We start from the raw sequence: 144,179 nt of genomic DNA on the forward strand, positions 1-144,179 counted from the left end.
CAAAATAAGGGGAAGGCGTTCAGCAGAAGGGGGAGAAATGCCACAGAGGCTTACAGAACGCCACTGGCTCTGTGATACTGCCGATCGTCCAGACTGTATAGTTTTGCTCCGATCGTACCCGTCCTAAAGGTCGTCATCAGACACAGTACAGGTGCAATCAGTGTGGGGTAGGCCTGTGTGCTGTGCCATGTAATGAGAGGTTCCAGACTCTACTAATACTATAAACCTTTATCTGGATAGATGGGCGTTATGCCTCTGTAGGCAAATTACCAGCTTTCTGTTTACATGTGTGTGCTACTATATGGCACAGTAGTCATAATTTAGAACTGTTGGTTGTACCCATATACTGTTTTCTAATAAATAAATAAAAAATCATAAAAAACGCCTACTGTTTACATGAGTTTTGTGGTGTAGTAATAGTTCTAGTTTCCGACTGTTGGCTTACAACTTACTTTTCCCCTGTTCATTTGATATGTGGAAAACATAACAAATGGATGGAGGGGGCTGAATCTGATGAAATAAGTTCAACTCTCTTATTTCATGGAAATTACATAATCCAATATGGCCGCCGCCATAAGGTGTCATAATATGCAGATTAGATGGGGAAATTTACTCCCTAGATTAACTTTAGGTCATTCTCAATATTTGTCTCATTTACACTTTGTCTCTATCTCAAACCACTTTAAAGCCAGAGCCTTCTGAAATTTAGGTGGCAAAATCTAGTATTTTTAAAAATAAAACCCAGCCCCTAAAGGGTTAATATGACTCAAGGCATGCTGGGATGTACATAGAGCCTGCAACTGTACAAAGGTGGAAGACGGCACAGACTGCAATGTTGGAGCAGCTCACTGAGCAGCAGAATGTCATCCGTGGTGGTGACTTCAGAGCAATACTGCCTGTTACATTGTTTTTTACATAAACAAGTTTACTTGAAAAGAAATAAAACACACAATGATAAATACAATGTAATGTATATATTAAAAATAATTTATTTTGAAGGACATTCTGCCAAGTTTGGCAGCTACACGATGACGGACCTGGGGAGCAACACTGTTATTGATTTACAGCTGGTTCAAGTGAGTGTCAGCCTATCAATAATCTCTGTTGTAATCTGTTACAGTGTAGTTCAAATCAAGACATCCACACCCACGAAGATCCTGTTTTCCCCAGTGTTTGCATCCAACCCGCACTTCAAGGGAAGGCTGGTATATATGAGCTAACAGGGCTAACACACAGTAAAGATGAAAAACTATTATTAAAAACCTTAGAACATATTCTTTTGAATTTTGGTAGAACCTAGAGCAGCAACAGCACCAAAGAGTGACAGAACAAACCCAGGATATATGATATATCTTGGGTTTTTTCCAGTTAATGGGCTACATTTATTCAGCCCAAGCACAGTAGCGTAAGCTTCCATTGACTTTTGATTGACAGGTGACGTGACACGCCCCCTTCATATGCTGCCCATTTGGGCTAATTTCATTCAGCCCAAAGGCTGACCTTCGACCAATCACAGCGCAGTAGCTACAGTACAGTGACCTTCGACCAATCACAGCGCAGTAGCTACAGTACAGTGAGGCTAGTTCGTAGTATGGCGGGCGTTAGCATGAACATGAACGAGGTGGATTATTTACTTTCTAATCAATTTTATTTTAAGTCTTTGGAGGAAAAATTGGAAATACAGAGATTGGGGACACATCATCCAAATGATGTTCAAATAACACAAAAGGACAAACGACAAAATCGCAGTTTTGTGGTTTCAGCTAACGGACTGGCTAACAGCAAGTGTAGCTAGGAATTCACTTTTCTGTTTCCCATGTTTGCTTTTTGGAGGAGACACGGTTTGGACCCAACAAGGAATTGTGGATTTAAAATATTTATCCGACAAAATTAGGAAACATGAATGCAGCACGAGCCACATAGGAAATAATGTAAAGTTGTCATTGCTGGGTAAAGTGAACATCACCTGTCAGCTTAATGAGGGTCACCACATCCTGTACAGAAACACAACGAGCTGGTAAAGAAAAACAGGCATTCACTATCACAGACTGTGGACTGTATTACATTTTGTGGGGGACACAAGCTTGCCCTGCGGGGGGTCCGCCGAATCTCCCACTTCACTCCAGCGGAGAGCAGTTCTCTTTTTTAGACAGTCAATCAGCCGATCACCACACAGGTTGCAAAGTACACGTCTAAGACCACAGATTCTGTCAATACGAGACAGGAACTGGAGAATTGTTCGTGCTTCATATCTGAACTGCTGACCACAGATGACAATCGGCCACATCCAGATGTGGACACAGCTGCAGCCGCTGTAACGCCGCGCAGGATGCGGCACTATGATAATGTGTCAGTAGCAGCACAGTGCTGTGACTTAAGGCTCGCTTTGAGAAAGCCAGGCACTTGTTGTCTTTGCATGTGCACATTACCCAATGATCTGCAGGGAGAAACTGAAAGGTGAGCTGATGGTGAGGTACAGCAGTGTGGAGTTTGACATATTGATTAACCTGTTTGCGTCAATGAAAGGCCGTCGTTGTGAGCGGCGTTTTAAATAAGGTATGCCCAAGCTCTGAAACAACTCTCTCTTCTACAAATGATTATTTTTGTTTTTGTTTTGTAGATTTATGGTGTTGCAAATTGTTGCTGGTAGTTTTCTATAATGTAGTTGTAGCGCAATTGGCATGTGCTGATGTGTACAGAGGAGAGAGAGAGAGAGAGATTTTTTTTTTGCATCAGGCCATTCTTTTGGGTATGTCTCCCCATGTTGCCGTAGAGCACTTGCTATAACAAAGTATACAATGTTGTTGCTGTAACTTGATGTGATGATGCTGTTGCTGCTGTGTGACGTGTTGATGAGTGTAATGCATTTGTTTGCCCACCCACCCGAAATCTCCACCAGCTGTCACTGGACAGCAGGTCTGTACACATTACCATCTGTGGGCAGTGTTACTGTACTTAATGAGCTTATTAAACACTTTTTCACAAGAACACTAGCCTTCTGCAGACTGGAGAAGGTACTGACCAACAAGAGGGTCCTCAAAGATGTGGTGAAGCTTAGCCCTCATTACCAAACCTCATCGCTGGGGTCTTTTCACAGCATCATTCTACGCTTTGCACCCAAGAGTGTTGTCTTTGCTTTTCTTGGAATGCTGTGCAGGTAAAGAGGGGCTTTTTTATTATTACAATTATGAGTATGCACATACATCCACATCAAAATAGGCCAGGTATGGAGCTAAATGTGTGTAAATCATGAATTTAAAACAAACCATTGACACCTGCAGTGCACTGTCATGTCGACTTATTAATTACATGAAGCTGTTTATTTGAAAATAAACCACCATTGTCAGAATATTTTTGGGAATGTGTACAATGTGTTCACAATCTTATTTTGCTTTTTATTATTTTTCCTACGAAGACTATACTTGGCAGCCCTGCACTTCAATGAAAATGCGTCCACAGGCAACAACCTCAACTGGTGAGGTGCTATTCAGGCTCCATTTTCCAAAGTGGAAGGGAATAGGGAAAATAAAAATAAAACAGTTCTGTGCTGTTTGCTGTACTTTACTGTATTTCTAAAAATGAAACTATATAAGCTGTTTTTTGTACTTTCAGTGTTTGATATGTAGACATAAAATTGATGGTCATCAAGAGACATGTTCGTAGGAGTGGGATGAGTATCCAAAAGTACAAAAGATAAATTCCTGCACAATATCTAACTTGCAATACCACCATTTATTAGCAGCATGTTGGTCTCAGGCCTAGGTTTAAACATTGCTAATAAATTGTGTTATTGCAAATTAGATTTTGTGCAGAAATTTTTCTTTTCTAGTGTTTGATATGTAACATTTTAACAATTGTCAAACTGCCTTTCAATAAGAAAAGTAAGCAATGTAACAGTGGAAAATTGAATTTATTTATTTCATAACTGATATTTTTATTACAATAACAAAGAAATTATATGCAAAAAAAAAAAAAAAGTATTGTTCTATTCCCCTCAGACGTAAAGGCCCATAGTCTGCTCTGTAGATATTTAGTGCATTCTGCAGTGAGAACACATTTAAACAAACTGGTTGGAGGCCAGGGGGGCCTACCATGCAGGAAGGTGGGTTTTGAAGCTGATTTAGTCTTCTTGGACTGGAAAGGAACGGAAAAAAATATCTAGGCGTAGCTGAGAATAAAAAAAGAAGTGCTACATTCCCACTCGTAGCTGTCGAGAAAACATTGCGGACTCGTGAAATGTACTCGTGTAACAGGAATAGCATACTACTTATGTTTACTCAATTAACAGAAATCTAGATTTTAGCAGTGAGTTTCACAAACAGTGGTCGACCGTATTTAGTCAGCGGCTGTATTTACCCAACACGTACAAACATACAATAAAATAAAGCTCATAACTAACCATTCAGAAATGTCCTGTTGTAGTCTTGATTGAACCATTTCTTCGGTTGCTCCTTCTTGGTCAGGGTCTGACTCTGGTTCAAACATATATGACCTGCTCCATCATTTTGAGTCACTTTGACCCAGAAACACATTTTGAGTTTTCTTCGTGGCTGTAAAGAGGAAAGTCTCAGCTTTATGGCAATACCAAAATTATTTTTCTACTCTGAGATTGTATGAGACACGCTCTTCCAAAGGTCGACTGTCACCAAACCTTGTTTTTGAGAAAAAGGGCTCTAAAGATAGCAATCAACATTCCGTCATATTCCAAATGAATTGAAAGACATTTATAGACAGTTTATATTCAAATAAATAAACTTACAATTCAAAGTACTTTACATAATTATTAGTATTATTGTTTTTTAATAATAATATATAAGAGTATTTAATATGACTATTTTAAACAATTATGTACAATGTTATCAATCTATTGTTATTAAATTAATTAGAAGACTATTTAATATGACTCAACAATTATGTACAATGCAATCTAATTTAGTGTTATTCAATGTAATAATATAGAAGTAATTGACCATTTAACACTTGCACATGCGTACCACATGCCCATAACCTGACTTGTACCACTTGCATATTCACGGACGAGCCACAGCTGGTTTTGGACAAACCAGATCTTTTGTGTCCTCAGTGCAGAAGTCCCTGATGCTGTTGTACAGATACCACTGACGCATAGCACTAAGGCCAGGTGGTTTCTGTGCAGTGGGCAAGGCTTCAGGATCAAGGATTCCTTCATTGCGAAGAAGCAAAAAACACTCTTCTTCACTGTTGGCAGACTCCTTGGCAAAGACCACTCCAGGGGCTGTAGTGGTGAAGTGGAAGTGGTGGTACTTCTTTACTGGCAGAGGCTTGAAGCTGGGAGTGAGGAAGCTGTGCCAGTTGTGTGTCTGCACAAAGACTTGCCCAGTCTCATCACCAACCAGCTGGGGGATGTTCACATTGCTCTTCGATGTGCTGGAGCTCAGATGTTTTACAGGCTGGAAACTGGTGTACTACGAAACCTCTTCTTGAACAGCCCAAAACACCAGTCAGGGGCAAACTGGGTGTGGCCAGAAATTTAAATAATTGAGGGACACGCAGTCATGAAGACCCACCATGCATCGCCAAGCCAGGTACCACAGCATGAACCTGTTTTTGTTCTGTCCAGAGCAGTTGTCACAGTGCAGCTGGACGTGTTTCTCCCCAAGCCCGTACTGGGAGAAGAAGTGGTGCAGATAGGCGATGACCGCATTGCAGCCCTTGCCCATACAGTGAGCCTCATCGATCAAGTAGTTGACCTGCTGAGGCACACCTGGCACCGACCCAGGCTGGAGAGGGTCACTGGGGTAATGACCTGTAAGAAGAAGACCAGAAAGTAAAGAATGAGTGAAGAGTGATTCACTAATATAATTACTTTTCATTACCGGTATACATGTATTTAAATTGCAGCTAACTCAGTCAGTAGCTTTTGTCACATGCACGTATACAGTACATTGATATGGGTTTACGTATCATTATGTTATTCTTGCATTAAGTATTTTGTTTAGATATCACCCAATCTGAGGTGACACTAAAATGTTTTATTTACATGTACAATGAAACATTATGTAATGCTGTAATAAGACATACCTGCTGCGCATAGTCGAAGCTATAGTGCATGGTGAGGTCTCGGCTACACGGTGGATTTGGCCCAAGCTTCACATCCAGCGTACCAACTGTTGCTCTGCAGGTGGTTACCATGTCCTGATACACCTGACGCTCCATGGCAACAATGCAGAGGTGTTGCTCCTGCTCCGTCATTGATTTCCCAATCAACTGGGGGTCAACTGCCTCCACAGCTTTAGAAACGTGCTGTTGCCAGCAGCACGGTGGCCTACACCAATGGTTAAGGGGGAGGGGAATGTTAAATTGAGTACTTGACATCTTCAATTGTTAAAAGGTCATTCTAATGAACACAAATTACAATACATACCATGGTTGCACATCTGAGCCTTGTATTTCCGCCACACTGATGTCATGGTCTCTGTTGTGAAAGCACCTGGATGTCAGACCTTTTGAAACCGGGGATGCCCAGTGGCATGGCGCGGCAAAATTGACAATGAACTGCTTCAGTCTTTGGATGTCCTGAACAGTCAGCAGCCTGCTGCTCAAAACACGCCCACCAGACCTTTTCATCCTTGGTGCCAATCCATATTGTTTATAAAATTTTATAAGGTTGGTGAGCTTGTTTTGAGATATTCTGGAAAAAATAACCATCATGCAAATTAGATGAAGTATGTCATATGCTTATTATTATAGTTTTTAAAAGAGCTTAATGTAGGGTTTATTTTAAAAGTTAACTCACGCATGCAGAAGCTTGAAGGTCTCCCGGCATATTTTCTGTCCATCAAGGAAGTAGGCAGTCCTCTGATGCCTACGCTCCTTCTGCTGGCTTCTCTTGGAGCACGCTGTATCCTTGGACAGGGTCATATGGGAGCTTATCTTTCCCAGGAGAACCAGATGTTTTTCATCTACAAAAGGATGTCCCCATGTTCAGAACATAACATTCACAATGTGATTTCATTTGGTTTTACAACCCCATACTTTTATTATAGGCTATTTGTTGCTATAATTATTTCCTCACATTTTTGTCTCTCACATACACTCATAATGCAACATTTGCTAGCCTACACACACTCACTCACTCACTCAGAAGACTCAGACTCACACACACAGACACACTGACTGACACACACACACACACACACAAACATTTAACTTTTCAAAAATACTAATTAAAAATTATAATAATAATAAAAAGAATAAAAAAGATAGATAAGATTAATAAGATTAAAACAAAAAAATATGACTCTTTTAATGTTAATTCCCTGATTTTACCAGATGGAGCCTCCTGGGAAATGTGGTGGTTGTCTGCACACAACTTCACACATGCATACATTTACAGTAAGAGAATGTACAAATTATCGTTTACTAATACAGAAGATATATCCTAAAGAAAGTACCTGTCGCTTTGGAGGCTGGTTTACAGAAATTAGCACAGATTTTTAACTGCGGCTGAGATTTTGCCAGTTCTTGCAGCGCAGTTCTTGAACATAGGGAAGTTGTTAGATAACGTCTGCAATGATGCAACAGCTGTTTAGCAACTAATACTAACTTTTAGCTAAGTTAACTGACAGAAAATATTTGTGTTAATGTTTTTTGTCCATTAACACTAGAACTACCGGAATTCCATAACTACTAGAACGACCATAGCGGTCATTCCGACTGTTCATACGGCCGCACTGGACGTCATTTACATCATGTCATATCTACATTTGAACCTTCTCTTTAAGTTTTCCAATGAAGCTTTTTTTCTGTCGACATGTTATGACGTCATTGCCCTTAATACAAGCACAAAAGAAAGCCTGCTTGCTCGTCACTTTAAAAACCCAAACATTCATTTAACAAAGAAAAAAATGCTCCATTTTTCTAAATTGAATTAATTGAGAAGCGAAAAGAAATGTAACCACTCTGCCGTTAAAAACAAAAGTTAACTATTTTAAGGTCTGCAACAGTAGCTGCGTTATGTGGACAGGAGGAAAATAATACAGAATTCTGATAATCCAAAACCTGGCCTTCTCACTAACAGCAGGATGTATTCCAATATTTGAATAGTAATGACTCAGTAGTGTTTAAAGGCATAGGAGTGAAATTGAAAACAAAAAACTACACTTAGACAGTTTACTTCACAGCCCATCAATGATCCAAATCGAGGAAGATTGTCCGAAGACACTAACAAAAAACACGCATTTGTTAAGCTTTAGATACATTTCTTGGAATTATTAGTGTTTTCGATCATAACGTTAGTTATTTGGATAAAAAAAATAGGACTGCTAGAAACATTTCTTGGAAGTGTTAGTGTTTTCGATCATAATATTAGAAATCAGGATACAAAATAGGACTGATTTGGAAGAAATCTTATGATACGATATCTTATAACATATACAATAACAAAAACATTACCTATATACATTTGAATACATTGTAAAAACACTGCCTTTCGTGTGCGGCTCCCACACTACTTTGTGACATTTGACATTGCAGTTCCTCTTTACTTGGCACTGCCTTCTCCTCTCCATCTGCTGCTGCTCCTGCCCGGGTCCTGGCTCTCGCACCACCAGTCTTGTTGAGGCTTTTGAGCTCATGCGGTTGGAGCGAAGTTTGCTCGTCAGTTGTGTGATGAAGTCCCTCCACGAAATTTGCTAATTCGGGCACTTCTTATATATATATAATATGTGCGTGTTGATTGCAGCCAGTTCGAGGATGTTATAGAAAACAGCTACTGGCCATCTGCGGGAGGGTGCTTTGACTGAGTATTTTCTAGCCATTTGATCTAGAACGTCTACTCCTACCGTGGTTTTGTTGTAGTAAGTGACAGTCTCTGGCTTGCTCTTCTGGCCACTTGTGATGCCAACAGCTGTGTGGACAGTGCTGAGGATGCAGACATTCCTTCTTTTTTTGCACTGATACACAGTCAGTGTTGCATCAACACTTTTCAGCACCTCTGTGCTGAACAGCGGCCTTTGCGCCTTTATGCACGGGTCTGCTCTTGTTCACCGTGCCAACCAAGCTGGTTTTCTTGGCCTGTAGTGCCTTGGCCAGTTCAAAGGAAGTAAAAAAATTGGCTGTGGTGACGTTTCTTTCCTTCCCCAGGTATGGGTCGACCATTTTCAGCACCACACTGTCCCCAAGTCGTTGACCTGGCCTCCTCGTCTCGTCTTTGCCCAGATAATTTGTCCAGTTTGCTTGCCATATACTGGATGAAGTTGCACCTTGCCTTTGTGGGGAATAGCTGCTCATCCACAGTGATGTCGGCACCTGGCTTGTAGCAGACGATGCTGGTTTGTACAAATCTGTCCCAAACATCACTCATAAGGTCAAACTTGTCGTCTCGCAGGAGTGTGTGTCGGGTTTCCCTTCTGTTGAAACGCAGTAATCGCATGATTTCCTGAAACCTGTTTCAGGACATGGTCTCCTTGAAAAAAGCGCAGCCCCACTCGGATGACCAAAAGCTCGCCAAATCCATCCCTTTTCCACCTTGCGCGCCACAAATGTTAAATTAAGACCAATGAAGGCTTTTAGCACTTCAACTGTCATGTCCCATATTTTGTTATCCTTGACTCGGTGGGCCTCAGCCACGATGCAGTCCCTGGTATGTTTCAGCATGCCATCATCCACCAAACACAAAAAGGCTGCAAGGGCATCTTCAATATTGCGCTTGGCGTGCGCTGGGGGGCCTGCAGCTTCTGTCATTACATTTTGGCATTTTCACCTTCCTCTGTCTTCATCCGACCATATATAAGTCCACACTGTGCCGTCTTTCACCGTTTCACGCCTCTCGGCTGAAAGTAGGAATAGTAAAGAATCCTGCTCCATCAGCTGTGCCTGCTGTGCCAAGACAACTCAGTTCAAAAAAAAAGAACAGACTAATTACTTTTTTATTTCATGAAATCACAATCTTGTTAGGACTTATATTAGCCTATATGATTTCTACTAGCCTGACAATATAGTATAATACTAATAATAGCAGAAGAATAGAATAGAATAATAATTAAAGCTGCAAGCAGCGTTGAGCTGGACCTCGCACTCCACGCAACTTGGGGCGTGCTGCAGCCGCACTGCGAAGGCGGGAAAACCCCACATCATTGGTGACTCATTGCTCCTCCCTGCTGCCAAAGATACGTGTTTGGTAATGATGGGCGAAGCTGCTGCTGCCAACCTGGATGCCATCCTGATGTCATCTCCGACATGGCAGCTAATGTGAAGGAGCAGGTGCTGGACACTATACATGAGAGCCCTTTCTTCTCCATTCAGCTGGACGAGTCCACCGATGTGGCTAACTGTGCACAGCTAATGGTGTTTGTGCGCTTTATTAAAGAGCTCAGTGTCCAGGAGGAGTTTTTGTTGTGCCAATGATTTCATTCAGGACAATCATATTGACTGGAGACGCTGTTGTGGAATATGTACTGATGGTGTGAGGGCAATGACAGGCCGCCACAGCGGTCTAGTAAAACAGGTGCAAGCGGTTGCGCCCGCCGCTGTTTGGTCACACTCTATTATCCATCGCCAGATGTTGGCAACCAAGAGGATGCCCAACGAGCTGCGCGCGGTCCTGGATGAGGCAGTAAAAATTTTAAACCTAATTAAGTCACACGCCATGAATGCCTGTCTCTTCTCTATTCTCTGCAATGAGATGGGGGCTCACTTCCATCAGCTGCTCCTGCACTCTGAGGTCCGGTGGCTGTCGCGGGGCAAGGTCCTCACCCGCTTGTGTGATCTGCGTGAGGAAGTCCTCCTCTTCCTCGCCGAAATCGACTCCCCACTGGCGAAGCATATGGAGGACGCAAAGTGGGTTGCAATGCTGGCATATCTGTCTGATATCTTCGACCGGATAAACAAACTGAACACTTCTCTGCAAGGCAAAGAGTGCCATGTCTTTTTGGCACACGATCAAGTCTCTGCATTCAGGAAAAAGTTTGACCTCTGGTGCGCTCGTGTTGAACGGGACTCGGTGGAAATGTTCCCTACCTTGGAGGATGTTGTGGAGAAGACAGGACTGCAACTGGACTGTGTACAACAGGTGGTCATTGCACATTTGAAGGGGTTGCGTGAGCAGTTTGGAGACTATTTTGGAGAGGAGACATTGGCAAATCAGTGGATGAGAAATCCGTTCTCTTTCCCAGTGACACCGCGTGATGGACTGACCCTGCAAGAGGAGGAGGCCCTTGTTGAGCTGAACTCTAATATGGACTTGAAACAAAAGATGAGTGAAGTGTCACTTGCACACTTCTGGCTGTCTGTGGAGACTTGAGTTCCCCCACCTCACCAAAAAGGCTGTAAAAGTGTTCATCCCCTTCACCTCCACTTACCTGTGTGAGTGTGGATTTTCCGCATTGACAATGATTAAAAGTAAGTATCGGTCACGGGTGCGGGTAGAGGATGATCTGCATTTATTCCTTTCTACAGCACGTCCCTGCATCAACCGCCTGTGCGCATCAAAGGCACAGACTCATTGTTCCCACTAAAATAGAGGTGAGAAAAGTAAGGTGGCAAGATTTGCAATCGGTTTATTATTATTTTAAGGATTTACGCACGAGGGGAGATCATTTTCAGTGTTTCAGCCCACTATGTAAGTGTTAATGTGGGATAACGTTGGATGAGTGAACGTGTTTAAAAAATCAGTTGAAAAGTTAAATTGTGGTTTTTTTTTTAAGTGAAGATGTTTTTTAACAAAAATATGTTTAAATGTATTCAAAATATGTTTAAAAACACTCAAAGGTGTTAAAATGTGTTTTAAAAAGATGTTAAAAAAATAGGATGTAAAAATGTGTTTTAAAAAGATGTTAAAAACATACAAACATATTTAAGATTTTTTAAAAAGTAAAGATGTGTATGACATTTATTGTTGAAACCTTTTTTTAAGCCTGTGTGGAACATACAAAGCAAAATCAATAACACTAATAAAAGTAATAATAATGGGGAGGGGCGTGGCTGCTTTTGAGCTCTCTTAGGGGAGGCCCACTATCCCACACTTTGAAAAACCCTGCCTTAGAGGAATGAATAACCAGGAGAGCCAGGCTGTTAATACTCAGGCCCTCCACGACCTCTTGTCTCAGCATCAAGACATCTCTGCAGTTTGCCGCAGAGATAGCAGACTAACGTTTTATGACCTGTAAAATGTCTGCCGATTAGTGGCAGGACTATATACCAATCTAGTTCTGACTGAATTCTGAATGTACATTGCAGCTTTGGCAGAGAAGGACTTATGAAACAAAAAAGAGAGCCACCATAGGAGAGCAAGTACTGATATTACAGCCCAGTATCAAGCTCCTCTCTACATTGCGCATAACTTCACATATTGTGTTTTTAAAGACGCCAAAAGTGATGCAGAGTTTCTGACAATCTGGATAACTATCTTCCAAAACTATGGAAAATCTCCACAATCCGCAAATCTTTTGTCAGCAGATCAGAACCACATACATAATAATAATAATAATAAGCCTTAAAAACTTACTTAAGCCTTTCAATATATATTTGTTCATATGAATGTATTATTTTATTAATTGCTTTGTGAGAAACAGATTATCTGTTAGAATTTGACTCCTGAGGGAATTGCTACAGAAGGGGTGCAGGAACTTAGAGCCCATTGTTGGAGCTGGGACTGCAGTTTCCAGAATCCTGTGGGGTGTGACGTCAGCAGGCAGCGGGACAGGTTGAGCGGTCTCACAGGTAGCAGAAGATGATGATTTCCAGGGAATTAATTGATGACACTCACCACTTAGAGGAGACCGACTGATTCTTCAGTATCGGGACCAGGATCGGATCGCCACAATCTTTGAGGAACATGGTCGGCAGGGGGAGATGCGATGTTTGATTAGCGGCGTTTAAACCTGAGTCCTGGACATCAGCGGAGCTCTCTTGAACCGAGAGGTAACTGAAGAGCTCTTATGGTTAAGGCCGGATGGAACTGAGATGTAGCGAGCCTACAGCTCTTCTAGGATGCGGTGCATGGGTCCGCGGCGAGTCGTTTGCAGATGATGCGTCAGCTATGGCGCAGAGCAGGGGTCTCTGAAACCTTCTAAGATCGAACCGCAGCGGACTGAGCGAGGGTGTCGGGAATGAAGCCAATATCTTCCCCTTAGGACAGAGACTCACTCTCTGAGTCAGAGATGGAAGGTAGGATGACAGTCGCATTTACAGACATGGTCAGATTAATCAATAACTGAGAAAGCTTACAGCGCAGCAGGCAGCAATAGCTTACAGAGTAGCAGCGATGTGATGCAAGGCAACAGCAGCATTGACAAAGCAGAGGGAGAGGTGGGAAATTTTGCAGCTCAAATAGACCGCCAGATTGAAAGGGTGCACTTGGTTAGTGTTTATGGAATAAGGCATGTCGTGTGTATAGCAGTGCAGCTCAAGTTGACTGCCTGAACTAGCTCGCAGGCTTATCGGTCCATGAGCTGGTACTCCTTTGAGAAAGCAGTTACAGTCCTTGTGGGAACATTTCAGTAACATTTCAAAAATGAATAAATAATCCAAAATAAAGTATGTTTCTTTCTCTGTTGATGGGAGGACATGCAGACAACTGTGCTGGTCCGTGCAGCGATCATCAGGGTAGCTGCAGCACTTAGCTCCAGGCTTTCAGGAACAGCCAGGGCTTGCAGGCCAAACATGGCAGAGACCAGCAAAGGCAGCTCTTGTCCATGGGAGGTGATTAGTCAGAGGGGAGGTGGTGCTATGCTAATTGCTCCCCTTCTCACGTAGGAATGGGATCAAAATCTAAAGAGTGTTTGGGCTGAGGTCTTGTGACATGGCCCGCCCACTAAAAAAGGACTGAGTTAATTTTTTTCACAGTTTCTGGGCTGGTAGGCCACCCAAATATGTGTAAAAACATTAAAAAAGTGAATTTTGCATATAATTTCCCCTGAAACTATTATTTGTGATTTTGGTTATTCATTTAATTATAAATCCAATTTCTAAATGAATAGTTTACAGTCAAGCTAACTTAGCCTTGCCTTCCCCGGTAAAGACATCACAGTGTCCCTGCCTTGAAGCACTTGAGCTTATAGCTAGAGGTATGGAACCTTTTGATCCAGACAACTGTGATCACCATATCGATGAATAACTCCGTGAGCAGTCTAATTGACCTGCCCCATGCAACCCAAAGGGAGAAAGTTAAACTTGTGTGGAAGACCATCTCAAGAGTGGTGCACATATTTACACAGTCTCAACCTCCTAGTGTCAGAAAAGACTACACCAAACTTGTCAGCTGCACCAACTGCATAAAGATAGGCAATGTCGAAGCAGAAACGACCAGGTAACATCTTCCATTGAGGATGCTTCTTATGTCACTGATGTATGTCACATCGCGCCGTAAAGCAATTTGTGATTCTCGCAAGATTACGCGGGGCGCCATCTTCAGACTTGCATTGCTGGTTCTGCCAGCGGCGTCCCTCCCCAGCGTTGCTATCGGTATGATTCGCTATACTACGGGTTCGTTTACCATTTAAATGACTTTGAGGCTGTTATATTAAGGCACAAATCTTGCATAGTATGCCTTTAATAGTCAGACAACCTATTAGCTGAAAAACAAACTAAATTTGGACTTGCAAATACACCTGGATCAGCTCCTTGGTAGTATTTTTGATAAGATTACTGATGCAAACACTAGCTTAGAACACATTCATTATGACACACAGTCATACACACATCCTTCTCCATCACACTCCAAAAATAATTTCATTTTAAGTGCCACTTTCTCTCTATATCTCACCTAACAGATTTACACCAGTAACCTTTCTTTTCTCATTATTTATTAGCCATAGCAATGCTTTTGTCATGTTTTATCTGGTTTTGTTTTGTCAATGAACTGCCCAGATGTTACTTAATGTGAATGAACTGACAAAACAACTCTTTCAGCTATGGACTTCACATAGGATCACACATGCAGATGCATTCCTGAGACCAAAAGGGGGGGATATATGTAGGGTCAAAAGATACCTTTAAACATGATCTCATTCATTTGGTGTGGTGTAACTGGACTTTTATTGTGATGATGCGACGTCCAGGTGATAAAACTCCTCACACAGCATTATTCTCTTAGCTCTTACGCTCTTACCACTCTCTCGCTCACCCACACCCGGTGATACGTTCTTGGACCTCATCAACCCCCATTAATTAAAATCATTTTCTATTAACTTTTGATAATTAATCAACTTTGATAACCAATATAAATTGATTGCACCAATATAGATTGGTGCGCCTTCAAACCATTGTTGTACCAACAAATGGTACAGCTGTGATTTATTATAGCACTGACACTGTGTCACGGAGGTAAATGTTGAAAAATAATGTTTGCAAGCAGATTTGGTTGTCTGCTCTATATCTGATTAGCTGAAAGGAGTATGTGAGCATGCTTTGTGAGTGTTTCAAAACTAACTGAAGGTTGCAAGTGGCCATTGTTGTTTTAACACTAAAAGTTAACTAAAAGTTCAATTGACCTTAACAGTTTCACTGTATAAGTGCTTGAGTGTTCTTTAATTGCACTATTTTCACTCTTGAAGTCCTCTGGAGTGCACTTACTGGTCACTAGATTGTGACTGACATGTAGTGGCTGATTACAATTACCTTTGTAAATTTACTTTATATTTGTAAAAAATATTGAATTTGTACGAAGCCAAAACTTATTTAACTTTTTTTTTATGTGACCTCAGTGATATGAGTAATGGGCAGGGACGGGGTAACCAGAGCACCCGGAGGAAACCCCAGCAAACATGTCTGATTACAATTACCTGTGTACATTTATTTCAGAGTAAAAGCCATGATTTTTGAACTGAACAGTGAAAGTGGATTTTAATTTAATCAAATTTTATTATAATTTTTATGTAGCCAAAACGTATTTAACTTTTTTTATGTGCCCTAAGTGATACGAGTAGTGGGCAGGGATGGGGTAACCGGAGCACCCGGAGAAAACCCCAGCAAACACGGAGAGAAACTCCACACAGAAAGGTCTTACCCCAGCAGAGATTCCAACCTTCTTGCTGTGAGGCGACAGTGCTAATCACTGAGCCACCGTGCTGCTCATTTTTATACAGCCAGAACTAAAAGGACAATTCCAGCGCCAAATGAACCTGGGGTTAATAACACATGTGTACAGAGCTGGTCCGTTCTCTGGGATATGTTTTCATGCTAATCGACCATGACCGGTTTAAGCACAAACCGCTAATTAGCTTAAACTGCAAGCCAACGGGGCACAGAGTAACGTGAAAAGAAATCGCTTTTCATACCACTAACAAGGCTCAAAATAGCACCACACTTACACGGTATCATAATGAGGGTCTCTACCTATAAACCGAAGCATTGAGAACTTTGTAAGTGTACAGACAGCTTATTAAAAAGATAGTTTAGAACAACAGTAGAGTTCACGTATACAGGCGGGCAATCTTGGGAAAACAGTCAGGGGTTAGGTCATTCATGCAGATCAATGATAAAGATTTACAGCTGGCGATGTGAACTAAAACAAACGTAATTTGCTCAATATATCAGAAATAATCGCACCAATGTAGAACACAACTTGTCTAGTGTACTTACTCAGCAGATAACTGTCCATCTGGTCCCTCCGGTATGAGTCGCTGCCTCCAGTTTATTTTTGGGACATGGAAAAAAGTTTCAAGTACAGCTCTATTTATCAGACAGGGGAAATCTTCAGACTGTACAAAACACTGCGTCTCTTGGGAGTCGCGACGCAACAGGTCCCACTCCTTGCAACACAGGCAATCCTCATCGGTGGCCATATAGTTTCACAATGTCCGCAGGTACACCACCAGTTTCCCGAAGTACGAGGCTGTGTTGCAGCATTGACTACCGGTAGCTCTCTCTCATGGCCCTTTCACAGAGCTCCCGCAGCTCTTCGTCTGTATATTCCGGCTCGAAAAGATAAGGACGTCTATCAAACTGAAAGGGTTCTTCCGGCAACAACATTTCCACGGAGATGTGAAGTGAATCTCGTGTGAAACATTGTTGCCAGAAGAAAGCACAGACGAAGAGCTGCGGGAGCTCTGTGAAAGGGCTACGAGAGAGCGAGAGCTACCGGTAGTCAATGCCGCAACACAGCCTCGTACTTCGGGAAACTGGTGGTGTACCTGCGGACATTGTGAAGCTATGGCCACCGATGAGGAGTGCCTGTGTTGCACAGAGTGGGACCTGTTGCGTCGCGACACCCAAGAGACGCAGTGTTTTGTACAGTCTGAAGATTTCCCCTGTCTGATAAACAGAGCTGTACTTGAAACTTTTTCCATGTCCCAAAAATAAACTGGAGGCAGCGACTCATACCGGAGGGACCAGATGGACAGTTATCCGCTGAGTAAGTACACTAGACAAGTTGTGTTTTACAGCGATTATTTCTGATATATTGAGCAAATTACGTTTGTTTTAGTTCACATCGCCAGCTGTAAATCTTTATCATTGATCTGCATGAATGACCTAACCCCTGACTGTTTTCCCAAGATAGCGCCCGCCTGTATACGTGAACGCTACTGTTGTTCTAAACTATCTTTTTAATAAACTGTCTGTACACTTACAAAGTTCTCAATGCTTCGGTTTATAGGTAGAGACCCTCATTATGATACTGTGTAAGTGTGGTGCTATTTTGAGCCTTGTTAGTGGTATAAAAGCGATTTCTTTTCACTCTGTGCCCCGTTGGCTAGCGTTATAAGCTAATTAGCGGTTTGTGCTAAAACCGGTCACGGTCGATTAGCAAGAAAACATATCCCAGAGAACGGACCAGCTCGGTACACATGTGTTATTAACCCCAGGTTCATTTTGCGCCGGAATTGCCCTTTAATAAACTTTTTCAATGAAGTCATACAAAACCCAAATGATAAAAGCCCCTCCAGGCAGGCAAGGAAAAAATCCCTCAAAAACCCTTTAACAGGTTAAAGGTGGAAGAAACCTTGGGAAGGGTCACACAAGAGGGGACTACGGTGGCCGACAAGGGCAAACGCGCTGCAAACGGGAATGATGCAAAACCAAAAACACACAAACCCACAAAACAAATGCCAAAGAAAAATGCTGCAAATACCAAAAACGCACAAAACCCCAAAACAACTGCAAGAGAGAAACGCTGCAAATTCACTCCACAAAATGGCAGTGCGCCAGGCCACTAGGGGCACCCAACCTGAGGGATGGACCAGGCCTGTGGGACCAGACCCAAAAGACATGAAGAAGAAGAAGAACGTTGGTTATGCTTTGGAGAGGAGAGTAAAAAGGTACGTTTTCCTTTATGTCTTATTTAAACACCGTTTAGGCCATAATCTTTAATAATATTATAATTATTACATAATATTAATATAATAATTATAATATTATTTTATAATATTATTATAATAATTAGTTTAAAAAAGACATAAAGGAAAACGTACCTTTTTACTCTCCTCTCCAAAACTTAGCCAATTTTTTTCTTCTTCTTCTTCATGTCTTTCTGGTCCCACAGGACTGGTCCATCCCTCAGGTTGGGTCCCCCTAATGGCCTAATCCCCGTTTTGTGGAGTGAATTTGCAGCGTTTCTCTCTTGCAGTTGTTTTGGGGTTTTGTGTGTTTTTGGTATTTGCAGCATTTTTCTTTGGCATTTGTTTTATGTCTTTGTGTGTTTTTGGTTTTGCGTCATTCCCGTGTTTGCAGCGTTTTGCCGTTTGCGGAGCGTTTGCCCTTGTCGGCCACCGTAGGGGACCCCCTTCCAAGTCTAATGGGACCTGGTGGGCAGCATGACAAACAAAAAAATAGATAAGGACCGAATTATTCTGGCTGTTGTTTGTAGGAGTCCTCTTTATATTCCATAAAGATGACCTGAGGTTATTGAGGGACAACTGTGGCCTGAAGGTGAGGCCCTTACCTGCATGCGCCTGTACCGTATAACATGGACAGCATGCGGTACATGAGGACAAGTGGGGTTTGTGCCCTGTGCTGCAGAAGCTGGGCTACCAAAGGCTGTACCCTGGATGCCACTTACTGTCATCTTTAGCACTGGCTTTACCCTTTCCCTGTCTATCCACAGAACCCTCTGTCCTCTGGCCCCATCTGGTGATCTATTTGGTCGAATCCTGTTCTTCTCTGGCTCCTTCGGTGTCGATCTTGGCGTTTCAGGTTCGTTAGTCTTTTCTGGCCTTGATGTTCTGGCTGATTTAGGGTTTCCCTTCTCCTTTACTGGCCTGACTGCTCTACGTACTGGAGACCTGCTGCTGGTCTTCCCTGACACCACCTGCCTGGCCATTGGTGACCCTTTCCTGGGTTTAGAGGTTATACCCTTACCCTGGACCACAGAGACCTGGTCTGCTCTCGTAGTCCTCTGTGGAATAGGTTGGAGAACAAGCTTTTTTGTAGTCTCTGGCACTGGCATACTGGGAAGTTTGGAGGGCTTAGTGGCTGTACTGCATTCAGAAACTGAAGCATCTGTAGGTGATTTTTTCAGAGTCGGTCGCAGTGTCCGTGTTTCTGGCATTTTCTTGATGTCATCAGTGGTTCCTTTCCTGGGTTTAGGGGTTATATCCTTACCCTGGACCACAGAAACCTGGCCTGCTCTGGTATTCCTCTGTGGAATAGGTGGGAGAGCAAGCTTTTCTGTAATTTCTGGTTCTGGAATACTGGTTAGTTTGGAGGGCTTAGCGGCTGCAGTGCATTGAGAAACTGAAGCATCTGCAGGTGATTTTTTTAAAATCGGTGGCAGTGTGCGCGTTTCTGGCATTTTCTGGATGTCAGTGGTTCCTTCACTCTGCTGCTGAACCCTCACTGAGGACACTCTACGTGTCTTTGTGCTGACATCGCGCGGTGGTGGTGCAGGCTTAGCCTCTCCTTTAACAACAAGAAAAGGCGGTGGTACATTCCTCCGAAATTGTCTTCCAACACAGGGAGGTGGTGTCGGATTGATGGGAGTTGCAGCAGGCTTCTTGCCTTTTCCAGACAGTTTAGTCAATGTCTGTTTTTGATGTGATGTCACTACATTTTTGTCTGTAGAAGACGCCAAATCTGAGAACAGAATTTTTAGAGCACCCTTGACCTCAGCCTGAGATGGAACCTGTGGTGATGCTGTAGACGTCTCTGTGGTGTCGATAGGAATCTCTGTTGCCTTCATATTTTTTAGGAAGTTAATCTCTGGAAAAGGACAAAGGAACAAAACAGAAAATTAGTACACACTACATCTTTTCCAAAAACGATGAGTGAAAACATTCAGTGATCTTTTATTATAATATTTTAGCAAAGTCTTAGTTTTGCCCTACATCCTGATTAAAGTGCCTTTGTGATTATACTAAGACTAAACTAGATTGGTTTGATTATTGACTTTTAACTATTTTGATATGGGATATGTAGTGTGGACAGGGTCTGGAATTTAACGGTAAAACTGTTTTGATGTTAAGTATAAAACTTAAATCGCAAGAATATTAATGCCATTCTCCACTTCAAAACCTAAACATTACTTGACTGATGCATTACAAGTTGATTACAAATACGATTAGTTCGGAACATCACAAATTATTACTTTAAAAGACTATATCTGATATATTTGAACAGTAGCGTACCCCACAGGTCTTGGTAGTCGAAGGAAGCAACCTTGGGATCAGTTTCAGGATGAGAACTCCTGAAGCTGATCAGCTCCGACAAATACTGATGTAAAAACTCAGCAATGTCGGTAGGTTGTGAAAGGAATGTCGCTCTGGAAATACACTCTATCAGGCTCTTCAGTCCATATGGACACCAACTCTGAACGCTCATTTTTCAGTCTTTTAGAAAGCGCTGTTTCTTACTGAGGAATTAAACTGTGTGATCTGAGTGAACTAAGTTCCACTTAGTGAACCCCCTCTTATAGAATTGTCTTTGTGATGTCATAGAATGTTCTGACAAAGTTGAATTTCCTTTGATGTCAGACATAGTTGAATTGCCTTTGATGTCATAGAATGTTCCGAACGTAGTTTTTTTCTAAATTCTATTTTCATTTAAACTGGTTTCATTCATAATAATCATCTCACACACTGTGTTTATAATTTAGAATCTCTAATATTGGCAATAGCCATGTGATGGTATCTTCACAATCCAGCTCCATTCATCAACGCATTGTCTTTAAGTAGATGTGTTCATTAGTGATGTATTAATGTAAAGAATATCACATTTCAGGAGTTTATGGCAAATTGTTGATTTTGTTCAGTTGATGACTGAGATTACATACTTACACTGGTTTCCGACCTGAGTTAATATCCTATGTTAAATTTATACTTATCCATTAGCATACTTACCTTTATTTAGTGCAATATTTTATATATTTACTTTATAATACTTAGGAATTCCAATTTTATTAAACTTAATAAACAGAATCCTGGTTCTCCTGGAGTTATTTGAGTAGATGTTTAAGCTGACTGGATAGTTAGGCACAGGACCCTCTAGCAAGGCTAGTACACATATAAAAATACAAAGAAATTGAGCTTTTGTAGATTTCTTGGCTTGCATCATTAAATGTACACTATAGCTAAGGATGCAAACTTAACCCTTTATAGGGCACTCATTTAAGACTTGAAATTTAGAGTGTTATTGGTGGATCTAAGAAGACATTTTTTCTTTTCTGACTTTAAAAAAGTTTAAATTTCAGGCTGCAGATCAAAGACAATGAAGTGACGAGGTGTTTCCTCGCCCATCTAGGGTAAAAAATATTCCCAAAAATATGTGGATAAAATATTGTAAAGAATACACATATAAAGTTCAGGGAACATTTATTTACAAATTAACAATCAGACATATGTCTTACAGAACTTACGACACTTCAGTAAGTCACTGTATGTAACCAAAAAGTAGTGAAAGTAATTTCAAACTCCTTTACATTGTAAATATTAACATTGGCAGGAAAACTTTCAAATATATCCACTTATCTTGCAACTTGTAAACATGAACATCATTAACATAAGAATGTAAGTAAGAAAGGTTCATTAAAGTTCAGTCCAGTCACTTAGGCAACCTGCTTCATGGCACTCTATGAAGCAGTTGTGCTCAGCATTAAGGCACAGGTGGACCTTACACTCTGCAGAGCCTGTTTGACCTCAAGCTATGCCCCTTCCTGTTGCAGTGCTTGCAGGTCTGGCGGGGACAGGGGAATGAAAAAGGGACAGGTCTAACCACACAAAATCATCTGGTATGGCTACGTTATCCCCGGACAGGCTTAGGAACGTCTACAAAGGTGCTAAGGCTTTCTAAAGCTGCTGAGCACCTTCTTCAGTGACAGGCCATCCACAGCAAGAGCCTTGCAGTCCTGCTTGTAGCTGACCCTGTAGCTGGTGATTTGTCTTCGTACCTGTTGTTGTTGTAGTCATAAACATCACCTTCGTCATCCTCATCATAGTCCTCATCCTCAAGCACCTCTACTGTAAGCCGCATGCACCTCCTCTTGGCGGAGGGGCCCTTTTCGCTGGGGTCCGGAGTGTCCAGGTCGTGGCTGGGTGGGATGAAGTCAGGGTCTTCCACGTCGTTGTCTTTGTTCTCAGAGTCCTCATCGTCACTGATGGCTGGGTGGGCTGGCCCAACAATAGTCTGTGGCACAGTTGGCCTCCTCTTCCCATAGAAGGTCCTTGCAGACAGTTGAAACAAAACAAATATGCCACAGCAATATACTAAGAAAATATGTAATAAATAAGCCATAGGCAAATTAAGATCAAGCCCACTTTGAATTATTTGTGAAAGAAAGCAGTAACAGTCAAGTGTATATTAGTATATCACCTAAAACTAAAAATATTGTCAACTATTTGATAAGAAGTGAAGATAGCATTATAAGTAATGGTGGTACAACCAATTGTCATTTGATTTTTTTTTTTTAACAGTAGTAACGCTCACAGTAAAAAACAAAACACCAAATTATGCCATAGAAGTGTCTTAAAGTCATAAACCTGACCTAAATCACACATATTTTACTACTTTTAGCTTGAAAATATATATAAAATGATATTTTTCTTCAGTGGACCACTGTAAAATGTTACATAATCCTGTAGCAATATCCAATTCACTATTGAGTACTGTTGGTCAAGAAATCTACTTTCTAGTAATCCTACACAAATGACATCTATGTCAACATTTAGCACAACTACTCAATAACATACTGAGTGAGTTTCATCCACTTACCATAGTTGGTTTTGATTGTAGGACCATGAGTATGGGATCCAGTACCGGCACAAAACGGCATTTCTTGACTTCTGGATAAAGAAGAAAGTTAGAGACGCTCTGGCTCATTCGTGATTGGTCAGAGGCCGTAACAACACTACCTGTCACTTTGTCTGACCTTCATTGATTGGCTGGAGAAAGTATGTGATTCTGCTCCTCCACAGAGATGTGACCACCATTTGTTTAGTACACGGAAGTTACCATGTATGGTTCCTCGCCTGATAAAGGGAAAATACTCCATTACAATTCAATTTCAATTCAACTAAATTTTATTTGTTTGGCGCCAATTCATAACAGAAGTTATCTCAGGACACTTTTCAAATAGAGCAGGTCCAGACCGAACTCCTCATAACATTACAGAGACCCAACATTTTCCACCATGAGCAAGCACTTGGCGACGGCGGCAAGGAAAAACTGCCTTTTAAGAGGCAGAAACCTAGGACAGACCCCTCAGCTCTAGGTGGGTGGTCATCTGACTCAACCAGTTGGGGTGAGAAAGAGAGAGAGAGATAGAGAGACAGACAGACAGAGGTGCACAGCAACAACAGTAGCAACAACTACACTAATAGTAGTGTTGACGACGACAACAACAATGGGGGATAACAAGCAGTGACAACAGCAACAATAGTAACTGTAGTACTAATAACAATTATTGCAGCAGTAATATCAGCGATATTAGGAATGGCAGTCAAGCAGGACCATGGCAGGAGGCTCCACCAGGATCAATAAGAACCTGCGAGACGAGAAAGCACAAGAACTCTGGGGAAGAAGGTGAAGTTAGTAACATGCATTAATTGGACATGAATGAGTGCAGAAAGAGAGAGGAAGAGAGGAGCTCAGTGCACCATGGGAAATCCCCCGATAGTCTAAGCCTATAGCAGCATAACTAAGGGATGGTTCAGGACTCACCTGAGCCAGCCCTAACTATAAGCTTTATCAAAGAGGAATGTCTTAAGCCTTGAGTATAGGTACATAAGTACACCAACTCTTGTAATTGTTCTTTAATTTCAAATTCAGGCAACAACAAAGCTTCTTTATTAGGGCTGTGATATAAAACTGAAGCAATAGCCCATGTAAGAAAAACAGCAAATTATTTTTAATGACCTGATGCTCTTTGGGATATGACGTTACTGGCTGGCATGCGAGGGAATCTAGATAACGGCTGTGTGATGTGCAGCGCACAGCGCTTACATGTACTTGGAGAGCTGAAAAGTGGGTCACCCAGCCCACTGAGATTTAGCCTGTACCATTCACTGATGTGGAAATAAGTCTGCAGCATCAGGCCCAGCTAGCAAGGCTGCACTACCAAACACCGCCACTGTCAGCACCCAGCTTTGTACACAAAGCTCGACAAAGAATGAGTCACCACATCTTTGTTTATAATGCAGGACTACAATAATTGTTTTGTCATTTTCAACATATGCTAAGAGGATTATGTGTTGTGTTGAGACAGAAATACATGCTGCTCCAAGCTACATACATAGATATGTTATAAACTGCCTTTTCTAGATTCTCCTCAAGAATGCCTTAAAAGTGAGTAATCCTGAAAAGTTATAAACTGGCAAGCTGTCATCCTAATCATCATAACAAAATAACACTATGATATGTGATTTAGCTGACATACTAAGAAGACCTTTCACTGTTAATGGATGCACTTTGGATCAATTTGCACTAGAACTTGAATGTTGTGATTATTCATCAGTGAGGTTAATATCACTAGATGGAACAGTCCATAAATACTATTTGTTGTTAAAGGAATGGCTTTATGACTTTTTGACTACCATTCGCCATTGGCAAATGTAACAAGCCAGGTAATTTTTGTAGCATTCTGTTGTATTTCATCTTCTTTCATGAGAATGAGAAACGCAGCCAAGAAACTAACAAAAGCAGGACACTTTGACTCTCATGTCAGTCACATATTTCAAACACTTAAACGTGGCTGTAACTACTGTTGACTGCAAAACTGTCAGGTTAAGTCAATTTTACTTATATAACAGAATCACAAATCTGAATTTTACAATCCGTATGACATACAACACCCTCTATCCCCCCCCTGGCAGAGAGTATGCGACTCCAGGCCTGGTGTAATGTATGCGGAGATTTGAGCTCCTGCAGCTTTGACATCAGGTCAGGCTTGGATATAATGTAAGAGCAAGTAAAACCCTTGTAGGATGACTGATGGCCAGGAGCCAGCACTTTACTCTGAGCAAGTCCTCACTGGCAGGCAACATGCAGGCTTTAATCCATATGCATTGCCCAGAGCTGAAGGTTTTCATTGCCATGGTTGGCGCACAACTATAGTTGGATCAACTCACTGTTGGCCCAATGTAAAGCCAGTGACAGGCATGCTGTCAGTCCATTACTAGATACAAGGCATCCCCTTATCAGCCATGGACCTGCGTGGTTTGGGCTGCAAGTAGGAGAAGAAAATGAAGGATAAGACTGGTAAAAGTAAAAACTAAATATAAAAAAACAACATATAGATCCTATTAACCCTACATTGGCACTCAAATCTTTGTAAAAAAAAAATACATCCGATCTTCTGAATCTTCTTATCTGAAGGGAGTCAAGGATCCAAGATTTCTTTGCTTCAAATAAGTGTAACATTTTGCCTGTGGTTGTAGTATAGAAAATTGGTATAGAGTGAATTTTAAGGCTGCTCCTCCTCTGGGGTCCTATTGTGTCCACCCAACAGTGAATGAAGAGCGGCACGTAGAACCCAGGGGAGAGAAGAAGCTAGGGCAAACAGTCCACAGCCATTACTGACAGCCCCCTGGTTTCTCTGCCAGCCATGCCCCTGTGAGCTCACCTTTTACAGCTACTTTATAGGGCATATTAAAGCTTATTGTAAAGCACACAGGATTTAATATAATTCCAGAGATATGTAGTCCAAATAAAGCAGATGACTTCCTCCTCTCAAATCCCCCTCTCCCTGACTTCATTCACTTATCTTCCATCCCATCCTCCTTCATTATCTTTCTCCTCAGGCTGTGCCTGTTTAGTTTGGGGAATATTTGATTGGCAGGTTATAACCTGCATTAGGGCTGACATTGATAAAAGACTTATCTGTAAGGAGCATTACTTCTTATAGTAATTCCATAGAATAACCAGATGAATTCAGGGAAAGTGAGCGGACACACATGTACTGTAGATGCTGACATACACAGGAATAGGGTCATGCATGTCGACAGCCACGTGTGTGGTTGTGAAATCAGAATACTATTTAACTTTTCACATGGAGAGAAAGAAATGGCGTAAATATCAAGCATCCGCACAGAAGAATAGGACACGAATTGATGTATTTTTTAAAGACAGGAGTCGGAAAGACAGCTGAGATGAAATGACCTTCAGCTAAGGTCATGTGCCAGACCTGTAACCATGATGTCATCACCACATGTCAACTACAAGTACACCCACTACAACACCAACAGCTTTTATATGGAGATGTAAAGCAGGATTAGTCGAAGGAAAGGGAATGCGGTCAATATAATGCTTTTAGCGTGAGAGGTTGAAATTGAACCAGCCAATATCTAAAGATAAATAAACTAGCATCAAACCTAATGCACGTAACACTTTTACCTACACAGAGGACAATATTTACAGTACAATGCAGGGAAGACAGTTGTAGAAATGTCAGGATAATGTTTAACTGGATGCTCATGATACAGTGATAAAGATACAAGACATCATTGGGATCAAGTGAAGGAAGGCCACCATGTTGAAATATCATGTTATAAATAAATAAACGTCCTTTTTATTTTGTACAAAAAGAACTACTTTTGTGGGGGCGTCCTGCTCCTGATCTTTGTTTTATGTTTTGTGGCTAACTGGATAGGACAGCCTCCATTTTCCACAACCACATCAAAGAATGATTTGCAAATACTCGCCAGCCCAGGAGGTCTTCTGCTGTATGCTTTGAACTGACAGAGAGCACATACAGTTCAGCTGTGAAACAAGCAGAGCTGATGCTGAAGGTGGAGAATGTAGTAGTGTAGTAGCAGGAGAGGGAAGAGGCAGAATGAATGGGCTGAATCAAGAGCTTTGCACAGTTATTTCCCCACAGGCAGTGAGCTCTACCTCAAGAGCCCAGCCCTCACCTGACTCTCTGCGCTCCACTCGCCTGCCTCTACAGTAAAATATGATGCATGCTGAAGTAGCACAGACCACTCAGCTGCTGGAGGATGGAAATACAGTGTAAACACTAACAATACACATTTAGACAGATGCATCGGGCGAGTACAGTAAAGTAGAGTGCATGCATGCGTGTTTGTATTTGTGCTTCTGCGTGGGGGTTTGATATTGTGTGGGTTTGTGCATATGTGTCCCCTCTCAGACCTCTGCAGAGGAGCCTCGCCTGCTGATTAACAGTGATGAGTGGCTGAAGATAGTGAGCCCGACCCCTCTGTCGCTCAGCGAGGGCTTTTATCTGACTCTTCAGGGGATTCTGCCATGTGATGTCGCCTCAGTGCTCCTGTCTTAACTCTGCGCCCTCATCTCACCCTCTTATCTCCATCACCTCCCTCTTTGTCTTTTTTCTTTCAGTCAGCCTGTCTGTCTGTCTCCCCTGTGAACACATACACCTACCCAACCCACCATGTATGCACGCGCATACACACACACACACACACACACACACACGTACACACGCACACACACACCACATACACAGGCATTCACAGACTGACAAGAAGCCGATATGCATTTTTTGTACACGCACACACGTATCTCTCACACCTTTTGTATTTGAGGACATTAGGATTTCGTTTTTCGAGGGGAAATCAGTCTGATGAAGACATTAGTTTGTTGTGTTTTTTACTTACATTTTTCCCTTCCTCTGCTGGAGAAGGTAATAAAATGAATATATAGGATGCCATACATTTGCACAATTATAAAACCAAGGCAGGTATGAGGTCAGAGCAGCACATGAGGTCCAGCACTCAGGCAGCAGTCTCTGTTAATGGGAGTGGCACCAGGTTACTATGCTTCTTTTCTGGAATCATTGTGAAGGATCACACTGCCCCCCAGTGGTAAGTAAAAGAACGACATCTTTAAATATGACTGATTATTACCCAAAGGCTATGCTGGAGTGAAAAGGGTGGGACACAGAGCAACTGAGGGCCTTTTACCTGGATGATGTGTGTGCCCAAAGGGAAGCTGGGAGGCTCATTATTACTATGCAGGATTTATTTAACTGTAGCCTGGGCCCTTAGAGACGTCATATTTTGTGTGTAAGCAATTATTGTAACTGTATAGTGTAACTGGGGCAGTCACTTTAACAAAGTAACTCCATTCAGTTTCTCCTATTGCTGTGATTTCATACACTGTATGAAAGTGTGCAACTTAAATAATTCTAAGAAAATATCCCTTTTAGTCTACAACACTTTCTGATGAGTAACAGTTCTTGCCTCAGTTAACACAGAAAGGCTCTACAAATCACAGAATTTAACTAATTACTCTGATCATTTGAGCATTATGTTTATTCACCTTCCTGGCTAATAAGCCTGTTTCTCAAAATATTAAACTGTTGCATAAATGGTATTGAAGATACATATAAATGTAAACAAAATATTAAAAAGCTAACATAAAGAAATAATCATCTGCAGGGCTCTTCTTGAATTCCCTTCCCACAGATGTAAATTTGAATCTGTGAATGCAAACAAGCACAGCACGATATATCATACACTGAGATATAATATAAAGGTCATAATGACTGGAATATGACAAGAAATATCCCAAGAAGCTCAGCTCCCTGGCATCTTAAATGTCATTTTTGGGAACGTAAATGCCAGGAAAAGCAGTCACACAGGGAGTTAAATTGAGTGATAAATCTTTGAAGCTATAAGTTATAGAAAAGAAAATTAAAGTGATATGCAAGTTAGGCCGAAGAAAGCACAGAATGGGCAAGATTCAAAATATCACACTGAGCCATGCTTTCACCTTTCTTTGATGTTTATTTACAGAAGAGTAGTTTCCACAGACATCTTAGAGTAGCTGTGAGTTTTGACATTTTCACATATGGTAACACAGTGGAAATATTTCTACAAACCACAAGTACTACCTATCCTGTGACAATTCCTCTGAACAAGCAATGATTCTATCACAAATCATGGCTACGGTCACCATGGCTAACACTGAGTAATCCATCGGTCATTTTACAGACTAAGAAAATTGCACTTCTAGAAATGTAAAGATGACAGTCCAAAGTTGCTCCTGGCCCAAAAACAAGTGCTAATCTTATAAGTGCTCCGACAATTTGCTCCTACAGTACCGTCTTTTGACATGGATGAGGCCTTGTTCAGCACACAATGATTACAAACGTGTCTGAGTAGCTGCAGAGCGTCGCTGGTGGCACATGACTACAGAGTCCGAGTCTGTGCTTACACATTCTGAGAAGCACAGCTGAGCTGGTACACACAAAACTAGGGAAGAAGACGTACAAAATAATGCACAACCATGTGACATCACTGGACGAAGCAGCTCACCACAAAGCACCAGAATGTACAGAGAAGAGCCAGAGACAGAAATACACTGAATGATTTGTACAAAACAAAATATCATCTATGCATAAGTTTTTCCTTGATTTACTTGCCAAAAGGACAAAATGAGGCTTTGTTTGACAACAAATGACATGTATCTGAGCTGGATATGCTGGCATGATCCTCTACAATTTTTATGCAAAGATGCGGCACCTGAGAATAGAAGAGACAATTATTTTGAAATGGCTGTCTGCATTGAGAGGTATGACCTGCCCGGGGAGGATTTCCCTTTAGCCCTTCTCCCTGCCCATTACTTCAGTTACCTGGGTTGTGTTAAAGTGGTACTCTGCCGAAAAGTGACTGTTAGACTGTTATTCATCAGAAGCAGACACATCTTTGCTTTTTTCTCATATGATTTCTCTTTGAAGCATGAGTACCATTTTGGTGAACCCATGCTTCAAACTCTTGAAAATGGCAGGTAATAACTACTGTTGAAGAATAACAATGTAAAAGTCAATTTAGATGACTTCCACTGACCCCTCCTCCCCCCGTTTGTTTACCCCCTCACCACTAGACTAGACCATCCAGGCCACTGTAATGAGTAAAAACTCCCACTGAGGTAAAACAAAACAGTCAATCCCATTCTCTACATAAAAAAACTTGACTCACAAAAAAACAGGATGCGTATCTGTATATGTCCTAATTGATACAAAATGTGCAGTATCAAGAAACTGATCAGAATCAAATAAACAAGTTACCAACATGAGGTATACTGTTTAACTAAACCCTTACAGAGGAGGATGAAATAAAAAAGATTATCAAAGTAATGAGGGTGAGTAATTTTCCTCTAAACAAATCTGAATGTTCTAGCCAATGAAAAGATGAACAAATGGAAACAAAAGGTTACATGTAAAATGTTAAAACAGTTAATAGAGCTTCTATAAGGAGAGCATGCGCAGGATTATTTATGCTGGAGGCAAGTTTTATGCAAATCCCCCTTTTCAGATCATCTGTGTCAGCACCACACACACCATAATAATCCACTACTGCATCAAGACTTAAAACACAGGCAACACAGCGTGATTGAACTGAAACATTTGCATGTGGGGGGGCCTTAATTTTAAATACCGTATGTTACTAAAATCCATCTAAACTGTGCCATTTCAATGTCTAGCTGAAATGTTACATTAGATTTTGGCAGCTGCAGTGTCACTCACTCCACTTCCTGCATCACAGATGTGATAGTGTCTTTGCTAAACAGAATACCCTCCCAAAATTGAAAAACCCCACTGGCACAAATCAATTTATTTCCAAATGTTTTAAATGTCCATCAGAAGAAATTGGTGCAGTGATGAAAACAATTTACTTCCTGGGCAGAAAAGCACCACAGCAATTTTTTTGTACTTTATGTTAGTCTACTTGATTGCCAAATGGCTGTGGTTTTCCGGCAGTGACAACAGACTTTTCTTTTTTCACACAGAAGGGTGAACAGCTGTTTGTTTCATAATAAAAATGACCATGTTGGGTGACAGACAACTTCACAAGCTTTATACTCCTAAGATATAAACAATCAAAAGAAAATGTTTGGAAAGTCAATTTTGTCTCCATGACAACTTACTTGAAACACTATCTTACAGGCCCTGATTCAGTGACCTCCATCCACTTGTCATAGTCCAACCTGTTTTGCAAACTCTGCCGCTTAGGCTTCAGTACCTGCACTTGGTGTAGTGAATGGAGGAACTGAACCCAGGTCTGGATGAAACCTATCAGAGCAGCAGGAACACAGTCTGGGGTTTTAGCACGTCTCTTCTTAAGGTAGCATGGCTAATCATGTCTGACCTGGACTGAGAGAAGTATGTTCACGATATCAAACTGGAATGCTTTTGAGAATATTATGCTTCTTTCTAGACTAAGGACATTACTGGCTTTTAAGGATGATGAAAAACAGTATCGATATAAACAGTATCAGTAAAGAACCTGGATAAAAAATATACACACGTACACATACTTTTGGTGGTTTGCTTTAGCTCACTGCATATAAAGGGCAAATGATCATCAAACCACAGGGCAGAAAGCTGCGGCTGCACAGCTCTCTATACATCTGAATTATCACCCAAATGATGTCACAGTAGGTGTTTTACTTTTAACAGCTGATGGAAACCTCCTCCAACATCACTAGCTGCAGTGCGGCCAGGAATAAAATATGGTTGCCACTTTAAATAGGTGAGCTGAGAGGTGCAGCAGCACATTCCTTCCATAGGTAATTTTGCTGTTGAATTGCTCTTTATGTACCATTTAAATGTGGTTTGCCACAGTACAGTGAGTGCCATGCATTTTAGGTCTGATAAAAAGGTATTTCATAAAAAAATGATGTTACAGACAGGTGGTAAAATCGAAATTTTGACACCCCCCCCCACAAAGACCTTCCAATCACTGTCTGACCCAGGTTTGCAAAGAACACATTCACTTCTGTCCCTATATGACTGCTATTGCAGTAAAGTACATACATGGCAAGGCTAAAAAAATAAGTCTCTTTGAGGTAACAACCATGCATTTCGTTCAGGAAATCAAGAACAATATAAGTTTTAGAGAAAACACAATTATGAGCAACCATTTACATTTCTGTTGCTGATGTGATTGAGTTGAGCTGGTGAGATTTTGACACTTGCATGGACATGAGTAGAAACAAGGATAGAATGGGTTTGTGCAGCAGTGAAAAAGAGGTGTCCTTTTCACTGCTGGATGACTAAAAGAAAGCCACCTGAGAGAAGATGAGACATCACACAACAGGGCTGGACCCAATGCTCAGCTTAATTCTGTCAATCTTTGAAGTGGATATTATTATGTTATTGTTTATTATTATTATCATTATTACTAATGGATCCCAACATTGGCAAACTTGCCATTGTCTCAGAATCACACAGATACCTACAGTTTATATCGCACTCATCCATCCCTCGCTCTTTCTAAATGAAATGAGTTTTGTGATAAGTAAAAAAGTCCTTAAAATAGTCTTTTTGATGTGAAGCACCTAAAGGAACCAGCCTGTAACTTACTCACAAACTATCTTGTTAATAAAGACATGTCCATTATGCCTCCTACAGGCAAAGAATGTTAAAGCTGCTGTATTGAGCCATTATTTTAGCAAAACTATTTCTAAATGTGAGTGGAGAGTTTTGTAACTGTATCTCAATAATCAGGTTTGTAGATGTGTAAAATAATCTGTGATAATGCACTGACATTTGTGAATGTGTACAGGAATCTGCGAATGTGTGTTCAGAATCTGTGTGCCCGTAATCAGATTTGTAAATGTGCAGATGTATATAGATCAGAAAATGTGTGGACAAACATATTAATGTTAAATATGGAGAGTCTAAGTATTTGCTCCAAGAGCTGGAAATACACACAGTTCATCGGTTATAACTCAGGCAGGACTCTCAGCTGGCTCTTTTTTACACATGACCTTTGCTACACTTCTGCAGAGATCGGCAAAAACACGTGGCGATTTGTGCGTGAGGAGAGATTTCTCTGTGTGCCTCATTAACCTCACCCACTCCTGTCTGATGAAAGCATGAGTAACTTACAGTAGCTTGAAAAATGAACATAGACCAGGACCAAACAGCCTGATGGAGGCAGTTTGACAACACTGAACACAGTATAGCTGATTTACAGTCGCTCTGGGGATGACAGAGACACTGGGGGTTCACACTGTGCTCAGCTAGCTACAGTTAACTAGCTAGCATTCTTTAGCAATAATAAAGCTAATTTTATCTGCCCACCAGTAAAAAAAAATGACCTAGAGATGAGGCAGAGAACAAATATAAAATATAATATAAAATATGATCCACTTTCACCAAAGTCAATTAACATAGCTCTGTGCAGTAATCAGTAATCTTGACTCATATGTAAACAGTAAGTTCTTCAAATTCACTGCTCCATGTCGCTATTTTACTGGTTTCATCTAAAGTAGGTTAAAAAAACGATCAGCAGCAATGTCACGCCACCACCGACTGGTGGTATGTAGGCTGTACAGCTACTGAGGCACACACACAGATCTCACCTCACACACACAAACTGCCACAGGCATTTGCAGTTCTCTGCCACGACAGAAGTGTAGCAAAAGCCACATGTAAAAAGAGCCTACTGAAAGTCCTGAGTTGTAACCGACGACTTGTGTGTATTTCCAGCTATTTAAGCAAATACTCCTCAGCCATTGATGTCTGCATTTACAGATCTGTCCACACATTTTAAAAACTATGTACGCATTTACAGACTTGTCTACACATTTACAAATCTGAATACATTTGCAAATCTAAATACAGATTTATCAATAAAGTTGCTGTAGAGGGACAATAAAGCTTACCGCATTAACATACTTGTTAACAGACAGTGTGTTAGCTCAGCTCAGCGGCTAACAGGACAATTAGTTCACACACTTTATTCAAAAGACAATTTCATACCTTCGACTCCTCTCTCACAGCTGTCTGCTAACCAATTACTCTGTTTTGGAACAGATTTTACAGCAAAATAACTAATAAGCTCGGAAAGCTTCTTCTATTTGGGACTTTCCGGCTCTCCGTTCCTTTAATGGTCAGCGCTGTAAAGATGTATATCATCAACATCCAACATCAGCCACACACTGAAACAGAACCTGTAAAAAAAAGGGAACACATGTAGCAGTAACACTCATTGCCTGCAGGTGGCACAAGTTTCCAGTAGACGCTTTCCTAGTCTATAGTTACAGTAGTTTGACTGGAACCAGGTCCAAAACTGCAATTGGATGAAATTGGCTGGACCTAGTTTAAGGTGCTTCATATCAAAGACACTGTGTGTTTTTTTCTTCTGTGAGGATTAAGCAGTAATATACAAATTAATGACACAATCTTTCAGAGATCAGAGAGGAAGCTGCAATGTACTAGAGCAACATTCATTTCTTTGAAGTAACACAAGAATGTACAGTCAGTGTTGGACGATTATTTCTGCAAATACCAAAGGCTGTAAAATCAGACAAGTTAAGAAAGAGATCATAAAAAGCTGCTAGTTACATAAAACTAATAAAACCACACTGGAAACCATCCTGAAAAGAAATGAGGTAGTGTTGTTGATCAGGAGTAGGGATGCACCAGTTCCCCTTTTACACTGCCAAAACCAATACTGACTCACTCAGCTGCACATATCAGTCAATTATGCAAAAGCAATCTGATCAAATACATAAAGAATACGTTGAACAGTTTAGGGTCAATGTAAAAAAATTGGAGCACATTTATTTATTTTTTCCCATCAAAATCCTTTCCTATCTGATAAATTCAGACATTTCTAGTCAGCTTATGTTGGTTTCTGGTACTGTAGCAGAGTTGAGCATAGTGGACGTTTTCTCATACAGCTGGAATCAGATAGGCTTGTAGAGTCAGGTTGAATTTCCCTCGAATTAAAAACATGGCAATCACATAAAAAAAATATATTATACTGAGTTTAAAATGACAACTAATGGCACAGGCTTACATTGGTGCACCCCTAAACGGGAGCCAAACCAGAAGAGTGGTCTACAGATGAGTTGTGTCTCCTCTAGTTCTCCCACCAACAAAATTTAACCAATACCAACATTAACATGTAAATACTTTGTTTCCAAAATGAGATATCCACCATCTGAATAACAGCAAAACCACTTTTTACTTTTCAACTGAGAGGGCCTGGTTTACAAAATCACACCACATGGATATATGGCATTTTAGAAAAGAATACTTCATGTGTACCAAATCTGTGTTCTCCTTATCTTTTTACATTTTGAGTGTTTTTCCTTCATGGTGACATCTGTTTTGTATTTGTACTGAATATAATCATCTATACTGTAGAAATATACAGAGGTTATAAATGCACCTACAATAATTAGGCACCTGAGACCCCCACACTTCAGTCAGGAAATGTGTGTGCGTAAATGTGTGTTTATGGGTGACTGTGAGATACCATGGAATCAGCTGTACTTTAGCTTTCTGTGTGTGTTTCAGTGTGTGTGTGTGTGTGTGTGTGTGTGTGTGTGGACCCTGAGACAGCAGGAGGCTGGAGAGAGACACAGGTGTTCTGCACTCTCAGAGTGTGCAGATACTCTTTAAGGCTTACTCCTCAGTGCCACTCGGTGAAGTAGCATCCACACGACAAAGCCCATGGAGACCCACTGAGCTGCGCCTCCGATCCTCTCATCCACAAAGATAGCCTGTCTCACTCACTCACTCACAGAACATTCCTGGCTTTCTCATTCCTGAGTGGAACAGAGCCATGTGCGACACAGTGGGAATAGCCTCCTTCAATCCACTTCCATCTTCTTGGTTAAGTTAAATCTTTCTTTCCTAAAGGTCAGGATAGAAACCCAGAGGAAAATATGGTTGCAATGCTAGAGAATGAATACCCATATACAATACTCTACCACTAAAAATATACTGTATATACACACGTATGAAATGGATTCAAAGTACATAGTACACCTATAAAAACTTTGTAAGGAAGAGAAAGGAATCCAATAATGAGGTGCATAAAAATAATCCTTGGGATTTTTCCTGGGTACTTAAAAGAAAGAAAATCAGTCTGATGTCTGTATGTGTGTGTAGGGACCAATGCCCTACATGCAGAGGCTACGGGCACAGGTAACTGTGTGCTGCTGAGGTAGAGTGGACAAGGCCGGAGCTGACAAAGGGGGCAGGGGACAACCCGGCAGAGATGGCCTTTCCTGGTGCCGAAGGGCAATGTCTGGATTCCCCATTCTCCAGATGCTCTGACCTCAGCACAGAGCGCACCGTCTTTGGGGAGTGGAAACCATTGGTTAGCCCCGTGTCCTGCTGTGGCTCTAAGTCTGCGTTTGGCTTGTCTCCCATGCTTTCTAGCTCCCACTTGTGATTGGCCACCAACTCTATCGAGGGAAGACTCAAGGGGCTTTGGGCCAGTGATAGTTTTTCTAGAGTGTCCTCCTCTCCTGGTGGGCTTGGCTGGCTCATAGGGGAATATCTGTCCTCTGATAATGAGGGTCCTCTGGTGGAGTTAGAATCCTTCTCCCTTTCGCTGCCCTCCTCCTCTTTCTCCCTCCCGGGGTCTGACAGCTCTGAGTGAACAATGACTTCTGCCTCGACCTGGTTACTGCACAGGGATGTACACAGACGATCTTCTAAGTCCTGCAACAAAACAATATCACCTTAAGTTAACGTTGTTCTATTAGTTTATCTACCCAAGTAACTCAAACATTTGGTTATGTATATGTACAGTGGGCAGTCTAAAATAGCAAAGTACACATCCACAGAGCATGATGAACACATATCAGCAATGATCACAATTATTAGTAAATCTTCCCCAATATCATGGTATACAGTAACTAAGGGGGGCGTTTAGCAAACATGAGAAAAGCCATCTGACCCAGTGATGTTGAAGCTATAGTTGCTTATTGGACACAGGTTGATAGCTAAAATAGATGAGTTATTGAATTCAGTACGTTCATTTACCGTGCCGTTATCAGTAATTAGCATGTTGAGAGCTCCATTAATGAGTGTTGGAGATTCTTCTGTTATGGTGTCTCTGTATCTAGTGATTCTGTTGGCCCAGTTATGACTCACAGAGCCATTCCAAGCAGCCTGCAAGAATAACAACACAGTGGATGCACCAAAATTACTATTATCCCTCTCTCAACATGTGAAAAAATAATAGAGCGTCCAAGGCACATCTGGGAAAGAGCTCCCCCATGCAGGTTTTGACCTTGGGTTCAGGTGCAGGGGCATCATCCCCCTCCCCTGGATTAGCACTTGCCATCAGGCTCTGCTCCTCCGAGGCCTCTTCTAGCGGCTGACCAGACTCTTGGCTGGCTGGAGGCATCAGTGTCTCCAGCTCATGGCTATCACTGCACTCTGGCACGTTGGAGGGAACCGGGCTGCTTCCTCTCCTGTACTGAGGGGTCACAGCTGTGTCCAGGCCCCCAGACACCTCCCTATTTGGAGCAGAGATAAGAGGGATAGTATAGGAGTTGGGCACTATGGAAGACTGAACATTAATATACAGTTACCTGGGTTGATTTAGCTGGCTTCTTGTTTGTAAGACAACCAAGTAAGCTCCAAGTAAGTAGAAGAAGTCAGATGTGCATTACCTACTGTACGAGTACTGGCACTGTAGAGTTACCTTACCTAGATTTGCCATTGCGAAAGCTGAAACACATGCAGAGGAGGATGCCTATCAGTCCCAGGCACACGCCGACAATGATGCCTATCACAGCATGGATGTCCAGCTCTGTAAAAATAGCCAACATTAAACATGTCAGAAATGTTGCCATCCCCATGAATATATGCCACATTGGTTTTCATAGTTCATCTATTGCCAGTATATATTTTTGGCTCATATCTACAACTTCACTTAAAAAATAAAAGCATTATAATAACACATCAGGCTTGAAATACTATTTGGCTCAGGCCTGTATAAAGAGACTGTGAGAATGTATTGATTCCTTCATTGAAGACAAAGTAACAGTAGTGAGGAGATATGAGGCAACATTCAACTAGGGAGAGCAGACCTTCATTGATATTCATTTATGCTGGGTATCTTTGGCAGGCTGGACATACAGAGGAGAGGAAACAGATGGCAGGAGCTCTCACCCACCCACCAGCCACCCACCCAGTCCCATTCACACTGCATACTGGCACATTATTGCAGCTTATGTGAACAAAATAAACCTGTTACTCTGTCTTTTTATTAAGTATTTGTGTAAAACCAAAAACCAAAAACAAAACTGCATTCTCACAGCTTATTGCATCTGGAAGATTAATGATTAATCACTTCCCACCAATTATGCACTTAGGCAGGTAAAGGGGAAAAAGTACTGTGCATATATGTGCTTTTGGTTGGTGGATGACTATTTTCATTGTTGGACTGCCTTAATGGACAATGGGTTTGACGGGCATGTTGGATGATAATTCACAGGGGAGTTAATAGCTCTGTATTTATGACTCCCTCTGTTTAAAGACAAAGGGGGAATTTAATAATTACAGGTAAAGCTAAAATGCTGACTGATGGAATTAAAAGTGTATAATGAGATTGCATGCTTAAATACAAAGTGACATGAGAGTAAAGAAAGTGCTTCTCTCAGCAATTCTGCTGCGTACAGAGAGCAGTAATTCAAAGCTCTCCCCTGGGGGTCGCTGATGAGGCCACCCCTTTGATGTCCACACTTGAATATTATCCTCAAAATGCACCAGAATAGGAAAAGCGAAATAACAGCGTCCTACCGAGCTACACTTTCCCTGCTGGCAGGGACAAATTACACACTTTAATAGGGAAGGCTGTGTGTGTGTGTGTGTGTGTGTGTGTGTGTCTGTGTGAAAATGTGTTTATGTGTGCTTATGTGTGTGACTGCAAAGTGCATGCGCTTGTGTGTTTCTGCTTAAGGAAGCAAAAATGGCTGTAATATTTTGAGTCTTAGAATGACTCAATAGCTCAAATATTGTGACATTTAACCACTACTGAATATTTAATGCTGAATTATTTGACTTTTAAAACCAATTTATCTGAATGTATGTGGTTTGAATTATCCTCTTTGAAATGTCCTAAATCTGTACTTCTATTTTAAATAAAGCTGAGTAATTGACAAACCTTTCCACAGTAACAGTTTACTGAAAATATTGCATATTGACCTCTCTGCTACTACTACTACCACAACCTTGCTGTGTTCTAAAAACAAATTATTTATTTTCTTGTTATTATTGTCACCTATGTATGTGCTATATGAGACTTACCATATTTTGGAAGGGGGGTGTGAACATCCTTTACAGGTGAATAGGGCCCCTGCCCCAGCTCAGTAGATGCACCCAACTTAAAAAAGTAACGTGTGCCACTGGACAAACCTTGGACCTCCACACTGGTAATACTCCCTGAGGAAGACAGAGAGACTCAATGAAAAACACTGTGCAGGCCCATTTTAATCACAGTTTCACTCAAGCCTGAAATTTTACTAAATATCTTGAAAAAAGGATTATAAAGATAAAGGGGTACGCTGAACTTGAACTAAATAAATTAAATGTTTTCAGCGCAGTGAGGAGGTCCTTCCAGACAGCACCCACCATCCCGAGAGAGGTTTTCCCACAGGTGCTCTGGCTGGCTGAGGTTGCCACTGTACAAGATCCTGTAGCTGATGATGATACCGTTAGGCTCCAGTGGAGGGCGCCAGCTCACCAGCACAGTGGAGGAGTCCAGAGCGCTCAGCTGCAGCTCCTCCGGAGGTGTGGAGGGCCCTGAAGGAGAGAGGAGGACTGGGTCAGTAATTAGAGCCCAGAATGGGGGCCTCACAGCTGCAGAATGTATATTGTCTTGGTAGGGGATTTGACATGTTATGTGACGACCATCTGCGTCCTTGTGTCCGCGCCACCTGGGTACAGGAGAGAGGGGACAAGCAGGGCAATGGGGGAATGGGTTGGGCCTCAGGTGATGACACATGGCAGCGGAGAGCGAGACTGCGTAACTGGTGATAATAATGTCTTTAAAAGCAGCCCACTCTCCACTCACCACCCTTATTTGGCTGAAAGACAAGAGCTGCTGGCCAACGTGAGAGCCACTGCTACACCTGGGTATTTCATTACGGCCAGTTATCAGCCATCAGTGCCAACCAGTAATTCCCATGTCCACTGGCCACTGGCCAGCCAACACACTGATCCACACATGAGTGAGTACGCACCCACTCGCATACACAGGCACATTTTACAGCGTTTGCAGGCTCTTGCACTTCAAAAACAAGATTAAATCAATTATTTATAAGAGACAAGAGGTAATATGTTTTTTTTATTAAAATGGGTGACATAGAGCTGACCAACCGTAAATCTAACAGGGTAAAGTTCTCTTAGAACTGTATTTTGGGCTGAGTGAAATTTAAATTAGCAGTACCCTAAAATTTAAGTTTGAACTTTTTCTTTAACCTTTGTTAATACAGAAATTGTTCACTGACCCTGCATCCTCCTCGTCCTCTTCCAGAAACATATATTCCAACACGTTTACACATATCTACAGCTTGTGCTGCAGCTGCCCAGTATACCTACACTCCTCTATTTTTGGCATATTGTAGTTCCCCTTGAGCAGCTTAGGTTAAGTGACTTGCTCAAGGGCACTGCAAAGGTTGTAAGGGAAAGGAGCATTTTCATTCATCAATATCAACTGAGTTAAAAAATACTTGACGTGCACAAAAAACTATAGGGAACTCTTCAGGGACTTAACTGACTGCACTGATAGGAGCACAGTAGAGACTCACGGTCAGACAGAGTAGACTCCTCCACTGTGCCGCTGAAGGGTCCCACCACGTCCACTCCATTAGACTGCACCGCCAGCTCATAGCGGGTGAAGGGCTTCAACGCCCCGAGCAGTATCTCCTGAGCAGAGCTGCAACACACAAACACAGGGTAAGTCCTGAGTGTGTGGTGTTTGTTTTCTATTCTGCGCTGACAGGAAAAAAATGACTGCTTAATTTGGTTGGACCACTCAAGGGGATAATATATTACGTTTATATTGTTAACTCTTATTACCTGCCTTCTGCTTGACCAATTATTTACTGTTGCTTGCAAGTATGCACCTCTTTAGCCCAACAACTCCATATTTGAGTCGATTCTTGATATCATAAATATGATAGAAAGGAGAGGACAGGAGGGGCATATCTTTTTTGACTTAATGTAGTAGTTAAGTCAATGCAAGGACATTATGTGCTTTTTTATTGTATAGATGATGGTTAACAATGGAGTTACTCAGAGCTACTTAAAATAATATAGAAATCACACAAGTGAAATGCATTGGTTTGATTGGTGTTCGACCAAAAAAACTATTTTTTATGTAGAGAAATGCAGAGGCAAGTCACTCTTAGAGGCGACACAGCGTGTCACCTAAAAGCAAGGTAAATAAATAATATCATGCTAATTCTAAAGGTGTTCATTTCATCACAGTTTAGGTTTGGGTACACTGAACACTATTAAAATGGGCTTTGGGACGTAATCTTAAACTATAGTGATAGAGTTTGAGATATCCAGGGCCAGTATATCTTAAACATTACAGACATGATTTCCGACCTGGTGTGATAGGAGACCAGGGAGGCGTTGGTGGTTCCTGCTGGGCTGCAGCGCACTGTGTAGTTGATGATCCGTACGTTGCTGAACCGTGGTTTCTCCCAGCGCAGCCAGATGGAGGTGGAGCTATTGGCCATGGCTCGGATGCTGCTTGGGGGCAAAGGAGGGGGCATGGGCACTAACACTGCTTTAACACACACACACACACACACACACACACACACACACACACACACACACACACACACACACACAGACATACAAACATTATTTTAATATATCAAGACATTCATTCATTATATGAACTAATTTTAAACTAAAAACTAAAAAAACGATTCTGTGTTACAAAATGAACTAAAATGAAATAAAAGTATACAGGAAATGTCTTTAGGTTTAGTCTTTGTCAGTTTGTTTAAATTTGTCCACGTTTGTGAACCGCAGAAAGAGAAGCTGATCTGCATCGGCTAATGGAGATCCTAATAAAATCCTCATTCTAACACAACAAGCATGAGGAGGCACTGGGGCATCTGTTCATTGAGACTGGGACTGTGAGTCGAGGTGTTTGTAATACCTATTCTGAACTTCTTAAGTCTTGACAAATACCCCCCATATTATAATAAAAAGAATTAATACTGAAACTAATAAAAACTAAAACTAAACATTTTTAAACAATATAAACTAAACTGAAACGAGGAAACAATCTGGAAACTGACACTAAACTAAAAATTACAAAATAGAAATAAAAACTAATAAAAAATAGAAAAATATAATATATACAAGCACACATACAAAGAGAAATCTTACTTTTGTCGTGGGCTTTGTCAGTCCTTCCCTTCCACACAACAGCTGCTCCATCTATCTGCTTGTTGAATGCCCAAACCCTCACCTCATACTGCCGGTCAGGGACTGCCGGTCAGGGACACACAAACATACAGTGAGTAAAAACCCAGGCAGCCTCTCACAAAGCATATAAGTATTGATATTAGGCCCTAGATGTAGTCTAATTGCAGTTAATCCATTTATTGTCCCTCTAGATGCTGTACCTGTATCCTGAAAACCACAAATGGCAACTGTGCTACAACCTGCATTCAAATGCTTTTAACCTGCAAGACAGCTTTTGAGTGAAAAGCTGAAACATTATTTTTCAGGGGGTATCTGTGTATTTCTGTTCCTTATTTTTCCAAAGTATATGGGCTTGTGAAAGCAGCCTCTGAGTGAAATGCAACACTCGTCTGGCAAGGACACACCGGTAAAACAACACTTATCTCGCTCATGAACAATATTGTCCAAAAGCTGAGTATACTAGAAGTCTAAAATAGCGTACTTAATTTTATCAAACATTTTTCTAAAGCAAAGTGGGACCTCATTTGATTCAATATTTAGGTAGCTATATGTAAGGATAGAAAAACACACTGAACGCACATTCCATTTGAAGAGGCTTGTCTCAACAACTTACCCAGCCCGGTGAGGAGATGATACCTGGCCTTCTTACGGAGCCTGATGGTGTGGGTCTGTGTTGTCCTTTCTCCAGCGGCTGATTTGTCAGTTTCAACCTCTCGACAGGAGAGCTTGTAGCCAGAGACCAGTGTGTGATTGGGTGAGGGATGCCACGTCACATTGAGTGTGTTCACTCTGGCTCTGACTTTCAGCTCAGTAGGGGCGAATATCACTGAAAACAAAAAGAAATTGTGAGGCAGTTGGATTCCATCTTGCCAGGCTTCAATCTATGTGCTTGTGTCTAATCACAGTGGTTCGCACCACTCAGCATCCCACGAGAAACTACTGGCAGCTACGGCATGAGCTACAGGTGTGGTGTGACGACGTGTGTGAGTAGTGACTGCTCGAAAACAACAATGGCAGCTGCTAAAGAGGTTAGCGTAGATGCTGGCAGTATTTCTTAACTGAAAGAAGAGCAAAGAACGCAACTGCAAGCTTTTCTTCAGACTTTTTACAAATGACAACTATCATTTGTATGATAATTATAATTATCGTTTGTAAGATAATTATTTTGTTCCGTTTATTGACATTAAATCGCGGCAAAAACGGTTTATTTTAGGCTCATAACACCGTTGTAAGACAGATTAAAGGGCGAATGTTTGCGAGTAAATACAAATTATCTCCTGAGTAAGGGGAACGTGAGGCCAGTATTGGCTTCACATTTGGTGGAAACACACAATATGAGTTTGACTGCATTATATGGTTTATTGATCAGCTTGGTTGAAGTACGGCTGGAAAGATTTGTTTAGAAAGCAAACTAGACAAGTACAAATTGGAAAGACTTGACTGCACTGGAGTTTACTGTCCATACAGCACTAGAGCCTTATGTCTTTGTGTCTTGTGGTAAAGTTTAAACTGCATTTTCATAAAAGTAATTTCATGTAAATTACTTTATGGAGCACTTTGAAAGTGCTCCATAAATGAATTAAGCCATTTTGTTTGCTTTTCACTGTTAATTAATTAACTATTAATTCATTAATAGTTAACATGCATGTTAAAACACAGTAAAATATTTTTTTATTATTTTAAATTGAATTTGTAAACGAATAAACAAAGTGAAAACATTCATTTGTGGAGAAAAGTTAATCTTTAATACTGAACAAAAGCACAAACAACTCTCAACCATTCTTCTTTCCTTCCCTTAGAGCACTGGTTTGTTGACCCTGAAAGCCTTCCAACACACACCGCAGTTCACAGCATTTTCATTCACAGCTGTCAAATAACTCAAAATGATACTTTGATTTCTTTATGCGTGTCTGCGTCAGTCAGGGTGCCTACATGAATGCACTGCACACAAACAACACGGCAACAGCAGTGGAGAAGAAAAGAGTATGTTTACACAGACCTCCTCCTCTGTGATGAAATACAAATGGGTACAACATATAAGAGAAAAACTGGTCCCTTTATGGTGTCAAACCTACTGACACTAGAATTGATCTTCAAAAATGAGACGTAGTATCTGTAATATCAATATTTTGGGATAGATCGGCCTACCTCTAATTTTTTACAGACACTAATGAGAAAACAACCTAATTATTCTCTTGATACTGTTATTTCAAAATTCAGCGTGGCTCATTTATTAGGAGGTTCCACAATATTTCACAAATCACTTCACATTATAAATTACCATTAGCCTATTGTATGTAATATGCCTACAAAGTGTCTCTTAGTGAGATGTTACATTCCCTGTATAGATTATAACTCTCAAAATCCAATGTAATTCCAAAAATGTCACAGCAACACTAGTGACAAAGCAAAACAATTAACCATTAAGAGAGCCAGGTCCTCCTTACCCATGCTGTGGTCACTGTGGTTGTAGTGGGCTAATGTTTGGTGCTGGGCCCACTCAGAAGGAACCCCAAAACCAACGGCCGTTCCAGCTGCAATCCTCAGTCGGTAGGCCTGGTTGGGCTGCAGCTCTCTTAGCGTGAATTGAGTCTCATTACCCCAGACTTCAACTGAGAACACACTTTCGACTGTGGAAACACACAATATGCACACACTCACAAATCTATATATAAAGGGCAAAACATACAAACCGTTTCTTCAGTTCATGTTTCATTCAGAGTGAACTTTATCTCCTGGTACATTCTGGAGAGCTGGGTATTCAGGACAAATGATTTTGAAGAACACTTGCATTGTCTCAATATTCTTAAGCCTATCATATACATCTCTGACCTTCTGCACTCATTCCATCAGTCATTATGAAATATTCTTCAGAGACAGAACAGAAACATTTCATAAAGTAGACTTCATAAAACGTATCCTTGTCTATGAATAACTCATGTGAAATCAACTTATATCAAACCAAGATGGGTAAATCTCCTGAATTATACTCAGTGTGCTTTCACTGGAGTTTAAGGACAACCAGTAGGGGTCACCCACCCTGATCCAGGGTGCTGTACTCAATGCGGTAGCGAGTGACAGCTCCTCGACTGTGCTGCGAGGACAATGGATGCCACATCAGCCTGATGTCTGTGGGGGAGGTGCTGGCTATAGACAGCTGAGGAGGTGCACTCGGCACTGCAGGAAGAGAATAAAAGGACATGCTGAACTGTATTTAAACCTTTAAAAGTGTTCATCAAATAAGTGTCCATTAATTTTCTTAAATAATTGCCCAAGGACTGATGGACCATAGATGTGGTGATTCTAAAATAAAATAGAACATCAAATGTCAATACAATTTTACAGCAAAAAATGCTCTTTTGTCCCAGTGAGCTACTAATACCACTTTTCAAATGACTACATAAGCTGAAACTTCATGAACGGATGCTATTCATGATTCATGAGCTCTTAAAAGTTTGGCTTACAAAGTTGGCAAGCAAATAATATTTTCTCTGTGAGTCAGTGAAGCATCCAAGGCAGGCCTTATTTTACCTGTGTATTAGTTTTATTACTCACCGTCCTCCAGCATCTCTACAGTAACAGGCAGGGATGGGCGACTGGCACCCATGGGAGAGTAAGCCACCACAAAGAATGTGTAGGCAGTATGGGGGAGAAGCTCTTTGACGTGATACTCTGTGGTGTCGTTGTTCATTGCAAACTGGTACTCCACATTATCTGAGCCTGAAAATGATGCAAATATTCAACTCAAAAATGTTTTTTTGTAAAATGTGGACATGCACACACCCACACCCACACACACACACACACACACACACACACACACACACACACACACACACGAACCTGCGGCGCGTTGGCAGTGCACAGAGTAGCCAATGATTTGGTCCGAGTTGTACTCAGGTTTCTCCCAGGTAAGCAGGGCAGTCGTGCTGGAGTAGGGTGTGGCAGACAAGTGGCGAGGAGGGCTGGGCAGACCTTCCCTCACAATGACAGTCAGCTTGGCAGTAGCACAGGCTGTGCCCAGTCCATTGTCTGCTATGCACTGGTAGTAGCCTGCATCCTCCAGTGCCAGCTGGTTGATGAGCAGGACTCCAGGGCTTTGGCTCTTCACCCGTCTGAAGGACTTAATGGGCTGGCCGTTCTTCAGCCAGTGCAAAACTGGAGGAGGCTCCCCAGAGCTGTTGCACACAAACCTGGCTGTGTTTCCCCGGGACAGGGACGCTGTCTCTGGGGGTTGGAGAATCACTGGAGGGGCTGTTTGGAAGGAGGAAACAAAGCTCTGACTTACAGGGGACACAGGGGATATGTTCACTATAAAATTAAAAATGACACTCCAAAGATGTAGTTGTGCACTTCTATACAGTTGGGGGGTTAGAAGAGACAGATTCACAAAGGAAAGGTCCACATCTTTCCACACCACCCAGTTTGTAACAAAGACTTACTGGTGATTTCACTTGAGGTATTTTCTCAGACTTTACAAAGAGCCATAGAAGACATAAAACTGTTCTCACAGTTGTATTATTTGACTCATAAATTGACCTGTAAAACAGATGGATTTCCCCTTTAAACAAGGAGATTTTTTATTTTAGACAGAACTCTATCATCTATTCAGGTTAATTTCTAAAAGATAAAACCTCAACCTTAAAAATGTAGCATCCCGTGGAGTGGAAATTACTCAGGAGACTGGTGGTGTTCCTGTGGGTGCTGTGTCCCTATTCCCACAGAGAAGGTTCCACAGATAAAGGTACAGTAAACATTACATTTTCCATATTGACACATTTAGCCCGTTTTGTGGCTGTAGTCTGCAGCGCTCTCAAAACTTCTCTTCTTGTCCCCATTACTCACTTTGACACAAAAACATGATAAAATAAGGTCCAGGTTGAAAAATACCAAAGTTATCCTTTAAACGTTAGCTTGTGGTTTGTAGTAGCTAGCAGAGCAACATCATAGAAAGAAATGATTTTTAAAGAGTATAGTTAAGGTCTAATTTAATAATCATCCTTCGTCCTCCTCCTCCCAATCTACCAACATAGGGAAAAGTGATGTTGGTAAAGGCCAACACTTCTATTGATCTCGGTTTCTTTTTACCTCTCCATATCATGCTACTTTATTTTTTGGGGGACTTGTACGCCTTTATTAGAAAGCATAAATAGAAATTATGTAATTAAGAACAAAATTTGTTTTTAATTATTATTCCTTTCAGACCTTCAATTACTAGGGAACTTAAAGGGTAGCTGGTGACAGAAACTAGTATCAATGAAAAAGCTCTCAGAAAAGTCAAATCATTCATTTTATACAGTACATAACTGATTCCTACCAGGCACATGCAGCTCAGCAGCAGCAATTACAAATTCTCTGGTCTTGGGCTTGTTGGCCCGGCAGACATAGACGCCGGCATGGTGACGCCTCGTGTCCCTAATCACCAGGTTTGTTGCGAGGACGACCACATCGGTGGAAATGGGTTTTCCATCTGATCAAAGAAGAAAGAAACAAAGAACAACAGGACAGTCCCAGATCATACAGATGGAAAAAATAGATTTGCATTGAGAAAAGGGGAGATAATTTCTAAGGCAGTTGCCAGAGAAACAGCACAGGATACGGAGGATGCACTTTGAGCAGCAGGGGAGCTGACCTGTAATCCCACAAGCTGACCAACAGGTGGCTCTGTGACTTTTCAGTGTGAGTTCACTGAGGGGCCTGCATTAGCACACCCTTAAGCTGTGTGTAAAATAATTCTGTATTTGTCCGCCATTATGTACTTTTGTCAGATTCTCTACAGACACTGATCATCACCTGCACAGTGAATTATCTCACAGTGCCACATAGAAAGAAGTGAAAGATATGGTTATTAATTTAGCACCGAATGGCATTACCCAAATCACAGCACAAAGGAAAGTGTATGTGTGTTTGTGTGTGTGCAGCAAAGCTGCGGAGGTGTGAATTAATCAATGTGACAAGTCATCTTATGTAAACCCTGAGTCAGTGCACAATAGAACAACAGAAGAGTAGACGAGACAGCTTTTTATCAGTGAAACAACTTTACAGCTACAGGTACGCAAATCTGATCCTGACGTGTTGATGCTTGCTCTTTGTTGGTGAGAGACGGATAGTTAGAGACCGAGACACGGGTAATGAAAGTGCGACAGATGCAGTAAAAAAGAAAAACATACAGGATGAAAGCCACAGACAGAAACAAGCGAGTGTGAGCATTTCCAAGTGTTACCTTGTCTACTCCAGGACACCAGTGGCTTCGGCTGGCCTTGTGCCATACACTCCATCACAGCAGAACGGCCGAGCACGACTGTTGCATTCTGAGGCGGTGCAACAATCACAACCATGTTCAGGGTTTCTGTAGAGCCTGTAACAATAAAAGAATAGTGTATACTTTGATAACTTGAACCACTGACTGCATGAGAAAAGCTATCAGCCTGCTCCTGACTTCTGAACTGCTGCCCACATCCGCAGTTTGTTCAGCAATTCATATTCATTTTGCACCAATGAAGTGAAACAAAATAGCAATTCTGTCCGACTATCGAAATACAGCGCTTCTCCCACCAATTAGTTTCTACTGCTTGTTTAATAGCTGACATCTCAACACTACAGTAAGAGTGGGCTAAAAAGCTTGTAACTACAGAATGTTTATGTGAACACAGATTTAATATTTGTTGGATCCCAAAAAGACACACAGCTGGTTAAGCCACCAAGGAGGAAAAAGACTATCAAACCTACAAAGGGAACTGCAGACCCAAACCCTAATAATCATTTGAGTTAGCATTTTGCTAGCATAGTCTGCAGCTCAGCAGGTAGTATGTCACAGTAGTTCAGGTGGATGACTGATTAAGAGAGCTTTTAAGGGGTTTTTAGTGACTCAGTGAGCATTTGCTTAAGACGCACTTACTAACACAGCAAGTCACTTCATCATAAAAACAGTCCCTATAGTTGACTGATTGGTTTGACAGTTGGCTTAATGAATTCTGCATATGGATATGACCTGAATAGGAAATGTTGATTAGAGAGGGTTTGATGTGAGAGGATTTGCTGGGAAACAGGATGGAAGCCCTTATAGCACATATTATTCACAGACAAACTCATAATGTACAAAACCAGGAATGGGACATAAACTAAAGGGTTGACTGAGTGGAGGTGGTGAGACAGTTTAAGGAGGTGATGTTGGAAGTGACACGAGAACAAGAGGTTTTTGTTGGAGAAAAGGTAAACCATTTAATCAGTTGAAAGAATGGCCTCAATTATTGAACTGAGGCACATCTCTCCTCTTTAGTGACTGAAGATGTGACTCAAAGCATATTGCTTATGGGTTGAAGGGACCAGACGCTCATTTCTTGAGTGTATATCAGTCCTCAAGGTACTCCCAAGGTGTGAGAAGGCTTTACTTCCCTGGAAATGTGCTCAGCCCAAGCAGTCTCAGAAGCACATAATGTTAATGATCTCCAGAAAGAGGCCTGGCATTCTGTAAACACATTATAAATTAATAATTGAAATTACATACAGCAGTCCTTGGTTACGCATAAGCTTTAAGTGGGTCAATCTGCCTTTGCGAAGATTGCACTGCAGGGTGCGCCTTCATAGATCTCATGTGGATATGATGGGCGTAGGTGCAGTGAGAGGGTTAAGTAAAGATGAAATGGAAGAAACTGGAGGCATAAAGCAGCTGAATGTTTCATATTTTGTACATCCTCTTAAGTTAAGTATGTGGACTTGATCACCTCAACATCAAGCAGTCGAAGCTTGGTCATGGGCGTTCACGTATTCTATTCATAGAACTCTGAAGTGCAAGCGAGTAAGTGATGGCATTAGATCTGACATCTGTTTCATGGAATGGCTCGCAATAGAGGAGCAATAAGTAGATTCCACAATAGCAGCAAAACCACCCACGAAAAAAAATAGCCCGCAATATATTTCTGCAACTAATTTCCAAAATGTTTCTTGACTATCTGAAGAGTAGAGCACCTGTTGTGCAAAAAGAGAGACGTATATAAGAGTATTCTATATTGTTTGTATTCAAATGACAATAGAAACAATCAAATTTAAACTTAGTGGAAATGATTGAAATTGAAAGTGAAAAACAGAGGACAGAAGATGGTGTAAAAATAAATCCAAATGCTGTCTCTAACTCACTTGCTCTGGCATTATCTGTCTGGCTCTCTCTCTCTCCCTTTTTTCTTTTTGTCTTTCTTTTGAAGGACACAAAGGCTGAGACTCAAAAAAAGGACACAATGGTTTCCACAGAGCAGCCAATTATAGCTGACTGATCTATAGCTAGCATGCCAGACAGGCAGATAATACGACATAGCTTTAATGTGGGCTGCCTAATGGTGAAATCACACCTCACAATACCATCCACTGAGTCACTGCACCATGTTATCCACTATAGTCTAAGTCCTTGTAGGTTGCTGTCACCCAGTGATTTTGATCAAAGAGAGAAGGATGTGCTGTATGCTGTTGTCAAAATCGTCAAATAGAATACATACAGTGTACTGAAAGATATGTTTGTATTCTGTACACAGCATTACTTAATTAAATTAATTTAATTTAAAAAAATACCAATAACATGTATCCCTTTGTTGCCATGTAACTCTGCATTGATGTTTATGACACGTAGAAGATTTGATTTATTCTTGTATGTGGTGTTAAGGGTTTTTATTAGAGTAAATGGAGGTAAACATGCTGGGCTTGTACAACATTATCAGTGATGCAGTTTACGGTAAGATAAACATTATAGACCCTTTTCAGCCATTTTGACACGATAGATAGTAGGGTAAACGCAGGTATTACCCATGATACTAATTAAGGTTCTGTTCCATTCAGGTCAAACAGAGTCAGGGTGCTGCTATTGTGCATGCTGGCTACACTAAATGGAACTAAATAACTTAATTAGTGTCATTGGCAACACCTGTGATTGCTCAAAATGGCTGCTGTGCAATAAAGTGATTTCTTCATAAATATATAAATAGCATTTCTTTGAAAACAGGGAGAATGAGTCCTGTGGATGAAAGAGATGAACAAACAAACTGTGCCAGGCGCTTATAGGAAGGCTTAAATATTATATAAGAAAATACAATTACCAGAAGCCTTTACAGCTTCTTAAATCCACATATATTTAAAACAAGGATTATCTATACTTTCATAAACATTTTCCTTGTATTCCTTTAGTTACATGCAGCAAAACGTTTTTATCACAATCAAGAAGCATAATTAAGCAGATCATGAAATCGTTCGAGAACATATTGTTTACCAGAGGACAATGTTATGCCCCTGTTTGCCAACCAAACCCATTGATGGGAGATGGTGGGGCAAATATGGAACGCACTTCAACAAATGACATGCAGACATAACATTTGTGTGAATGTATACGCAACTGAAAATAGAACTCGTGTGCACCCTTGGTCGCAAAACGGTAAAGCAAAGAAGGATAATAGCGAGATTTATTAACTATAACAAAAATGAAGGTGTAGTGTGTGTGTGTGTGTGTGTGTGTGTGTGTGTGTGTGTGTGTGTATGTTTGTGCTGCCCGCAGCCAGTGACAGAGCCCTTCCATCACAGCACTGCTTCACTTTGTTTTGCTTTAATTAAGGAAAACAATTAGCAGGGTGGCCCCTGGGTGACCTGAGTGTCAGACAGCAATTCAAACAAGCAATTTTGATCACAATACACCCATTCTAATCCCCTCTTCTTTATAGTAATATGGGTCTAAATACCGTACATTCCCCATTTGCCCACAGCATCTATGTGCAGTCACGACTCAAGTTACTTCCATCAAAGAAAAATCACAACTGTATTATCACTGAGAACAGATCCACAGTATTCTACTGTAATGAATACCACAGTGCATCTTCAAAGTCCCCCTGCACTCAAAAAGTGTTTTGCCTATATTGTTACTTAACTTGGATGCTTGACCTTCACTGTGCATGAATGTCTAGTTTGACACTAGAAATCTGTTTTCACATTCATCTGGTAAAGAGGGAAAGTTTGTCTGTGCTCGTCCATTATGCAGCTTACATAAGTGCAATGTGGAAACTCCAACCCGCAGTGAAAATACACTAAAACAGAACTTTTCAGTGAAGTAGAATACACCTTGTGTCCAGAAACTTTTAAAATGTTTTTTGTAATATTCTGGACTTTTAAATAAGAAATGAGTAGATGTAATTATTAAGACATTTTAAAGACATATTAACAAGGTAATTTCACTCTTCTTTGTGGAAAAAACATAAACAAACAAATTCTTATTCAAAGAACAGAACTTCATATTTCTTAAAAACATGTCTGGAAGGGATCTTTAAGGTCAGGAGCAGATCTAAAGTGTGGGTATGGGGTGGCAGCTGCTACCTACAAAAAAATGCCTGGCGTCAAATGCTGTCAAATTTAACACATTAATTTTAATTATTTTGAAAATTGACCCGTTAAAAAAAGAAAATAATTTAATATTAGACTATGTAATTGGCTTAAGTTCTATAACAAAGACAAACACCTTTAGGTATTTCTATTCAATGCTTTACTAAGGTGCCACAATAATGTAATGTAAAGTTAAAATATCTTCATTTAGGGGCTTTTCCAAGCAAATATTGTTAAAAGTTTATGTCTTGTATGCGATTAAATCAGGATCTTTTTCTGCCACCCCTTTAAGTCCCCATGCCACCCTCTTGCCGCCCTATGAATATTTCTCTAGATCCGCATGTGATTATACAAGTTATTATCATAGTCTGAATAATGTCAATAATTCCACATCAGTTCAGTATGTAAAATACAAATACAAACACAGGTTTCCATGAAAGAGTGCCATTTTGTTAGCACTGGAGAGACGCAACACATTTCAAGCATCAAGTCCTCAAACTTACATTCGATTTTTGAGATTGGCCTGGTAGCTCCCAGCAGGGCCTGGCTGCCTATTCAAACATTATAAAGCAATGCAACAGACCTCACCTGTGGTGACAGTGAGCATGGCTTCATGACTGATGTCCTTCCTGGCAGAGTTGGACACAACACAGCGGTAAGCACCCTCATCCTCCTTGGTCACCTCCAGAATCTGGAGCACCCCGTTAGGAAGGGAAATAAACCTGTTTCACGCAGGGCAAAACAGAGGAGAGGTGGCAGAGGGAGAAGGAGTAAGAAGGCGAATGAGAAAGAGAGAAAAACAAGTGAATAAATGGCTTAGTGCCCTGTAGCATGAAACATCCAGCTGATAAACTCTGCAGGGATCTTGATAAGTCCTCACATAGCTTCTATCCTTCTTTATTCAGAAGAATACTATTGTGTACCAGCACCACAGGGAGAGGTTGCAATTACTAGTCATGCAACTCAAAATGTGACTTAAATATCGGGATATAAAGATGAAAGTTGTTTTCTGGACAAAGACAAACTCACAACCTTCATATAAGCACAGAATATCCCCAGACACTAAATATAAAAAAGTGATAAAGTTTGTGTATATTATCCTTTGGTATAGTGTCCATTTTGACAGTCCATATTTAATATTTACTACTACTTTTACTACTACTTTAATCCAACTCTACTTCTGACTCCTCTATGGAGGTCCAGACATATTCCAGACATATTACATATTACTTCTGGCCTGCAAGACAGGCCTCCTGGGCCCTGGCAATGTAATGTCATCTCACAACCTCTTACCACCTTTATCATAGCCTATTAATCCCAACAAAATGTGACCAGTGGTATCATGTTCAGAAGGGAGGGAGTGGAGAAGAGTTGAGAGAATAGGGAGAATAACAAGGCAGTGGGTGGGAAAAACAAAGAATAAAAACAGAAAGATAATGAGAGGAAGACAGGGAAGTAGTGTAACATAAATAGAGATGGAAAGGGGATAATAGCAAAGAGAAAGAACAAAATATGGCAAAGAGGAAAAAGCACATTGGAGGCAGAGAGAACACAGAGAGAAAAGGATAGTGATGTATCTCAACCATCCTTTAGCTCATCTTTGTAAGAGGCCATTAACAGCGCCTGAGGTGGGAGAACCACATCCTTCCAATAAGACCTTATAAGCAGCGAGCTGTTTGCGGGTCACAGCAGCCATTAGCACTTAGTCCTGTGCAATAAGGATGGAAACAAATTCCAAGGCACCGGGGCCAGAAGAGCCACAGAGAAATGTCAATATCGTTAAGTGGACCAGTAAATGGTAAAACATTTGTGAGACACAACTGACAGAGATAGACATGTCAGGGATGTGGCAACAGGTGTACATTTTTAAAATGTTTTTGTCTTTATCTGTAAGAGTGCAAAATATTCATAATGAGTGGTTTGAAAACATCATCATAAGATATTTTTTATTTAACCAAGATGACTTTGGCAGTCTTAGTCTTGGCACTTTAAATCCACATGTGGAGGGCCACAGCCAGCTTGAGTTATGAGTACCATGGTCTGTACATCATATTCACTGACTTGCATGAACTTCAGTCTTTTACATGTGTTTCCCAGATGTGCATTTCACTAAATTATGATTTAGTTTACTTTTATAAGAAGTAATTACCCTAGAAAGTCATGTTCCATCTGACTTATCACATTAGCCATTTAAATGAATATGTCATATGATTATATAATGTGATGATGTAATTTATAGTATTGCATATTAATTAGGCAACAAGTAAAGAGACAATTACTAGGGAAACAGCACAATAACTAAAAAGAATATGCCCTCAAAATAATTAACTACTTGGATTGAAATTGCAGAAACTCTGAAACAAACCGGAGTAATCGCATCATTTATGCATTGATATATTTTAAGAAAAAGAAGACAGAATGACAACATGTAGATAGAAGGGGTCACCGTGTCTCCTCAGGGACAGCCACTTTGTCCTTTTCCCAGGTAATAACAGGTGTGGGTACTCCCTCAATCTGGCATTCGAAGCGGGCAGCTCCCCCAGCGGGCACAGTTTGGGGTGATGGCTCTTGATGGAACTTAGACAGACCTGGGGGGAATAGAGGTGAAAGAGGTCAGGGGGGTATTTATCAAAGCAGACATAAGTGATTTCTCAGTGGACATATACAGACAATGGCCCATATCTAAACTGATGAAACTGAATGACCTTTTTTTAATGATCTGAGATCTGTGTGTCATGTCTGGAACGATGAAGGACACAGTTTGTTTGATGTAGGTTACACATGATGTGTTCAATATTCTCTAAGCCCCAGTCCACAACTGCTCTACAGCTCCATCCACATTGTCGGCCCCCTTTGTAGATAAAAATACCTCATTCTAAGGTAACAAAAACACAACGATTCTTATTTCAGTAACACTACTACACTAATGAAAACACACATACGAATATTATTTTTCATTTTCCCAAATTTCTGCTGAATGTTACACAGTGGACCTTTAAAAATCCAATTTAAGAGAGGTACTTTATTTCAATTGGTTCACTTTAATAAAACAGTTTAGGTTCAGAAATGTCCATAACACTGATATAGTCTCTACTTGACAGACTTCTGACTTTTGTAGTCAGACCATTTTAGGGGTTTTAAAGGTACAGGTTTCAATGTTGTAATTTAATTAAAGACTTGTTCAGACCATTTAAATACCCTTGAATGTCCTGATTAGGAGAAATTGGGGGATTTAATCAGGCTTGGCTAGATTATTTCTCTCTCCAGGTCGTGTCTTGGCAGGGCTCCAATTTTTACAGCCTCAACACATTCACAAACACGGGAAAGCTTCCTAATGTGGATAATACTGAGCACCAGGGGGCAGCAATGAGCACTGTCTGAGGGCCTCTAACCTCTGACCCTAACAGGCTGTTGGAGAAGAGAACAAAACTGGTTGGCTGTCCCAGCCACTTCGCCTGTAGCACTGACTGAGGAGTGGAGAGTGGGGGGTAGATCAAAGGAGAGAGCAGAGAAAGAAGGCAGATAAGGCAACCAAAGGCAGGAAGAAAGCATCAAGGTAACAACTATAGGCTAAAAAATATAGTATACATGTAGAAATCCATCTTTAAATCAATATATGACCATTTTCTCTGTTGTAACAGAGAGAGAGGTACCCCTCACACATCAATGCATCAACACAAAAATAGTTGGTAATCAAGTCATTCTTTCTGGTTTCTGTATCCTGTCGTGTAACACGTTTTCGCCATGTGGAGCTAATTGCAGAACTGATTCAGACCAGAACCGCACAGCATGACAACATGTAAAGATTATCCCACAGTGTTACATACATAAATCTACCTTGCAGGAAGGACAAAGCTGATTCACACGTTTCAAGAGCTTCTTTCTGGCAGCAGAGATATGGTTTTATTAAATAAGTGATTCATTGTGAACAAATTACACAGCTATCTTTCTTACAATAGATTAGGTCGTACTTAGAAGTAACATGTACTTTGCATTCAGAAAGGACACTTTCATTGTATTTACTTTTTACATGCAGTGTGACACTACACACTGTATCAACCATATTTCTTTCTTTCAATCATTTTTTGGTCAAGCTGAAACTCAGGACAAATTTGCTTTGTTAAAAAAAAAAATATATATATATATATAGATGATATATAGATATGTATACAGAAGAAGAAGATAAACTTTATTAATCCCCAATGGGGATATGTTACTTTTCAACAGGCATAGACTACTAAGCCTGTATAACTGCTTTCATTGTTGTATGGCCCGGTTCAAGTTAAACCCTTTGTCAGAGTCAAAGTAGGACAGGTCATGACTTTGCTATCCTAGGAGGAAAAAATGATGAATGGGATGTAGCAGGGTCTTATTTTGGGGCTAATAGATTACATGGTACTGGATTAGTGCGCATTTTAGGCAGTACCGGAGGAATTTCCAGTACTGGCATCGGTAACGGAACTCTAACAACAAGAAGGTTCTGGTTGCTCTTTATTTAGTGTTACTCTAGGCTGGACGAAACCAAGTGCACTACATCATAAAGCCATGTAACCAGCTTCATACACACAACACCGCCGTCAACTCTAACCCTATTCTTCATTAGCCCGACTTCAATGATGAAATGTTCATGCAGTCTAGTAACATTGGAAGTCTACAAAGTGTAGCGATCTGTGAGACTGCACTTAAGTACAGTGATGATATGTGCAAAATGTTAGTGTCTGTATCCTTTGGTCATAAACCAAGAAACCAAACTGGACAAAGACAAACTTTGACCTGATAATGGCACCAGTTGACAAGTTGGGATATTTATTCTGAGGGGGACAAGAATATCTGTACCAAGTCTGTACCAGTTTTCATGGCAACACACACAATAGTTGTATTGACAAAAAACATGATACCACAAATGTCCAGGGTAAAGCCAGGGGATCACCAGAGTCATTATGATTCATTATCTGAACACCCTGGCAGAATAAAATTTCATGGTAACCAATCCGGTTAGGAACCCTCCCAATACCCTGACTTATATGTAAAGTCAGGGAATATCCAAAGTCAGCAGGATCCATCCTCTATAGGGACCATGAATGTCTGTACGTAAATGTCATAGCAATCCATTCAACAGTTGTCAAGATATTTCGGTCACAGCGGTGGTGGACTGACCATCCGACCGGCCAACAGACCAACACTACCATCCGTACAGCTTCCATTAGCATGGCTAAAAAGTTGCAGAGTGTAGACACAGTGAGATGTCATCTGACTTTAAACAAACAAAACTATGGAAGAGAGGACTGAGTGCAGAGCCTGACACTAGCTCCCAAACCTGTTTCTGCTTTAACATTGAACTAACAAGAGGACCCATTTTCAGGAGTGGGTGTTTTCAAACGTGCAGCCAATCACCTGGCTACCTCAAAATTTCCAAACATATTCTTTTGGACAAGATTTCCTCCAAACCACTGTAAACTCGAGTAGACACAGGGCAGACTATCTGAGATTACCCTAACCCCTATCACACCAACTGTTAGTTATGGCAGCAAACTGACCATCTGTGTTTTCTTACTGCGCTGAAGGAAAAAGGTTTCTCAATGAGTACACAGAGGCTCACACACTTGCTTGGCCATAGTAGCAGAAAGCATGTGATTCATTTCAGAAAAACTTGCTATGACTGTTCTGTAGCAAGCTTTGCAGGAGGAGTTGATGATTAACCCCTGCCACTTCCAGCCATTACACAGCACGATGCCCTCATGTAAACACACCACCTGTAACACTGCCAGAGAGTGCCTGACAGGGTGCCAGGCTTACTGCGCGTGTGAGTGTGTGCATGTGTTCAAACCTGATTGCATGTGTGCTGAGCTATTTGTACCTCAGTGTTTACTGTAGTGCGTGCCTTGATGCCTGTACATGGGCTGCTCGGGCTGGATCATCATGTGTGCATCTATGTGCAAATAAAGTGTTGGTGATGGGGCGGGGGCGGGTGGGTGGGTGGGGGGGAATCTGTATGTAAGTAGTGAACAACAGCTGATCTACGAGAGTGCACATTATCAGGCGTTAATGCAAAGGGAGCTGCGGGTGTTCGGAGAAGACACTTTGCCCATGCTGTGATGGAACAATGGCGACTGGCTGAGCTTCCACCTGCACTCTGTCAAAGCATAATCATATTAGTTTTTCCCAGGATTCCATGAGTGTCCCCTGCAATGAAATTCCACCGAAGATCTTTTGAACACACACTTGGGTGTTGCAAAGTTGGCACTGTTTTGCCTGGGACTTTTCAGAGTAACACTCCCAGCACAAGGTGACATATTGCCACAGGGTCAAAAATATGGCCAGTTGTTCCCTAGCAACAAGCTCTTTCTATGTTAAAAAAAAAACATTTTCAGGCAGCTCCTTGGGCACTTCTCTATGTAAAGTTTGTAACCCTTCGATGCGCTACATAAAAAGTCCCTTTCTTGTCTTTCTTTGCTCCCTATCATTTGTCTTTATTTATTGCTTCTCTCTCTCTCTCTCTCTCTCTCTCTCTCTCTCTCTCTCTCCTGCCCTTGTCTTTACCCCGACTCTTTCTCTGTCTTTGTCCGTCCCTCTATCTATGCCCCACTCTTTGGCCCCACAGCTATCAGATTGCAACGTTTTTCCCCTCCCCTTGTGCAAGCAGATAATTCCACCCGTGACCTCTTTGCTACCCAGCTTTCAGGCAGACTAACACTGTGAAAACCCATCAAGCAAGCCCCCAGCTTCAACAGATATTCGTAATAGCTACTGCACAATATGTACAATATGAAAATATTATTATTCTCTATTACGATTACAGGTAACTGCCCTTTTTAACTTTATAATAGTGCTCAATTCTTTGAATCTCTGATACTTTTTTCAAAGGACCAGTGTCTTTCTAATGGCATCTACTGGACCTTTAAGTAACAATTTCAGGGTGGACATTTTCTTATAATGTTTGACTTGGACTACCATATCTCATCTCCATCTTCCTCATAAAAAGGGATTCTCCTTGTCCCCTTTTCAGCTTTTTACAGGCATGGAGTCCATAGAGTTGTACAGTACATGAGAGAGTGTTTGTATGCATTAATAGTAGGCTGCCTCAAGATAAGAACTTCTTAAAATCATGTGACACTCATGTGAGCTGAAAATAAAGAGGTACCACAAAGAAAACACTAATAAAGTTTATCATAGTTTGTCCTTTGTAAATGAAGACCAAGAGATTAAACCTATAATCAGCTTGTTTGTGTGGAGGAGAGAGCATACTCTTCATGGTTATAACATCAGCTGAAGCTAGTAGGAATTAGGAAATACTGACATTCACTTCAGCAGTCTCATAATAAGAAAGGTTAATTGGTCTAATTAACATTAAAAGCAGCTTTTTTTCCAGCATCATCATTTAACCGTGGATATATTTAGGAAATGTAATGTGCACACTGTATGCCACCCCTGGCAATTTTCAGAGAGATGAGCAAGTTAGAGACGAAAATATTGAAGACCTTTTTTTTAGTTGCATTTACAGAGGGAACAGGTCTCTTTCATTGTTTCTGTACCTCTCTGTCAAGGCCACATGCAACATATGGGTTTCGTAATGTGTTTTCACAGATGTGATCTCTGCCACATTCTCTCTTCGGTCTCATTTCTGCTGGAGAACACGCAGTAGGAAATGAGAATGTCCGCTCAATGTCAATGCTTCAACCTCCTGCACGCTGGTCGCATCTATCCCATCGCCACTGATTTGATTCAAAAACCACACACACACATGCGAGTATACACATGCAAACTGAAGGTCATTCTTAATGGTCTCTAAAGCCTTTCCTTTCACTGTCACAACAAACTCTCTTCAGCTTTTTCCGCCTTCCCACCATTCATCCAACATCCACCCTCCCTCCCCTTTACACCTTATTGTCCCTCAAACAAGAGATCCTCATAAATAGGCATGTGACAGCTGACAAAAGCAGGGGCATCCACAAAGGATACTGTCTCATTTTACACAAAGCTAATGACTAAATAAAGACTACCACTTAAGAGTGTGAGAGAAAGAGGCCTCCTTGGAGGGGCGATTAAATAGCTACAGTCTGTCCTCTCGTCCCTCACGCTCGCATCTTCCTGTTCATTTCTTTCATTTCCACCCACGCTTCCTCTTTATTCTGTGCCTTTTAACAGACCGTTGTTTAAAAGTGTACCTGTTCCCAGGACACTTGTTAGCGCTCCACCAGAGGACGAGTCTCCTATCTGAGGCAGAGGGGAACCAAGTTCATCTCCATCCATGCAAGGAAATTCCCTTGACAAATCTGACAAATCTGACAAATAACATTGCTCTGTGTGTGTGTGTGTGTGTGTGTGTGTGTGTGTGTGTGTGTGTGTGTGTGTGTGTGTGTGTGTGTGTGTGCCTGCATACCCAACTGAATGCTTTAAATGGATGAATGAATCAAACCAATATTCTTTCCATTACATGAGTGTTGCTGCAACCTACCTCTTCGACAACACTTGACATTTTTTCAGGTTCAAGTGCCTTCTCAAAATTAGTTACCTCCTATTCATGCTTCTATATAACCAAATGTGCATTTCTTTTGGAGCTTTACCTTGGCAATGCAATGTAAAATTACTTTCAATAAAATGTTCATCACACCAGCCCAAGGTAATGTCTCTAAATGCCTTGTTTTACCTGACCAAGTTAAAAACCCAAAGATATGCATTTACTTTCACAGGAGAAAACAAAAGCAAGCAAATATTCACATCTGTGAAGCTGGAACCAGTAAACGTTGGGCATTTTTGCATAAAGAATAACTAAAATGATACATTATCAGAATTGTTGTGGATACATTTTCTAATGTCATCTATTAATATACTAACCGTTGCAGCTCTACTGCATCTATTGAATTATTCCTATCTCCAAAGTGCAGCTCTGTAAATAAGAGATGTTTGTTAAACTATCCATCCATCTATCCATGCACTTTCTACAATCAGGGCATGGAATCTATACCAGGATGTATTAGGCAAAAAGATACACTGTCTATAATGGCTACAGAAAGGCAGAGTAAACTATGTATGTAAGCTTAGATTTGCATTAATTTGGACATATTTATGAGTCAAAACAAATGCCATACTTGGGAGTTAAACATGAGCTTGCTTGAACCCTTAAGAAATTGCAAATGTATCTGCTGGACACCTACTTGCTAGGAGAACATTTACAGTCCGGCTGGTCAGGGCTCCAAGGGCGCTGGCACTCACACAGCTGTAGCCCCCCTCCACTCCCTGGGGAAGCTGGCCATCCTTAGAGGTGGGCAGCAGGAGGAGGGATCCATTCGCCAAATACTGCAGGAAGTCACCTCCATCCAGAGGCAGAGGCTGGCCATCCTGAAGCCAGGTGACATTGAAAGGTGTATCGCTGGCCCCAAGGTTGCAGTCCAGCAAGAGGGGCAAACCTGGCTCCAACACTACATGGCTGGGTCCAGCCCCGCAGCTCAGCTCCACCGAAACAGGCTTTTCTGTGTGGGACAAAGAAAGAACAGTTTATTAACCATGCTCAGTACTTGCAGTAGTCTAGGTTAAGCTAAGTTCATCTTTTTTCTAAAAAAACATTTGTAATGCAGCATTGTCAGCGTACAATATATACAGAGCTTCACTACAACCCTCTGCAGGAACCTTATTATTGCTCTGTGAACACTATAACAGCTCAACAATGAATTAAATATTGCACTTTTCTTCCTCATTGGTCCAATTATTCAAACATCTGTGTCATTTATCATTTTTGGTTATTTTTGTCTACCATATCAATTTCAGCCTATGGCAATTTGTCATTTTATAGCATTACTTCAATAGAATCAATAGTGTTGGCGACACAGATGGATAGGGGTAGTGCATTCCAGAGGCAGGGTGTTTTGGGGACAGAGAGGAGGCCAGAGGAGGAGAAGGAGGAGCTCTGAAAATGAAATGGGTTCAGCAGCATGAAGGGATTTGTATGTCAGCAGCAGGACATTAAAGTCAGTGAGAGAAAGGGGAAGTCCTGGAGTGAGAAGTTGATGAGCTGGTGTGAAATGACAAGAAGAGTGTTGTTTAACCACAGCAATCTTACTGTGCCAAATCTTCATAATTTTTATTTTTAATAATTTAACTACTTTTAAAGTAAGGTGTATTTTATTAAACACAATATCATTTTGAAAAAAAAGTTGTAAATGATTGCAAATGAAAATGAATGCATTTGTAGTATCAGACAAGATATGTGGTATCAGTGTATTGTTCACATATATCTTTTTCTTTGCAAACGTTATTTCGGGCCCGAGCAGCAACTGCTTGTTGGCCAGTGTAATCTGAAGACCATCACGATTAAAAGTTGTGCTTTTTGTGAATGTGCATCGAATGGCGTGTCCGTGGTGTGGCGCCATATTTCGACATTTTACCCTGAAACAGGAAGTTGTCAGAACTCGAGTATACTTTGTCGAATCTGCATCAAACTTCACGTTTGATAAAAGTCCTGCCCCTGAACACATCAAAATGCCAATATTCAGTCATACTCTTAGCGCCACCTACTGGAAACAAGAAGTAAGTCTGTATGGCTTTTAAAATTTCATGGCGTGGTCTACACACTATATACTGGTGCATAAGATGACTGCAGCATGCCCTACTCTAGTGGACTGCAAGGGCCAGATCATCGCTGCTTGCAGCTTTAATTTATCTTCTATCTTTATATTCCTCTATCTCATCCACACAGTTGCTATAATCTATGTGGTTTTCCTTCAATTTAACAGCTGTGAAACAGTTTTAATTCAGTTATGTGAATAACAAGATGGTAGGAGAAAAGGGATAAAAATAGTAGAGGATCTTAGGAGAAAAGGGAATTGGAAAAAAGAAGAGGGGAAAGATCAAGAGCAAATCAGAGATGGGAGATAAAAGGAACTCAGATCTTGTCTGACATGACAGCACTTAATAATTGAGAATGAGAAGACTGGAAAGCATTAGACACTTAATGAAATAACGTGAAGGGTCTAGTATCTTAACATTGCACTCCTTTCAGTAGACTACACGTATTGCCCGATGCACATTATGTTTCAACATCTATTTTGTAATCTGTGCGACACCCCAGGAAATAATTTTCTTTGTAAATTGACAACAAGGTTAGACCTACTAGTATTTTTGAAACACAACTTACTAAATGTGCTTATCTTAGTGTTCATGTGAAGTTTAATGTCGTCTGTATTTTATTATAAGAATAGGTTAAGTTTTTTGAAGTGGGGTTGTTGGAGGTACTTATGATAGTCAGTGTATTATCTTCAATAGACAGAGGTCAGCGCCTCCTGGTTAGGAGAGACAGACAGACAGGAGTCCCAGCAGGGAAGCAGAGCAATGCACTGCTGAATACAGGGCCGGCAGAAAATGTATTTATATTCAGAACATTTTCACCACTTAACCTTGCTGTCAGACAGCCGTTTGGCGCCACATTGTCTTAACCTATGTATTCCAAAGTGTAGGTCCAATTGTGCTGTGCACGGCATATTACGCCACAGATGTTTGGGCCTGAGTTACAGTGGTTTATGGAAGAGAAAAAACAAATACAAGAAAACAGAAATGCGTGATTATAACAGCGACACAATGCCATTCACTGCAAAGGCATGAGGATACCTTTATGAACCAGAGTATACACAAGAACTTTTGCAGACGGATACTGAACGAGATGAAGAAATGTAGTGCCAAAGGAAAGGGTTGTCTACCAGCAAGGTAATGTGGTGAAAACACTCTTAATATAACATACACTTAACTGATGTTAAGGTTAAGGTGGAAGTTTTTTTATGTGCATGGCTGAAATATGTTTTTCTGCTGACCTTGTTTTCAGAAGTACACTGCTCTGCTTCCCTGCCGGGACTCTTCCAACTGGGGGCATGCTGACATCTGTCTAATACAGGTAATACACTGACTATGGATAAGTACCTTTTTAAACCTATCCCTTTAATGAAGAAGAGAAAACCCAACCTTTCAAAAGATCTATGGTTAGATGTTTATAGCGATAGGTAGCAAATACAATAAAACATTTCAAAATATGTTTTCAGTCTACTAGTGCACAGCAAATAACGCATAATTTGACTTGAGCTTCTTCATATTGGTAAATTTCTATTGTCAGGAAAGAGAGAAACTTAGGATAGCTCAGTGGGTGGAGCTGGGCTGTGGCCCTTTGCTGCGTGCCATCCCCTCTCTCTGCCCTCCTTTCCTGTCTATCTTCAGCTGCTACTATAATAAAGGCAATAAAAGAAAAAAAAAAAATAAGATTAATTATTTAATAGAAATTTACTTTGAAATAAGAAAAATAATCACCACTGCAAAAACTGTGTCCCTATATACCGTTTATATCCATCATATCCCTTGGCTACTTGTTCCTCTTTGTCTATACAGTGTCTGTATTTGACATATTTTATGTAGTCATGATTTTTTTAAACCATCTGCCTTGGAATTCCAAATAATTTAGATATATTTTTTATGCCTCAAGTACCTCCACCAATGTAGTTTAGGAGCTTTGGAGCGAGTTGCCATATGTTGCCTTGAAAACCTTTATATTCTGGGCACATGGTAGTTCACCTGATTGAGCGTGCATGCTATGTAATAAGTCTTGAGTCCTTACTGCAGCGGCCTGGGTTTGATTCCAACCTGCGGCCTTCTAGCTGCATGTCATCCCTTCTCTCTCTCCCAACTTTCCAGTCATTCTTCAAAAATAAAGGCCCAAAAGATACTGCGATGACAGAATTCAAACTGCACATTTATACTGACAGTGAAAGCAGATATGTTTGGGCTGGTGACTTTAGATGAAAGTAGTTGTGAACATTTTTCAATAGTTTGAAATTAGTTTTGACACAGCCTTCTGAAAAAGAACTGCTTCTGTCTGACCTCCATGGTCTGGATGTAAAAGTGCTGTGTGGCTTTAAATGATCACACTATGTTTTCTTGCATTATAATCAGAAGAAAAATAATAAAAATCAGAAACACACAGTACTGTAAAAGTGTAATTCCAGCCAAGAAACGTGAGAGTACCCAGCTAGCAAGAGATGTGTGGATTTCTAATAGTTGATTTAATAGGACATACATTTGTGGCATTTACCTTTTGGTTATCCAAAGTCTCAGTTTGTTGGTGGAACAGCTGATAACAGCACAGCTCAGAAAAAAACATCTAGTCATCTGTTAAAATTAGACCAAATTCCTTTGAAATGTATAGATATTTCAAATGACAACCTTGAATCTAATAAAAAATGAATTGGATGACAATATTTTCAACATATAAAAGATGCTGCTGGATCTCTAGGACAGATTTCTTGACAAAAGCACAAGAGTTGAAATCCTCTGCACACATTACAGTATTACACAGAGGTTTATAACTGTATCTGTGAAAGTAATACCATTTTACTTACTTGAAACACCTCTTTGTGAATTCAGCTTAGAAATTTTTTTATTTCCTCACATATATACAGAGGCACGCACATACTGTATATACACAGAGACAGCCAGGTTCCTTTCCGCTTCTCTTTCTCTGGCATTGGATTAATTAAGTTAATGGGAGATGGAATTTTTTTCTTGATTAAATGAGGCCTGACCCCCCACCATCACTTCCTGATGAAGAGGCTGGGTAATGCTGAGAAAGGCTGCACAGGCATTAACACACACACCTGCCATGGAGACAACATAAACATGCATACACACACATACATCCAAACCCCATACAGACACAGACACATACAGGCACACTTAAAAAAGACCGGACACGCTCACAATCTTGTGCACCAACACACACTATTCACCTCCATGGCTCCTCTCTTCCTCTCTCCCATTTCAACTAATTAGGTCTCATTAAGTCATTAAAACGTTAGCAGCCATTTCCCAGCTCACTGCCAATGGTTTCACTTGGCGGAGGGGATCATTGGATATGGAAGCCATTACGCCTCACAAAACGTGGGAAGAGGTGTGACGAGGAACATGCAAAACAAAGAAAAAGAAAGCAGGAAAACACTAATTTCCCTTTGGCAAGGTTTAGACATCTTAACCTGTGTTAAATGAATTATGTAATAAGATGAAATAAAACAGAAAAGTCAGTGGAACATTTTCAGAACCAGGGACCAGCATGACCTACTATCCTTTAAAAGAGTAGGCAAGGTAAGCATATCACATATTTCAAGTAGTGGCTATTTCATCTGGGAATAAAACACTTGATATCCACACACACACACACACACACACACACACACACACACACACACACACACACACACACACACACATTTGCACCAGAAACTTGGACATGCCCTAGATTTGTGGCCATGTGCGGCACACACACGTATACACACATATTCACTTGCTAAGATGCGTGCACACACACAGACGCATGCACGGTCACACACAACTGTCAGTGTCTCATGAGGACACAATGTGGTAAAGAGGGGGGATCTGTGAAGTGGCCATTTTGCCATTTTACTGTACAAATGGGAGCTGCTGGAAAGGACCGGGTGCACTCTGGGATATAGTAGCGGCTGTGTGATCTCACTGAGCTGTAGTGAATGGATTGCGATGGCACTGCGCCAAGCGGTTCATTGCATGCTCTAAGTAGAGAGAAGACAGTGGTTTACAAAGGGGAGAGAGGATGAAAAAGGACCGACAGACAACAGGAGACAATCAAAAACAGAAAAAAAGGAAACAATAAAGCAAACATATCACACATAAATGATGCAGTGCCCCTTTAGCCAATCAGTAACAATTCTGACTCAGGATTCATAATAGCTGTCATTTGTGCCAACAACAGTTATTTGGAAACAGTAAGAATACAGGTGGCGGTGTGATCCCCAAGATTTGGAAATGTTTGATGTACTTCCATACTACTATCATATATTAGGTGGATAAATGGAGAAACGCATACACTTCGGACTAATGCAGTCCTATGGAACACACAATAAAGAGAGACAGTACAGAACAAACAAAACACACACAAAGAAATAGACTGTCCCTGAAAAAGAGAGAAAAGACTGGGGAAATGGAGAAGCTAGAGGACACTGCTCGCCATACCATCAACACTTATTTCACTAGTCCATTTCTGTTAATGGATCACCTATTCACAAAACATTTGGGAGGACAGAAGGAGAAAGAGGAGGAGGAGGGTGACCCAACAACACAGCGAATATTTCACCCATCCCAGCTCACAGTCAACAGAGACTGGACACCCCATGACCTGGAGGCCACAGCTCAGGTTTCCACAGCCGCTAAATTGAAGTTATACAATACCTCAGGTCTTTCAGGAACACAGAGAGGATCGGCTAAAATAGTCAGCAGATGCTTCATGTAATGTTTTCATTTTTTTTTTTTTACCTGATGCTGATACCCTAGTATAATATATGTTGTTGTCTGCCGCTGTTTTTTAATGTGTTGCTGTTGCTACAATTCCAAGACCAATTTCTCAACAATAACTGTTCAATTTACCCATTACAGTCACACAGCACTTATTCCATCAGAGCCATGTCTTTGTAGATTGTTTGTAAATCAAAACATCTATTTTGCACAGTTATAAGCTTGTCCTCGTTTAAGTCAAGTTGGCTTTTATATATTTTTTAATATGATAGCAACAAAACATGACAGCCATGCCGCTCTGTGAGGCTGTACACAATGATTCTTTCAGCCAACATTAGAATGTTTACCATGTTCATCATCTTAGATCTAGAGATCTAGAGATCACCAAAGAGCAAAATGGTATGTGACAGAAAAAGTCCCTAACGTCAGTAGGCTTCATCCTCTGGGGACCCTGAATGTCTGAACAAACTTCCTTGGCAATCATTGAGTTGAGATATTTCAGTCTAGACCAAAGTGTCAGACCGTCACTGCCATCCATAAAACACAGCTAGCATGGCACACCACTGGTATGTGAGTACTATACTGAGTAATATAGTGCATGAACTAGGGCCAAATAGGCTGAAAGAGCTTAAAAAGGTGGATAATGTAAGGTAAAAATGAAAAGAGAGGATATGAGACGAAGAAAGAGACCCAGAATTACAGAATGAAATAGAGAACTGAACAGTGCAGATCAGATTAGGGCAGCCTTGAGACTCAACTGAAAGAGAGCAGCGAAATGTGATTACAGACGCTTTTGTGAAGAGGGACCACTAAGCACTCAAAAGCAGTGATAACCAGACTGCCTTGTACCTCAAGGCGGCAGTGGATAACTTGCTATGGGTCCTGAATGACTTTAGCAATCGCACATGTAGGTAGTTAATCCCTATGCAACAAGACCTAAATACATGCTGAGAGTGGACAGGGACAGATGGTCTGATTGATAGCACTGGGTAGTATAGTGTGTGTGGTAGGTCTGGATATTAAACCTCAAATCAGGCTCAACTGCGCTTGCATGCTGCTCAGCTGGGTTAGTTTGCGAATTCAATTACCTTACATCGATAGCAACAAAGTATAAAATAGCCCAGTCACTTACACGTGCTTGTGGCTAAAAACTACTCAGTGTGAGGATAAATCGATATTTTGAAGCCACAGTTGTGATAATCTGAGCAGGGAGGAAGCTAGCGATAAACCCTGCAGGGAGACGGGGGCTCTTAGGTTTCGGTATGCAGGTGGAAATGCCTGTGTAGTAACAAGAAACAGAAAGTCTCGCTGACAGACATACCTCACTCCTGTCTAAACATTTAGGCTTTCACCAATAGGCTTTATTCCTGACTTTCCATAATAAAAATGTTGCCTTGGGCATTGGGTTCTTTTTGAAACACTGTAAAGCAACGTCTGAACAGGAGTCTGAAGCCCACTACTTCAAGCCTCTTATAGTCTTATATTGCTCTGATGGCAAATGAAAACTCTCTAGTTAACCAATGCTATATGCAGAGGGCTCAACATTTCACTGAATCAACAGTGAGGCTGTGAGTCACTCCGCAATCTGAACAGCTGCCGTGTCAGGTGTTAAGTGTTCCAGCTGTGTTTCCTCCCATGACGATACAGCAGGGTTCTTCTCACACCCAGTCATCTTAACCACAAACACACGCACTCACTTTCACTGTCAGAAAGCTGATACAATGAATCAAAGATTGTATTCTGTATTGGGGCATTGGGGAGTTGACTGAGGTTACACATACAGACAGGGCTGGAAAAAAAAATAGAAAAAAAAGAAAGAAAATAGGGCCGCACTTCTTTCTCTGTTGGATTACTGTCTCAAGCATCTTTCTAAATGTAGTGTTCTGTAGCTGCTCAGCGCTGGCAGATCCCTGGGTTCTAGACCAAAAAAACTAATCTATAAATTATTACCATTTAATTACCTACCAACAACATATTATGGACATGTTAACATGAAAAACACATTTTCGTTTTCATTAGTAATTTATCTGATAATCCCATCACGAATTCCTAAAGCCCAAGCTGACATACTGAAATGGTTGTTTTTCGACGTGCAACAGTATCATAGTAATTTACTATCATATAAGAAAACTTCTACAATTCACATTCACATACAAGCAAGAACAGGCGTTTGAGGCACATAGTGGGAGGCACACTCTCTAATACAAGTTGGTGTAGCATCAAAATGCTGGTGCTTTAAGGTAAAACAGTTGTATAATGTTGATAATATTGCTTTAAGCCATGATTCGAATGTCAAAATAGTTGCTGATTAGTTTTCTGTCTATCAACTAATCGACTAACCGACTAATCATTTCGGTTCTAAATAGTACCCAAACTTGCATAACAAGATTCTGAGATATTTCTGTATTTGTCAACCTGCCTTTGAACCTGTCATGCTGTGTAACATGTAAAATTAAAAGTTCCTATGTTTGGCATATAGCACTGAACAAACTTGACATTTACACTGAAGACCAACAAGATCATACAGTGACCCTTTTCTCAAAGCCAGTGGAGCAACAAATGGCATGAAAGTGTACAATGAAAAAAAAAGAGGGGTTGTGGTGAGACAAACATGGCTCCTGTGTCCCACTGAATGTGTGTGTACAAGAGGGAGAAAGGGAGCAGAACAGAGAATGAGGGATGGAGAATGCGAGAGGGGGCGTACCAGTGCAGTCCCTCATGCCTCCTGCTCTATGTACAGTGCTTATTCATCCCAGTTTGGCTTCCTCCAATCGCAGAGCAGTGTTCCTAAATGCAGGGCCTCCCAGCAGCATGGGGCCTCCACATGGCCATGTCAAGTGCCCGGCCCACTTGCATGAGTCAACAAAGCGAGCAATAAAACTAACATGGGAGTAACACGGGAGATCCAAATCAGAATCTGTTTATTCATGCAGCGGCACAGTAAACGTACAGGAATTTGTGCTGCTGTCACTGGTGCATGATTGTTTACTGGTAATGTAAAGGTTCCCAGTATGTAGAAACAAATGCGGAACTACGCGACATGCTGGAAGGTATTAAATAGAAAGTGTACAACAGAGATTCAAACACACAAGTAGAACAGTCCAAAAACCCTCCCCTCTTACTTCACTGCTCTTTGAAGTGAGGTACACGTACATTATAATGCTTGTGTGGAGGGATCAGGGTTGAGCATCTTACACAAGGTCAGGATGATGAATGAGACTGCTATGTGACACTACCTGGTACATGCAGTGAGGAAGGGTGTACTGCAGTGAGCAGGCTTTACATATCATGCTCACACTGGGCTGCTCAACAATGACATTTTCCATCAATGATGCAAGAGAGAGGGGCTTTGATCTTTGAGTAATATACTGTATTTGAATGAGAACTAAATGACGTATGTACTGACTATGAATGCACAGATTCATAAGTGTGTGTATTCTATGATGGTTACACGTAGCATGAGTAATCCTATAATTGAGATACAATCTACTGACGCACTTCTTTGTCTTCTATGTATGTGAATTTCTTGAACTGCCCGTCCCTCCACAGCATGTACTGAGCAATAGACTACAATTTTAAAGCAAAACTTGTACAATACTTATGTCTATTTACCCACACCTTCCCACCTACACCACCACCTTTAGTTTAACTCATCTGCCCTCATGTGACCAAGCAGACAGCAAGGAGGAATGAAAGGAATGTGAATGCAGGACCAGACCAGACCATGTGAGTGCCGCCAGACCACTGCTTCTCTCTCTCTCTCACTCTCACTCACTCTCTCACTCACTCACTCACTCACTCACTCACTCGTCTCACTCACCATGAGCTGGTTGACAAAAAAGGTGCAGCTTCACTTGTGATGTTCACATGAAGATGATGTTCAAGGCTGCCCCCACTGTAAGCGGAGTTGGGGCTATGGATAGAACAAGTGCTGGAATTAAAACGAGGTTATGATACTGTATACCACCTTCAGTGCAGCTGTGACCCTACTCTGAGGATTAGCTCAAATGACATCATGTAAAGTTATTAATTACACTCTATGGCAAACCTCAATGACCTAGTAAGCCGCAGGGACGAAATGCACAATCCATCTGAGTTGCATCATTGGTAACATCTATTTGTGCTCCTGGGATGAAAGATTTACATTACCAAAGAGCAACTTAGAAACCTTTGATCTCTTTATGCAACTGAGGTACAACTAAATTAACATTCTCTTAAATAATTTAAACGCTCTGCCAATTTTATATGTTGATATATCGTGTAACATTTTCTACGTGACTCGGGTGTGAACAAAAGCAGTTATTTGCTGATAAAGGCACACTCAAAATACTCTTACATGTGACATTGTTGTGTCTAGTTTGCAGACCCCTCACAAATCACTGAAGCCTTTCATGATGCAACTTGTAAGATTTGACACTGAAATGTGACCTTTTGGGAGATGTGCGAGCTACAATGTTTTTGTAAAAAAAAAAAAGAATAGAGAACAGTTCTCCTTCAGATTAACAATCACTCGCCTTAAACATGACATGTACCTTGGCTTGTCTCATGGGCCAAATTCCAAATACCATCAAATCAGCTCTATCTGTCATGATTTAAAAGGGAGTTTTCTATTACTGTGACCAGAGATATGCGAAAGCCAAAAATACATTACTTTACCAATTAGACAACTCCAGAAATGTTGTACCTGAAAAGGTTTATATATGATGTCATATTAGAATACAATAAATACCAAACAGTATTTTTAAGAGGCATGTGCTCTGTGTTCTCAATTGATAAAAAGCACTAACAAAGTAAATTTAACACAATGTTTTGAACATCCCAACAGAGCAAATCATTTGAATTCTTAGCAGACTAAATCAAGCTCAAGACTTCCTCTCCTTTCATACAAACACTTCTGTGCTTGAGATTGCCTCTCTGGCAGGATGAATAGGCGCACACGGGGTACCATAAAAATCAACATATTCAATGCACAAATATACCCAGCTGAAACTCAGCCCAGGGCATCTTTAAATAATATGCATCCTAATTTAGCATGGACTCTCTGGGGAGGGGATCAAGATGCACTCACAAATCGCAGCTGACACACCCACACTTACACACAAACAGGCAGGCAGGCACACAGTATGAATGCACACACACATGCAGACACTTAATTTAAAGGTACGTGTAATGAGCTATTCTCCACAGGCACTGCTGTCCAGTAAGCTCTGGTGTTTAAGTCTCCAGAGATCAGTGTATGTATGTTCACAGAAACGCTGAAAGAGTGGGATGAGTTCGGGCCTAAAGTTCAAACAACGCTAACAACTAGAACATAATCATTAAAAGTACAATTTACATAAATACATAGTTTGTGCATCAGTTCAATTAGAAATGCAATTACATGAAGTCATTAGGGTGGTGTGATCACAAAGAGAAGACGATCTCTTAATCTGTTACAGGACATGGATGAAGGGAAGGTGACAGTGACATGAGCAGTATCAGTAAAGGCCAACCCAAGTAGTTCTAGAGACAACATATGTCCCTCTACAAATTCAATGTTTAATAATCTGTAGCTGCAACTGTACGGGAGGGTTGAACAGCTGGCCCTCTGGTGTAGACACAACAAACTGGAGCCAAACACGCTCTGAACATTAACGATGACAACAGATTTCACAAGGAGACGTGGACGACAACTCCTACAGGACCGAAAAATGGAGACCAACATTGACTCCATCTTCCTGCAGTGGGTAAGGAAGTTCTGTGGCTATTTCTAGCCACAATTTGCCCTGTATATAACAGCTCTATGTGTGTTTGTTAGTTTGTACATTGAGAGGCCACTGACAACTCCTTCTATGTGCATGCATACCTGGCTGAAAACTTGAGACTCCTTCCAGTTCTGATACCATCTGACACCGAGTGTGAAATTGTAGAATGAAGGTTAATCTCCAAAAATATCACTACACTGGTGTGTCACTGGTGTAGTGATGCCATGTGGACTGGTGCCACAGAATCAGATCATTAGACAAAAGCAGCAGCAGGAAGAAAACTAGTGCCAGAAAACTGGGATTTCTGCTGTAAATGTTAGACGACGTTAGCCATAAGAATGGGACAAAAGGAAAGGCTTGTTGCTAACCACAGCTTTTGCTTCACTTCCTGTTGCAATTTAAAGTTGCTATGATTCAGAGTTTGTTGAATTTTCCAATTATTCATTAACACAGGCATTTCGGCATTTGGTCTGCTCTGTTGACATTACTCTGGTGTTTTGACACTGCTAGCTCGAAGGCAACATGAAGTACGTAAACATGTGAGCAAAAGAATATTGGGAAAAAACTGCTGTTGAGCGTCATTCACAGGTAAGACTGTCATACAGAATGTCATTCAACTTTACTGCAGTCAGTGATGCAACTTTTGAGCCAGTGATACCCATGACTTCACTGCAAGTCGCTGCAAACTGAAGTTTGTGCATTTTGTGGGAAAACTATGAGTAACCTTTTTCAGACCTTACAATGTTTGTAACACACCAACCTCACTAGATTCAAAATATCTTCCACTGACACCGTGCCAAGCATAAAATGTAACCCCTTGTGTAACTTTACATCTCCATGATATTTAAGCTAGAGAATGGACTTTGCCTTAGAGTACCCTGGTGCAGTGTGTGGAATAAATGGTTGACTCGAGAAATTTCCCTCCCACCACCAAGCCTAACTTTTGCACAGGGTCACCTCAGCAGTGGGATTCCTAAAGGCTGATTTTCCTCGGGTGTTCAGTCGAAATATGACCCTGTCTAACCTAAGAATATTGGAGGAATAACTGTGGTTTTTGCCTTGAACAGTAACTCAGAGACTAGATGTTGAGTTGTAGACTTATCCATCAATTTCAAAAGGAAGGGATTTAATTTAATCCTTCCAAAAGCTAAAATCACACAGAGGTAGTCAAAGGTAAATTCAAGGCAACCTAAAAATGAGACATTAACAGTGCGGCGATGTCAGTGGGTTGCAGCATTCACAGGCCTGTCAAGAGCATATGAGCAAATGCTGCTCATTTGGAAACCTTAATATTGAATGAAAGTCCTCATAGTATTCACCGGGTTAAGGGGTGTTCAAATATTCAAAAACCTGTCATTTGTTCCATTTGATTTACTTTTACTTACAAAGTTTATTGTGTAAGAGTGCTGTGCAATATATACCGGATGAATCACAATACCTGTTTTAATTTCCTATATGATATATCATTTTTCATATACTGCCATACCGATGCATAGCTACAAGAACTTACTTTAACTCTTCAGCAGGCAGTAGTATTGTTTTGCTGCAAAGAGCGCTACGGTCAGGGCAAGTTGTGTAGCGTGTATTGAGAAGAGAGCCCAATTATTTGCATACCCTTCTTACTAATTTGGTTATTATCTAAATATGGTTATAAAAAACACAACAAATAATAACCCACAACTAACTATCTTTAACTGGGGAAAACACCATGACCCACAACAATTAGTTTCTTTCTTGTGCAATAGAACACTTTGAATACTTAAATACTTTAAGTGTTTTATGTCAGTTGATGATGTTGCAGTTTATATTCTGCAATTGTTTGATGCATTCAGATTCCTTCATATATTGTATGATTTTGTGGGGCCAAAAAAACCCTATAGTAATCAAAGCCTTCGGTACAATAATGATGACATTAAAATGTTTTTATATTCTATGCACTCCTGGCAGTAGGATAAGCTTATAAGCCTGTATAAAGGCTCAGTCATGCAAAAAAATAAATAAAATACCATATACCATGAAACCGCTGGAAAAGTACAGTGATACAAATTTTAGGTCCTACTGCCCAGCAGTACAGTGCAACACAGCTGTTCACTACAGTTTACAGTGTTACTTTACATGTTTGTGTGAGGTGTGTGAGTAAAGAAATCAAAAGGACTGGGAGGAGATTTTTTTATAAGAGTCAATGTGAACTGTTAGACTTTAAATACAATTTGGACAAATTTGAGCTTATGTGATATTCTCAGTCTCCACGCGGCAACTGTTGCTGTGTTTACAATTTTGATGTGCATACAAAAAGGCCAAAGGCGATACAGTAATAACATTCATTTGCTCATCAAGCCTCACAGGAGCGCAGATGTTTGTTTTTCTATTACGTACGTTAATAGCTGTGTGGACTGTGAACACACAGACACTCAGGCACTTTTGTTTCCTTCGTTGCTTGTCATGTGTTAAATGAAGCTGACATATTTTCATTTGATCTTTAGAGTGGATAAAACAAGCTCTTTGTTTGTAGATGTAGCAATGGCCCTTGCCCTTAGATTCGCCCCACCAGCGCCTGCCAATTCATCCCTGTCCCACAATCAACCCCCCGCCCCCACCCACTAGCCTCAGTTCCCACAACTACCAACAGCCACGACATGCATGCTCCACTTTCAACCAAATGCAACACACAGAGAGAAACATGTACACAACAACTCACCCCCCCCCCATGACTGCGTTTATCGAGATTATTTTGTAATAAAACATGATACTAATCTGTTCATTTGATCATAAAGCATGATGCTGCTGTCAGTGTTTTGCAGAGCTTGTTAATACAAACGTGGCTTCTGCTCATTTTGATGACAGCTCTTGAATATTTAAATGTATTTAAGTCTGTGATTGGTTTAATGTTCTTTTAGTGGTTTTATAAATGTGACATTTTAGAAAATCAAACGTTTTAAACAGGGACTACATGTCAAAACTGTTTGGCACCAACTTTTGATGATAAATCTCACAGTGTAAATAAATTCCTATCCTCTTTACTCTTATCACAGACAACCTCCATCACAATTGCCATTTACCTGCTAGAGATTTCATCACCTGGATATGATCACTCCCAGTGTGGCACTCACTCTCCTGTCAGGAGGCTCTCAAGGGGAGTAATTCCTTATTCTGTCTCTGCTGGAGTCTGCAGGGCATGGTAATTTCTCTATATAACTCTATATAAATTGTATCCTCTGACCTACTACCACTATATCCCATGGAAGTCAAGGAGGCATACCTCTAGTTGCCTCCCATTTAAGGCCTGAACTGAACAATGAATAATGAAACTTATGTAATCAAATTACAGTACAGTACATCTCAGAGGGGGGTGGCGTCTACCTGGAGTTGTGGAAGTACTTCAGAGTTTCTGATAAATTCAATTCTCTACACTGGATGTTTCACTCCCACACCAATCATTGCAAAATATTCCTTTATTTCTCAACATTGTACTGGTAGCAATTAATGCAGAACATTTCATAGTAGAGTTGCAGCAGCAGCATACTGGAGCTCTGTACAGGCAACCGCCACACAAGAGAAGGACAAAATACTGATGAGACAATCTGTTTGTGCTGTTGCAGGAAGAGAGACAACACCCACAAACAACATCACAGAAAGATGACATACATAACAGCTTAAAACTAATTTTGGAGCTAAAGTAAGTTGTAATAGGGTACATAGTAGCTCTGTCATTCCCACTTTGCGCCCCATGCTCCTTTTCCTGCACTCAATGACTTTTGGCTCAGGGTCCGAACAAGTGTACAACGCTTTACGCCAGTAAGTCACACAGTAAAGAAAAGTTATGGTTTTCGCTTTGATGTGCTCCGGCTGCTCCGCCTCAACTCTCGATGATGATTAACATAGTTTCTTGATGGACAGTACAGTAACTGCTGTGAAATGTGACTGCTGTTAGCTAGTTAGCTTGGCTTAAGTAATATTAGTTGGCTTGCTGCATCTAGTGTTGTTGCACTTGCTTGATGTTTGGATGTGTCAATCAATGAGTTTTTGATGACGAGTAATGTAATCTTAACAAATGCATTTGTACAGTTGTCCATATTTACAACAGTGATATTGCAACTGGGCGGCACAAGGATACTCGTGTGTATGGACAGCTGGCAGCGGTGAGTACCAAAACTTTGACCGTGCCACCTTCACTGGGGAATATTAATCAAACTATGAGTCCTGTTAAACAGTCTGCTCCCAAACTAAAAGGGGCTAAATCCAGAAATCAGAAAACACCACAAAAATTCTCTGGGATCCATGCTCCAAACCTGAAGGATTAGTAGGCGGACATTTAAATATCTGCAGCATTGTCTCCAAAAGCAAATAACTGAAACATCTACTGACTCTAACCTGTATTTTCTCGGCATCTTGGAAACATGGCTGAATAAATTATTTTCCCATGGCTGATTTTAATGTCTTTAGGTACAATGTGTGTAGAAGGGATAGAGAGACATGGGTAGAGGGCGAGGTTTATTAATCTATGTTAAAGAGACAATCAAATGCAGTCTTTTCGAATGGTCCATGAAACTGATCTGCAATGTATCGGATTGAATGTGTCATTGTCTCCAGAAATGTATTTTATTGTTATTGTTTATATCGACCGCCATCATCTAACAGCTTGTTTTATGAACATGTACACAGCATTCGTAAAGAATGTGATGGTAGAAAATAACTTATACTTATGGGTGATTTTAACATCAACTGGGATAATAAATCCGATAGGAAAAAATTTAAGAAGATAACAGACCAGTTCAGTCTTAGAGTAAGAGTAACCAGTTCTTCAGCAACGTGAGCTGATGTTCTCGAACAGACCTGAAAAAATAACAAAATCCTATAACCTACTAACTGGTTTATCTGACCATAATATTACACTATTGGTACGGAAACTCACCAGAAAATGGTTTGAAATACTATCAAAACAAAACAATACCACCAGAAAATTCCCAGAAATTAAATAAATAAGTCGGAAACTGCCCAAACTATCCAGTGAAGACATTGAGAACAGCTGCAATACATTTTGACAACTATGAACAAAGCAATGACCTCCATCACAAGGAAGGTGCAACACAAACCTAGACAAACTAACACTTTACCATGGCTCAGTGAGACCTTCTGGCGACAAATGACAGAGCGAGACTTTGCTTTGAAAAGAGCACTTCAATCAGGAAATAGTTGTGACAGGCATATTTTTTAAATCCTTTCAAAATAAGGTCAAAGCCACTCTTCCAGGGCCATAGCTTGCACCCCCGTTAATAATGACAAACCAACTTTTAAAATAACAGAAAAAACTGAATCTGCAGTTGTAAACATTATAAACTCTCTAAGAGACTCTAAAGCAAAGGATCCTTGTGGTTTGGATACCGCGTTTTTTTTAAAACACACAAGGATGTCCTAGTCTGTCCCATTGCCCACCTGATTAATTTGTCAATTAAGCAAGGGGATTTTTCTTAGCACCTGGAATTCAACTGTTGTGACGCCCATTCTCAAGGCTGGTGACAAAACAACTGTGTGAAACTACAGAGCCATCAGTATCATACCTGTAGTCTCGAAGGAGGAAATGGGTAACAAAGCAGCTGACCGCTCACCTTACCACAGGTCACTCCCCTTTGCAGCCAATGCAATTTGGATTCCATTCCAATCACTCCACAGAAACAGCCAACTGCTACTTTCTACAAGGGTGGTGAAATAGGTGCAGCTTTTCTGTATTTTAAGAAGGCTTTTGACACGGTGAACCAAGCGGTACTCCTGTCAAAACTATCTTTATCTAGTTTTTCCACTGATGCAATGAACTGATATTTTTTATATGTTGTTGTTACTTTTGTAATGTAGTACTTGTTGAAGCACTGTACTGATGACATTGGGCCATAACCTGCCCAGGGACAACAGATGAACATTAGCTTATTAGCTAACTCTGGCACATTTACATTGACGTGTAAACCGCAATGCTGATTAATGTTTATTGTCCCTGGTAAATAAATAAACCGCAGCAAATTCCAAATCATGTACTTCCTGTACTTGTATAGCGCCTTTCTAGTCTTCCGAGCACTCAAAGCACTTTTACACTACATGCCACATTCACCCTTTCACACACATTCACTCAGTGATGGCAAAGCCCATCCAACAGAAACTAACTCATTCACACACCGATGCACATCATCGGGAGCAATTCGGGGTTCAGTATCTTGCTCAAGGATACTTAGACATGTTGCGGGAGGAGCCAGGAATCGAACTAACAACCTTCCGAATAGTGGACAACCCGCACTGCCTCTGAGCCGCTTAAAATAATAGCTCGCGTAGTATTTCCATGGCCTAACTGAATTAGTTAAATTTGACAGCAGATGTATTTTCAGAGGGCTCTATGTACATGAAGCAAAAACCAACCCATATTTGGCATCTTTAAATTCCTTGTTTTATAATAAACAAAAAGATTTGAGAAGTGGATAATGATTTGGCATTTTTGCTTTAAGAATTACACAATCAATTTTCAGAGTAGTTGCTCGTTCATGTTCTGCAGTGAAATTATAAAAACGTATAGATTTAAATACATTATATATGTTTTTAGGAGTCATTTTAGTCTGCTAAGTGCAGGAATGCCACCTCTTTGAGATCTTAGTCCAAAGAAGATAAATAACAAAAGTACTGTAGTGTGCCATCTCTCTCTTTCTCTCTCTCTCTCTCTCTCTCTCTCTCTCTCTCTCTCCTTCTCTCTCTCCACACATACTGTGCACAGAGTGGGACTGTGTGTATGTGTGTGTGTGTGTGTGTGTGTGTGTGTGTGTGTGTGTGTGTGTGTGTGTCTTTTGACTGGTCCTCATGATAGGCTCTTAACAGATAAATACCAACCTGTTAATGTGTTAATCCTGAGTACTTTAAACTTTGAGCAGCTATGAACATTTCACTTTGTCTCTTATGCTGTCACACAGTTGTGGAAAGCAGATCAGTACAACTATGTGAGAGTTAAAGCTACAGTTTTACATACACAGTCTCATGACGACTGAAACAGCATTTCACTTCCTAAACATACAAAGATAATGCGAGTAATATATTCTGATTAGACTGTTTCTCTTCACTACATCACTATTACATGTCAATGGTAGCTTGAAGAAAATAAATGCATGACAGGTTCACTGTTCTATTATGTTGTATCAGATTTTTCTGTGCAAAGAGCATTTAACTGTATAACCTCCACAGGTATTCTGCACAGGTCTTTGTCATGCAAATCTTGGCCACTCTTTCAGCCACTCCACACCACCTGTGTGGGCAGACTTTCCTCTCCAACCAGCACACTTCCACTCTCAGCACCAGCAATGTGGGAAATACAACTTCTACTGTGCATCGTCCACTATCTGCTCTCAGACACATCCTTCTTCAGCTTTATGAAGCCAAAGATGTCCTTTTAATGACACTCTTTCCTCAAAATCCTCACTCAACTGAGCCAGTGGCGAACACCAGACGTCCCATGCGCACTCGGTCTAGGTTAATAAACTGTGAGGGGGAAAAAAGTTCAGATTTTTATTGGCAAAGCAATGAATGCATTGAAGACTGAGCTGCTTCCAGGGCGCTCCGCTCTTATTAAACACCAGGGCCGAGCCCTCATGTCCTCATGGTGAGCCCCATCCTCTGTTTGATCCGAAACTTCCCCGGTCAGTTCAAATCCCTGTGGCCGTTCTCTGGCAACATTCGGGGCTGCTCCTTGGACAATGTGCCGCAACTTACAGCTCTGTCCTGAGAGAGACACCCATGAAGTAACAGTACAACCTCATACTCACCGGAGAGGCCACATGAGGTGAACACAGAACCCGGAGGGGATAAAGCACGTATCCGTGCAAGGTGCACATTCACCCAGTAGCTCTGTCCTATCTTTTATCACAGCCCACTTAATGTTCTGAGTAACTGCACTTCAGTGTAATATGAGTGGCCCGCTGCTTCACACATGCACCCCTCAGAAAAAAAAACCCATGCAGATGATTAAAGTGGGCGCTTTACCTTGCTTGGATGGACCACAAAACAGCGAAAGAAGACAGAACAGCCAAATTGTACTCTCCACCGCCATGTACAGCCTTTGATTTCCACCAGTGGGATAGCAGCGTACGTCTATACAACCAGCTATACCGTTATAGCGACATGCATACGTTGGAATCCGCTATTGTCTCCGCCGGTGCGTAAAGGAGTCTCTGTGAGTGTTTAGGTCTCTTTGGTTAACAGTCCCCTGGCTTTCCAAACAATAAGGCTGCATTAGTCGGGGGAGAGCCGTCGTGTCTCTCGGCGCTTCAACGCCATGTTGCGAACGAATGTTAAGTGTGTGTTGGCTGCTGGTCCACACACACACACACACACACACGCATGGCCGCACACAAGCGCGCGCACATACGCGCACACGCACGTTCACCAGACACTGGCTGGCTGGCTCGTCGCTGGAGTCCTGAAAAGCTGTCGGTGATTCTAGCACACCCCTTCTTCCTCCTTTTTGTCCAACTCCATGCTTCCTACGAACACTCGGGAGCTTCATTCAGAGCGGACACGCCGTGGAAACACTTGCAATACCACATTTGTCAAAATACATTTTACCCCAGGCGCCCTCTCTCTCTCTCTCTCTCTCTCTCTCTCTCTCTCTCTGTCTGGAATGATGAATTCGTTAGGGTAATGGTTCTGCTAGAGCAAAACGAAGTGTGGAGAATGGTCTGGCTAAGCGGTTATCTGTAATGACTGCAAATGTGCTGTCCCGAATGAACCTAATGTTGGAGACAGGTTATGTTTATGAGCGCACACACATCCAGATACACACGTTTCTGCATGTTCTAATCATGCAGAATCTACTCTCACTCATCCACATAATACCGCCAAGATACTGCTGGCTGTTAGTTGTCTCCAGTGTTTGAGTGTGAACGTGCACCTTTGTTTATGCCCGTGTAATAAAGCAGGTCTGGGTTAAAAAAAAAAAAAATGGAGAGCAGGAGAGGCACATGTGCTCTCTAAGCAAGAACAGGCGAGAGGAGGGGAGGGGGCGACGGGGGTTTGTGTGTGTGTGTGGGGGGGGGGCGTTGGTGGTCTGCATCCCAATCAATCAACCAGCTCCCCTCCTGCACTGAGTGCTGAGGGACCCACTGACTTTTGCACATAGTGGGAGCCAGCTGGAGCCCAGCCTTCCCAGAGCAGACAAAGACTCGCCTCGTGCAGCACTCTCAGCATCACTGATACCAGCAGCATCCCCACATTCACTAGCATACAAAGATAGAGCAGGGGAGAACAGCACAAAGGCTATAACCAGTCAGATATGGCTATACAACCTACATGTACATCAAAGCTGCTACTTGTTACACTGTAATGCACATTGAATTGTTCTCTGAAGTTCCAAAGTGCAATGTACACTTTTTGATGTGACATTTACTTAGAAATTGATTTCTAGGATGAATAAAGAGCATCATGAAGTCATGTTTGAATTTTAGTGAAACACTTTCAAATACAGCCTCCTTATGATTTTTCAAGATGGATTTACAATATGTCTCATGAATTACCTTCAACATGGAGAAGAAAGATGGAAATGATAAAAGGTAGTACTGAAGGAGTTCCCTTTGGTAATCATTTCTTGTCCAGTCAGATTTCTCATCTGAGCATACTCATTTAATACTGATATAAGATTGATTTGAGCTGATGAAATCAAACGGGATGGATGCATTTCCCAGGTGTCTGATTGAAGCAAGTGTCTGGGCCATCGGATTATGTGATTGCATTGGAAAACTAATAGCACTGCTGTGTCCTCTGTGATTGTGGTCAAGCTTTAATTTCCCTGCCTCTCCTTTTTTCTCCCCAGCTCCTGTAAAATGATGAACACAAACTACCAGCTGCTCGCAAGTCACTCTACAAAAGTGCTACGATGTGAATGCACAATCAATCTATAAGAAATTGCTTTAGTTCATTTTTTTTTTCATAAAGTGTTGACACTTTACTATTTGCTGGAGATTTGGCCATGAGCCAGACAAACAGAAGTAAAATAACCGTCAGAACCACAAAAGCTGATCCGGTGGCGGGTACGACCTGCTCCGAGCTATGTTCTTAATTATGAGTAACCTGATTCCCTAAACCACAATCCAACATGCAGCAGCAACAGTTGAAACCCCATCTGCAATTTGTTACCCCCCGACTGAAACGGCTGGCCACGCACTCTGGTTGATATGCATTAGAAGATTGGTGGCTCTGTGATTGAACGCTGGTTTCTCATTACCCATTTAAAGCAGTTTTGTACCAGATAAAAACAATGTGCTCTATGAATTACATTGTTCCAACGGGCACAGCTTTCCTTTCACAGTCAAGAAAAGGAAAGTCAGGATATCCAAAGATAGAGCAGGCCAATTGCTGAGAAAATTATTTACCCATTTGATGCTCTGCCCACTGAGACCAATTAGGATAGTAAACTTGTCTGGCTTGAGTCAAACAGCAAGAGGTTTTTGTAGTTTCTCTTGGCAGTAAGAGATAGGTTGGTGTTGCTGTTTTTCCGTTGAAAACAAATTAGATTTTTCTACTTCAATACAGTAATTGATTGGCAAGGAGCTAAACATCTCTGCTGTTGTCCAGAAAATGTGAATTTTAGTAATTGTTGTGTTCACGGAGGCATAAAAGGCTTCTGAAAATAACTGCATGGGATGAAAATACTTGTTTCCAGTGCACTTATGCTGTTTCAAGAATATTCTCCAATCAACTGAAGAAATACAGGGTGCCTTTTATCAAAATATTCTCATTCTCATTGTGTTTGTCTTGTATGTCAACATTACTGTAAATGATGCACAAGTACATCTGCTGGTGCATCAGGACACATGTTCAGTGATGTTGCTGGAATCACTGGGTGTTTTGGGTCTTTCAGCACCATACACCCTCCTCCAGACAACCTCCAGACCTCAGCTTGTGTCCAGACGGCTAGCTACTTGCTCCATGGTTCTCCACACGATCTCGCCCCCTCTACAGCTGTTCTCGCCTCCCCCTGAGCCAGGCAGCTCTTCTCCTTCTCTTTGATAGTGTATATCCGGAAAAGTTGAAAAATACAAGCCCTGTTCTGCCTTTAGTCACCACTTCCGCCAGTTTACTTTGGTTCAGCCTTGACTCTGCCTGTTGAACGGCTTCCTCTGCTTGCCATTTCCTCCCAGTCCTCACCTTAATTCCAGCTTTGGCCACTTTTAGGTCAATCAACTCCCTGCCTAGTTCTTATCACCTTGAATTCCTCTTCTAAGGATCTGAGTGGCAGTTGTAGCTTTTTGTTGTATCTATAGAGTGTGATATTGCTCAGTTATTTTCCTTTCCAGGATCTCAACTGTCGCAACTGGCACCTCGTACACCGGGGGATGGCCACAAGATTCTGGGCAGCATACCATGAGGGAACAACCATATTATAAACTTTCCTGGCAATCCTGAACCTGGATCCTGCTCTCCAAAGGAATGCAGATGGACTGGATGGCCGATGTATACCTCAGGGTGCTGTCAAACACATTGCAGAGACTCTGTGGGGGATGGTGACACCTCCAATGCTGAAATGAAAGGTGTCGACCACCTTTCCTCTCTTGAGCACCAGTGATCTAGACTTGGCTGGTTTGGGTCCTCTCAGCCTGATGTTACTGCTCTAAAGGAACCCTCTTAAAGTTGTTGTAATAGTTAACAATAATGATTTTGGGTTCTGCCGGGTACATGATGTTTTGCCAAAGTGATTTGTACCTGCTTATGGAGGCCACATAAGCTGTAATAGTCAACAGTGAAATTGAATTAGTACTGGATGTAAATATTTTATGTGTGCTGTCTAATGATAGTAGTTATTATTTATTACCATCTTTCTTAAAGAACACTATGCTTAGTGGAAGATTACAGTCACTGCTACAAGAAATTTTAGGTGAAGCATCATGTATGTAAGCACAAGTATCTAGTCTGCAGTTACCACTAGATGAATGTTTTTTTCTAAGGAACAGTGAATTGGAAATAAATGTATATTGATGGTTTCATTAGCCATTCTGTGGTGCAAGTGTTCATACGCCAAAATGATACATGCACCAACACAAGTTTGTATTTTATGTGTTAAATAAGTGGTGACAGGATCATTATAAAATCTTTTAATTGGGTCTTTACGTTTTCGGCCTTTATTTAAAATGTATTTATGATTATGGGCTCTTTTGACCATTAGCGTTAGAAAATAGAATTTCAATGATTTAAAACACATTTTATTAATGTCATCCTTACAGCGGTGGGTCTGACTGTTGGAAATTCAGCACTGGATTAGATGGAAATTAGTGTGACTGTGTGGCAATCAATTAGTGTTGCAATTACTGCCAAGTGAAATATGTTAATGATGGTTAGCTGAAGGTCTGTCTCTTGAAGTATTTCATGGAGTAAGATAAACTGTCCTGTTTTCTGTTATATTAAGTCTGTCTATTAAGCTTTATTTATCCGTGTCAGTTGTAAACTAATTGCATCTGACTTAAAATAAAGCCAAAATAATTACCAAATCATATGCGCAGCTTCAAAAGTATTTTTAAAGAAGTATAGTGTTAGCAGTTGTGTGGTTATACAGAAAAAAGTCATTTGTCACCTCGTTTATTCCCCTCTGTTTGTGTCCTTGTCTCTAGGCTACAACTGGTACAGTCTTGAGTCTGTGAGGTTTGTGCATTTGAATGCTGAGTACAGTAGCCTCCATGGTGACTGTCTTTCATATTCCTCAAGGTCAGAGACACACAGCTCCATCTGACAGCAGAGCATCTCCTGAATAGGTAAGGAAATACCACAGACTGGCTGACAGACAGATGAAACAGTGCCCCCAGCTGGAGGAGTGACCACATCAGGCCCAGACACAAGCATGCATCATTCACGTCAACGCTACAAAGGAAGCAATGGTGATCAGAATGCTGAGCAATACCAGTGCACAAAGAAAGATATTTTCTACATTCTCTGAGAAAATAAGTATTTTACTGTCAACTTTTATCATCGGTCTTCATTAGCTTGAAAATCAAATCTTTCTGTTGATTAAAAATAAAAATCATATGTCTGTGCTCCATTTACAGCTGGGTTTAATCAACTACAGTGAAATGTTTAGTGAACAAACACTGTATGCCACGGTCCATGGTTCATGTTTGGATATGTAAATGAGGTTGGTGTATGATTGCCTTGCCACAATGTTATTCCACCCCCTTCCGCTGGAGGGGTGCCCTCCACATGTTTGGTCTGGAGGAAAGCGTCTCCATAGAAACCATGACAACGGTGGCACATGGGGTAGGGGTGACTGGGCAAATGGTTTTTCTTTTGGAGGACAATGGCACTAGGGTGCACTGGCGCTGGGCCGCAATTGAGAGCATCAAGCAGGGATATTGAGTGTCGAACAACAGACACTTACTTTTACCTCATTTAAAGTGCATTTACACACCCAGTGATGAAGATAAATAAATGTATTCATGTATTCAATACTAAACAAGTGGAATAAGGTGTGTGTGTTGTGCAAGGGTTTGCGTGTGTACCATGCCACTGTGTTTGTGTTGTACCTTCACTGACAAAGCACTTTTAAAGGGTTTTTTTTTAAATGATAACACAAATCTGGATGATGAACATAGTCCATTAAGAAATAATCAAAGTTTTACTCAATTTAATTTTTTTTTTTTAAATCTTGATTATTTACACATAACTGTGGGTTAACTGATGAAGAAGAGAAGAGAGGAAGCAGATAAATAATTTCACTAATCTAAAGCAAATGTTATGCTCCAAAAAATAAGATATAATATATATCTGCCTCTGATGTTCAATAAATGTTGATGCTAAGATGTTAGGCCCCTCACTCACCCTTTATTTCCTCTCTTCTTCTCCCTGTCCTCTTGATTCTCCCCTCCTACCACTCTCATTCTCTCACTGTCTTACTCGACACTTAATATCCTGCCTCCTATCTAAATCCCATCTAGGATGATGACAAAGCATGCAGCAAGAGGACCAAGAAAAGACTCATTGTGTTGCATCAATGCCGTTTTGGGAAAGCTCATGAGGGAAATCTGACTTTCCCATTCTAATCTATGCAGAGTGAAGCACTGTTGGTGAGCTGGAGTGGGAGGGAGAAGGTGGGCTCAGTTAATACAGAATAGGACCATTACTCCATGAGAGAAGCAGCTCTTGTCCTAATTAGCTTTAAAAGTAGATTCTGAATCAGAATCTCAGTTGAAGATTGTGAGGCGTTAAAAAAAAGAGTTCATCTCAATGATTCTGTCAATGGTGAACTTGTTTGGTGTAGAGACGAGAGCGGCAGAATGAGACAAAGTGAGAAAGACAAACAAAGAAGCAAGACAGAGAGACCACTTATAGCCAACTGGCCTGTAGATTTCTGTTTAAGGCCTTTGTCATGGTGGCCTTAGATTAACTGTCAGAAGCTTGTCTAGACTGAAGCTCTTTCTGATGAATATTAATGGAGAGGGGAGAGGGAAAATTAGAGACTGGCAGGCAGTGACAGTGTGAGGCAAGGCGAGGGAGAAGGGCCAGCTTTACTAGCTTTCCATAATGGCCTTTGTTGACAGATGATAACAGGTGATAAGAGGTCATTTTTTAAAGTTAATTTATAGACTATGTGCCTATATTTTTTCTTGCATGCAACACACTGTAATGTACTTTCTTCTGGTATCAGGCAGGTGTCTCTTCACCAGTTCAGAACGCAACTGCTGATCAATCCAGGGTGTAACTGTCTCTTCCCATTGTAAGCTTAAGCTTGGATTGGCCAGTGCCCAGGATGCTGACCAGGATAAATGATTGAAAATTTGATGGTTGGATGCATGGATGCTTCAAGCAAACTTTTTCATACACGTAGCACACTGGGTAGAAAACACAGGGGCGTCATTTCCATCATATTACTACTTTTAGCATGCAGGGAGGAATGGTCTTACAGTATGAAGGGTGAGGTGCTCAATAGCTTACATAAAAGTACACACACTCCTACTGCAGTCAAGAAATGTATTGAATCAGCCCACTAACTCTTCAGTTCCTGCAGACTTTCATCAGAATATGATTTCTTTGTTAAAATGACAAGGATTAGACTATTACATAGGCACCTACCTTGCACTGCTGAGTTTACTGATAGGTGTGAGGTGAAGGAATTGATTCTTCCCCGGAGTTCTTGTGCTTTCTCATCTCGCAGGTCCTCGTGGATCCTGGTGGGGCCTCCTACCATGGTCCTGCTTGACTGCCATTGTCAATATCACTGATATTATTGTTATTATTATTATTATTAATATTATTATTACTACAGTTACTATTATTACTATTGTCACTGCTCATTGTCCCCCATCGTGGCTGTTGTCGTCGTCATCATCTTCTTCATGTTCATCATCATCAGTCACTACTATTAGTGTAGTTGTTGCTACTGTTGATGCTGTGCACCTGTCTGTCTGTCTCTGTCTCTGTCTCTGTCTCTCTCTCTCTCTCTCTCTCTCTCTCTCTCTCTCTCTCTCTCTCTCTCTCTCTCTTTCTCACCCCAACTGGTTGAGGCAGACGACCACCCACCTAGAGCCGGGGTCTGTCCTAGGTTTCTGCCTCTTAACAGGCAGTTTTTCTTTGCCCCTGTCGCCAAGTGCTTGCTCATGGTGGTACTGTTGGGTCTCTGTAAATGTTATAAGGAGTTCGGTCTAGACCTGCTCTATTTGAAAAGTGTCCTGAGATAACTTCTGTTATGAATTGGCGCTGTACAAAAATAATTAAATTGAATTGAATTGAATTACATAGAGAATACTATGCATGACAAATTTAACCTGATGAAAAGCCATATATCTAATAAAGAAACAAAATGTACTCATTGTATGAATCTTTAAATGGGCTATTCAATATCTAAAATAAAACCTTGTTTTGCAAGTGTGCAAGGTTATATTCTCAGCAGTCACACACATTGTCACGTTTTATTCGTTGTTCACCTACCTTAACTAGATGGATGACATTTTTGAGTGATTGAGTTTACCAAACTCTGAAATTAGAATTTAGTTAACATTTTCATATATAGAAAAAGTGTGTAATTGATATCTGCTTGTCTTGTCTTACAATTATTTACATTTACATTAATTATTTTTTAATTAATTACAATTGTGACAATGTATTTGTACCAGTTAACTTAAAGTGCAGAAAGTATTTATGATGGAGAATAAAGTTGTTTGGAGCCAATTACAATCCAAATTGCTTTTTTATGCTCTTACTCATTTGTAAGTGTAAATAATAATGAGTAAATAATGGCCACCTCTGAGCAAAGTCAATCTTCTGCTTTTGGTCTATACAATTCTGGACATGCATGGAATGAATGAAACCCACAGAAAAACAACTCCAAGAGCACCGGTGGTATATTATCTTTATTTACATTAGCAAATAACTAAATTACTAATATTTGTGCTTTATGTCTGTTTCCTTATTTGTTTTGTTGAGCACTTTCTGTTGCATGGGTTAGAACACTGCATGAGCCATGTGGGCTTACCTGGGGGTATTATGTCTGTGCTGTAGGTTGGCATTTGCAATGATAATGTAAATGATTCCACAGGGAGGTGGAAGCACAGACTCTGCTACAAAACAGCACCACAACACCATTATAGCTGGTAAAGATTCTTGCTGAAGGACAGTAGTCTTCATATTCACTATTCCTCACCACTGTAGGGAGTTAGATTAAGTGCAGAAATTGATATTGTTTTGGTCTGTGTGGGATGGTTCTGGATCTAATAGTCTACATAAAATCAGATTATAACTGAGAACTGGTGTATAATGATAATTATGCTATTTAAAACCAGGCCTTGACATTAATGATTCAAAGTCAGAAAAGATTTCTCTACTTATTTTCAGTGAGTGATTTTATTTATGAATTATATTTTTGTTTAATGTTTATTTGTATGTACCCTTACATCTTATTGCATACCATAACTGTACCCATCAATAAGGTTACCAAGCTCGAGACCTCTGTATTTTTTCTGAGGGGTATTCAACCAAAGTCGTGAAATAATTGACTTAAAATAATTTTGGTTTAATGCATGCCCCCCAAAAGTTCATATTTTAGACCTCAGTATTTCTAAATGTACTCTAAGTGAAGGCTGGCTCGTGTGGTCAAATCCAACAGAAGAGCTACTAGAGCTTAAACTGCTGAAAAAGTGAATGCTGGTTCTGATAGAAAGGTGTCCGAACATATAGTGCATCACAGTTTGTTGGTATGGGGCTGCAGAAAACTCTGACCACCAGGTTGTCCAGGTGGTCATAATGTTATGGCTGATTGGTTTATGATAATCTTTTGTTGATGACTTAAAACATCTTAATTCAGTCTACCAACTAAATGACAAATGATCCGTCTTAGTCAGCCAAGCAAAAGTATGCAAATTAGTGTGTTTAAATTACACTTTCCTTCTGGAATCTCTCACTGCAGTGAAACAGCAACCCCTGCTGGAGAGTAGGAGTTAACTTAGTATTTAGGTCAGAAACAAACTCAAGTCACATATTCAAGTTTTGGGCCTTTGGCTTGGGTAGTGATTTGAGTGATGGCCCTGTAGGTTGTGGTACAACTGAATTTGCACAATGTAAAGGAAATTACTTCTAGCCTATTCTTTAATTGAACCAGGGTTACGGTATATACTGATCAGCCATAACATTATGACCACCTGGGCGCCCTGGTGGTCATAATGTTATGCAGCCCCATACCAATAAACTGTGATACACTGTGTTCTGACACCTTTCTATCAGAACCAGCATTCACTTTTTCAGCAGTTTGAGCTCTAGTAGCTCAAAGTCGCTCAAATCCTCACGCTTCCCATTTTTCCTGCTTCTAACGCATCAACTTTGAGGACAAAATGTTCACTTGCTGCCTGATATATCCCACCCACTGACAGGTGCCATGATAACCAGATAATCAGTGTTATTCACTTCACCTGTCAGTGCTCATAATGTTATGGCTTATCGGTGTATTTCTAATATTGCTGCTGCTCTGAATATATAACTTACTACATACATAATCTATTCATTTCTTTTCTGTTGCAAAGTAGATGCATTGCTGCTCATTACAAGTGCAAAACAATACAAACAAAAGCATCACTAATTTTAGATGCACTGTAGATACAAGGCTGTTATCCTTACTGAAATAAAAGCTCAGCTATGAGGCTGGTAGTTTTCAGTGTAATGCCACACTGTTTACCTCGGTCGGTGGGCCAGATTCAGCACCATGGACAGAGTGCTAAACAGTGATTGGGTCAACAATACAACGTCAAGGATTAGAGTAATCTGCCTATTGGTCTGAATCAAAGTGACAGCGGACTCCAGCACGGTGATTGGTCGAAAATAAGGGTAGTTAGGATTTATCCCTCTGGTCATACTGCACAGAAGAAAGTATTATAATAGTGTAACACAATAGTTTGCTTGCAGATATCGTCCGGTTGGCAGTGAGTCCTACTCTTCAACAAGCTACTGAAGCTTTGTGGAGACTGTGCACTTTAAACAGACAGGCGGCTGCTCTCTGGAGGAGGTAAGCAGATTATGTTTCCTGTGGAATCCGTAATTCCTGTCTAGTTATGGCCAGCTCTCTGAGGAAATATCCAACTGTCTTCGCACATCGGTTCATTTATAGCCAGTGGAGTTCGCATGTGACTGCAACCAGCGTGTGCGTTCCCAGTCTCCCTGTGTGTGTGTGTGTGTGTGTGTGTGGTGGCTCGACTGAAACCGGAAGGATTCAGTCGTTAAAATCTTATCAGCAGCAGTGAGTCGGTGCCTTGAGGGCTCACACATTAAATCCGACGGCAGAACGTGTCGACGCTTAGCTTATAGCAGCCTCTGTTAAACGCCTTCCTCTCATAAAGTGTGTCCTGGTCCAATAAGACCTGCTCCAACGCCTACAGTATGACACGCACATGGACATAACTGAAAAATGAAACCACATAGGATAAGGGATGTATCAATAAGTCAGCACCAACAGGCCTAACCCCTAGTTCCTTCCTGTTTGACAGGCCCAAGAGACTGAAGAAGGAGGAAATCTGAGCTGTAAACTCCACACTTTATCCACATGGCCGGTAAGTAGGTTAATTACACAACCTTTACAGCCTGTTTACTCAGTATGTATTTATTTTAGTATTTGTCTGCAAGCCTAACCCTGCAAGCTGTTTATCCATTACAGTATATGCAACCTGTTTGCATTATGTATATAATTTGATACATCACTGCACAGCATGTTTACATAAAAGTTTACATTTTACTCACCAAGCTACCGCAGTATTATATTTTATTTTACATTTAGTTAAATATCATATTATATATTAGATTTTCTTCCTCTTACTGTTTTTTCTGTTGACATATTTGATATACATAAGAGCACTGTTGGAGCCTGATATCTAACAATTGGACTGCCAACAACTGCTTAATTTTAATTGTTGTGCGTATGACAATATAGAACTTGAAACTAGAAGATCACCATATGCCATATGTCTAACTGTTGTGAAATGATTTGTCTCAGAGCCCAACTTTCCCCCACTGCCGGGATTCATCCCACTCAGGCCATGCTTCTACCAGGACTTCGATGAGATCCCTGAACAGCACCGCAGCATGTGCAAGAAAATGTACCACTTGTGGATGTGTGAGTGCCTTAAAGTGATATTGTATTGCTGTAAGAGTGGAATGTTACATAATACTTGTGTCAGACAACTACATGAACTTTAGAACTTCAATTTCACCTTTAAAACTTTAAAATTACCTTTTTTCTCCAATATAATAACTGAAAAAAATCATCAGAACTTTCCTGGAGATCCTATAAAAAGTCTCCCCAGTTGTTAACACATGATAAGTGATAAGAAGTATGTAACAGAAGGGCAGTGGTTTACAAGGGTCTCTTTGGTCCAAAAAGATTTTTTATTTTATTTTCATTGGCTGTTATCCTGACTGGTTTATTTGCTAATGAGTCATAGCGCTGACCAGATGGCCTTGGTTTGAGCAGAGCAGTTAACGTTGAAATTGTGTTAAACAATTTTTGCCAGAAGCACTTTCATCAAAGTTTATAACACCATAAACAAGCAGCACAATGATATTTGTGATATTGCTCTGGTCTGGAAGCTCCCTGGCCGTCCATGAAGGCATGCAACATTTACATAGTGGCAATGACACTAACTTAGCCATTAGGAATAGGGCAATAAGCCAATTAGAAGTAGATTAATGTGTAAATAATTAAAACAAAGGTGAAGCTTTGGGGTTGAGGCAGGGATGTAACTGATTTTTGGTGAAGCAAGTCCAGAAGTGCCTCTCCACTCCTATATACCTGCTGCTAACCACAGTTTCATTGTGTTTGGAGTCAGCACACAGTCAACAGAACAGAAGATGTTTTCCTTTTGAAGAAATCATTTATGCAATACAAGAAATATGCATATATCACTCTGAACTATCAATCATTGTGACTAAACTCTTTTCTTTCTGCAGGCGACTTCGTTTTTAGTAAACGATAAACATAAGCAGGTATTCAACGTTCCAATCTGCTCTTGAATGTGCTATTATTTCTTCTTTCTGTAGCAGTTTTCTGTATTGGTCTTTGCTGCATTTGGATTTGCCATTTGCCATATGCTACAGTGTGCATGTATGGCATACACATTGCTTTTTCTTTTTGAGTGCTGTTCTGCTGTTTTGTTCTTAAGTTTTCTGAGTATGTTTTTTCATTTCATGTGTGAAAATCATTTGAAGCCAGACAGTATTTTTTTTCTGTTGTGTAATTACGAAACATAACTGTGTTCCTTAATAGCTGTCATGTTGCAGCTGTGTTTAGCCTCATAATTCTCTTGTAAAGCACTCTGCATTTTCTCTATAGCCCGACATTTGAAGCTGATTGGCCTTCTCTGCTACTTTAGGGAAGAGAGATGGGACTAAAGCGAAGAGCTCCAATTAGAACTAAGTGTGACTTAAGCGGGGAGTACTGTAGCCTCATAACAGTACTGAGAATTAATAGACAAGGACACCCGGAAAAAGGCTATTCAGGGAACACAAGCCATCTTGTGAGTCAAGCATTGCAATTACATATTTCACATTATGCTAATGTGGGTGCCGTCATATCCACTTTCCAATCTTTTCTCTGCATGTGTATGTCTGTGTATGTGAACCTAATAGATAAACCCACTAGATTTTTTTTTGGATCAATACCTAAAATACAGTATGTCTGTTTTGTCCTTACAGTGAATAGTGCTACTCTTGCGGTGAATCTCATTGGATGTTTTGCCTGGATGTTTGGTGGAGGTGGCGTGACCAACTTTGGACTGGCTATCATCTGGCTCATCATGTTCACTCCCTGCTCTTATGTCTGTTGGTTCAGGGCCATCTACAAGGCCTTCAAGTGAGTCAAATATGATGTACTGACTTTTAAAATATTTTTTTGTCAGTGCTGCAGCAGTAACTCATTATACAGCTGTGCATTTTGCTGGCACAGCTGAGGATGTGCATCTTCATCACTGAGGCTGATGCGAATCACATCTCTATGCATAGCCAACGATCCAGTACATTAAAGATACATATAAAGCAACTACCAATGCGGTACAATTCCCCCCTATTGCGATAATTATATATTAATAAATCCTTATGTATCATATATAATGTATACTATGTTATCAAATAACATATTATTACTGGCTTAGACAGCAATTATGATTGCATATTGTAATAATACTACAGTGATTATTGGTGTAGTCCTTTGATAGGGTGTTAGAGTTTGGCCTCCCCTCTTTACATATCCACACACACATTTTAGTTCACTTTGGTAGAGTAGAGGACTACTCTAGATCACAGGGCATTTCCATCTAATGCCATTTTATGTGAAGATGCAAAACAAAAAAGATTTTCTGTGTGAGAAACTCATTGGGTCCACATGGCACCATTTTGCAGTCCGTAGTTACAGTATAGTGTATATAATTTATATTCATCTAGGGCTAATTTTTTCTCCACTCTCTTAAAGTGTTGAGTGGCAGCAGAGATAAATGATCCAGCTCGTCCCTTTGGAAGCAGAAGGGCACCCAGAACATCTTCAATCTACCTTCACTGAAGGGCAGCACAATTAAAAGGGCTGCCAAAAGAAATACCTTAAATCATTCTTTTATCTTCTAGCATGGGTACGCTTCCTGCTCCTTGACCAGTTTGCAGAGTCAGGGACAGCCGACTTGTTGTCTAGTAAAGTAGATGGTGCCCTGATGCTGAATGTGGGTCATGGTGAAGATCAAGGCATCAGCTCATAGAAGCACATATTCATTACCTACAGAGAGGGGGACCAGGGGTGGCACGCACTCGTAGAAGGAGAAGGACCCTGGAAAGGATAGGCGGTTGTATATAATAGATGGGTGGATGGATGAATAATATCACACAAGATGCGAGTGCAAGATTAGATGTAGAGTAGTAATATATTTTGTGTGCGCATGTAAATATTTCTTGATCTGTTTGTTTTTCTGTAGGAGTGACAGCTCCTTCAACTTTATGCAGTTCTTTTTTGTGTTCATGGCCCAAGTTGGCATCAGCATCATCCAAAGCATAGGCATCCCTGGATGGGGAGTATGGTAAGAGTGATATATTGAAAATGCATGGAATTTATTTGTTTCAAATTGTTTTTCAAATTTTAGAGAGAATAAGATTGCATGTTCAACAAGAGCTAACGTTAACAATCAGAAATTGTTTTAACAAGGCTACAAAATCTACCTTTGACTTAAACATTTTGAGTTTTTTTTAAAGACCTTCATCACTGCTTTCATTAACATGACAGTGATGGAACATCAGAAATTGCCCTCATATAACTTTTATGATAGTCCTGTTATTAGATTTTGAGAGGCCGTTAAAGAGATCCTCAAAATGTCACCTGACTCAGGCTGATGATCAGAAATTAATATTATGACAGCCACCATAAAGTGTATAAATGTCACCATGTGCAATTGGCTATTCTCATGTATGAGCTATAAAACTTTTAAACTTTATATTGCAGTACTTAAAGTCCACAAAATTACTGGCATTTAACATCCAGATGTTCAGTGGTAGTGTCATGATGAGAGACACCGTGCAATCCGATAACAGATATTTATGGTTCATGTTGTGTTCATACTCTAAAATGAATCATTTTTCTGATGAAATTGTGTTAATGACCATCTGTCTTTTTCAGTGGTTGGTTAGCTACCATCTCCTTCTTCAGCTATAACATTTTTATTGCGCTGATCATGTTGGTCCCTACTATCATGTTCACTGCAGTCGCCTCACTGTCCTTCATTGCTCTCACCAAGGTAAGAATTTCACTTTTCTTTCTCCACAAAATGAAAATGTAGAGAGGAAATTTATTTGACTCACTTTTCTGTCATTGTATGTGACTTCCACTATGTCTTTAGTTGCATATTAGTTACCTTATTGTGGTAGAAAATAGTCTTACAGCCTTTGGTCAGTCCACAATTTGAGATTGATTAATTTTCTCTCATATCAATAAACCAACATTGTTAGGTTTAAAATGAATTCCATTCAGTCCTTCGCTGTACCTAAAACACCGTATTCCCTAAAAAGATTTACTGATTAGCTAATACTCTAAAACTTTATGTAGTAAAGTTAACTAAGGCAGTGTCACCAAAGTGTGCCCTTCGGGGCAAAGTTGAAAAATAAAAAATAATTTTATAAAATTAGAACTGAATGCTGTTTTATTTTTTGTGAGATAAAAATGCTCTTTAACCTTGTAGCATCATTAATTATTAGTTATTTTTCATAATATGGGCATATTATGAGAAATACACATTGCGTACGATGTCAGTCAATTAAGGCAACTTGTACCATTTTGTATCTAATCAATAAATAAAATAGTTGTTTGCTTTTGTGATGTGGTCCACCATTAAGTTTCAGTTTTAGCCATCCAAGGAAAAAGGTTTGGGCCCTGAACTAAAGTAATTAACACCTATTATCTTCCACACGTGAAGGCTTGTCTGTAATAACTTGCAATACCATCTTGTCTGCAGATCCATAACTTCTACCGTGGCAGTGGGGGCAGCATGTCCAAAGCTCAGGAGGAATGGGCCACAGGAGCCTGGAAGAACCCTCATGTGCAGGAAGCAGCCCAGCAGGCCGCCATGGGGGCAGCTACTGGAGCCATGCAGGACCAGTACTCCAGCCCACAATATAATGATAACCAGATGTAGCCTCTGCAAAATCGAGGTATCAAAGAAATGACGCAACATTTATGCCAAAGTCTGAGCAACAGGGTTAGAATATTTGACCATTTCCCATGATATTGTTGATTTTTAAGTAAAAAAAATGTTTCAGAAACATCACTGTTAATTTTTTTTTTTACATTTTTGGCCAAATTACTGATTCAGCAGCGATTTCAAGCAATTTCATCATTTGGCAACACATAGCTCTGAACATCTGTGGAAAGCTTGTTTTCGCCTTCCTGCATTAAAGAGGATGATATTTATTTGTTGTGTTTTAGATAATTTCATTTGTTTCTTTCCTGTTTTGGAGATTGAAATGAAACTAGCTTTGAATGTGTATTACTTTAGTGGCTCCATGAGAGCAGTGTGCTGATGTGCTCTTTGTGTTGAGCTGCAGTTCTAGCAATTTGTACAAGAGAAAAATATCTTTTTTTTTTTTTCTTCAAAAATACAAACACTTGATGTACAGGGACTTTTGATGTTTTGATAGATATTCAATGATTTAGTATTATCTTATTTAATGTATTTACCAATGCACTAATGCAATTGTGCATTAGAACAATAAACTGTTTAGGATGTAAAGTTACTTTTCTTGTATTTTAAATTCAAAGGTATATAAGAGATCACGTGTAATATTGTAACATTACAAATCACGCTACTTTACAGGATCTCAGCATAATTTCATCATATTTCTATGCAGTTTATCAGTGATTGCATTGTGAAATGGAAGAATGTTGTAATGTTGAAAGGAAGTCTGTCTGTATTAAAATAGGAAACAGTATTATTGCAACTCTTCATTTGGATTTAATAGAAACTGAAAATTTAAACACTAAAGCTGACTCTTTGATGTAGCTTCTCGATGACATGTCTACTTCACACTGATGATTTACCTCACAATTAAATTTATAATTATGGTTCTATGTAGATTCAGAAGAAAAAAAAAGTGAAATATGTGCTTTAGTCACCTTTAGTTTATTTGAAATGTGACAGTTTTGTACTGAATGTCAATTTAGCATGTGCTCTTTTATAAACTGTTATGTGAAATGCAGAGTGTTTAAAAGACAACTTTTCTCTTGCGGTGTGGCAGTTTGACCACAGAGAGGCACTGGTGGTTTTAGTATGAAATAAAAAGCTCCAACATATACAGATTACCTTCATTCATCCTTCACAGATCATAGTCTGCATTTATCCCCTCTATTGCCTGCTTCTCTCTTTTTCTCTGTCTCTCTTTCATTGTGTCCCCCTCCCTCCCCCTGCCCTTTCATTCTTCCTCCCCCATCACACTGAATGTGGGCTATGGAAATCGAGGTAATCACTACGCACCCGCTCATAGCAACAAATATATTTTATGACATGCATGCTCTATTTTAGTAGCAATCTGCATCACATTGACACAGTTACAGTACACATATGGTCAATTGGCTGCCTAGTATTGCAACCTGTTGGGTGATAAGCAGCTCTACTGGAGGGGGTTAAAAACCTTGCTCAAAGGTACCTTAAGGACCGTTGGTAGTGAATGGCAGATCATTGCTCACGCTCTCCTCCCACCAAGCTGGGGTTTTATAGAGTTTGTCTCTGACCTCTGGTAACTATACCATAATCCATATTTACTTTCATCCTGTATTCTTTATATTCCTTAAAAGATTATGACATGAAATAATCCTTGCTCGTGTTTCTATTGTTTGGAGAAGCTGTAACAGCCACATTCTCCATAAAGTCTTTAATTTTTTTATGCCCGCCAAAAATATGAGGTCTTGTTTTGTTTTTTCCTAAAACAAATCATGTTGATATGTGAAGGTACTGTAGCCACTTGACAGTTATGACCTTCATGGTTAGGCTGAGATCAAGGATTTTAGTATGTTGAACATCCTTATTGTTTATATAAAATCTTCAGACGAGCTGCTAAGTTTAATTTCCACAGATTGCAAAAAGTTTGTTATATTATTATTCTGCAGTTATTCAAAGAGGTTGCTTTGTATGAAGCCTCTTTGTTTCTTGTTTGAGTATTTTGTTATTTGCCCCATTTAATCAAGACATTGTACTCAATCATTAAAATGCGATTTTGAATTGTTTCCAATACATTACACACAGCAAATGTTACTGCAGCCACATTTAAACACTGTTAAAATAGGAAATTAAAAATAGGAGGCACATTATTTGCCTTCAGGTGGTAGTATTGGTTCTCTATGGCTGTCTACCAGTCACACTGACTGTCCTCCGGGGGCACTATTTGACTTAAATCTTTCTTCCAAGTGATATATTTATTTAAGTCTGAACAAGCACATATAGAATATGAGATAGTTAGGATGACTGATACTACTTGCCTGAGCAAAAATTTCATTTTTTAAAACTTACATGACGGCAAACTCAATTTTTCCCTTGACATCCTGTGAGCAGGTGACCATCTTAAATTAGATTCAAAATACACTCTAAATGGATTTAACTGTGGATGTCCTCTTTCCTTCTGTCTGCCTCTCCCTCTGTTGTGAGAGTGATATAGAATTACTCAGTGGAAAGGAGGATGAAATTATACAGCGATATAGATACCCAGAGGACCCACCAGCAGCCACCAACAAACACTGTAATTGCTATACACATGGAAATCTCTTGTGAAAAGTGGTGATAGCAAAGACCGTCTTCAGGTAAACAGCACTGGTTTTCAGCTACAAAATATTATCATTGATTTATAACAAATCAAGACTCTGCAGATGCCTTTCCTTTTAAAATTCGATTTTGTCTACTTGTAAAACATGGGTGGAAAAACATCCATCTACATGCCTCTAATCATTTCATCCTCGCTAGAGCAAAACATGCAGATCTGAACTAAATTCCAACTGTGTCTTAACATGGGTTTACAGTGGGCTACTGGTTGTTGTTGCAGCCATATCACAAATAGATTTTAACCTTGTTATCAAAGTACTCTTGAGCAAGATACTTTACATAGTCTCTACCTGTGTTGGGAGTGCTGCAGTGACTTGAGTGACTTGTTTGTGACACTGGTGAACTTGTTCTCTTTTGCTCTGTTTTTGGTCTCCACTAACAACTGAGGGAACTATCTGGTTCTTCAGCTGCTAAATGCTCCACTATGTTGACCTGCTAGTCATTAACTTTGTCTGTTTAGCAGGTTTCCTGGAGGTCTTTATTTTGTTAGAGCTTTTTTAGTGAAAGTGGCCTGCTGTTTGGAGAGTGAACCCAAACAGTAAAGTTGCTGGCCTAAAAAACAACCAATAAGCTGAGAGATGCTGAAACGCTGCATAGTCGGGTAAAACTCCTAAAACTTTGCCCTTCGGAGGAGGTGAGCAGGGGGGCAAACATTAGTAACAGATCTTTAAATTATACCTGTTAATTCCTGTTTTTTAACATGTTTTTTTGTATTATTATTTTTTATTAATCTATATTAATGTGTTAAATGTGACAGCATTTGATACCAAAAAGGAGTGGCAGCTGGGGTGGCAAAGTATTTCTCAGGAGCAGCGGCCACCCCTTCAGATCCGACCCTGGAGGTGAGGTCCACATAAAGGGCACTGTAACACCTAAGGTTGGGGAACACAGAGGGCCTTTTTGTTTTACCGTATTTCTCAGGAGGGATGGAGATAGAGTGCCCTTTCATGCTGTTAAACACATGGACACATTACCAGCTGGACAAAGGTGTTTAGACGTGGAGTCATGCATTGCTCATGGGGCTGGGGTCTCACCATCCAATAAGTCTCCTATAAAACAGTTATTTGAGGTCACAGGCTCACTCAGATATCTTGCAGGTAAAATGTAACAAAGCTGAGATGAGGAAAAGGGCTCAATAGGAAGTGCTTTTCCCCAAACATGGTAATTCATAAAAGGAAATCCAGCTGACTCATTAGCCATTTTGCCATTCACTATAGGCTACTTGTTAAGAGTTTTCTTTTTTGGTCTAGGGGAGACAAAGTTGACAAAGACTAATAATGAGCACATGACAAGAATCTAAAACAAGGTTTAGGTTGAGTTTACCAAATGACCTAAAGAAACAGACTGGAATCAATGTCTGGGAGTGAGTCATTTTCTTCTGCCTTTGTGAATGTACGTCTGCAGCCTGGGGTTTTTGCAAACTGGGTAGGTAATGATCAAGCTGGCTTCAAAAAATAAACTACAATAAAAACTTAAAAGCATAAAAAGAATAAGTACAGTTACTAAGTAACAAAGGTTACAAAATCTACACACCAGCACATCTAAAGCTCACTAATTACCTCCGCCAATTAAAAGGACGGTATGTTTTCGGTGCTGTTTGTTTGTTTGTCAGAACTACTGGCCCAATTTTCACAAAACTTTGTAGGTTGAAGTATAGGCCAAGGAAAACCCATTAACTTCTGGAAAGGATCTGAATCACAGATCAGATACACAAATTATTTTTCACTTCCGTTAACATTGCAAGAAGTCATTTGTAATACAGACATTATATGGTGGTTGCGCTTGCAGATTTGCATATCATAAAAGACTGGACTATTGGCCTCTCTGAGTGCCCTTCTATTTAACACAATATATCTTTCTTGTTTAATTTGTACAAAAACCAAAATATAAAAGGGGTAATTATTACTTGGCTGATGCAGTGACTTCTTGGAGTCTCTGCTGGTTGTCTGGCAACCTCACACTGACACGACTTCAGGAAGTTACTACTCCTGGCCAGGGAGTCTGGATTTTCTTTACCTTTGGACAGAGCCAGACTAGCTGCTCCCAGTCTTTATGCTAAGCTAAGTTAACCAGCTGCAGGCTGACGTTTCATATTTACTGGACAAATATGTCAATTTTCTCATCCAGCTCCTGCAAGAAATCAAATAAGAGTATTTCCTAAAATGTCGAACGATTCCTTTAACGGCAAAGCGACTTCTGACAATGTCCAGCTTTGTAGTAATACAACAAAGGTTCAGCTGGGACTGCACCCTTGTTGTTTTTCCAAAGACTTTGTGTTTCATGTTGTTGATATTTCTGTTGATACAAACTCAGTCAAATACAGCAACTCCCAAAAGCTATTGGCACCATGCAGCAAGCATCCCCATACTAGATCATCTTTACATGTACATGATGAGAGGAATCAGAGCACCCTGCCAGCTACTAAGGAGGGGTCACCCAGCTGTCTGGAGCGGTGCTATGTTAGTCAGCTACAGCGAGGGAGTGCTGCTGCCACCAGCCTGTGAAATCACCGATCTGATGATGGGAGTCGTCCCCCTGACAGCACAGGAAACGGTGACAGTGGAGGTTGGAGAATGAGTCTGGTGAAATATGGGCCTGTCAGAGGGGAGAGAGGCTGAGCACAGTGGTGCAGGGCCGTCGCTCCCCGTGGCTGACTTCATCATTGACACTCCCCATGGAGCCAGTGGAGGGGTGAGAGGGTGGGGGACACGATTAAGGCTGGAAGCCTATCTTCCCTCCACAAGATCTCCTCATTTGTTCCAATTGCCTGGGACTATAAACACGAATATCCCAACTTCAATTTCGCCTTTCAAGGAAGGAAAGCCTTAATGAGAATTTATTGCTGTGTTGTTGTAACCGTGTGGACTCCTAGTGAGGCCGGAGGAATTGTCCATTTGCATACTTCTTAAAATTGATGAGTGGGGAAAGTGAGGGAACTAAGTTGTAAGAAAGAGCGCTTTTTTTTGCAGCCGACACCAAATACAAGCCAGATGTTTCAGTGATGAGGCAGGCGGTATTTAAACTGTCAGGCAGTGCACTCGAGTGTGTCTTGTGCCTATGACACAAGCTGCTTCTTTGTCTCGTATAACGCCCATCGCTTTCGTTGTGAAGTGTTAACACAAGAAGTGAAATGTTTGTTAACTCAGATATATATGGTGGAGTCAGCTCTGCTTAAAGCGTGTGCAGGATGAGCTATTATCAAAACAAATGAGCCAGCAACTGCAGCTGCATGTAAATCAGAACACTGTTTTCCCCCTCACTATTCAAATGTCTTCAGCCATTCACTATCTCCCAGCCAGTGGTTTCTCATCTGCCTCTATTCTTCCTTTACAAAGCCAGCCTCTCCTCTTACCTTTCCCAGGAAGCAATGTGTTTATCCCTACGGAAATGAAGATTTCTTCACATCTTTATTCATTTAATTAGGTCGCAAAGCAGAGCTAGAGCCAGAAGATGAATTACCTGTGGCCTTGATATTGTGCCACAGAATCTCTACACAGTAGGCTCTGTAAAAATTAGACCTCAAGTCTGGAGGTGGGCTTTTTGGCAATGTTGGCTCATAGACTAGTCCCTATTCTCTCTTTCCACTAAATTCAATTATCCTCACATAAACCTGCTGGAGTGAAGAATGGAGGTCTCAAGTCATGTATTTTAGCCCTGTCTCACTGTAAGCCAGATGGTCAAATTAGGGTAGAGTGGTTTGAGTCTTTGTCAACAACAAACGTATGTGAAAACTTTGTCACTGTGCCGGTCAAAAAGGGTGTTAGTTTATGAGATTAGTTTATAAGATTACATATTTAAATCTTGCAAATGACTATAAACAATACTGAGATAGTCCAAGCTCTTAAATAAAGACGTATGCACTCAGTCAAAGCTTAATTAAGCTCTTGCACATGCTACATGCGGATTACCGAGGCAAAGTGCCGCGGACAAAAAGTCTGATTAAAAACAAATAATAATTATAATTTGAGCACAAACACTCCCTCATGATGTGACCTCACCATGAACTAATACACACCGTGGCTAAAATGGGACAGGGGTGGGGAGGGTGCTGTTGGGGAGAGAAAATTACTGAGCTGAATGTTGTCACCTTGTCATCAGTGTCACCACAAACTTATGATTATGCGCTGCATGAGTGAAATAAATGTCAGATCAACCCAATCTGGTGCACAGGGGAGGGAAAAAAAGAAGGAAGAGAAAATAGCAGATAGCAGCCGGAATGTCATTTTGTAATAATGTTTTTCAAAGTGAAGGAAAAGATTACAGGAATGAATGGGAGGACAAGTTTGTTTTATTTAATAATCATTTGTCATTATACATTTATCTATACAGCGTTTTTCAAGTTACAAAGTGCTTTAGTGCCGCAGAGACTACCATAAACCGCATGTTTCTACAGTAGCCCAGAAAGAGCAAACCACATACTGGCTCTAGCCTTCGCATTTTTCAAGCGGCCACTGTAATTTCTCCTTCATACATGGAAGGGGAGGGGGAAGTGACGGAGGACTGGGCTGAATAAAATCAGATACAATACAGAAATAAAATGAAACAGTAAAGATAAATGCTAAAAATAAAACAGAATGGGTGTATGGTGGCTCACCTGATAGAGTCCTTACCACAGCGGCCTGGGTTCAGTTCCAATCTGTGGCTCTTTGCTGAATGTCATCCCCCTCGCCCCCCCCCTTTTCCAGTCAATCTTCGCCTGTCCTATGTTATAAAAAATAAATAAAATAAAACAGATAAGACGTGTGAAAAGATCCATTTTTAGAAGTGATTTAAAAGTTGTCATCCTCATCCTCAGGCAGGGAGTTACAGAGCTGAGGGGTCTTGACAGCAAAAGCTGGTTCCCTTTAGTCTTGAGCCGGGACTCAGAAACAGCCTCAGCTGTGGATCAGAGTCAGTGGATCTGAGGCTGTGCTTTGGCTCATAGACGAGCAACAGCAATGTAGCTAGGAGCTGATCCTTGAAGTGCTTTAAAAGTGATCAGTAAAATCTTAAAATCAATCAAACTACCAGTGAGAAGACGCTAAAGTTGAGGGCTGATAGAGCTTGTCTTCAAGTATTTGTTAAAATCCGAACAACTGTGTTTTGTACCAGCTGAAGGCATACGTTTTTTGGCTCAACCCTAAATACAATGAATAACAATAATGTAAATTAGATTAAATAAAAGTTTTTATTCACTTCATTTATTTTATTATTATTATTATTATTATTATTATTATTATTATTATTATTATTATGTGGTGTTTACGACCATTTTCACAACTTGCCAAGGATGCTGCTTACACTGCACTGTTATCATGGCTTAGCAAAGATGTGATGGATGTTGAAGAGGGACAGCACAGTCTCAGTAGATAATGATAGGTCAACGTTGTCATCACAGGCATGACAGCCTCCGCAATCTGCCTTTATTCATCACAGATACCCAGGGTTCCACTCTTTCAGCTTCATCAGTGTGCACACAGTGCAGCTGTAATGGCCCACTGTCGTCCTGCTTCACTGGTAATGCCAGAAATCTAAGCCAAAGGCCATTCGCAATATCCAGTCCTCCTTTGGTTGTGACAGACAACTTCCAACCCCAAAAAAGGTGTTTCCTCGCTTTTTTTTTTGCTTTTTCATTTTCAGCATCAGCAGCAATGGTTTCCGTTCCCGCGGGGGGTTTGTGTACTCAGTGACGTCTCGCCACATGGAATGCTGGAAGATCTAATCAGTCCTGCTTCACTTCACATGATCTGTTTCCTCAATTAGGTTGCAAGCTTGCAGCTGCAGAACGCTTGTTGCTTTACATAGGTTGGCTGGTAAAGTAATGGTGTAAGGGGAAATATTTGTCTTGGGGGTTTTTATAGTTCTCCCTACAGATCTTCTGCTTATCTGCGATACTGCCTAAAGCAGAGTATTTACATGTGGAATGGTTTTGCTCTTATCATGTTGTAACCTCATCTGTGTGCAGTCTTCCCTTTTCTCAGGACACTACTACACTATCTTGCAACATGTTCTTTTGATCAGGTTCCAGCATGTTGCAGAGCTCAGGCACTGAATGAGAAGGGACCTGCAACATTAACGGAGAATTACAACATGCCTGTTGCTTCAGATATAGTCAGGAAATGTATTTTTAAGAAGGCCTTTTCAAGATCTTTCATGCTGCTTGAATTCCCTTGGGATGAAGTATGCAGTATGTTTTACACCACATAGAGTATCTTATCCTTGTTTAACTCTTGGATCAGGAAGAACAATGAAACTACACATACTGTCAGCTGATGAGCATCATCTGACTCGTGAAAATCATGGCACAATCTGACAAGCTGTTCTGACCGTTTATACAAACGATTCCTCCAGCTACATACTGCTAGTCTGGCTAATTTGTCCCTCCAGTCTCCTCTTGTTCCAGTTTCTTACTACCATGCTTGCTTTGGCATCTCTGGCATTTTGCATCATGTATATTCCATATCTCAGAAATACAGTATGTGTCTGCTGGATTTTGTTCTGTACACCCCTGGGGGTATTTTTATATGCTCCACTAAGAATCTCACACTGTTTGGATTCACTTGGGAAACACCCTATAGCACAATTTTGATTAATACATTTGCAATTAATTTGTTGCAAGAAATGAGTCCTAAATCATTTACAGAAGCTATATGCTAGGACAGCCGTTGCGAACGCTGCTGTTGGGAACATGCTTCAGTATGTTCTTTTCATTACTAATAACAAGAAGAGGAAGCCAGCACTTTACAGGAGACTCCTGGTGGACATTGTGTATTACAGCCTCTACCCCACAGAGAAATAGAATGTTCATTTAAGCTACTTAACCAGCAGCTGCATGAGAATACATAGAAGCAAAAACAGAGGCAGGCTTATGAAAAATGGATATATAACAAAGTCTGTCCATCCGTTTTGGAAACGTAATACCTCTAAGGTAAACAATCCATTGCATCATTTGGCTTCTCTCTCCCTCATTGGGAGGTAACCATCATCTCTCTCAGGCACAGACACACATAAACACATTAACATAAACACATACGGTCATTGTTGAGTACATGTCAGCACATACTGCAGCACTTTCACAAAATAACATGATGTGACATAGAGGGCTAGAATGGGGTTATATTGTGTGAACTGCCTGAACAAACAGCCCATACCAAGAGGAAGTCCCATCACAGGGGTCAGGGTTTTGTTAGGACAGACAAAATATGAGAGTGAGAGCAGCGTATCAAAACAACCAGATAATGGATTCTCATTCTTCTGGGGGACAGGAAATACTTCTGTGAGGAAAGTCTGTGTTTTCAAAACACCATATTTCACAACTGAAACTATAGCTACACCGTTACCAGTTTAGAAGCACCGCACAATCAAATACAATAGCTCTGAAATGAATGTTGTCTTTGTGTTTGTCTTCATCTCATTTATTGTCAACTTTTACATATAGGCTGTAACAATCTCTCCACAAGGTCAATGAGTTACTGCAGTGCATGGCACTTTCAATTATCACAATAATCACATGATCCTTCTCATCAGATGCAGTTTGCTAAGTTGGCAAGAAATTCAATGTTCAAATTTCAATTTGTTTATCTGAATGCAAGATTGCAGTTGATCTTCTGTTTGTGTGTGTGTGTGTGTGTGTGTGCACCCGTGTGCTGTATTTTATGTTTGTGCATGCTGTAAGGTCCTCCCCTCTGTTTACTTTCCTTTCGTTCCCTCTGTCTTGTTCTTTAGAGACTGAATCGATTTTATGGAAGGCGAATCCTCATATTTCTACTGAAGTAGATTATTTCTTTAGAGCTTGTAATTTTTGTTCGCACTTGAATGATTTTCTGTTAAAAGCGAGTACATATTATCTGGACTTTTAGTCATAAAAATGTGATGAAGCTTGTAATCACTCCACAAGTACTGTTCATTAGTCTACCTTTCATTTTCCAACACTGACAATGCGGTACAACATTGCTAACTCTTCTCCAGTCATTGTTACTATTTGGTTATTTGTTTGATGTGTTTATGTTGGAGGATGGAAAACAAAACAGAAGACAGTCAATCAATCTCTTCCTTTCCAGAGAGAACAAAGAAAATTATTTTTGTATAGTTCAGCAGTGCCAGAAAGGGATGGGGGACATTGAGCTCTGGACGATGTAATAGGCTAGTAAACGTTTTCATGACAAGCTCCTTTCAGTCTTAGCCTGTTTTTGTACAAATAAAGTAAAGTAAAAAAAAGTAAATCAGTGGTGTCAATATAACTAGGAAAGCCTTCCATCCTCTGGATACACCCGGTCTCTAGTTTGTGGTTGTACAGTTTCATGAGGCTGTGATTGTTCTTGAGGTCACTATAGGTCATTTTATACAGTGAAGTCAAGTTTCAAAGAAATGGTCTCACTGCAATTAAAAGGCTTATACTGGAACAAACATTATCATACATAAATACAACCGGGCCCATTGAATCCACAACTCCAAGAGTCTCAGCTTTATAGTCATACCCAATTTATATAAAGTTCCAAAACTGTTTAGGAATCCCAGAATGCGAAAATCACACATTTATACTGCGTACAAAAAACAGAAAAAACAGCACATAGAATCCTTTTTTTTTCTTGAGGTCAGAGGTCAAAGGATCCCTTTAAAAATAGCCATGCCAGTTTTTCCATTGCCAAACTTTAGCGTCATTTTGGCGTTATTTAACCCCCTCCCAAGTTAGCATGACTTGTTACCAATGCCTTAGGTCTTAGTAATTTAATATAATACCAGTCTTGTCATTCTAGCTTTAAAACTGAGCTTGCTACAGTCTCTGAAACCAGTAATGTCAGCCACAGACATATTCATCAGTTGAAGAGGTTACCAACACATGAAACGATACATAAAGTTCTGCCAGTGGTGTAGTTCTACATTTAGTGTTGATGACATTATAAACTCTCACTATTGCAAGATGCCGCTTGGCGTGACTCTTTGTGCATAATGTGATTAGTTTCCGTTTATGTTCATTGGCAGCAAAAAACTTTCTGAAGAGAGTGAACTCGTAGAAATGCGGATCTTTGGTTGTGTTTTGACAGTGTGTGACAATGATGGAAATATGCTCCAATCAGATTATTTTTCCAAGACGTCTACATACACCTCAACATGTCAGTTTGTGGAAAATCAACTACAATATGAACTAGTGTGACGCATTCATTTATGCACAGCCCCAGTACCACCACCCATATGTTGCATCACTGTGTGTTGTTTGCAGACATCTTATATTTTCCTGCATTCATAAAGGTCAGACTTCCATCCTTGCATGTATCATACATGAGAAAATGACATAGAACCCAGGAAAAATCCTTAATGCATTAAACATATCACACCTAATCTTTTTTGAAAGGGATGATTTCAGTAACTTGTCACACCTGTCACACAGCATTTCCTTTGAATCCACTGATACGTATTATGTGGAAACCTGCAGATGTGGGCGCATATGAAGCACAGTGATCTATTGTTGTAATAGTGATGCATAGCATTCATAGTCCATTCCATGCACACGCAGCAGATGTGTATATGTATTTATTGTATATGACATTTTTGACAGGTGTTCACTGTTCGAAAAATACAAATTTCATCACCTCATGTCAAAGATGCTGCATAACTGTCACCTACTCTTGTGCTGTCGTTCCGCTTAATGTCAGAATCGCATGTTGTTGCATCTTAACAGTATGATCATGTGCTACCAAAGGAAAATGCCGACCAAATTAAACTATTGACTATTTACAAGAGGCCTATTCTGCATTTAAAGCATTTTGAATCTGCAGAATGAAAACAGAGAAATGAAAAAATCTCGACAGCAGCAAAGTAATTTTGGTGCATTGTCATTGTGTGATCACCACACAGAGAGCAAATTGTTACTGCAAAAAAGTTAAACTTCAGCAATTACATTTATAGATATTAAAGTTATAATTTAGTTAGAAAAAGATTTTCACATAATTAAACCCAATTTTTGATACTATTTTTGCTCGGCATATTACTTATTGACTAGCTTCTTTATTAAAACATGAGTTTGTTTGGTTGCACTGTAAACAGACGCACCATTTTACAGCTCTTCTGCTGTATTGCTGCTCAAGGAGTGCTGTGATAACCAACCGAGACTGAAATCTAAGTCATTGTGTGTTCTTATATTCAATAGATTTTAGGTTTTGGCTATGTGCAGCAAGAGAGTGGTGAGGCAACAGCAAATCATTGCAGAGATTTCCAATGAAAACCAAACACTTAACAGGAAACAACAGCTCACTCAGTTGGAGAGGTAGGTAGAGATGGCTTTCTGACGCTCTGCATTAAAATACTAAGTCTGTAGCAGTAGTGTTTTTTTCCATCAACACACATACTATTTGAATAATTCAGATTATCAAGAAATATGTCAATATATATATATATATACAGTATATATATAGACATACGTATATACGTATATACATAAGTTCATTGAATTTCACAAAATACAGTAACAGGTCAAACTGGATAAACAAAGTACAATCACTTACAACACAATGATCTCCATCATTAAAGTCATGCACCAGAGGAATATTTGTATATACATTCTTCAAAAGGTGTAGATGACCTATGTGCCATCTGACCAGTGTTGGTAGTTGAAGAGGAGACTCTAAGACAGTGTGAGTCTTGTTTCCTGGAAAGCACCCTTTTCTGCCAGTTGAGCTTCATGTTCCTGTTTTACTGAAATAAGAAAGGATAAATGAGACACAACATAAAATACAAGGATTTGAAAGACTGTCTTTATGTTGACTTATAATTTGATGGACTTAACAAACGCAAATATGATCTGCTGTCTTCCTTTTGCTGCTAACACAACATTAAACAGGATGTGCCCAGAGAATCACAGTATCCCAGCCTGACCCACTGAGGCAGTGAAGAGGAAAAAAACCAAAAAAACTAACACATTATAGTTCTTCTGAGTCACTGGGCATCTCAGTCTGTCCCCACACTGCATGGATGAATGCACCTGGGAAGACTTTGTCCTCTAATTTTATTTGTTGGATTGCAGCTGAACCCTGACTTGTCTGGAACTACTGATTTCAGCACCGGCACCGTTTCACTCTTTATTTTTAATTCAAACCGAGCCATTCTGCCAGGGGGTGTGCATAGATTTTTGATGTGCAGATACAGTAAACACCTCTTTTGAAAGTCAATGATGTGTCCTATGATTAACCACACCAGACTGGTAGAGTTGCAATATGAGGAATGTAGTTGGTAGGACAATATTATAACATAGATTGTAAGGATGTGAACTGTTTTCATTACTGGAATATCAACATGCAATATGCATTATGCAACAGTGCATGTATGTGTGTGTGTGTGTGTGTGTGTGTGTGTGTGTGTGTGTGTGTGTGTGATGCATGTCTACTTTAAACCCCCTCACTCTTTTCAGTGCCAGTAGAACCCTTGTTTGCCATGGGCCCAGCATACCAAGACAGCACAAAATAGTAGAGACAAACAACATCAACAATGAACCAACAACAGATGGATTCCATTCACAATTCAATGGAACAGCAATCAGGGTCACTCTAGTGTGGCAGCCTTCCAGTGCCTGATCAAGACCTGTAAAAAAAACCAGACAACAAATAACACCTTTGTTAGAAGAACTGTATATACACAGGACTTAGTGAAGGATTTCAGTGCAATATGAGATATAGTACATAATGAACAATTTGACTGGGCTCAAGCAAAATAACTGCAAATATAAAATGAATAACTATGAAGGATGTTTTCTGTTTACATTAATTTTAATACCTTTTTACAGAAGCTTGCTGTTCACACCATGACACCAAAACCGTACAAAAACTCTCCTTTTTTATTTTAGTTTGACTGTTGGTTGCCAAACAATCAAAAGGTAAATTACCACCACCATCTAATAGGGAGTTTGGCGGAAATTAATGGATAGACCATCATCACAAACATGAGTGGATACCGGGCTCTTCTCTGAAGCTTCCAACTCTCGCTGGGAGTGCTCATTTCCTCATTCAAAATAGCCTATCACACAATACAGGTGTGTTTACTGGAATATTAGGTCCTTTTGTTGTCAGTTTGCTGTTGTGAGTTTTAAGTTACAATTTTGTCTGCGATCATACATGCTTCCTGGGCTGAGACCTTTAATCAAATTACTTTTTCATACTTAGTAACAGTAGACTGTTAAAATATCTGACTTTCATGATGAAAATAGGGCTTATGGCATCTGCTAAGTATTATATCCAGCCTTCATTAACTCTGGAAATGCTTTGACAAATATATTTTTAAGTGTATGTTTCACTGTACCAGTGAAACTAAGGGAGACCAGCTAGAGCACTTGAACCTAATTATGCTTTGCTCATGTATATCCACTCTCTACATAAAGTCTTTTCAAGAGGATATGATAGTAATTCTGAGTGCAATGATACACTTCCTAATAGCTCTATTTAAAAGTTCAACACTCCTACATCTCCCTTTGAGAGAAAATATGAAAGTTTCAGAGGCTATTAATCTTAACTGGAGAGTGAGAACAGCATTCATTAAATCATCAAATATTTCAGCCAGGAACCCATTAAGTCCACTAAGTAATTCAAAACACTGTGAGGCTCTTCATAAAACTGCATTTAGCTGCCACCCTGTCATGTGGTTCAATGTAACTCAGTCGTGGGAACATGACACAATCCCTGATTTACAGATTGCCTTCTACCAAAGCACAATATCTGATTGCACAGCTTTTACTTGTAAAAGCAAGCAGCAGATTCTGAGAACATTGCAAGTAAATGGAACAGCATTCATGTAAATTATTAATGATCAATTACCATCACTATGTGATAAAAATGTATGCATTATGTCTTACTTACTGTGCTATCTTGCAGTTGGTTGTTCTAACAAAACGTCCTGTGTAGTGTATATTACACCTGACCACATTGTTGGTAAAGTCTGATTCCAGTACCAAGAACTTGGGATTAACCTGGAGCTGAGAGACATACAGACAGAACGCATATTACAATTCACCATAATCACTACACAACAAACCATAATGGGCTCAATGGAGCTTCAAAGAAAAGAGCATATTTGGGATAAATAACACTGAAGACAATCCTGTATAGATCTTTTGTGTGTACATCTTGCAGCCATACTGACCACATACAATATGCATTAAAATAGAAAAAATGATGAACCGTAAACTATGCCACTGAGCCATGAAGTGCTGCAACCTAGAAAAACTCCAGATACCTAAAAACTTCAGTAACTATATAATTCTTTCATAACCTAGATCAATTTGTTTGGGTGGCCTAAAGCCTCCTCCATATGTGACTCGCACTTGACTCTTACCTTTAGTATGTAGTTTCCAGGCTGGATGTCCGTGATATCGATCCACTGGCAGTCAATATCAGCATTGTATGTATCGTAGCAGCCCGGGCTCAGACCCTGAAGAAGCAGAGGGGGAGGAGAGACGCACATAACCAATACTGATCTAAGTCAAAAACAGTTGTTATGTCAGTGGTCAAAAAGTAAAGACAATATGTTTTCATAAACATAAGCAGGCCAATGAATAAAAGCCAGCTGTTAATGTAACAGCCAATGAAAAACAGGGCTCGGCTAAGTAATAAATCCGTCACACATAATCCCCATTATATATTGGTCTATAATAGTATAACTACAGTGAATGTACATCGGCCTAGTGGTTAATAAAGCGTGTGGTGAAAGGAGATGAACTAAAACCCCCAACTGGAGGTGAAAATCATAATAATAATGATCATTTCATGCTTTAAATTGCTGCGTTACCTGAGTGTGAGCAGTGCAGGCATAGCGCTTCAGGTGACCAAAGTCACAGGTGGTGTCCTCCAGACAGAAGCTCGCCTTGTGTCCCTCGGCCACTTTACGGCCAGTGCTGACCTCCAGTAAATCATAATGGCTGAACTCATCCATACTGTGATAGTGCCTGTTGGAGCAAACAAAAGACTGTTCATGTTGTCAGGTCGTTAAGGTGGGCATTGAAAGAGTTTCATCTCATACTAGTGTTATCTGTTATGCGATTTGTGCCTAAGAAATTATTGTCAGGTCAATAAGTTTGTTGAGCTGCTATTGTAATTATAATAATATTACCATTTTTGTTTAAATTTAGCATTTCCATGTTAAAGTGTAACTTTTAAAGACAAACAGTGACTTTATAGACTGTATATTCAACCTGTTGACCTTATCTGTTCACATTTTTGTAAGTGATGTTGCACCTTGACTGAACACATCATAAAGTATCAAAGGAGAATGGATACTAATTAATTGCAACAATAAAGTGTTGCTTAAGCAGGACATTAACACCCTAATGATGTATGAATGTTGTTAATTAGCTTGTATCAGTCCGCAAGATCGGAAGTATGAGTGTGTGCGTGAGCATTTGTGTGTCTGCGATGTGTACATGCGTGTGCACTTGCGGTTGTTTTCATGTGTATGTGCACATAACACATTACACTGTGTGTGTGTGTAAAGTTGAGTGTGTATCACAGTCTACATGTATTTGTGAGGTGGCTGCAGTGTGTTTGTGTTTGTTTGCACAGCTTTAGCAGCTTAGGAAAGCCTGGATGCACATGGACACTGATCATCTCAACTGAATCGGAACATGAACCAAGTGACTCTCAGTGAGTGACTATGTCAATGAGCTGGTCTATTCGAAATCATCTGTAACATTAACTGCTATATGACATGGACCTCTCCCAAATGTCAAAGTGACCCAGGATGCTATTTTACAAGCCTGCCATGTACATAATTGTGGTACATGCTAACAAGAGTGTATTTACATGGAGTAGGATAACAACATAATCTCATGTTAAGGTAAAAAGCTCTTTACATTATGTATTTATGCACAGCATTGGCACACAAAACTGCCTAAATTTTACTTACCATTATAATTTATAAGTTTGTTTGTTTTACCTCATTCATGCGATTAAATGTTACTATTCAGTTGTTAAAATGTACCAAAGTTTCTTATGATAAAAAACAACACAAAGATTAGCCCAATGATTTATAAATGTTTTCATCCATTACACTAATAGATTACACTAGATTATAAAACTAAACTAAACTGCAGCCTTTTAGATACAAAAACAGCCTATAGTAATACAGCTTTAATACAGCTTTTAGAAGTAATTGAAAGTATTTATTTCCATGATCCTATGATAAATTATTCTGTGCAGTATACTTAAATGGTGTTGACTCTGGTTGTTGTTGTAGCAGGTGAGGTAAGCACTGGATCTCTTACAGTCAGACAAACTCAGACTATATAAATATTGCCCTTTCGCCTTACTTCATGGCCCGATGTTTCAACACAGCAACAGCTTTTACTGGAACAGTCATTAAAGATTGAAGGATGACTTGGAAGGAAAAGTGGGTACTTTCCACTGATGGAGCAAGTGACCATTCAAGGACTCATTCTTTCCATAGGCGAGGCAATCAATTACAAGCCACTCTCAGGTAGAAACCTGTCTGTGGTTATCTGAGGCTGAACACTATCTTTACTCTGACTATGAGCATAAATTACTTTTCTGTCTCTGTTAACATGCACATGTACATGACCGTATGTGTTTATAGGCTTATTTTATATGGGGCAACGTGGGCACACATGCATTTTGTGCCCACGTTGCCCGAAGGTCGAAGCACAGTCTCTGTTTGTATTACCTAAACTGGCATTCATTACAGTGGCAGTCTTGAGATGATTATCTACAGTACACGTGTGTATGTGTATGTGAAATAGAAAGAAAGAGTGCAGGAAGCAGAGAAAAAGATTGAGAGTGGGAGGCACTAGACTATGAGGTTCCTGAAAGGGTCCCCTGCCTCCATGGATTCCTGGATCCCCTCACTGACTATGTCAACTATAGAGAATGTAGTGTTGGAAGGACACATAGAGGATTTAACAAGAACTACTTGTAATCGTAATATACAAAACATTCCAATCCTTCTTCATAGTTGTGAGTCATTTTCCACTTGTGTTGCAACAAACAAGACTCTGAGGGCTTCTCCGATCACAGCTCAAGTTCTAAAACACAGAGACCTACAGTAGGTTCTTTGAGAACTATTTAGCAATGGCCTGACATTTGCCTTCCAAAGAGTGCAACCAGGATTTGAAGACATATGTCCAAGCACCTGCACAAATAGCAGCCCTGATCTTTGACCACAAAGGTCACATAGTTTAATAAGTTGTTACCATAAGGGACTGAGATAAATAAAGTTGAAGAACTGTATTATTAACTTTTCAAACAAGTTCTACCAAATAAGAAGAGCATTTCAATGACTCCCACTTGTTCCCGACACTGATTGGCATAAAAAATACGTTCTACATGGAATTTTGTGTCCTCGTTTGTGTAGAAACATACAGAATTCGAGCATTTTCCCAGCCTGTGCGTCATACTCAAGAGGATACTGTTCCCTTCCCTTCTTCTAATACTCCAGTGAGAAAGAAAGGGGTGAATGTATTGAAAAGCAAAACTGTCAACTACACAACTTATTCAACAGAAATGTAGGGCAAGAAAGTTTATTGTGAGAATCTGGGCTAGAGATTTTCAACCCCTGAAGAGATTCCTTTGTTAACAAACACTCTGCCCCAGTAACCCATATCCACGCCATTATACTTTAGCTGCTGTGTGATCTGGTGTCACAGATTGACAAGAAAAATTTATTGATTTTTCATTCTGATCACACAGCCAGTGGAATGATTGCCTTGGCTTTCTGCCTCCTGGGAACCACTGTGTAAATGCAGACTGATGTCAGACAGCAATAACACTGCCAATCTCCTAACGGCCAGTCAACATTCCTCTAAGATGAGGATAGCAAAGCGGAGCCGGGCAGTGATGGCGTCTGTGGGCGAACTTGCTGAAATTGAGATGAAAGCCAGTCTACATGGAATATAATGTCATAAAACAATGACGATACCCCCAAAGTCACCTCATCAGCAGTCCCCCAGAGATATGCAATCTGAGCCATGACTTGCTTGCTAAATTAACTAAAATCTATCCATTGCTAAATGAATCAAACTCACAAGCTACATATCATTATTTGTGTAGGACACAATATAGGGTAACAGATAATTTTTTTGGATAGTCTTTCTACAGATAGTTTATATTTATAGTATTTGTATCACAATTTTTTTGTTATGGTAAATGGACTGTACTTATATAGCGCCTTTCTAGTCTTCCGACCAGTCAAAGTGAGGGCAAAGGTCATCAAAAACAGAAACTAATTCAGTCATGTGTAAATTAATACAGTAGTTACATACTGTAATCCCTAATACTGTGAGCAAATGTAGGGCTGTCTTGCTTTGTCACCCTGCTATTTGACATGTTGTTGCTTTGCATGCAGAGTAGAGGTGTAGTGCCCCTTATAGAGAGAAAAGTACGTCCAGAAGGGCACAGAATATGCAAATCATCACTGATCATCGTTCAATACACAAATTTAATATTATTCATGAAATATTACTATTCACAAATATACTGTTGACCACAGCTAGCTCGAGAACTGCACACATTTTAGAACATATTTTACAATCAGAACTATAACCAGATGTGTCCCTTTTATAACACTGCAATAACATTGAATTATGGTTAAGGTATGTAAGATGTGTACAGACATTAGTACATATAAATACAATCTGTCAGTATAAAATTACACTGAAATAAAATTGTTTACTGACTAGCTCCCTGGTTACCGCAACAGCTGATATTATAGCCAGTAAAGCATAACAAGATGATTGGGTAAAATCTGTTTTGTATTAAGTACTTACTGATGACAGCTATGCCACTCCCAGGTATGACGTGGCCTGTTAGGCATGAAGTCGGCAGTCCCCTTGTTCTTCACCCTCTGTGGAAATCGCAGCAAGACCCTTACATCATAGTCGGTGGTCTCAGGGCCATAGGCGGTGCTGAATGGCAGACACATACATTAAGACAAAAACAGTGAGGGGAACTTCAAAAGTGGCTGCAAAAGGAATGCCGGCATGTCTGTTTCTCATAACTAAGACAAGGAAGAAAAAAAAGAGCAAGGCTGGAAAGGCTCAGAGGCAGGAGCATATCTACTAAATATTTCATTCTACAGATTACAACCATCACTCCAAATACACAGTTTGAGCATTGGGATAGGGAACATTTTGTTGCACGATTCACTTTTTTGTGTGAGAGAGGAGGCACAAGCTCGAGTTCACAATACCACTGAAGATCTAAGCCATTCGTCTTGTGGCTGTTGTTGACAATGGAGTGTATGGCAAATTACAACAGCCCATCTGTCGGTGATTGCTGCAAACTCAGACAGGATATGAAAGGGCTTTGAGGGATGGCTGTGCTTGTGATGGGAAGAGGGCAAATAGAGCAGCCATGGGGACAGCACACTTCCATCATTTCAATAGTGTCCTTAGTGCAGAGGCAGTCAAAAAGCCCAGGCCCAGAGCTCAGGGGATGCTATCCGCCAACAAAGAGAAATGAAACTAACGATAGCCTGTACTCCCGAAGGTGACCAGGATTTAGTTCACTGATGTTGTGCTGTTGGTCAACTTTTTTTTATTATTTCTTTCAGATATTGTTGCACAAAACTGGTGTATTCCTGAAGGCTACTTGAGGATTGTGGATGGTTCACTTGCTGGTCAATGCTACACAAAGATGAAGGAGCTTATAAAACATGTTGTTTATGCATGATCCAAAGCAGGACACCAGCCTATCAAGGAGCTACATTAAAGGCCCAGTGTGTAACATTTAGGAGGATCTATTGGCAGAAATTTAATATAATATGCATAGGTATGTTTTCATTAGTGTATTATTACCCGAATATAGGAATTGTGTTTGCATTATCTTAGAATGAGACGTTTCTAATCCAAAACACCTCACGGCTCACTTGAACGTCTGTGGAGTGTGCTTACCACTAAGCCACAAAGCTACCCTTAAGATATTGCAGAAACCATTCAAATGAGAACATCTGTCACTAACATGAAAACTATCAAGAGGCAAGAACATTTTAAAAAGAAAGAAAGAAACACATATATAAATACACACAAGCCATTAAAGGACACCCAGAATTGTGTTTACCTTGACAGACATTTTTCTTCAGCAGCACAGCGGAGAGAATACATGTGGGCTCTCTGGATATATGTGGAAGCCTGCACATAGTTGGGATCAGGAACCAGGTCAGGCAAACCTGAAACGACAGACAGACTGCTCACACTTTATCTTCATCAACGATTGGTAATCTGTGACAAGTCACCTTTTGATCTCTTTGAATTCCAGGCCTTCCCAACACTGCCAGTATACACCCCAGAAACAGTGGAACTCTTTCACAAATCTGTCATCAATTTCTTATTACCTGATATTTATGGTGGAGCTGATGGATGGTATGATGGGCAACAGTGCAGTGACAGGGCCCACAGTTCATGACTGGGTCACTCTAGAGAGAGCCGTCAGCCACTAATTACTGTGCATTCCAGATTATTATCGTGGTTTTCTAATGAGACACTTTTGCTCCATAGGCCTCTCAGACAGGGGTGAGTTTGGGGTGAGAGAACACAATGATTACATTTGGGCCTCTACTGTACAAAACCACTCAAATGTAAGACACATATAACTACATATTGACTTCCAGTGTTGAATACAATGTGCCTCTCAACAAATCCATATTGTCTTTAGGGAAAAAAGATTATACCAATAATTTCGTGCCTTCTTGACCTACATTGATATGATCTTCCATGACACTAATCCTAAAATGAGTGTGTCACTTCAGCTTAACCTTTAATATACTAGGCGTAGGATAACTGTTGGGGGATGAAGCTAAACTTGGAAATATCTCAGCTATTGCATCACAAGAGTGCTTGTTGCAATGCAGCCTATGTATGAGAGGGAGAACGTGCATACCAGGGCAAAACAACAGTGATCTCACCCCAGTGATGTTTTTAAAGTGGGCCTCTGACCAAGTCTGTCAGAAAACCTGGAGGAACACGTAAAAAAAAAGCAGGCCTGACTTGTCAGAGGGAACATCTGTCTGCCTACTTACTGCTCCATGCAAGGGTCTCTGGTATAGCTTATCACCCCTCTCGGTTTAGCTCACAAAGGCCAGACATGCTTTAATGTGAGCTTGTTCAAGCAACTGAAAGGCAAACCATCTGACCTCTAAACTTGGAATCATTCATAAAATGACATAAATTAGGCCTAAATCATATACAGGAAAACAGATAATGAAAATATGCACAGTTATATTGTTATTGTGAACTAACATGAAGGGCTTACTTATGGTCTGTTTACAGAAACCAGATAGTAAGTTTCTTATTTTATATTTGTCCAGTGTTTAACAGTCCTCCCTCCCCAGTTGTAAGTTTAAATAAGGGCTTTGCCTTTGCGGGCATTTGTGTAAACAGCCCATCTGACAGCCCCTCTCTGAGGCTGACATATAGGACAGGGGGAAGCTTCCTGGGGCAGACCATGTAAACACTGTAAGACCGGTGTGAAATGCTGAGGTTTTCCAACAGCACTCTCGACTGCGTTTTTTTTTTCATCCTCACCCCAGGAAGGCTTTGTTCTCTGCCCCCTAATCTTTTGAAATGTGAAATTGGGTCTTTTTCAGAGGGATAAAGTGTATTGAGAAGCCAAAGCTGATCAGCTCTCGACAGCATGTGACCAAGCCACACATTATACTCTAAGTGGGGCACGGAGAAAAGAAACTGAATCTCGCCATGCTTTTTATACCATCTAATATAACATAATAAAAGACATGAGAGCTCCCTCTCTAGATACTCTATAGGTTATTGGCTGTTGGCTGCAGAGGACTGACATACTGGAATATTTGAAATTCATTGAGGTCATTTTAAAATTTAAAAGTATATGCTTAACTCTACTTTTATACAATAACTTGGTTTCCATCCCAATAAAGTGCACATTTTAATCAAATTTCAAGAAAACTGGACAAAAACAAAGCTAATACCTCTCTCCATCCACTACGATTTTGCGATTATTAGGAGTTGGTTTTAATTTAATCTTAATCATGGTACTGGGCAGGGTATCATTGTCATCATTGATATTTGCACATAAACATATTTGTTTTTAGAACCCTTGGCATTTACATTGGCGTAAAGCAAAGATATCCAAGGGGTTCAAATGGACCAGGAAGAGCACAAGTTTTTTTTGCATGCTGATGCTATTCTTTTTGTTTCAAGTAATCCTCATCCAGCAGCAACCGAGATTTATTCCATTATTGATCTGAAATCTCTGGTAATACAATTAACTGGGCTAAGTCAGAGGCCATGCCTCTTCCTACATGTTCTCACCTGTCACCAGAGAGTCGTTGCTGTTAGGTTTGGTATATTTAGGGATTAAATTTACACCAGGGTTGGAAAAAACTATGCAAACTAATATCTCTCCTGTTAGCTATTCAACCTGTCCAACACAACTGGGCTGAAATTAATATATCCTTACTAGGTAGGATTAATTTGGTCAAGAGGATTATCCCTCCCAAAAGTCATTATATTTTTAGCTTTTTTCTTTTCCACCTAACCTTTTAAAATTGTTAATAGTTGGTAAAAGATTTGGGCGAGAAAATTGCAGAAGGCAGATGGAAAGAGTTGGAATACTAATATACTGTACACAAAATTATTGTGAATGGATGAAAGACTTCTGGGTCCATCTGGCTACAGCTACAGGATATAGAATCATTTTGAGACACTGGAAATCACCTAGCCAATGTTGTTTTAAGGAGTGGTTTTAGGTGATGACAAAAATGGTTACTTTTGAACGGGACCACACAGAGTGATGGGGAGAGAAGACATTTTCCAACAAGTTTAGGGCTCCTTTCTGGCTTTAATAGAGGAAATGTCTCATTACATTTGTACTGGCACCTGATATAATGAATTGGTAACTGTAACTGGGTCAAGGCATTCTGTACCTGTTTTTCTTTCTTTCTTTTTTTCTGTTTTCTTCTAAACTTTATTGTTGTTATCATTGTTTTTTGTTCTGTTGTTTTTGTGTTTTGTTTCATGTAGTCCACTGTTGTATTGGGCATGCAGCCTTGGTTGATGTTAGGGGACAATTGTCTGTGGTTGTGGACTTGGGTCTGTTACACTCACCCTTTGTTTGTTTTGTTGCTGTCTGTGCTCTTGGTTTGAAAAGAAAAAGGAGGTCAGTAAACATGTCTTTTGAATTTTATAAATGTGAGATATTAATGATCTGTTAAATCCTGTCAAAATATCAATTAAAAATAAAACAAATACATAAATGAGCACCAGTCAAACTAAGTGGAGAAAAACACAAAGGAAATATGGCTTTTATGTTTGTTTCCTGTATTAATTTGGGGAATAGAGTCTCATTATAGCTACACAGTATTCTAATGTTTCCGTCTGCTGAAATTTTTTAACTAATGTCAAACCATCTGACAGTTAAAAGCAATGACTGGGAAGTGGTTCTGCACTGAAACTTGTTTTATGGCCTTCAACTTAATCGTTGCAGTTATCTGTAGATTTTGGTTACTAAGGCTTGCTAGCCTGGGAACCAGACAAATCTGCAAGCTCATGTTCCATTTTCTCTGGCCACCCTCCCACCCACCCTTGCCACTGAGTTCCCTCAGTCCTGGAACCTGTTGGGCCAATCACAACCATTTTAATCTAATATGGGATAGGTTTTATTCAATAACTGTACAGAGGAGCTTAACCTTATTGGCTATTGAGGCATTTTCGTACACAACCAGAATGGCTGGCACTCATGAACTGTTTCTGTTGAATCCACTATCATGTCAGTATTAAACGAGCTGGTAGCTATATTTTCTCTAAAAGAACAAACAACTGCACTTAAAGCTTCCGACAGGATTTGGTAAGTTTAATTTACAACTATTAACTATGCTACATCACACGTTTTGTTGTCCTGATATGGTTTCTGCAAACCAAATGTGTTGCACCTGTTGATATCGCCCCTTGGAAATCAAACATTAAGAGGCTCCTGTCTAATTTGTATTTGTTAATAAGTTGCTTACTAGCTTGCCCACCCACACTCACCCTACCCTAAGCTATTAGTACTTAGTTTTATTTTTATGCACTCACCTTAGTAGGCCACATATGATGAGATAGACTGAATTAAATTCAATGAGCAGAGTGACCATTGAAAAATATTTGTATTTTGATATACGACTGTGTCAGTGTGAGCATGTACACTTTTCTGCCTCTGATATGACATGGCATTGCCCTTAACAATGGCATTATAAACATGCTAGTCTGTTGAATAGTTATTACAATACTATAACACCTTAATGCAGTGCCATGAAGCAGTGCAATAAAAATGTCAGCTTTCCAACCGCTCCCAATGGCTGACTCTTTATCAAGATGATTACTGGGAGCACTAAGGCATCTGCACACATGTTGGCTTTTTGTGCTGTAGAAATGGCTCCCAGCTCTAGAGTGTCTAATGAATGATAGTTGCAAGGCACACAGCACACTAGAGGGACTGCAGCACAGTAAGGCAGATCATTGAGTAAAACAAAAGGTAAATCTACATTATTAAGAGGCTGAGAATCTCATTGGAGGCCCTCATTGCCTCTGAGCTCAGACCATATACAGCCTCTGTTGGAACATACACTTCATATGTTGTAATTTTCCCCCTCAGCATTAACAATAAACTAAAGAGATACCTCTTCCTCCATAGTGCAGTGATAGGTTATGAAAATAAACTCTCTGCTATGTAACAATAACCTTTTTTTACTTCAAGGTATTGCACATTTTGACACTCCTCATTCTTCCCCTACTGAATATTTCTTTTATTCCCTGTAGCTGAAGCAATGGACCCCATGTGTTACAGGGACTTTCCACATTCTCCCTCCCCCTTGAAGAGTGGTGAAGAACAGTATCCCCTTTCCCTTGTTTCCCCTCTCCTGTCCTCAAGCCCAGGAGGCAGCCACTGCCCAACCACACCCCCTATCACCAGCCCCCCCTATGAGGTCACCACCACCTTTACCAAACTCCATACGCCTGTGAACCAGGCTACTTTTTGTGTAGCACAGAACTCCCCATGCAAAAACACAGAGGTTCTTGTGTGTGCTCTCTGTACATTGGCAGGGCTTGTTCAACACCTGGTTTTAATAACTATACAAGTGGGAAAAGATGAACCTCGCGTCCACTTTTCTTTGTTTGTATACTGAAAAAGAGGCTGAATTTTAAGCAGCTGTTTCATTCTGATTACTTCAGATATCTGACGAACATGAAAAGAGAACATTGGAAAAATATGATACTTGGGGGGGGGTAGTGAGCTGCTAGCTCCCCTGGGTTTTGCATATTTCAAATTCATACTTCAAATTCATGTCCAGCAGTAACAGAAATCACATGGCAACCTTTTTACTTTCTGCCTCAGAGACAGAAATACCTTGGGTGAATGCCTCTAAGTAAACATATTCTCTTTTTTCACTGAAAATGTGTAATATTATAGTGTAAGTATATTTTAAGTGGTTCAGAATTTTCTTGAAAACCACATTGCTCCAAATGCTACATTTATTTGCCGCCTATGTATCACAGCCTCTTCTAATATTATCAAGAATTGATCAAACTTCTTGAACAAAACAGGAAATATAGGATACATTGTGTTTACAAAAAACAAACAAAAAGCTTACTGTACCTCTCTGTTCTGGTCGGTACACACTCCCGACATTCATACTGGGGTTCTCAAGGGCTGAGTTTGGAGAATTTCTGCCTGGAGGAATGGGCTGCAAGAAAGGAGGCTGGGGTCTTCCAAACGGAGGAAACTGCTCATATTGAGGGCTCCTGACTGGTGGTTGACCAGCTGGTCCTGGCCTGTCCACTATAACGGGAGCGGCCTGGTTACTATCGGGGGCTGGGACAGCAGGAGCAGATTCCTCATTGAAGAGACTGTGGGTGTATCTATGGTCCAGACCATCTGCAAACGGTGGTTGGGCAGCACGTGCAGGCACCACAGGATTGGGCGCGTAGCCGTAAGATTGGTAGTAACGGTAACCATCGTCAGTAAAATCAGAGGGCGAGCCTGGGAGCACTGGGGCCAGACCACCACCTCCATATCCTCCTCCTCCAGTATACCCGCGTCCAGCACTATGCCCTCCACCACCATATCCTCCACCGACAGCAGGCTGAAAAGGTGGCTCGTAGCTCCTGACTGGTGCCTCCACAAAACTAGGGTCGTAAGGTACTTGTTGGAAGGGAGTCTGTGGAGGAAATGGGAACTGTGGGTAGGATGGTATATGATAAGAAGATGAAGAAAAGGATGATGACGACGATGAAGATGAGGAGCCTGTGGATGGCCTAATACGAGTGCTAGAGGATCCCTGGAACTGACCACCACCTGTGCTGCCTGCAGTTTGTCTCCAGTTATCAGGCACTTGCCCAAAGCCAAAAGGATGCCTTGCTTGGCCACGTACTGTCTCAGAGGATCCTCTTGATGGAGCCTGTCGACGGACATTGCCTCCGTGAGGTCTACGTGAAGACTGTAGACGAGTATCTGCTACAACTACCCTGGGACCTCTGTCCTGAGCACCCGCTCCAGCAGGGACATATTCAGCTCCACTGTTCAGCAGGCTAAACACCCTGCCATTGTTCTCCCATTGAATCACCTGCCTCCAAGGGGTGGCAGAGCTGTCCTGTCCCTGGCCCCGGTTCTGGCTCTGCCCCTGAGTCTGTGTGGCAACCTGAGCTTGCCCTGAGCCCAGCAGGATGAATACCAAACATGCCTCAACAATAGGCAACATACTGGCTCCAAACACGCCACAGCTCACCACACAGGAAAAAAACCCTTCCAATCCACCAACCGCTTAAACTCAGACCACCTGTGGCTCTGTCAATAAAACATGTGTATCCTCCTCCAGCGGGTACAGCTTTGGTGTGAGTGTTGAGACAGATGCAGGGTTGAAAAGTAAGCCTGTGGTTGAGTGCATCTGCAGGTCTTCACTGCCAGTAGTAGAGGAGGTTGAATGTGCATTTAGGAGCAATCACACCCACGAGAATGAAAGTGAGCTTCAGAAGACTCACTGGTGGTGTTACCGTCTGTTAATGCTATGAGAGTATGTCCTGACTTCTTGTCGGTCTGCTAGCTCGCCTGTCAGTAGACTGAGCATTGCTCTCTGCGTTGTCGAAAGAAGTGCCTGTGCACTGCACGACTGCAAGCTGATTGCTTACAATGGGCTGTGAAAAAATCTCTAACTTTTTTTTTAAGGAGAGGTCCCACATGGCCCTAGTGCTAGTGATGTTTCCTGGCCTGCAGCAGCCAGGGCTCCATGAGGCTTCCAGAATCAACATTACCATCTGCAAAGGCATTCAGACATATAACACATCTCGCTTTCAATGGCCTAAGTCATTTTCTCATGTTGTACAAGCATAGATAGGGACAATGTGCCTAACATTTTCCACAGGTGTTTCAAAGGCCTGTTGCGTTGTTTTGCCTTTAAACCTTTAAAAAGTAAAATAACTATGTGAAGATGTGAAATTACCTAATTGGTAACAGGGGCATCCTGTCTCAAAGATTCAGTGACGCAATCCACCAAATACACAACAGGTTCTTTCTAACTGAATACTGCTGTAGGATATGATATAAAGCACTGTTGACATACAAGAAGTCATTGTGTGTGTTGTTTGCATAATTAACAAATAATCAGTATATACTGATATACTGTGTGGTAATATGCAATGTGACCACATAAACAAAATAATGTTGACCCTCCAGCACAATTCCCTGTTCATGTGGTGGATATGTTGGGAAATGTGCTCTGTCCACCCCACCCTAAGAAATATCAAACTGAGGTCAATTAGGAAAGTGTTCAAAGCCCTCCTCCCACACACACACACACACACACACACACACACACACACACACACACACACACACACACACACACACACACACACAAACACCACCTCTCTCCACCCCTCATTCCTCTTGTTGCTTGTAGTACACTGAATGCACAAAAGACATGCATACATGCAAAGCTCCCCAACAAGATAACACTGTGCGTGCTGTTGTCTGTGAGTAGTATCAAAGCACTGTTGCACTCCAAGACCCTCATTTACACAAATGTTCTGAGAGGCAAGTCATTAGTAAACACATTCATGTGGGATTTGAAACAGCTTGGTAACTGCTTGCCTTGATGGAGTGCATGCAGAAAGAATCAGATTTCTCCCCGTTATCAAAGTCAGCAGTTTACAAGGTATTTTACTTGGCATGGCTTGCATAGGCAATGGCCACAATGAGCCACAGACCAAAGAAAGGACAACATTCCTCCAGGGTGTAGCAGTCAACATTCACTCTGCCTCTCTGAAACATGATCTAGAAAAACAACCTGATGCACACATGCTGATTTCAAATTTTGTCTTCTCCCACAAACAGGCAAATGTACTGCAAAGAGATCCATCAGTATAATTTCTGCACAATAGAATGTAGTGAGTAAGTCTTTGGGGGGAATGATTGGCCATGAGAGTGAAGCATATGGATATTATAGCATTACTACTATGCTGCACTTTACTGTACATTACATCCCATCTGGGTCTACAGATATATTATGTACTGTTTCCTCATACTACAATGACTCAAAACACATTTAAAAAAGTTAATATATTCATGACTGAAGAGCAAACATTTTTGACTTTACATTGTAAATTTCTATGTTAACACAAGTAGATTTATTTTTGTCAGTCAACAGCTTATTAATCAGTTAACAATGTAATAATTTGTGAAAAATGCATCCAAGATCAAACTTTAAGTTGCTGTGAAGGATAATTATTAGATCAAAATAATAATTTCTAAAAGGTCAACAAGACTACGTCTATGCTTGTACTGTATGTTCGGCATTACATTTTACCATCAGTACATCACCACTACCATCTATACTACTGCCAAGTGACAGGGCGGTGAACTATATCTTCTTTTTTTAAAAGTATTTTCTTTTCACTACAGCGTGTTTGGATGTTTTTGCTGTGATACCTTATTAGGGGTTTTTACTTCAAAGTGACAAAATGGAGAAATTCCTTGTGGAAGGACAGTGTCAGATTCCTCTGAGCTTACACTTGTTTAGTGCTTAGATAGAAAGCCAGGGTTCTATCTATCTTTTGGATCAGTCTTATTTTCATCTCCTTGTATTACATGCCCTTAGACTTTTTTTTTTTATTATATTCAGCTTGAGGGTTTTTTTCTTAATTACAGATTGATCCCAGGGGATTTTCCCTCACAGACAGAAATTGTTGCTTTAAAGAGGCAGAGCAACATCGAGCCTTAGAATGACTTGAAATCCTGTCACTGAGACATACCACAGAGATTAGTCTAAGTTGTGAGGCAAGGTTGGTTGTTTTTGTGTGACTGCTGTGTGTGTCTCCTGTCTGCTGGAAACACCATGTACTCTGTGAAGTTCGGTGAAAGAACACATTGATCTGGGTGACTATGCGGCACAGGAGGAAAGCCCAGGGAGTAGGCATCCTGCTGAGAGCAACCTTTAGCTGCACAGAGCTAGCAATGCTCTTATTCTTTGAACTACATTCATCCTCCGAGTCATTGTAGATAGAAGTTCTCATAGGTGATGATACAACAAACTTATCAGTGTTTTTAGTTCAGAATTCTATTCAATATAGTATATTGGGCAATGATATAACAAGCACAAACAAACACAATATGTTTCAAACCAAACTTCATCCTGGTTTTGTAAATTAAAACTTTACCTTTTTCTAACAAAACGATGAACGATTTTTTAATCAGGCCAGATACCAATTTTCTTCTGTCAAAAGAGAAGCTTGTTCTCCATGGAAACATGTTTTGTGCAAATTTCATGCTAATTTTGACAGCTGTCAACACGAGAGCACATAAAGAGAAGAAATCTCATAATTATGGGAGACCAAAAAAATCGTTCTTTCTTACAAGAAAAAAAATCTTTCAACTTTGCAGCTGTCAGATGTTGCAAGAGTTGCATTTTGCGATATACTTTTTTGAGCCTTCCTTATTCCAAAAGGAAATTGTCTGATATACAAATGAAAGCGAGATGAAGAACATGCAGAAAAACTGCATAAGCCAGATTGGCTGCCAATGTATAACAGCTCCTATCCTGCACCAATACATTTTAAGGATTTAGTATGGAACAAAGTAGCTACGGTTCAGCAAACATGTTTTTAAAAACTGAGACTTCTGTGATGGCTAAATTTGTGTGTTCATTGTCAGACATTATGATAAACCACTTCCTGAAGTCTGTGAAGAATTTGACACATTCAGCATTTTGTTGTCCTACAGCTTCCCTTCTCGTCTATCATCTGCTGTAGAAACATTAAAAGATTGCTGTCGCTGCATTTTCTGTGGAACGTTTCCAAAAAGTTTTGCAAATAATTTTTTGGTTCATTTTTTGTATTATTATTAAATCCAAACATTAAGGAATGTGCCTTTGTTGTTTAGAAGCATTTGTCATGTAGGTGTTAAAATAGGTCAGTTAAATTATTCAGACACAGCTGCAGTAACTTGAGTTTATTGTACAGTGAAAGCAGTAAGTGTAACAATCCAGGAGACATTATGTTCCACTGACTTAGCACTATTGCTAAGTTATAAAAACAGAAACATGGACGCCAAAATGACAATACAAAGTCAAAGCAAGTAGGCACTTTGTGATTGTAACAGTCATAAAGAGAGACTGGTAGTTTGACCCTGTAATATTACAAAACTGGTGACTCCGGAGGAACGCATCCCTTGTCTTTCATCTGCTTTACTCTACATTGTCTCTAATTCAAAGTAATTACTTCCATTCACAATCCTAACTTCCACTTTGACATGGCAGAGACAACAGCTGAGGTTGGCGATTGCAAGCACATTTGGTCATACTGTTGGAGCAGTCAGCCTTTGAAGTACCCACCTGCTTTCCATTAATTTAATTTTCATTCAAGGAGAGTCATCAGGCACCTGCACTCTGTTCTTGGCTCAGGATAATTTAAATATGTTTTTCCTTCTTAGCTCAACATCAAAATGACCCTTGTCACCTTCATTTTAAAAATACACTAAGAGAAGGATTATTATATACCCTGAATGTAGTTCAGCAAATTATAATTTTTCTTGGAAGTTTTCTTTTCTCTGTGCATATTAGTAATATTTAAAAATGTAATTACACAACAACAGGACTCAGTTATGAGGTCCTAAATGCATGCTGTGAATAAGTGTAATGACTAAAGTTCAACATTACAAGATACATTAAAAACTAAACGCCTGCAGTGAAGGATCTTGTTAGACAACACCACTTGTGTCATAGTATACATTAAAGCAATATATAATTTTGCATGTGCTGGGCTGAAAACCTGCAGTGTTATAGCATATGGTATTTTCATTATATTAAGGTATAAGGGCAATGATGGTCTTGATTGTTCTCAGAGGGACCATTTTCGACAAAACACAGCTGCTTACATCATTTAGATTCTGGATAATCAATTGGATAATCAAGGAGGTGTAAATGTAGGAGAAACAACACATGAAGATGTAGGAATCTGTTTTATACACCAAATGTATACATTTTGATGTATAAAAATGTCATATGTCACTACTACTCTACTTAAACAGGCAACATATTTGCTTGAAGACGGACATATGTATTACCTAACTCTATCTGTAATTAAGGCACCAAGTTCACAGAACCTTCAAAATACAGGGTACCTAGGAGATGGGTGGTGGAAATCAGGGGGTAAGGATGGGAAGGGAGGACAGAGAGATAATTGCCTAACAGGTACATAGCTTTGACAATGGCCCACAGTGTTGTGACATTAGGGGGGACGTGATGTGATAAATGTTAAACTCTGGGTGAGGTTAGTCAAGGGAACCAAAAGTGATATATCTGCCAGATATCTGTGCTTGTCTGTTGCTGATGTGTATGTTACATTGATGAAACTGAGTGTAGCATAAAAAAACATGCAATTGAGCAAAGCCCTGATATGAATTAACACACACACATACCTGGCTCATACATCCATACATGAATAATACAGTGGATAGTATGCATTTGAACACCCCAAAGCTTTATTATTCCTCTCATGCTCCTTCCATAAATAAGCCAGATTTCATGAGTAATGAACACTTTCACTTCCCTCGTTACCATACAAATGTCCAGATGGACCTTTAGATGGTGGTGTTCACTCCTCACACATTGTGACAGAACTCGGGGGGATATTAATCTGCTCATCTGATCTGTCTGTTTAAGTGTGAGTTCACGACCTGTAACCCTCGTCTCAGATGCAGACTTCAGAGACAGGGGCTGATTTAAGCTTGGATCCCCTACAGCGGTGGCCTTTTGCACACACATCTCAACCTCGAGGGAAGGACACGGAGGCAACACACAATCTAAATCAGAGATTATAATGCAAACAGCCCTGTGGGGCCCACTAATGACTAAGGTGAGCCCGGGATGCAGCTCCAACTCTGGTTTGGAATATCAATTAGGTCTCTCAGGGACATGGAGATGGAAGGAAGTGACTGGCATAGTAAACGCCTAGCGCTTGTCTGTGGGCACCTCTAGCACACACTATGCACCAGGATGACTGCCGGGAGATATCGAGCAAAAAGGAAAAGAGGGAAAACAAAGTCAAGATGGGTAAGGTGGTGTGGGTGGGGGCGAGTGATGCAAGAAGGAGAATTCCATTGTCATGTGTCTCCCAAAGAAAAGAGAGCCTGTAAATTTGTTGGAGCAGCCTATTCAATTAGCTCCAGAAATCCACAGCTGGTCCCCAGAGAGTCATCTCCACAGATGTGTTGTGTGCTGTTGTCTCCATATCCCAGAGAACTACCCATCCTCTGTTCTCACTCCCTTTCTCTCAACTATCTCCTCCCCTCTTTGTTACATTCTCTAGACAACACAACAAGGTCCTGGTAATCAGATGCTGGCTGAGCCGGGATACAGGGCATAGAGACAGACAACAGGCTGAATCTGAAATCATCTCACACCTCTGCTTGATATTGTTCAAGGAGAAAGAGTCATCAAAAGCCCTCCTCTGAACAGACACAAAGGGGCACACTCAAATACACCCACATTCAGAATAATGTATACATATAATGGAAAAGCGTGGATTTGTGAAGGTGTGGAGTGAATTATCTCTTAGAGGGCATGGTAATGTTATTATGCCATTAGTGTGATGATCTGTGTGGAGAGCAGATTAACCACTGGAAATTCTTTTTAATTTCTGAAACAATGGGTGCTTGATTTCAGACAGGGGCATTTAAACTCCATGGTGAAAACTTTCTCCAGGTGACTGTTTAATGTTTCTAGCTGATATTTCATTCTACCGTAACTATATTTTCACTTTAAATGTTGAAAGAGAAAAGGCTTCTTATGGACTAACGGACATGTTTGACAACTACTACCATGGGTAACATTAGCTTTGGTTGCTTTAATGTAAACTACTCCAAATCCAAAAACTAACTAACTAACTAACTAACTAACTAACTGATGTTGTTAAAAGGTTGTATATACAAAATTCACTTGTCACTAGATGTCACACAAGAGCACCAATATCTCAGACCAAAACAATGGGACAGATTCAAACTCACCAAAAATGTATCTATTTAGTCTTTCCACAGTCTATCCAACAAACACCAATGGGAAATAAACCCTTATTTCATTGAGTTAGATGCGAGAATATTTGTGAAAAGGGCTGCAATGGAGACACTGTAAATGTTAAGGACAAATGCGCCTGTCAAAGTATGTCCTCTAAAAGTGCTTGTTTTTGCTACTGACATTCAAAGTGTCTGAAAACGTTAAGGAAATGATTCTGACAGAGACAGAACTTTTGTTTAACTAGAAACAACTGTAATATTGCTATCGTTTGCCATACAGAGACAGCAATGGTAATTTTACCTTGCATTTCATTGTAACATCATAACTTCATTCAAAGTGGACAGAAACAAAATAAAACTCACAAAAACCATCTTTGTTAGTCTTTCCACTGTTACAATAATCACAAACTCAGCCCAGTTTCAGTCCCTCTACTCAGCTGTACATGTGCAGACCGGCTACGTAAACAAACCAGAGAGGCTGCAATTGCAACACAGGCAAAGGGAGTGATGGAGGACTCCATTAATAGACTATATCTTATATCACTAAATCACAAAGTTGTTGCTGCTGTATTACATGCTTTAAATCACACAACATTAAATGGTGTGCTACCGTTGGTGTACAAAATAACACTTAGTTACTAGTGTTTGTAGTATTTTGCAAAAAAAATGCTAAGAATTGCATTTTACACTGTTTAATCCATTCCTTGTCTATCTAATAATCAATTAAAATAAAAAAAAATGTATGTGGAGTTGGTGCACTGCAACTGCACTATTTCTTACATTTTCTGTTGATAACATTTGGGTTTTTGTAAAATAATGGTTGTCACTGCTCATACAAACCCAATTGTATTAATTCCATGCAAAACCCTGTACTGTGTGAATATATGTGACAGGAAATATAAAAGCTCATTAGGTATAAGTTGAATCACTGCATTGTGTTATATTAAATGGCAATAAGGGGCAGAAAAATGTATCACATAAAAATGCACTTATTATTCTGTCCAGAAAGAACGTTTTCACTGAAGTTTTTTTTCTACTTCTGTAAAGTCTCTCACCTCCTTTCTTTCTCTCCCTCTCTCTCCCTCCCTCCTCACCGGACAGAGTGATTGATCTGATACGCCATTGAGTCAGATTACATTATGCAGTTCTCACTGATAAGAGAATAGCGAAACAACTATTTTCTTTCCCCTTATCTCCTCCAAGAGGCTGTGTTTCTAAAAGGAGAACTAGCCTCCTTGGCCAGATATCATTATTCATTTTGATCCAAGGCCTTCAGAACTGATTACATTTTATAGGCTCAGAAATTTCACACCAATGGTCAGCACTAAGACTATTGGAATCTTGTTTTCTGATGGATAAAAATCTAAAATATCACATGGAACCAAGTTACACAAGGAGAGAATTTGTTCGGAAATTGGAAGCATCTTAATCATTTCGGTCAGGTGTTGAATGTGGAGCTTCTTCCTGAAATTCCACCTTTAAAACCATGTCTCGTTTAACATCAGAGGTTAGGATGGTGAGTGTGGGAATATAAGTGCCTTCACACCCTCTCACACTTTGGGGAGAACCCAAATTCTTATGCTACCTGGAGGGATTGAAAGCGTCTAATGTTTATCATTCAGAATGATTAGAGTAAAGAAATAAAATTCACCACAAAACAAGCCACAACTGAGATTATCTACTGAAGTTATAATATAAAAATCTAATTTCACATTGATTTAAGACCCAAAATAAGGACATGTGGAATCAATCTTAAACTAATAGTTGCTGGATAGTCCCAACAGGATGACAGAATATCTCTGTTACATATACTGCAGTCAGAGGCCAATGCTTAAGTGTGTTTTTTTAAACCTTTATTTATCCTGGGAGGGTTGTGCTGAGAACATGTGCTCTTTTGCAATAACGCCCTGCTTCAGTCACATGCAGTCATACCTAAAGGCTGTTCACTCCAAACACAGTCTTCTACTGTTGGCCCCAGTGCAGCTTCACTGAAGGGTTTGGTGCCTTGCTCTACAGCACTATAGGTGAAACAGGGATGTGTTTCTCATTGTAAAATGTATGTAATAAATATTTCACAAACACATGCTGCCTTGGCCCAGCGGAGCAGCAGAGTATTTCTGTAATGTATGCTGCTATGCGGGGTCAATGCCAAAGTGCTTCAGAGAAAAGAAAGCAAGTGAGAGTGCTGTGCAAACCCACCGCAGAGGCCAAGCCAAAAAACAACTGGAATATTTGCTCTGGGCTGCCTGATTTAGTGTTCTGGCATTTCGGATTGAGGTGGGCAGGTTAAAACACTTCCCAGGCTTTTCCTGATGATCACATTGTAGGCAGATAAAATGCTGGCTGCCAGTCAAACCTATGCACATGACCTGATAGAGGTGAGGTCATGCTGTCTTCTTCTCTGTCTTCTACTATTATCTTACATGTGATAAGACAAACTGATGGGGGAATTGCATGTCAATAACATGCCTGGCTAAATGGTCAGTGTTTAATGATAAAGAATGTTTATTGTTTCTACCCATTACTGGTGCAGCGGAACTCAACTCTCCCTTACAGTCACATCTTAACTTACAATGACAATCAACAAATTACTGCCCCCTTGTGGGTCTATTTATGGAAAAATTAATGCTAAGACACTGGTACTCCCTTCAAATCTTCCATAAATGTTTGACATGGAAAATTTGTCTGAATGATATTGATTTCACATTTCCATAGAGCAGAATGGGGTCTAGGGGATTTTATTGGTATCCAGAATTGTTACCTAAGACCTGTCTAAGCACATATCCTCATAATCCTTTCACGCATGCATTTATCTCGTGTCAACTGTAGTCATGGATGGGAAAATCCTCTTTGTTATCATAAAGATAATCTCAAAAAAGTGATAGAATAGCAAGTATTATTCTCACTTTAAAATCCAGATAATGCAAGTCTTATCTGTTGCTAGATTCAATAAATTGCACTGTATGTCTGAGGACAATAAGCTCACATTTTGCTTTTGTTGGTGAAAGATAAGCACATAGCTATGATGAGGTGATAGCATGCAGCCAAATATGGCTCCTCTGGAAGTGAGGGTGACAGTACACGCTGAGGCTTTTTAGTGACACTGCAGCCTCTTATTTTATGTGAAGGCTACTAAATATAGTTTACAGTATACTACTGTATGTAAACACCTCAGCATGGAGACGGTCGACTACTTTAGCACTTGTCAACACCTCTAAGTTTAAAGTTTTATTATGTATGAGCTTTCCTTGGCAGGCTTAATAGCCCTGAAATGCTGACTTGGGATCTGCTTTGCCAGACCTTTCTTCTCTAACTATTTTGAGTCCAGGTCTGAATTAAAAAAGCAGTTTCAGTACTTTTTTTTTTTTTTTAAAGCAAGGCCAACTCTGTAACACAAACAAGTCCTCTGATTCACATCAGAATAGATTATTTGGTGTTTTGTTCAATTTGCATTTTAGAGCTTTTATTAAAGCACAAAAACTACAAGGCCCAATGTTTTTTTATGATACATGTTTGTACCGACTGTTGACTGATCCATGATCCTAGTTTGTAACAGCGGGAAAGATTCAGTTGGAAAATTTCAAGTCGAAGCAACTACAAGTGTTTGGTGCAAAATCATGATTCTTTTTACATCTTCAGTGTGCCCTTTGCAGGATGTGGGAATCCTTAACCAAATAATAAATATACATACAAAGGAATCAATGACAGGAACGACTTATTATTCTTGTCATGGTGCACTTCTCAGGTCTTTATCAAACTGTAACCTCCCACCCCTATTTTCCAATACCGTACCTCTTACCTCCTTTCAGCCTGAAGCGGCTGGATTCTCCTCTTCTTGCCAGATAAGCAGACTGCCCTTTCTTCACTGGGGAAATGCGAGAATAAGAATGCAGGATTTGTCTTCTACGTTAAAAAGAAAAAAACAAAACAAAAAGCAGGACCCTGGCTCCTTGTCCCGCAGCTGAAAATGTCATCCTGGCCCTGCAATAAATCACATGGGGTTGTGATGTGTTTACTTATTACAGTGAGGTGCATCGCTGTCATCCACACTCTTATTTACTCCCCTGGTCCTCTGCACGCCCCCCAAACACACAAAGCCGTTTCTGCTTTATCGCTCTGCTCCTCTTCTACCTCACCTGTCCTCTCTTTTGGTCTCTCTTCACTGAAGACGGTATATGTGTGTATCAATCCTTACATAAATATAATCCCAAGCTTTTGGATAAAATCACACACGGAGCATAGTATTTAGTCTGAAAAAGTCTAATCTAGCAAAGACTTTCAAACACTAGACACTAAAATTGAAAGTCTTTACTTACAATACCCCAACAAGCATTTGCTGCCTTTAAGAGTGGTGCAGTCACTTTGTAAGTGTCTCAACAAACTGGCACCAGAAACCAAAACCAATTCACTATAGAGAGAGAATAAGGCAGACTATCTTTATCTGGAGACAGAAGCTCTTGTCAGAGGAACACAAAACAAAATTGGTAGTAATGAGCACAAAGCCACATTTCCAAAAGAGCTAAATCTATTGAAACTTCACTTTGTTTCACAGATAAATGTAAGATAGAGGTGATGTCATTGAATATCAAACATACTTACATAATATCAGTGGCAAACACCATTTCCTAAGTCTCTCATTAGTGTAACTACACTGGTCAACCTACTGCATCTTTCCTGTTGAGCTGTCTTTCAACAAGGCATCTACCCTCCTCTTGTATTGCTGAAGGTGCTCAGTAGTCAATACTAAGAGAAGCAGGTTTGCGCTGGGCAGCTGTATGGCGTGAATGTTTCTCGCTTTGTGAATGTGAGACATTGCACATGATGCTGCTTCACAAACGCTTTCCCAGAGTAAGAATAAACAAAAAAGACTGCAATTGTTCATGTGATTTCTGTTTACTCTGAAGAGGTCCCCAGGGGTTATAGTAGGGTAGAGAAAGGATGCGCCACATGAAAGTGTCAGGAGTTTGATAAGAGCAACAGCAGGCAATTACATTTGAGAAGCACACTAGAGAATTGGAGGCTGTAACCTGTTGTTGGGACAGAGCCATCACTAAATCTGTGGTGACGGACAATGCTGCCTGATCTGTGATTTGCCATTTCTTGCTTTTAAGTTCAAATTTTCACAACTTGAAACTCCAGTGTCTCCAAACACTCTAGCAGCGCCTGAACTCAAGTCTAGTTGGGACACACTTTCTGTCCTATCAACATTCCTAGCTCGCTATATCTGCAATTTATTTAATCAAAAAATTCACAGATAAATCTGGAAGTGCAATCAGGACACCCCCCTCTTTTTTACTGCAACAGCAGGTAATTTAATGGAATTTAATCTTCCACACTCTGAGCCTCATAGAGGGATTTCTGTGTAAACGCAAGCGAATATTTGTGTGTATGTGTATGAGCTATCTTCCCTCTCCATTTGAAGTTACTATAGCCCTCGTGCCCTCCCTCCAGCTCATTTCATCTTGGATTAGTCATGGCTGCTGTTGCTGACAGATGCTGCAATACTGAGTGAACAGAACATATGATTCTTTTTTTCCTTCTAAAAAATCTTTTATTTTCCTCTTGTCAAAAATACAAACTAACTTCGGATTTTCCATTTTGCACAATAGGTGCAACAAATGCTCCATAAAACCTTTATCTATAGTGACATTCAGTCTTCATATACATGAAATTGTAACCCACATTTGCTACAAAGTTTTAAAAAGCATGTTTCGTGTGTGACAGGGGCCTCTCTTGATATTATGTAGGAACTGAGCGCTGGCTCCCTGCGCTCCCTGCACTGGTCATTGAACTTTGACTGCTGCTGAACTTTGATTTAATGGAGACACAAATTCTGAATGCATTTTACTTGCAGTGCCCTTTTTTGTTTACCCTATATTACATCAGTATCTTCACCATTAATCTGTGACCATCGGAAATGGTCTGTTCCATGGAGGTTAAGACCTCAAGAAGCAGCTGGTGGCTCCTGAGTATTTGAAGAGCAGTGACAGACCCGTGGGGTCAACATGGATTAATTGGCAGCCTGCTGAAAAACTTGCATTAGTACCTCAGGTCCATATTCTCTGGAGGGTGAGGTGAAAGTGAAGGGGCAGGAGAAAATCAGGGGGAAATGTTCTCCTCTCTCTAATTACTGAAACAGTTTCCTTTAGGGAGTTATGTTATGTCTGATAAGCAAGAACAAAATTAAGTAATGGTTGTACAAAAAAAGCTTTGTAAGACATTATTGTAAAACAAACCACTAGTTTAAAGAATAATTTAGCGTTTCAGGACATTGCAGAAGCCTAAATCAAATTATCTTGATCATAGAGAGTAAAATAAAGGTAAATACTGCAGGGATACTTATGGGATAATATGTGGTTACTGCAGTCAGGGAATTTCCAGAATGCCTTATAAAATCCTAAACACAATAATTTATAGTCTCTGTGTTTGTAGAAGATTTATTTTAAGCAGGTTGTACAGAATGAGTGAACTCATGAAATAATAGGACGCTTAACTCAGTGAGGTGTAAAAACTTCAATATGTGCAATTAAAGCAAGGCAACACTCATTTTTCAATCCAGTCATGCCTAGCAAATTGATCATGCCTTTTTCAATTTTGTATATATTTCATAATTCAAGTCTCACTTTTTTTTTTTTACTAATATATAAAAAGGATGGGTCAGCACTTTCTATTTATGTGCCTTCCCTTTCTTGTGCTCGGTGTTTCCAGATTATGATGTAGTGCTGCCAGCAGATGAGAGACTGGAGAAGTGGAGCAGGGACCTCAGCACTGCTCGATGGTTACACATTGTGTGTGTCAGCAAGATACCACAAATGCCCAGCGCACACAAACCTGTCTTTTAGACGATGCCTTGTCAAGAGGAAGGTCAGATGAATGCGGAAGGTAGACAAATTACACATCACCACAGACAAAGGAGCAGCAGAGCAGGAGAGCAGCACTGTGGGTCCCAGAGCCTGGATTTGTCTCACATGACTAATGATACCGGCCAATGCTGGATCATACATGTCATCAGTGTTCAAAAGCCTCAAATCCATTCCCTGAAAGTACTGTTAGTTTTCCTCTGCCCCTGGCCCTCTCCCCTGGGTGGTCATTAGTGGTGGTTAAAATCCCTCCATCTGTCCACCAGTAGATGGCGTGGGCGATCTGACTGTTCTGCCAGAGGTAGTGGCTAAAGATGGAGGCTCTCTGCCGTCTATGACTGTCTTCATAATGATGTTGCTGAGTTACATAAGAGTGCAGTATCTCTCAGCAGGCTCTCCATAAGAAATTATGCGTTAGATCTCAGCCAAACTCCCTGCTTTTATTTCTTTTTGTTACTGCGCAGAGCTGTAGCAGAGAGCCACCAAAATGTATGTTTTCTTCCCCTCCCGAGTGATAGAGAAATCCTGCTTTGATCACTGACCTAATTAATGAAGCAATTGATGAATGTAAATACCAGATTAGTTATGCAAATGATCCACACCAGAGAAAAAAAAAGGGGGAAGAAAAATACATTGCCCCCGTTAGGAAGTTCTGAGGGCGCAGAAATTATGAATGCATGAGACAAGATCTTGTTCATGATAAATTTAAAAAATACAGATAAACAAAAATAAAGCTGTGGATTAGAGACTGTGGCAGAGGGGTTTTAGGGTAGGAGTGATCTGAATGAGGATGCAGGATGAGGGGTTTTGCCCTTGCTCACCCTTCCTTTTTCTAGCTGTGTAATGAATCCACTTTCTTAAAGCAATCTCTGATAGTTTGAGCCCTGTATTAGGCAAAAGAGTGTGCACTGTAGATCAGCACTCATGATAGCTAGAACATTGCTATTTAGTGTTGCTGACATGTGAGTCTAGCTTAGTATGAGGATTGCAGCACACACTATACAGTACTTTATGTATAACTGAAATGAAAGTAATGATATGACAGACCCATAATACCCACATAAAAAAACAATGTGATGGACTGTATACGAGACAGCACAGAACACTGGAGATATGATGTGGTTTGAGCATATGTTAACACTATGAGTCAGATGAGAATAACCTGAGGCTATGTTATGTGTTCTGTTTGTGCAGACATGTAAAGTCTGTCGGGAGGCAGACACCTTCTCCACATTTAAAAGTAGGCTTAAGATGTTCCTTTTTGATAAAGCTTATAGTTAGGGCTGGCTCAGGTCAGTCCTGAACCATTCCTTAGTTATGCTGATGTTAAGCCTAGACTGCCAAGGGACTTCCCATGATTCCTTTCCCTCTCTATCTGTACAGATGCATGTCTAATTAAAGCATGTTATTAACTTCACTTCTTCCCCAGAGTTTTTGTGCTTTTGCAGGTTCTCATGGATCGTGGTTGTGCTTGCTGGCGTGGTCCTGCTTGACCAAACTGCTATTATTATTGTTATTGTTATAAATTGTTATTAGTAGTAGTATCAGTGGTAGTAGTATTAGTATTAGTGTCATTATCTTTATTATTATTATTATTATTATCATCATATTATTATCATGATCATTAATATTCATTATTCACCAGGCGACGGTGATTATTCACTTACATACTTAGTCATTTCTTCTAGTATAGTTGCTGCTATTGTTGTTGATGTGCATCTGTCTCTGTCTTTCTCTCTTTAACTGTGTCTCAGTAAATAATTTAAAAAGGAATACTAGACCTGCTCTATTTGAAAAGTGTCCTGAGATAAAGTTTGTTATGAATACAAATAAAATTGAATTGACTCAAAGTATTGTATGTGTACTGTATGTACGTGTGTGTGTATGGATGTGTCAGTATTTGTGTGGAGATCTGTGTTGGGCAGTAAGGTATTATTAGCAATAATATTACAGCAATACTATTGCTTTCCCCAGTAACTAGTAGTGTCTCTAAATACTAAGGGATTTTTGTAATAATACAGTTTAATAAAACTAAAAACTAAATAATTAGATACAACCTTACTTTTGTTGTCACCTTCTACTGATTTGAAATCCAACAATTCAATCACATCCTTTGATTTATAATCATGGAGGACACCTGCTTAGAGTTGAGGAAATAAGGCAGGATTTGAAATTATATCTCAAACTCAAAGAAACAAATTTTTGCATTGCTGGACACCATTAAAGCAGGGTCAGCCTTGTTAATGCGAGTCTCAGTGATAAACTTACACCATTGGTTGGTGGAGTGTTGGAGTTCCTGCATTGGCTATTGCTCTTTCAAAATGAATATGTATCAACAGTCCTCAATTATGTCTTCGAGGCAAGGACAGCCCTTGATTATGCACATTGACCATACATGGTCTAGCTTTATACCAGATTTCAACCTAGTGTCATATGTACAATTGAGTGCAATACTTTTCTTCTTCAAATCTTTCAAGGGGAGACTGTCCATAGGCGTGGTGTACTTTATTAGCCCCATATATGAACAATTATCACATCTCTCAGCTCTCTATGACCACAGGCCTTTCACCCATCCTTCAAGTGTGGCCTGACATTTTGTACAAAGTATTTCTTTTAAGGATAACACTTGTAGACCAACCAGATCAACTCTTCAAGATTCAAGATTCAAGATCTTCTTCCTGAGCGTTGTATATTGACCTTCATACTACCTGAGCTGTCAGGCTGCAGCTATATCACCAATAAATGAAAGAATGAAAACAGGATGTTACTTTGAAAGACATGTTAAAGATGTTCAGCAAAATGTTGTGATATTTGGGAGTTTTGCTCTCATTATGTAAGCGAATGGGTGGTCTTTGACAGCTGGCTTGATGAATTGTAGGACAGCAATTCGAAGGTTTATGCCTATCTAGAAGATGTCTTTGGATGTGTTTTGGATTTTTAAAGTATGGGTAGTTTAATTTTGGGTGTTTAGTTTTTACAACCATACTGTAAGGTGCCACGATTTAGAGATTTCAGTCAAGGAGGGATGGTTTTAATTGGGACCATTGCAAACAGATTTATAGTTTATTTTTGGAGATGTGGAGTCTATGATTGGGAAAGATGCATTCATCCAGCACAGTAAATCATGGTTCATTGTTTTGAGCAGTGGGGTGAGGTTAAGGTTGAACCACTCTGACAGCTTGGGACAAATGTTAATAGCTAAATATGTGATGTGATATGTGAGAGATAGATGGTGTTTAGTCTGCTGCGTCCCATCCACTCAGACAGAGTGGAAGGATTTATTCCAGATGATGGAGTAATTTGTGATTTGGGAGAATGCCTCACAAAGCTGATGGTCTCTTGTTTCAGATTTTTCAGCTACATCATTATATGCCTGAGGAAGTCAAATCATGGACCAAACTAAAAATGGACGGCATCAAATGTGTGACTAGAGGGTTGCTGGGTCAAAAATCTGCACCAGCACTAAAATCTTGGCTTTGAAAGTGAATGAATAATCCCCTCTTCCTAACCCCAACAGCTTAAGTAGAGCTATTTAGAGACCTGCAGTCAAAGACTGTGGTCTTAGTGGGCAGCTCTAACACATGAATGAGCAGTGAGCATAAAGTAGGGCATTTCTGCAGAAGAGAACACATACACACAAAATTTGTCTGAAAAAAATTTGGTAAATTGTCACAGCTTTACTTTAAATATTAGGGAAAATGTGGGGTAAAGTTATCTCCCCTTTAACCCTGTTCTTAAATTCTGAAGAAATTGTTCACTGATGAAAGCTTTAACAAAAGAAGGAAAGGAAGCTCCATGGGCCATGATGTGAAGAGAAATAATGATAAAACCAGAAAGGCTTAAAAAAAGGCCAGCTCTCTAAAATTACCTGAATTTTTCCGGCTGTCTGTGCCATGTACTAATAAGGATCAGAGGCCCTCCATATGCTCCTCATGTCCCTTTCTACACTGGAGACTCCAGGGATTAAGAGGCTTGTGCTGCAAATGAAGCCAAACTGGCCTGAGCTTTACCGGGGCATATAGACAGAGAGAGATTGAGAGAGCATGAGAGAGGCAGAATGATGCTTGTTCACACCACTGTACTTTCACTTCTTGTTTAAACGC

The 144,179-nt window shown here is 40.4% G+C and overlaps 3 protein-coding genes across 8 annotated transcripts; 1 reads left to right on the plus strand and 2 right to left on the minus strand.

Annotated features, from left to right (window-relative positions):
• Positions 1-29,088: 29,088 nt before the first annotated feature.
• igdcc4 (immunoglobulin superfamily, DCC subclass, member 4) lies at positions 29,089-82,888 on the minus strand. 5 transcript variants are annotated; one of them, XM_051378491.1, is made up of 20 exons: positions 81,934-82,888; positions 62,044-62,358; positions 55,335-55,476; positions 53,477-53,610; positions 48,762-48,896; positions 47,856-48,008; positions 46,382-46,792; positions 46,094-46,258; positions 45,578-45,715; positions 44,986-45,168; positions 43,152-43,364; positions 42,500-42,601; positions 41,699-41,879; positions 40,894-41,021; positions 39,716-39,886; positions 39,392-39,526; positions 37,790-37,892; positions 37,368-37,596; positions 37,118-37,246; positions 29,089-36,793 (listed from the first exon to the last, which is right to left on the minus strand). In XM_051378491.1, the coding sequence occupies exons 1-20, from the start codon at positions 81,998-82,000 to the stop codon at positions 36,260-36,262; spliced, it is 3,768 nt and encodes a 1,255-aa protein (XP_051234451.1). In that variant the 5' UTR covers positions 82,001-82,888; the 3' UTR covers positions 29,089-36,259. The 5 variants fall into 5 exon arrangements, with proteins under 5 accessions (XP_051234451.1, XP_051234452.1, XP_051234450.1 ...); XM_051378492.1 differs by having other exon boundaries at positions 37,419-37,596; positions 41,699-41,882; XM_051378490.1 differs by having other exon boundaries at positions 41,699-41,882.
• Positions 82,889-92,251: 9,363 nt separating this feature from the next.
• On the plus strand, positions 92,252-99,220 carry LOC127351194 (secretory carrier-associated membrane protein 5-like). Its single transcript, XM_051378498.1, has 7 exons — positions 92,252-92,419; positions 92,898-92,960; positions 93,401-93,520; positions 95,098-95,254; positions 96,360-96,461; positions 97,055-97,172; positions 97,887-99,220. The coding sequence occupies exons 2-7, from the start codon at positions 92,954-92,956 to the stop codon at positions 98,064-98,066; spliced, it is 684 nt and encodes a 227-aa protein (XP_051234458.1). The 5' UTR covers positions 92,252-92,419; positions 92,898-92,953; the 3' UTR covers positions 98,067-99,220.
• Positions 99,221-110,236: 11,016 nt separating this feature from the next.
• On the minus strand, positions 110,237-126,830 carry loxl1 (lysyl oxidase-like 1). 2 transcript variants are annotated; one of them, XR_007880808.1, is made up of 8 exons: positions 125,312-126,830; positions 119,765-119,873; positions 118,474-118,611; positions 114,489-114,645; positions 114,036-114,131; positions 113,561-113,676; positions 112,230-112,292; positions 110,237-111,410 (listed from the first exon to the last, which is right to left on the minus strand). XR_007880808.1 is itself a non-coding variant. In XM_051378497.1 (7 exons), exons 1-7 carry the CDS (start codon positions 126,411-126,413, stop codon positions 112,286-112,288), a joined length of 1,725 nt encoding a protein of 574 aa, XP_051234457.1. In that variant the 5' UTR covers positions 126,414-126,830; the 3' UTR covers positions 110,237-112,285. The 2 variants fall into 2 exon arrangements, 1 of the variants encoding a protein (XP_051234457.1); XM_051378497.1 differs by having other exon boundaries at positions 110,237-112,292.
• Positions 126,831-144,179: the final 17,349 nt, after the last annotated feature.

Source organism: Dicentrarchus labrax, unplaced genomic scaffold (genome assembly GCF_905237075.1).
Source record: "Dicentrarchus labrax unplaced genomic scaffold, dlabrax2021, whole genome shotgun sequence".
Classification (NCBI taxonomy): Eukaryota; Metazoa; Chordata; class Actinopteri; family Moronidae; genus Dicentrarchus; species Dicentrarchus labrax.

What these genes read in the sequence shown, in the direction of transcription:
- LOC127351194 (XM_051378498.1), top strand. An exon ending in AATGTACCACTTGTGGATGT is followed by an intron (nt 93,521 to 95,097) that starts GTGAGTGCCTTA and finishes TTGTCCTTACAG; the next exon opens with TGAATAGTGCTACTCTTGCG. An exon ending in CCTTCATTGCTCTCACCAAG is followed by an intron (nt 97,173 to 97,886) that starts GTAAGAATTTCA and finishes TCTTGTCTGCAG; the next exon opens with ATCCATAACTTCTACCGTGG.
- loxl1 (XM_051378497.1), bottom strand. Translation starts at nt 126,413, where the DNA reads ATGTTGCCTATTGTTGAGGCATGTTTGGTATTCATCCTGCTGGGCTCA. An exon ending in GAAGAAAAATGTCTGTCAAG is followed by an intron (nt 118,612 to 119,764) that starts GTAAACACAATT and finishes TCTGCCATTCAG; the next exon opens with CACCGCCTATGGCCCTGAGA. An exon ending in GAGTGGCATAGCTGTCATCA is followed by an intron (nt 114,646 to 118,473) that starts GTAAGTACTTAA and finishes TTGCTCCAACAG; the next exon opens with GCACTATCACAGTATGGATG.
- igdcc4 (XM_051378490.1), bottom strand. Translation starts at nt 82,000, where the DNA reads ATGGCGGTGGAGAGTACAATTTGGCTGTTCTGTCTTCTTTCGCTGTTT. An exon ending in TGACAAAGCCCACGACAAAA is followed by an intron (nt 41,883 to 42,499) that starts GTAAGATTTCTC and finishes TGTGTGTTAAAG; the next exon opens with CAGTGTTAGTGCCCATGCCC. An exon ending in GGAGTCTACTCTGTCTGACC is followed by an intron (nt 39,887 to 40,893) that starts GTGAGTCTCTAC and finishes TCTCTCCTTCAG; the next exon opens with GGCCCTCCACACCTCCGGAG.